Source organism: Brienomyrus brachyistius, unplaced genomic scaffold (assembly GCF_023856365.1).
Source record: "Brienomyrus brachyistius isolate T26 unplaced genomic scaffold, BBRACH_0.4 scaffold123, whole genome shotgun sequence".
Taxonomy (NCBI): Eukaryota; Metazoa; Chordata; class Actinopteri; order Osteoglossiformes; family Mormyridae; genus Brienomyrus; species Brienomyrus brachyistius.
Genome location: NW_026042398.1, coordinates 109,567 through 231,462, shown reverse-complemented (window position 1 = coordinate 231,462; position 121,896 = coordinate 109,567). Strand labels below are relative to the sequence as shown.

The window sequence follows — 121,896 nt, the reverse complement described above, 5'->3', positions numbered from 1 at the left end:
CAGCCGGTCCACGTTTTTGGTCCTTCCCAGTTCCCAGCAAAAATGTGGACTTTCTGTGAGTCCAAGATGATCGGACTGGGAATCACTGCCTCATATTATAGGAGGCTAACCTGACTATTATAGGAGGCTAACTATCTCCAGTCCTAATCCCTTTGTTATAAGCAGGAGTGTGTTCAATGCTTCACAAACGGATCCAGTGACCCAAGGTTTCTGATTTGGAAAAGTCTTGACAATAACTGTAGGTACAAAATCACGTTAGCTTGGCAATGAAGCGTGTTACTACTTCTGTAAACATGAAAAGAAGGAACAAAATGCAATAATAGTGTTTATGTGTTTAATTTTGTACAATGACACATTAATATACATGTATATACATTACACCTGATGTACAGTTTAAAAATAAAAACAATCCTTTATAAATCAAAAGCTTTCTTGCATTACAACTCTGAGCTCAGAATTTATATTAAGTTTTAAAATTGACTACAAGACTTACAGAATTTTTTTTTTAACTCACTTCAAGCATCACGTTGATCTAGAGTTTTCTACGACCTTAAAGTATTACTTTAAAAATCCAGTTTCTAAACATTATCTCTGAAAGACATTAATATTAACACGCACATGTATCATTAGTATTAAGTGTGAGAAGAGATGAGCAGTGGAGAATGAAAGGGAAGCATTTGCTCCAGTGTCTCGACCTAAAGTCTATCCTCCCCATAGACTGTGTCACAGACTGACCATAGATCTGACCTTTTCAATCGCTGAGTTACTAACGTCAACATTTACAATAGTGACCCTAGTGAGCTACGTGTTTTTTGTATTACACTAGTGTTATATGGTCTTATTTGATTTCAGTTACATTTTTGACTTACCAAATAGTGAACGCTATAAGTTACTAAAACAGATTCAAGCTACTTGTCACTGCCAGTTAATGTTCCAGTGCTTCAGAGCACCTTGCAAAGGTAACCCAGGCCTGACGCGCCCCCACAGCTATGAGTGCGAGTGCCAAGTAATGTGCGGCTGTTTCAAGGCTCACTATCAGTCAAAGAGACGGCACGAGGGTGGGGGTGTGGAAACGGAGAAACGGCGTTCTGCGTCTGCTGGATGTTTATCCACGTACAGCGGGTAGCCGCGGTATGACCACTAGAGGGAGCCGCAGAGCAATGTATACAGCGATATGGAGCACGCATATGACGAAGCAATAGGACAGCAGTACCTGTACAAGACGACCTCCCCGTCTGCAAAAGGTGAAAAGGGTGGGGGCGGGGGGGGCAGAGGAACTCGCAGCAGACACCATGATGGTGCAGACTGTGACACACACCCTTCTGCAGGTGTCCCCTCAGTGCCCCTGAAGCACCAAGTTCAAATGAATTGGACCCATAACTTGGCAGGACTCATACAGTGCAGAACATAGGCTGTTCTCCTAAACTCTCGGAATCCCTCCTGTTCTCTCGCAACGCACACATCCTCGCCTCTATTTATTGCATGCATGGAACTCGACTCGAAATATCGATGCCAACTCCACAAGAATGACTGGCACAGTGCACTTCAAATCCATGCACGGGGTGAAGTCACACATTTGGAAGACTACATTATACAGATCTCTGCTATTCACAAACAAAATGAAATAAAACTATTATTTATATATAAAGCCACAGTGCACCAATAAATCAAACTGAAGTCATCTGTTGGTCCGCAGCTAAAGACTTTGGAAGAGGGGCAAATGAGCCACTCAGATCGGACACTTGGACTTGCTGCCGATTCTACCATTTTTAAAAATATTTACATGCTGGCCCAGCAGGTGGCAGTATTACACCATAACGTTTAGAAAGGAGCTATAATAAGGCTAATCCGTGGCTTATGCTTAAAAGAATAAAGAGTGAAGTTTGCATGGTGTCCAAATCACGCCGCACTGTTACAGTCTGCTGGGATTTGCGGAGGACTCCGATGTACGACAGGGCAAAGAATGTGACAGTACACCGATGGGGCTGGATTCAGTGGACGTCCTGGGATCCGAGTGCAGACACTCTCAGTAGTTATATACCCACCCCAATATCTAGACTGATAACATTTGTTTTTAGCCCATGTGCCACATCAGTTTGGCCAGGAAAAACAGTCTCCAACACAAGCCAACAAATTTACATCAGATGTTGCATTTGGCAGAACACAGAGCACTACATGTACAGGTGTGATCTGCCACATTCACCCCACCAAAAGGCAACAATAAATAATTATAATAAAAAAACACACATACACAATACTGCCTGCAAGGAGGGGGCAGATGCGGGGTGGAGTCAACAAGAGGGAAGTAGCTGCGTAGGGGTGGGGTTTGGCAGGGGGGAGGGGGGGGGCATGCGATGCCTTACTTCCCTTAGGGCGTCTGAGCCCCGGCCCGCTTGAAAGAGCCCAGCAGGGTCTGCACCCCCTTTTTGACGCTGGAGCCGACGCGCCGGGCCACGGAATCTGCGGGGGGGCCCGGCAGGCAGGAGCTAGTGCTGGGGGGCCGGGCATCCAGACACTTCTGGTAGCGCAGCTTTTAAAGATGGACGGGACACAATTTATTCGTTAGTCACCAGCAAGACCATTTCTTGAAAGCTACCCTCATTCTCATTAGTCAGAAGTGTCGAGACGGGGGACTTTACAGGGGCCCTAGAATCTACCATTGGGGACCCCCCCCCCCACTTGACAATCTACCCCGGGGGACCAGCTCCACCTAGCAAAATGTTCCATAAATCCTATCTACCATGGGACCTGCCTTTCCAACCCAAGTAGGGGGTGTCCAAGGTGACATTTTGTCGGGGGGGGCCTGAATTTCTAACTATACCCTCCCGTCTCTAGTTAAATGGTTTACTCTGATTTAAGTCTGATGGAGACTGACAGAGGTCCAAAGTGCACACACACACTCACCATGCAGGCAGCCTGCACTGCCTCGGACAGACTGGCGGCGTTGGGCTCGCACCAAAACATGTGGCAGATGAAGTCTCCCGGACCCTGGGCCATGATGAAAGCGAAGGTGTGCACATCCTTCCCCACGCCCATGAAGCTCAGGAAGCGGACCCTGCACTCTGACAGAACTTCGTCCGTCTGCGAGGGGAGGGAGGGCGCATTTTGTGCGACAATGATTTCGTCAAAATGAAAGAACAGTATTGACTGAACAATTGGTGCAATGTCACTTCAAGTACCCAAACACAGACTTGCTGTCCCTCCCTCCTCACCATTACGACGACGACAGCTCACCTCTGCACTAAGGATGGTCAGGGTGGCCGAGGCCACGTTCACAGTCACGCACTTCCACTCATGTTTCTCTGTGGTGTTCAGCACCGTCTCCAGGGCAACGTTAACCATATCCATACCTGTGATGCAAGAGGAGTGCGCAAAGACGAAAGATCAGACAAAGGATTCTCCTATACATGTGCCGACCACAAGCTCAGAGATCAAAAGTCAGCCATTAAAACAAGCATTCAAATATAAAAACCAGGAGACAGGACATCCACACATTTAACACAAATAACAAGGGAAGTAAAAATAACCCTTACCAAAGTTTTCCTTACCTACGGGTTTGGCCACTGGCACATTACCGAGGTAACGAACCTGAAAGCGCTGGACCAGCTCATTTTTAGGTGCAGGGAATTCTGGAGAAATGCAAGAGACAAAGTAAACAGTAACTCAAATATTTATCTTTTAATGTGTTCTGCAAATAAGAAGTGGGTGTAGTGTTGCAAGCGTAATCACAAATTACTTGGTGCCAGGGGCAAACAACGACCACTAGAGGGAGCCTCAGAGCTAAACAATTTTAGCTGGGGGTGGAGCTTACCCTGGAAAGGAATGTCTACCAGTTTAGAAGGATCGATGCTCAGTCTGCTCACGCATGACTTGGACGATTTCCTCTCAGCCATGATCTTTGGGCGAAACAACAGTACCATCAGCACAGCTAGCAAAGCAGCCATTAGTCACAACGTACATCGCAAGCTACTCAAACAGCTTGGCAGTCTCACCTTGGAGCAGATGTCATGCATACTGGTGGCGATATTCTTGGCTGGCGTGTCACACCTAAACACGTGGCACTTCAGCACTTGTGTCAGCTTGTCCCGGGCCACATATGCAAAGTCCCTGTCGACGGGAGACACATTCAGCAGGGATTCACGCTAACACAAAGGCCGCTGCGATGGTGACGACGATGGGCAGGGTGTAACTCAGCAGTCACGCCGGTTAGAGCAGCAGATCGGTGCACATGGGCAGACCATCTCTCAGGAAATATTAACTGGCACTTTCCAGAGGAAAATGTCAGCTGCACATGCTAGAGAAATGGCTGATCATGTATGTAGGGGATCATAGCTCTTAAATGGCAAACATGTACTGGAAATAGCATCAAAGGAGACGGACAGAAAGTGAAACGTTTCGTTTGGCGCTGATGGAATGTAATTTTTATGGGCTACGGGAGACATAAACCATTAAGCATGGAACCTATGATGCATGACACATTGCAATATGGAAAGGGAGGGGTTGTCAGCCTATGACATAACCATGACGACGACGACGAAAACCACCATGGATCTACAGAAAAAGGTGGCAGAAAGCAGTAAGAGGAACACTACCTCTCCCTGTGCTCCACAAGGCAGCAGGTCAGAAAGAAAACAGCAAATTAAATCACAACTCAGCAGGAAGTCCAGCTGGAAGGGGGGGGGGGGGGAAGCTATTTCGAGATAAATGAGACTCATTCAGGAATAAACATTCATCACTCAGCGGACACAAAGGACATCTGACCACTTTGCAACATGAACAGAAAACAAGAATACAAAATTATAAAAATAGGCGACAAATTTAAAGGAATTTTTTTTAGGGTTGAATTAGCTGAAGGGCAGTGGCGCAGCATATCCACAAGGGGGTAGCACGGCTCTATAGAGCCCAATGGTGTTTCTGAAGAATGCAGATCCTGGGATGAGTCATGGTGACTCAGAGTGCCCAGCTTGGATCTATAAATAAGCAGAGGATTCCTCAGTACAGCTGCTGTGGGTCAGATCTGACCGCAGAACCCTCTAACTGCCAGGAGAGCTGCTGCCTAACACAGGCAGGGAGGAGAAACTACAGGACGCATAAGAACGTACTTTACCAGGTCTTCATAACACATACACTGCATTATCGACCTCTAACATACGCACTAGAGGAACCAACCAGTGTAACTTTAAAAATACATCAAACTCAGGGCAAAAGGAAATCTGCACAGCAGACCAATGGGGAGTGATTTTAATTAGGGCAAACACTCCCGATACCAAAAGGAGGTGCTACTGCCCTTGGAAGGGTCAGGGAGAATTCAGGTCCCGTCTCGGGTACCGGCCGCTGACCTGCCATTGTCCCGGCCGACGCCCCACACCCTGATGCTGACGATTGGCTGAGAATGCAGCAGGTTCTGGCTCAGGGGGTCAATCAGGTTCAGCGTCTCGTTCTCCAGAACCAGGAGCATGTCCTTTCCCTGGGTATACAGTGTGTGTGTCACTAACATATCAAGCTGGGGCAAATGCACACACTGTCACTGAAACACAATTTCTTTCTCGCATGCATACACGCGAACGCACACGAACACACACACACACGATTGTATATACATCTTCTGTGGGGACCGTCCATTCATTTCTATGGGCAAACCCCCAGTCTTAAGTATGACAACCTTAACCCCCTCACCCAGCCCTGAATCTGCACTCAGAAAAATCAAAAATACAAAAAGTTGCTTCAGTTTAGTCATGGATTTTTATAAAACTCAGTTTCCCCTGGTGGGATCTGGAAAAAGAAAGTGACAGGTTTTTAATCACGCCGTGTGGAAATCTGGTCCCCAAAATGTAATAATTACAAAACAAAACCACACACACCTCTCCCCACATGCCAGCTGTGTCGTGCAGGTTGTGCTTGTGATAGGACAGCTGGCGGATGCAGTTGTTGACGGCAACGCTGCTCTTGCCCGGAGCCATCTCCTCCTCGGAGATCTCCACCCAGCCCAGTGACCGCACTGCAAAGCACTGTGAGCAGAGAGAGGAGTCATTGTGTCAACTGTGGCATGAAGAGAATGTAGTAAACAGCTTTGCTAATGCTAACAGTCACTGCAGTATGTGGGCATGGGTGTTAGCGCAAGCAGCACTAGGTACCTTGGCCCCGAGATCAGTGCTGAAAGATGCTGCCTTCTCTTCACCTTCTGTCTGCGGGCAGCTGTGTGTGAGAGAGACAGCGAGCGTTACTATGGTACATAATACAAAAACACCATGAGGATGTTCTCATACAATCTATATAACGCACAGTCTGAGGGAAATCTTCAAATAATCAAATCTATGTATTCCCACAACTCGCTGTAACAAAGGTTATCCAGCTCCACGAGGACGACCGAGCATACCTGAGATTGATGGAGGCATACCTTAAAGCGGCTACCTCAAACTCCTTCAAGCTCTGGTCAGGGGCTGCATCTTCCTCCTGCAGGAAGCCACACCATCACAACACTGTAAGGTTTTCCAATGTTTAGAAATAGACAGAGTGCCATTTTCAGAGGGTGGGACTGGAGTAGATTCCTGCTGACTGGTCAGCTGGTTCCACCGATGCACGACTCACCTTCCATAGGTCAGCATCCTCGTCAAACTTGTTGGGGCGTGATGGGCCGTTCCACGTCAGCTGAGATAGGTGACAGAGGGACATACGGGGACAAACATAAGTAAACAGACATTTTCACACCTCGTATTTTTAGAAATGGTTTTTCCCAGGATTCGGACAGTTGTACCTCATGAAAATTGTCCACCCATACAGATTTTCATGAAAGATGCAACCATACCAAAGTAGCTGCCGCAAACCAAAACATTTTGCGGTCACGCACACACAGCCGGAAGGTCATCCCGATCCTCGAAAAAAATGCTTGGGACCAGATGCCATCAGTCACCATAAAGCTTAACTCATATCCCACCTAGTTACTTTACTACATCCCAGTGGGCCAAATCAGTTACGGACTGATAGCACACAAAAATACCTACTGAGTGCTTCAAAGGTATCATTCAAGCAATCTTCATAAATGACACATGAACAGACAATAAACCTCAAGCAACTAGAATGGAAAAAACAGAACTGCGGCTGAAGTGAGCTGCCAGGTATGGGAATGAACACTGAGTACCTCCAACACAAGGACTGACTGAGCCCAGTGCTTCCAGAGCCCCACACTCACCATGTCAGCACACTTGGCCTCATAGAGCAAGGTCAAAATAATCCAGGCACTAGCACTTCACATGTAATCAAGACAGAGGTCAACAGGTGGGACCAAGTGAAAGCTCAGGAACTTGACCACGTTGGACTAGAAAGCAGACATGATGACACAAGGATACAGACGCTCCTCTACTTATAAACTTTCAGACAAAGAGGACTTTAAGTCCAAATTGTGTTCCTTGGGCTCCCGTTTCCTGTCCGCAACATAATTTTTTTTTCTGCACGCCAATTCCGGGCAGTACGACTTCTGGCCGCTACTCCCGCCGCGCAGCAGCATCATGTGCGTACTCCCAGCATCCTAGTTCTTTGTACTTGCGTATGATGTTGAATTACTACTTACGGACAAGTTACGAATGGCAGTTCGGAAAGTATCTCAGTTGTAAGTAGAGGAGTGCCTGTATTTTTAACCCAGAATTACAGGCAAATGGCAGACTGTCCACGCAGAGGTCACACCAAGCTTGTGGCTATCTTTAGCATCTCTACATGCAGCCCGACATGCTGATCAAAGAATCTACATTACAACAGGAATTAGCAAATGAAGCTTCATGAACCATTTGCTGTATTTTTTGACCCCACTAGATGGTGCTCTTGGTTTGCGTTGGGGAATGCTTTGAGCCCTTTTATTAACAGAGAGCACCATCTAGTGGTACAGCAAATGGTTCACGAAGCATCATTTGGCCATCACTAACAGTAATACCAGCCCACACCAAAATTCAAAATGGAATGAAACCTCTACAGTCAAGTTCAAAAACAAGCTCGGACAGTGATCACATATACACCCACTTCCTGGCCCTCACCTGTGGTTCCTCAGTAGGTGTGGCTCCTGGGGAGGTGCTGGAGGGCCTCTCAGGAGCCTCACCCTCTTCCAGGGGCGAGGGCGGTTCCCACTGGGTGGTACCAGTGGGAATATGCCAGTAGTAGGTGCCGGAGGTGTCCCGCACGCGCATCCAGCCTGCCGGTAGGTCTGTATCCGTTTCAAAGGCGCTGCGATCCCAGTATGGTTCTGGCGTATAGGGTGGGCATGAGTCACACACTTTCAGCATTAAGATACAGCACCAAAGGCAACTATTAAAACAAAGCACAGTTCAAATTTAAAACAAAACAAATCAACAAGGACAAACTGAAATTGGATAAGCAGACTTAAGGGGAATACACATCAACAGTGAGTTTTACAAAAGTGATGGGATTGTCACAGCCGAAAAGCTCACTGATCCAGCCTCACTTCTGCTTAGACATGCCATCATTACCTCTACCACCTCAAAAGAGGAAGGTTTTGCTGTGCGGTGACACAGCCACCTTCTTCATATCAACCAACACTGGGCTAACATCCATCCATCCATTTTCTAAACCGCTTATCCTACTGGGTCACGGGGGGTCCGGAGCCTATCCCGGAAGCAATGGGCACGAGGCAGGGAACAACCCAGGATGGGGGGCCAGCCCATCACAGGGCACACACACACACCAGTCACTCACACATGCACACCTACGGGCAATTTAGCAACTCCAATTAGACTGGGCTAACATGACAAGGAAAAACTGCTATTCACATCGCTTCGGTCACACCCGAAGGACAGCAGCCCCACAATCCAAAACATCCAATCTCATTAGCTGCTCTTACCAGTCTCTCCATCGGGGGTGCTGTTGGCCGTGCTACCTTGGGACAGAGAGGTCCAGCTGGAGTCCTCATCAGTGGGGTCCCCATTCCTGCCCTGAAAGAGCAGGCAAGCGCTCTTGCAACCCCCAGAAAACTCCTTCCGAGACTCGCTATTGCTTTGAGTCTCTGAAGAAGAGTCTGTGTCCTTATCCCCTCCGAGCGGAGCCTGAGCCTCGTCCTCCCCTTCCACAGCTTCCTCCTTTTCATCTTCTTCATGGCCTTCCTCTTTGCCCCTGGGCACCTCCAAGGTATCAATGAGCAGTGGCTCATTTGCGGCGTTCTTTGCCTCCAACTCCAAATCAGGGCACAGTGACCTCAAAGTTTTCCCCTCACCATTCAGCTCCTCATTAAGCGGAAGGTTCTGATTAGGGTTCTGGTCGGGGCTCAGGTTCCAGTTCTGGTTTTCGATTTGGCTGGGATTACGATTCTGGTCCTGCTTCTTCTCAGCCACCTTGCGCAGCTGGTTTCGGCCCTCTTTGACACGCTTAGTGTTGCTGCCGATGCAGCCGTCAGACACTGGCCGACGACCTTGGTCATTCTCCTGGTTCCGAGACCGTCCACCCTCCCGGCGCTGACTCAATGCATCATCATCCACTCCAACCATGGTGCCGTTGAGTAGCTCTGAAGTCGTGACAGAAGCGTAAATACGCCGGCTCTTGGGTGAGGAGTTGGGGACTCTGGTCTTGGTCTTCTTGCTCAGATCAGTGTCAATCAGTGCACTGTGTGGGGAGCACAGATCAAGGGTCAGCGCAGAGATGGAGGTCACACGGGTGTTGTCGTTGGCTTGGTCCGAGGTCTTATACAAAGACATGGCATGGAGCTGGAAGACTGGGGGCCTGGAGTGGTAGACCAAGGCAACTAATCACACATTTGTTTAGGTAGGAAGCAGAACCACAGCCTGCTTCAGGAGTAAACAAAATTCTAAAAACATCCATCCATCATCTAACCACTTCTCCGGAACAGGGTCACACAGAGGGCATAAACGGGTACAGGGTGCACCAAGCAGGGAAGACCCTGGACGGCATGCCAGTTCATCACATGGTACACTTGCATACTCAGAAAACTAAAAGGCAATTGACCTAGTTGCATGGATTTAGACTGTGGGGGGACCCAAATCAACCAAGTAACATGCAGAGAACATGCAAAGTCCATAAATACGGCATGGAGGCAGGATTCCAACTCCCAACCCCAGAGATATGAGGGTTATAAAAGCACAGCAACTACTTACTCATTTAAATATATAAAGGTATTACTGGAACAATCCAGTTGAGTCTCTGAATCACATAAAGGTCCGTCATGGGATATGAATCAGGTAACATCAAAGTCTATGACACACTGCATTGTGAGTCTCCCCATGAAAGGCATGGATCTTGCATTTCAACTTTCTCAGTCAGCCTGCCTACTCACCATCAAGGGGAGGGGGGGGCAGATTTCTCCTCCAATGGAAGTTACATTATGCCAGGTGTTGCTGCATGTATGCGCCGGCACAGTTTACACCTGCTTCGTGCTTTGGAAGTGTGCTGGCACAAGTAATTTGTGAAATAAATGTGTGATTCAAGATAATACAAAAAGTCTAAGTCCACCCTCGCAGTGCACAGTGACCCCATTCAATCTGAGGTCATTCTACAGCAAGGAATATTACATTTATAGAGGAGGCCAGACAATTTCCAGTCATGCAACTGACGCTTGTACTGTAATAGCATAAAACACTCAGCAAATACAAGACCTAGATTTTATAGATGTTATTTTCAGTCAGCAAAAATAGAGACATACAGTTTCACTTGCCATGTTTTTCCATCCATCCATCCATCCATCATCTATACCCGCCTGCCCTATGCAGAGTCCCTTGGGTCCAGAGCTTATACTGGAAGCTATGGGCGCAAGGCAGGGAATAATCTAGGCTTGAGCGCCAATTCATCAAACACTATTCATCCTATTTATGACCATTTTCCATTTGCCCTATATACGAATTCAGGAAATTAACTATACTTCAGGATAAGAAAGCTCAACAGCAGATATCAATAGCCACCATGCAAGCAGTAACACCCAATTAATGCACATTAAGGTATTAATGAGTGAAGGTAAATGCAATTTACCTGCAATTGCATTTAAAATTGTGGCAGACAGGAATATATACCCAATATTACCAACAAGCATGAAATATGCTATTCAAATTAGCTAGGCAGTCATATAAATTTGAAAATAGATTCATAAGCAGAGAGAGAGATGCAGCAACTCCAAACAAATAACAGATGATGAAGTATGGCTTCCTCATTACCAAAAATCAAGATGACAATTTAACGGTTGTCAGCAAATTATCTATGCATCTCCCGTGTTACTGATCGTAGACTGGGCGAATTTCACGTACGTGATATCATTCACGCATATTCAGATTAAAATGGCTGCATCTTTCCGAATTATTTTAGGCAGCGTTTGAAGTGCTGTGATTTTCCACGAGGAGGAAAAATTCCGGTTTACAAAATACTGCCGGCTACTGCGGCTCTGGTCCATCCATCCATCATCTCCCGCTTAGTACGAGATCGGGTCGGGGGGTCTTCATCTTATTTTAAAACCGACATTAAATCCAGTACAGCTAAGAGATCAAAACATAGCCGTGTTATTGCTCCTATTAATCTCAAATAACGGGGAAACCAGACACAGCCGAAAGACTGGAAAGGAGCTTTCGGTCAAAACAACGTCGGTTGGCTCTAATCTTTAAGAAATGGAATAAGAGTTATTTTCATACATACTGCTTTTTCTGGTTTGTTTTGTGCAGCTGTTTCATTTCAGTCATTTTGGCATGAAGGGGTGTCTAACATTAGCTACTTAGTAACGTCGGGCGGCCCGGGCCACCTTCCTTGGCGTACGGCGCCGCAATCGTATGCATGTAGGTGGGGCTTCTTGGTATGTTTTAATATGTACGGGAGATGCGCCGCTTGCCACAAGCACAGCTCCGCTTTACCAATCTCGTATTAAAATCAACACGGGTAGCAAGAGCTAGGCCTTTAGCCCCGGAGCTGCACCAGGATGGTGGTCCGTACCAGCCTACGCAGCGGACAGCGCACCACCCTACAAAGTGACACCCCCGCCCCTCACAGAAAAATCTCGGCTAACGAGTAGCGGTGGAGAAACTTGGTATTATCATCATATTCGAGGGTCGACTTAATTCCAAAAAATGCTGGTCTTACGCGTCTTAGCAGGCCGCCGAACGGCGCAACGAAGATGGACAACGGCAGGTCCGCCGCGCAGCAGCGAATTCAACCCCCCTGCCCCCCCTTCAGCCTCCGACATAAACACCCTTAGCCACGACGCAGGCCGTCCTCCGCCCAGCAGCTGAGTTTGTCTGGGAGAAGCGACCACACGTACCGCTCCGTCTGGCTGTATCTCCACGGCCGCTCCGTCCGCTATTTTCCCAGCCGAGATGGTCGCTCGGAACATTCGGCAGCGCGCGGCGGCTGCAGCGTCGTCCTCACCAGCTGGATCGCGGCTCCATCCGACGAACTGCAGAGGGCGGCTGACGTCATTGCGGAACGTCACTCCGCAGATCCGGGAGCAGCCGAGGTGGTCACGTGGGCTGCGGAGGAGCGAGGCAGGGATTTTACTCCGGTTGGAGGCAGCCCGCCGCTTCCTTTGCCGAAATGGGCATCTATGTCGGCAGTGCTTCTCCGCGTAATATTGGTGATTCACAAACAAACAGCTAAGCTGTAGGTGCTATGCTGACATTTGATAGTGACACGGAATATAATTTGAGAAACAAATGACCAAATAACATTAAAACACTGAAGTACGTACTGTACGTTAAACGCAATGCGGTAATTTGTTTTCTTCAAATAATACTTACAAATAATAATAATGACATGCTATGATGCAATGTTTTGTGCTTTTGTAGCATCCGCAGAACCTTCTGAATACCTGCTGCCTAAAACAAATAATCAGACTACAGATCGCTAAATATTAACTCGGAACAAAAGGCTGGTTCAATATACGGCAGTTTTTCCAGTCCCAGCGGGGAATCAGCCTTAGTGACCTATAAGCAGGGACGGATTACGGACCGGGCCAGCGGGGCTAAATACTATTTAATTATTACCGTAGCAAAAGGTGTTTTTCCCCCATCTCACTTGTACGGTGAACGGTACAGAGAATGGTTTCTGAACACCAAGAAACTCGAGCTGCATCAATTTAATAATTACTCTTTATTGTTATTTTAACAGGGACAGAATGGTGATGCAATGGTTAGAAGTTACCTCACACCTCTAGGACCAGCGTTCGAGTCTCTGCCATAGCTCCATGTGTGTGGAGTTTGCATGATCTCGCTGTGCCTTTGTCGGGGTTTCCTTCAGGTACTCTGGTTTCCCCCCACAGTCCAAAAACAGGCTGAGGCTAACTGAAGTTATCACATTGCCCATAGGTGTGCAGTGTGAGTGACTGGTGTGTGAGTGTGTCTGGCTGGTGTAACATCCTGGGTTGTTCCCTGCCTTGCACCCATGGCCTCCAGGATAGGCTCTATCTTAACTGGTTGGTTGAAACAAAATCTTGGCCTGAATTTTTACTTTTTGAACTGGAACGATACACCTCTGCAAATCATAAAAAGGAAAAAATCTGGGGCCTATTGAGCAAATAATCAAGACGGTACAATGACATTTAATGCACAGAAGAGATAGATAATAATCACAGTAAAGTTCACTCGTGCTGTAAAATCACAATAAAGTTCAATCTACCAGCTGCATCAGAGTGGACTCTAGTCCAAAATGCAACTTAATCTGGACTGAATTGTTGTCCCCCTGCATTCCATAGCAAATCTTATCATCTGCAATCACCCCCCCCCCCAAAGACTTATTTGTCTCAATTATCTGATATTTTTTCCAAAACCATTTCTGTGGGATTCAAACCCACAGCCTTTACATTGTTTGCATAATGCCCGACTTGTTCAGCTACAGGAACATTTGAGCCCCACCATGCCAATCACTATTAATAACAGCAATATGGAGCTGGTCCCCCCTCTGCAGCTCTATCAGCAGCCACTCTTCTGGGGCAGCTTTCCACAAGATCTTGGCGTGCGCCTCTCTACCTTGTCACCCATCCATCCAGAAGAGCATTTGTGAGGTCAGGCACTGATACTGATAATGGCCCTTAGTTAACAAGAATCATGAAAATGTTGTGGGTCAAACAAGTAAAATATAAACGAAAGGCTGTGCCCCATTTTGATCATGACTGACCCCCACAATAATAACTAACAACTAACAAAATGGCTTATTTATCCTCCATTGTTTTGCCATGGAGTTTAGTTTTGTATGAAATTATCTGTGAAGTTCAACCTACAAACTTATTGCATCTCCCATGGATATCTAGAGTAAAGGTCACTCACAAAAAAGTTTCAGGTCCATACAAGCAGGATCAGCTTCCAGACCGTGGGTGTGAAAGTGCTTATGGCATCCTGAGACTGTACCACGCTTGAATCCACAGAGCTCTTCAGAACAACCCATGCTTGTTTTTATAAACCTGTGCCAATGGGTCTGAATAAAACACCCGAATTCGATGATTAAGAGGCGTGTCCCAATACTGTTGTCCATATAGTGTACATGGAGAATTGAATCATTTCTCTGCGAGAGTCATTCACTTTAATGCATTAGGGGTTTAAAAGTGCAACAACGATTTGAAGAAAAAAAGAAAAACAACCCCCCCCCCATTCCTCATGGAGATTGGTAGCATTGACATTATCAAATGATATATTCATTAGGAAGTGCCAGCCATGCTACATCACACAGCAGCTGCTTCGTGTTGCAATTCCTGCCGATAGCTTGTTTTTGGTTAATGCTGAAAGGGTATGATATCTATACACAGCGCACACCAGTAACGGCTTAGCTGATGGCCATGGGTCTACAGCTGCGGCCATGAAGTGCAAATGGCAGACAAAGAGACCCGTTCTCCTGGTGAATAACAGGGGTCAGAGTGCAGGTGAGTGAAGCACCTGAAAATAATTCCCATCATGGACTCATGCATGAATTTTGTACAGCATTTTGGGGAGTCAGGTGCAGACATACTTTACAATTTCCATTAGCCCTGCCCTTCCCCACCACCACCCAAACAAAGGCATTAGAGGATTTCCTCAATGGGATGTCCTCTCACCCTGTGAATCGCCTCGTTCCACCTATACAACTCAGCAGTGTCTCTTTCTTGGGATCCTCCCCGTCTCCCTGACCTCCAAGGGCAAATGCTGGCACTTGCTTGGGTCATCAGAACGCCCACTGAGCAGGTAACACACCTGTGTGGTCTTGCAGGTGTTCACACACGGCTCTGATACATGGCCCTTGTGGAATAGGTACCAAAACTTTTGGAAGACCAGGTCTTCAGCAAGGAACCTCCCAATTAGCTTGTCCCAGTCTGCCGGGAAGAGGCTGTTCAGACCGTATGCTTCAGAGGCCCGGTAGAGCAGGGTCCATTTGGGACTGGGAGTAGGGCCATGGGAATAGTTGTTGTTGACCTCTGTCAGGTTGAGAATGTATGTCTCATGGTCCAAGACAAAGCGGGAACTTCCTGGATAATGCCCGTCCACATAGTACACGCGGTAACCTAATCATCAAGAAATAAACAGTCACGTATATTTCACCACTCTATAGCAGTGCTTCCTAATCCAGTCCTTGGGGACCAACAGTCAGTTCATGTTTTTGCTCCCTCCTAGACAGTCCACATTTGGGAGCAAAAATGTGAACTGTCTATGGGTTCCTCAGAACTGAATTGGGAAACACTTCTCTACAGTAAGAGTAATATTCAAATAAGGATCTATCTATTATTCAGTATTATATTAGTCATTGCAACAGACACCGAGTTTGATCTTAAATGGAATGGGTGGGCAATTGTGAAGACTCATTACTTAGGTGGCAGATAGCTTGGGAGACAAAGGTTGGGGAGGAGTTACCTGGGTTCAAGTTGATGTAGGTAGTGGCACTGGGGGCAATGAAGGCCACGCCCACGGGGCGTGTCAGGGTCTCCTCATCATAAAACATCTGGAACTCGTCCATGTGGGTGTGGCCAAAAAACTGCCCTGCAATGGTGCCCTCATACCTGAGCAACGAAACAGCAGCATTCATGAAAAATGGCTTAGAAAGACTACAAGACGAAAAATACAAAAATGTCACTATTTCAGTCATGTGCAAAGACTACCAATGGCACCATTGGGGAGTGCAGCCCACAGACTGGTGAACGCAGAATCCTGGGGGGTGTTCGACAAAGCATAATTTCTCAGATAACTGGGTTAACTTAAACTAGTAATGATTGCCCAAGAAGAGTTTAGGTAAGGAACATTCCTATTGGATAATCATGACTTTTAGCTTAAGTTTCACTTTCAGTTTAATTTACTTATAGAGCACATTTCACTCAACAGCAGAACAAAGTGAACAAAATCAAAATAACATAAAACCCACATACAACAAAGACAGAAGAAGCTCATATACTGAGTTAAAAGCCAAACAATAAAAATGTGTTTTCAGATGGATTTTAAACGAAGGAAGTATTGGGGTCAGACACATTCCACAATTTTGAAGCTAAAATCACAAAACGGCCGATCTCCCCTCTGCTTTAGTCGATTTCAGGACCACAAGTGGAGACTGATCAGCAAGTGCCCTAGATGGACCATGCGGTCCTAAAAGGTCAGAGAGATTAGTTTGGGCCAGGCCATTTAATGCTTTGCATATAAACAATAAAATCTTAAAATCAAATCATGAAGTGTCCTGGGAGCCGGTCAAGAGAGGCGAGTGTGGGATTAATGTGGTTGCGCTTACGAGTTTCAGTTAAAAGGCTGTAGCCGCATTTTGAAATAGTTGTAGGTGTGAGATAGAAACCTAGCTAACACCAGCTTAAAGGGAGTTAAAGTAGTTAAACTGGGAGGAGATAAACACGTGTTACCCTTTCAAAATCCCCTAAAGATAAAACGAGCCTGACCTTCGATAAAAGCCTCAACTGGAAGAAACTAGTTTTAACAACCAAATTTATGTGTTTATGCAATATAAATTAGCTGTCCCTTATCACAGGTTCCAGGGGACCAAGGTCCAGATGGTGGGCATTATTTGTACTGGCTACCAAAATTAGGACCTTGGTTTTATTTTCTTTTACTTTTAAAAAGTTTAAAGCCAGTCACCTTTTAGCTTTTCTAAGACCGTTCAATAATGGTTTTATCGTATTGGTGATAACCCAGGTAACTGATCCTGCTTCGTGGAAAACCGCCCAGGTCCACCAACCTGTTGACAATGTGGTAGTAGTTCCAACTCCAGCTCTTGAGACACAGTCCGGGTGGGATATGACCGATAATGTGCACCTAGGGCCAAGAGGAGGAAAGGGGAGCCAGCTCAGTGCAACAAGGAACCAAACATGTAAAAGGCAGAAGGGCCTCATGGTTCCATTAATGTTACCTTCCCATTAAAAGACACATTAACCTCCGTAAAGCGCACAGTCAAGCCTTCTGCGTCACGACTTTCCCCACCGCAGTTTCAATATATCATGGAGGCCGGCATAAGAAAGTGAACAGGAATCATTTGTGAAAGTCGCAGACGACGTGTGAAGGCCAGCAGGCCACACAGAAAGTATAACAACTCATAAAATATATATTATGGAGAAGAATATTGGGACGCCTGGCCATTACTCCTGCAGGAACCTTTAAGACGCCCCATTCGAAATCCATAGGCATCAATACGGAGCTGGTCCCCCCCTTTGTAGCTGTAACAGATGCCACTATTCTGGAAAAGCTTTCCACAAGTTTAGGGGGTGTGTAGGGATTGTGCCCATTAATCCAGTAGAGCGTTTGTGAGGTCAGGCACTGATGCTGGACGTGAAGGCCTGGCTCGCTGTCTCCATTCTAGTTCATCCCAAAGGTGTTATATTGGGTTGAGGTCAAGGCTGGCTGAGACAGAAAGAGCCAGACATTCAGCTCTGCTCAGACAGAGCCCCTGTGCACCTGCAGCGTAGCCCCCCCCCCGTTCTCACCTTCTCCCCCTTGTCTTCTGCCTGCTGCAGGATGCCAATGAGCCACTGAAGCTGGTCGGCCGGGTCAGTGGAGTTCACCAGCAACCAGAAGTTCTCCTTGGCGCAGTAGTTCATGTTGAGGGAGACAACCCTAAGGCCCGGCTGGACCTGCGCCGTGTAGAATCCAGCCCGCCTGGACACCAGCAGGGAAACGCGACCATGCAACATGCAAAGTTAAAACCAGCATAGTCTGTATTAATGATTCTTATTAAATTTTAGCAGTCAGATTTGGCAAACTGCTTGAAATGTGTTTATTGGTATTGCTGCCTAATTTCCAGAGAGTCTTAAGATGTTATTTCAGCCTTAAAATAAGTGAGATATTGAGTGATGATCAGCTGCTCATAGTGAGCCCAGCCCTACCGGAGAGTGTGCAATGCGTCTGGTGGCAGCCAGGGGGCCCACTCCTCAGCCATGGTGTTATAGAGCCAGCTGGACGACTGGTTCCCGTGGATGAATGGCGGTGGGAAGCTGTTGACAGGAGTGCTCTCGTGGTTCCCCACAGCTGGGTACACAGTCACATTGGGGCCTAGATATTTGCGGATGAGCTGCGACACAAGGGCGAGCTCGTGCAGCTGCTGGTCCCGTGTCTGGGCCCACACGTTGTGGGCCGGGATATCTCCGGTCCAGTAGACCCAGTCCCAGGGTCCATCCCGGGCTGCGTTCTCTAACAGGCTCTCCACGGTGCGCAGTGGGAGGTCGCATTTGCTGTAGGTCCCCCAAAATCCTGCGGAACGGCGAAGAGGCCATCGCGACACCACAGAGTCATTCCGGCAACACAGAGGCTCTTTGCAGTCGGCTGGGCTGCCCGCCACGTATTCCTTGTCCCAATGCACATCTGTGAGAAACAGCACCCGGCTCTGGGGGGAGCCAGGCCGGGGAGGGGACGGGGGCACCACAGGGGGTTTGGGCCTGGGCGGCAGGGTGACGTTCCAGGGGGCGTAGATATCGAAATGACCACAGGCACGCCCCACCAGCACGGCACAGGCCTCGGACGGCGACAGCACCGACCGCTGCAGTGCATTGATGACGTCGTCGCGGAAAAGCTCTGTGATCTGCCGGCACACATGCTCCTCGGCCAGGTGGAGGCGCACGCAGGTCTCGCCCGCCGCCTGCGCCACACGTTCCACGTTGGCTTCGTTCTGCAAGAAAAGCGTGAGAACGCAGCTGTTATGTGTAGGGCTGTCAGACTGAGGGCCAGGATGAGCAACATAGCAGCGCACCAGACTTGTTACTTTTACATGGTTTAGTGTTAAACTTATGCATTTGCCACAAATACCCCCCCCCACACACACACACACTTCTAATTCTAAAAGAAAGTTCTGCAAACCAGTCGTACTGATACAGAGACCACCAATGCTGGAAAACCAGTCAGACTGAGGAACTGGGAAAAGGCAGGAGGCACCATCAAGTTTACACAGAGGACCTGAAAGTTGCAAAGGATGCATTTCTGATTCAGTGCTGGGTTTTACAAATGCATGCATTTCTCCGTTGACAAGCACCTGCTCTTTATTATAGATAGAGATATTCCAATTAGATTTACTCAAATGTATATTTTGCTGTCCTCTGCCACTACACCACCTGCAGGGTTTCTACCAACTGGGTAGCAGTGTTGCTATGCATAGCAGACCAGGTTAAGGAAGCAAGTCCCCCCCCCCTTGTTACACCCAAACTACCCGCGATAAAAAAGCATCCTTAAGACATCAGAACGTTCTCGGAATCTGCATGCCTCACACGCTACATCTGAAGAGCTTAAGGTGTCAGTTCGCCAAAACCGAAATAGAGGCGCCATCGAGCGACCACAGCCCTCAAAAGCCACCGGAAGTTTCCGTTTGTGCCGGTCAGCATGCGCAGTTTCATTCTGACATAGGGAAGAGCTGACAGTCAGAATAACAAAACAGCAGGGCCGGATCTAGGGGCTGCCCTGTCGGCAGCGATATGCTCCTGAGTTGCTGATTCTACCCTGTCCACCCCCATCAAATATTTTTTGCAGACATCACTGCAGAACAGCCAAGTCATCAAAAAGGTCAACCTTTTTTGCACATCAGTGGGAAGGTCAGAGCACTGACCGTGGGGCAAGACTCAAAGTCCATCAGCTGAAATGCCAAGTACACTCTCTCATGGTACCTTTACAAAACTACAAACATTATTAAGCTGGGTCCACACATCAGAAAAAAAAATCATTCTGATGGTGTAGCCCGAGTACTCAAAGCTGCCTGGCTGTCCTAGACGCAGAAAATCATAGACTCGTGTCGTCTCATCCTCATCATCCAAAAGTACAATTCACTTTTCTCCTAGTGTAGATCACAAGTACCATGCACACCCCCCCTAGTAAAACACAACCTTTGCCCCCCCTAATGCAGTTCTTGGGCACCTTGTGTGGCCATTCAATGTTTCTTGGTGAAAGAAAAACTAGAAAACAAACAGCATAAGAACCCAATTTAGAGAGATCAAAGTTGAGATGAGCACTTTACAGGGTATTATTACATCCAGGATACTGCTTCATAAAATGTTATGTTAGAATACTCCTGAACAGCGGGGCTATCAGCTGAAACTTAAGCTAGAAGTCGTGACTGTCCAATTTCAGTTTCCTAAAACGACCAAAACAGTTAGCTAAACCACATGCCGATTTGAGTTTTTAACATTCAACCTTTTAAATGCTCTCCGCAAGTTATGTTGTTTAAAATACGTACTAATTTCTAATATACTGGGTCACCTTCCGCAGAGTAACATTCAAAAGTAGATTTCCAAAGTAAAACTAAACATAAATCAAGCCGAATACCGGCCAAAGCTCCAGATGTTTTGTGGATAATGAACCCCTAAGTGCACATGTATTTAATCAGAATTATTAGACTGACTCCTCACCATCAGAGCCACGTCTATGATGGCAAACACTGCTTCACACAGCCAGCAGCTGACGTTTCGCCAGGAGACCCCAACCCGAAACTTGGAAATCGCATCAACAAACGTAATGTCAGCTCTTCGGTCTTCATCTCGAAGCGGATGTGCGGTTCCTGACGGGGAGTGCAGACAAACACAGGCGTAGAACAAAAAACAAACCGTCCACAGCGCAGTTTGCTTCATGGTGGCACATAAAAGTCCACACAAGCTGTGAGTCAGCAGCGAGGTCCGAGGGCTTCAGTGCCTGCCAAGAGTAACTTCTGCTTACTCCCTGGAGAAAAAAGGACGCGGAAATGAAACCACTTCGCAGTTACCTTCGACTGTCCACGTTTACGACACGGTACACTGACAAGGTTCACAGTCTCAGCAGTTTATATAGAAGGCGGTGACTTACGACCCTAGACAGCAACTCTAAGACGGAATGGGGGAAAATGTCAGGTTTGTTTAGCGAGTGTCGAGCTAAGTTTGTCCCCCACCGCAGATAAGGAGGCTTATTGAACTGAGCCAACGCAACAGAAGCGTCCCCCACCCTTCAGACAGACCGCAAACGCCTTGCTAAGGCCCGGCGATCGGTAGCTTGGCTCAAAAACATCCCTCAGCGTTGACTCGGAAAACGACCCATCTCTCTAAACACCGCAACATGCCACTGGACAGATCACATGACTTCTCACGTGATTGGTGCCAAGCCCTCATCACGTGATTAGAGTATGTTGTTTAACCGGTTAAGCCCATATGCGTTAACGAAAATGTTATGCCTTGAGGAAATTATAACGGTATTATACTTGCAAACGCACAATGTTTTTTTTTTGTTTTTACTTCGTATGCCCTTTGATATAGCATATTTAACATTTTTTAACAGGGGAATTTTGATCGTTCTGCGGGTGCTTAAGTGACACAACTCGCTGACTTGCATTTTGCCGCTGTTGCGTAAAACGGGAAAATAGCCAGTTGGGGGGGGTATTTGTGTCAAATGCATAATAGCCATTAACATAAAATCAAACCAGTAAGCGTCTAACGCCTATATGTATATGGCTTTTTTGCCCGGACTTACAATGAACTACCCCTGTGGGAGAAACAACAAAATTAACTCACGAAGGCCTGCTGAATCTGCCGGGATATGCATACCCTTTAGCGCCCAAGCTTAACACAAACCGCCATCACCTACAGGCCAAAACGCTTCTGTAACTTTTGCATTCTACTGTTTTTGAGATCAGCTCGGAGTTTTCTACTCTGCAACATTATTTAATTGAAAAAGAGACAGCTTTTCTGAAATCATTTTAATATACATATTTATAAATTACAACATGTGACATGCTTTTTTGTCTTCTGAGATACAAACAAGGCAGTGAATTAAGCTGTGGAAAGCTGAAAATAAATTATTTTGTTTCAAATATGTTTAGAAGTTTATTTTACTTGCCGTCGCCCTGGTGACCTGTCCTATCCACCATCACTTCACCAAACAGGCATAACTATTATAGGTCTCCTGAAATCAGGTGTTTGTGGTGCAGAATAAAAATGTTCAGCCCCTCAGTCAGACATCTTAGGCCTCAGAACATCATACTTTTACAATTATTTGGCAGAGGCTTTTATCCAACGCGAATGTACAATTGAGAAAGCAGGTTTCTACAGTCCTTGGAACATTTAAAGTTAAGCGCTTTGCTCACGGGACCAGCGGTGACATGATTCTGCCAACAACATTCACCCTTCCTTCAAATATAAGACTGTGCTATTTGGTGATGCATGTCAAAGTAACATGTCAATATAGACATTTATGCACAGCATGGGGATAAAGACTGAAAAAAGGAGTAATACCATGGATTGTCACAAATTATGCACAGACCACATGAAATGCTCATCAGCTTATCAAGGTCAGATAGAGATGCACGTTAACAGTGTCTATTTTCTGTTCAAGGCACAAGGGAAATGAATGAACGATAGTAGCTACTCACTTTGCTGATGACAGCATTACTAACGATAACTACATTCGATTTGCCATTTCTCCATTAGATGGTTGCAGAGCAAATCAACTGTACTGCAACTATTCCAGCATACCTGTAGATGGTGGTATAGTTAAAAAATTGACATCCCCCAAGTTAGCCTAAAAAATGCATATAGGCACCAGCCAAATTAATTAATAATAGACATTAAAAAGGCTGGGAGTGTAAATTATGTTATATTGGCATATTGTAATACAATGTCTCTTTTTGACGTCTCATACTATGGTGGGGTTGACATAGAAGGGATCCCATCCATTGGATTAATACCCAGAATGTTCTGCATAGTTAGGCAAACACAAACATACAAAAACATATCAACAAACAAAAGATGGTTTTAAGTAAACAAAAAGCAAGCACTGGTAACAAACTTAAGTTGACATTAATGTTAATAATAGCAATGAGCAGAGATTTTTTCAAAGGAAGAGCAGACAGTTGGGGGTGGATCCAAGGCAGCAGTAAGACATGGTGTTAAGTAAGGCTGGTATCAGAGGTTAGCGGAACAAGTGAGGTTCACTTGTCCTGCATCTTCTCTAGGATGGGGACGATCATGTCGAACTTGGGCCTCTTGGCCGGGTCTTCGTTCATGCAGATCCTCATCAGCTTGCAGATGTGGGGTGATATGCCAGGTGGAATGGTGGGACGAAGACCCTCGAGGGCAACCTGCAGAGAAGGGGGGGCGTTGTGTACACATGTTAGGGAGGGGGAGAGAGACAAGGATGGAGGGAAATAGAGGGGGGTAACAGAGGGGGTGGGAGAGAGAGAGGGAGGGAGAGAGAGAGAGAGAAGAGAAGACTTTCTTAGTTGTAGACCTCTATATCAATGTATCAATAATCTGGGGTCTAATCCAGTGGCAGCTGGCATCCCATGTGACACCCCTGAAGCCCATGTGATGGCCGCTTGCACCCCCAAACACAGTGAACTAATCATTTATGAATTAAGGGTTTATCAATTATATGACAGCCTGGAGTCTCTTCTGATCTTTCATTTATTTGGTTACTTTGGCTCATGAAAATGTCAAACAACATGCTCAAAATTCCAGATCAAAGTCCCCAGGTGGCACAACGTAAATTTCAGCCGTTACTGTTAGGTGGACAGATGATCACACCCCTGTCTCACACTATCCTCAGACTACTGACTGCAGGCCAGTTCCTATGATACTGGACAAACACCACATACAAACCATGCTTGTGTCTGAACACTTACAGTGAGCTTAGCAAGGGCTGTTTGCGGACGTGAGTGCGGCGTGAGCAGGTCCTGCCCCCCTGAGCACCCATCCATGCCCACCGACCCTGACCCACCTTCATGCCGATCTCCATGTTGGAGAGCTCGGCGAATGGCACCTCTCGGGTCACCAGCTCCCACAGGAGCACGGCAAAGCTCCACATGTCTGCCGACCGCCTGTTTATGTCCTCAGGCTTCTTCTGCAGAGCTGGCGGGGGAGAGAGAAAGAATAGAACTACATAGAACAGTGTGTGCCAAACCGGTCCTTGAGGACCCACAGTCGGTCCATGTTTTTGCTCCCTCCGGGTCCCTACCAGAGAGTCCACATTTTTGCTACCTCGGTGAGAGCAAAAACGTGGACTGCCTGTGGGTCTCCAAGGACAGGAAATGGACATTACAGATCCAAACACAGGTGCATGTGTTAATTGGTTAGTCACATGTTGTAGTCACAAAGTGAGGAGGAATGCTCTATTTCACCTTCAGGCGCCATCCAGGCTGGAGCATACATCCTGCCAGGACACTGGAAGGAGAACTTCACGTCCGCCATGCTGATCCTGGCCGTCATGTCCTCGTCGATCTGTCAGGTGACCGACGTGTAAATAACAGCTGCTTCCCCATGGCCATCTGCAGTATGAGCTCTGTGCTGCCCTCCTCCTCACATTAACTCTGTCCGAGAGCACTGTCACTGCAGTGCCATCTTCCATCTACATTACTGCCAGAGAACGTCAGAGAGCGTTTCTGGTGCCACCGTACGCTGTGTGCTAAACATGTGACAATAATGCCGAACTTGACTTGACTTGAAATAACCGGTGAACATCAAAGCCGACACTCAGGTTGCCATGAGACACAGCCACGGCCTTCAAGCAGGAAGGGAAACCAGGTGAGAAGAGACTGGAAACCATAACATGAAGGTGTTCGCTTGTGGGTGGAAGGGGTACATTCAGCCATTAAAACCCCAAGCGGACGTGAATGTGTGAAAGGCCAGATCCCCCCCTCCGCGACTCCATTCGCAAAGAGGGTTTAAACACAGAGACGGTTCACCTGAGTCAACAGAAACACAATGTTGTTAATCTCCAACAACACCATCTGTCTGGCAGGTTCCCAAACTGACCAAGAATCATTTTACCAGATTTAAGAACATGATCTGTGAATTATGCTTTGTGATCAGGGTTCCTGGGAGGTGCTGTCCATGATCCTGCTGTGGTCACTGCATCTCATTGACAGCATGTCTGTAGCTCACTGGGAGTCAGTGATAAACTGCGATTACAGCTCAGAGCCACTAGGGGGCAGCCCTCCTCTCCTTGCTAATGAGTAAAGGTGCCATAAAGCAGCAGTTGGTGTTTCGGGGATGGCACAGGCACAGAAAGACAGGGCGCAAGTTTGCCATTTAACTCACCATGACACTCCTGCTGTTGAGATAGTGCCGAGGGATCATTGGCTCGAGCGTGTGCAGAAAGGCCATGCCGCTTGCGATGTCCAGGGCGAACTTAACTGCCTGCATCTGGTCCACTACAAAGTCTGGGGGGGCACGAGTGAAGTTGAACAATAAGAGTTATGCTTAACATTCGTTCCTTCAGAAGTCACATTTGATCAAAGCGGGTGACTGCATAAGGGTGTACCTGTGTCATGTGACACGTGCTGTCATAGCACATGGTCAAAGGTTTAAAGAAGTTTAAAGAAGAACAAAGGCATGTTTCCACCACGTGCGACTGTCCTGCATGCATCTGAGTACAAGACATCTGATTGGTTGGTCCTGCCTCCTGTAGCTGCTTGGAACCACCTCCTCTACAATCTGATTGGTTTTCTCTGAACCAATCATTTTTTGTTCTGCCCTCAAACCGTTTCTGAGTAAGTAAAACATGAGCATCCAAGAAGCACTTACTGGTGCCCTCATGGAGCACATTGAAGAGTGAACCGTAGGGCATCAAGTGCGTGATGATGATGGGGTGAGTGGAAGGGGACGACTGACAGGCCCCCAACACGGGCAAAACATTGGGGTGGGAGAAGATCCTGAAGAGGGAACACAGGACAGTCCGGGGGGGGGGGGGGGGATTCTTATTTGAGCTAAAGCTTCAATGCTTGACAGAGAGAAGATGAATTTTAAATGTGCCTTGTCCAGGAAAAAGGTCACATTATCAATTATCAGGGTCTGAGTTTGGGAATCTCACCTGAGTTTGGGATATTCCTCATTAAAGTCACGACTCTTCCTAGTGGTCCAGTCCCGGACGTGCAGAACCTTAACCACAATCTCTGCGCCCTGCCAGCGGCCCTGCCACAGCTGTTTACGAGAAGATGACTCAGCACAGCTAAAAGATCAGGGTGGGTGGGGGGAGTGAGGACAGGAACACGCCGGGTTGACTTGCCTCTCCAGAGTGGTTTTCGTTTATTTTGGCCAAAAGGGACAATTGCTTGAAATCAATGCCTGCGTGTTTGTTCAGAGTCCCGTTACCTACACACACACACACACACACACACACACACACACACACACACACAAAATGATTAAAAGTCTAGAGCGTATGACAATCAAAAACAAAGATTCCTCATGGCTCCATTGATGCAAGTTTGACCTCCTTAGCCAAGGTCATGCTAGACTTTATCTGCAGAGGAAACCTGACAAACGGTGAGGTCCCAGCCCAGCACAGACATTTCCAGAATCTATATCATGCAACCAATGTAGAAACTTTTAAATGCGGGTGGGGGGGACTACTCACGTGGTCGGGTTCGGGTGGTGCCCTTCCAGAATGAGTCTTTGAATGGGACCTTGGTGAGACTCTGTCCCAGCTTTTCAGCCCGCTCTGGTGGGGACACAGTCCAAGGGGTGGTGGCACAGAATAAGAGCACTGGTTAGCATTAACGAGGTGGTGCTGTGAGGTCACACCCACGGTACAGGTTAGCATTAACGAGGTGGTGCTGTGAGGTCACACCCATGGTACTGATTAACATTAAAGGGGTGGTGTTATGAGGCCACACCCACGGTACTGATTAACATTAAAGGGGTGGTGTTATGAGGCCACACCCACGGTACTGATTAACATTAAAGGGGTGGTATTATGAGGCCACACCCACAGTATTGGTTAGCATTAAAGGGGTGGTGTTATGAGGCCACGCCCACTGTACTGATTAACGTTAAAGGGATGGTGCCAAGAGATTGTGTCCAGAAGTGGGCCTCGTTCCTGCAGGTGCAGGTATTTTCACTAAACAGGGAGCAGAAGAGAAAACAGAAGGAGCTCAAGAGACACAAAACAAGACAGAGCGACCACCTGAAGCTCAAAACTTTACTGCTGTATGGAAACATTTGACCCTGACATGAACCCAGCCAGGAAGTAGACTCAGACAGGAAGAGAGAGATAGACATCTTAGCCTCTGCTTCCCCAACAGCCCACCAACACACACACACACACACACACACACACATGCGCACACACACCTTTCAGGATGTGCTGCAGGTGTGGTTTGGCCTTGTCCAGAGGGGTCTCCCCATACTTGTTGCAGATGCTCACCTGGGCACCATTACTTACCAGGTCCTGATGAGATACAGAGACCAGAGACATACCTTAACTGTGGAACATTCAGCTGCCAAATAATGTTTTTGCAAGATAACACTGGATAGTATCAGTGCAACCTTTGAAATACAGGTTCCATATACATGTATAGGATCAGAAAGCATCATCGCCCCTCAAAAACAGCCTGTGACAGGCTGAGACTGGGCACAATCGGCATGAGATGCAGCTACCAGCAGAGGGCGGCCTGACCTCAGCCACCTGATCCTGGCCCCAGAAACAGGCATAGTGCAGTGGTGTGTTTCCATGCTCGTTGGCCGCGTTGCTGTCCGCCTTGCAGTGGATCAGCTGCGGTAAATGGAGAGGCACATAAGAGACTTACTTCACGCCACAGCACAGTGCTGTACGTACCTCAAGTCTGACAGGCATTCATTTCCAGAAAGTAAAAATCCAGACCAAGATTTTGTTTCAACCAACCAGTTGAGTATGAAAGTTCACCGTCACAGAGTACTCAACTGGTACTCAACTACTGCGGTGTGTTGGCAGCTGCCCAGGGTTGGTTCCTGTCTGCGCCCATTGTTCCCGGGATGGGCTCCGGTCCCCTCGCGACCCCAGTGGGGATTAGGTGGTTTCAGAAAATGGATGGATGGACTTGACCTCTGGATAGACGCCTCTCCAGACAGGAGGTCTCTGATGACGGTATGCGTGTGCATGTGTGCGTGTGTGTTCACCGACTGTGCACACGCGTGTATAATGTGCCCACCTTGGCCACGATGTCGCCGTGCCCGTGGCTGGCGGCCAGGTGCAGGGGCGTGTCGTCACCGCGGTTCATGACGTTGATGCGCGCCCCGCGCATGATGAGCATGTCCACCACGCCCGTCCGGCCTTCCCGACATGCCCAGTGGAGGGGGCTGAAGCCATGGTCATCCCTGGTGTGGGGGGAGCATGAATTAAAATATCATTATTCAATTGCATTTGCATTCAGGACCTTCTCTTCTGGTGCACAAGCTAACAGTGCTGGGGTTGATCAGAAGGCATTTCAGCTATTGCTCACTGGGAAAGGCGGGATGTGGGGGGGGGGGTGTGACAGGCCAGCCTGTTGTTGAAAGCAAACCTTATAAGGCCTGAACACACTTCCTGGATGATTCTGCAGCCCTGCAGTTCAGTTCCACAGCTGTTACCCTCATCTGCTTCCTCCATCTCCCTTCGCTGCCTCTCTCTTTCCCTCCATCTATTTAGGAGGCCCTATGAACTCTGGCAGATCTACCTCACAAACAAAACAATAAAAACAAAAAGTTGGTAATTATGCAATATTTTAAAGAATATGCTTGCAAGAGTGTAGACTCTCTCTCTCTCCCATTCATCTGTCGGTCCAAGCTTTCAGAAGCTGCCCTTAATCCCCACTCTCCCAAATGGTTCACTAAGAAGTCCTAACCCTGTAGCCTGGAGAATCTCTATAATAAAGTTTATAACTTTGTAAAATACCTTCACAAACATGCACTGTGTGTGTGTCTGTGTGTGTGTGTGTGTGAGAGAGCGAGAGAGAGAGAGAGCGTGTGGCCCATTATTCAATGCCTTCCTTTTGTCATGAAGTCTGCTCATTCTCGGCTTTCCTGCCTCAATGCACAGTTCTGGACTGTGGCTTCTCATTCTCACCATCTTATCTGGATGATTCGGAGAACAAGAGGCTGTTTGATCTGGCCAGTTCAGATCACAACTGAGTGTGGGAGTGGAGCTGACAGTGGGGGGTGGCCGGGGGGGGGCTGACCTGGGCAGCACTGCTGGGGGAAGGCGGATAAAGGGCAGCTCTGTCCTGAGGTCTTTCACACACATGTAGGGTTCTGGAAAGAAACCTCTCTCTCTCTGTCCTTCTCTCTCTCTCTTTGTCTGTCCTTCTCTCTCTCTCTGTCCTTCTCTCTCTCTCTCTGTCCTTCTCTCTCTCCGTTCCATTTCTGTATTCCTATCTTTACAACTCCTGTCTGCATGCACGCAGAGATGAGGATATGTTTACCTTTTCTACCCCTAGAGTGAGGATCCCTCTCTCCTCATGGTGGGGTTGGGGGGGGGACTGTCCTCCATGGAGGTTAAATATAAACAGCATGCTGGTCTCACCAAACAAGGAGGGCCTCGGCACCCCGGGTGGCCCCTGGGTGACCCCCTCGCTCTCTCACCACACGATATTTATACTCATTGTTGTGATTCCACGGTTCCACCACTTCCGCTCTGCTAACACAGCAGTGGCTAATGTGTCCAACCCCTAGGGATAACACAGCCCCGTGCCAATGCATCTAACAAGGCCCAACGCCCCTGCGGTAACATCCATGGAATGTCCTACTACGCAATTCTGCTACAACAGCTAAAACCATATTAGTATCGGTCCTCTTCCTTCTATCGCTGTGAATTTTCTTGTGAAAACTGGTACCGTTCTTCCAATCCCCCAGTTTAAGAACCGCAGATCGACAAAGATGGACACTACCTATGGACGTCTTCAACAGCACATGTTAAGGATAAGATTTCATACACCCAGACAACCCAACAGAACTGCAGGGCATTGACCACTGGGACCACACACAGACGTGCGGGTGTGCGCACACACCCTTCAATAACAGGCCTGGGCACAGCCTCTATTGGCTGGCGCGTGAACAGCCCCTATTGGCTGGCCTTGATGAGTCGACTCTAAACATATTTCATGACAGTAAACAGGTCAGTAAACAGGACACCATGAACTATGGAAGAGGAAACTGCCGTGGAAACTACGGTTTCCCAGAGGGGATGAGAAAAATGCGTGTATCTATTCCCGCTTTCAGAGACGAGGCTCTCTGAGGTTCCCATCACTTCTGAGCTGCTGTTTTCCCAGATTGCGGATTCTAGGCCTGACAGACTGAGCTGCCAGCCTCGCACATTTCATCCAGTCAGTCAGCTAATCAGCTGGCCCATCACTGGCAGGAGGACAAACAGGAGCAAGAGCCACCGATGCAGCGGCCATGGTCTGGGGGAGGGGATTCGGAAGCCACTCACTCACTCACGCACGCACTCACTCACGCACTCACTCACGCACTCACTCACGCACTCACTCACGCACTCACGCACTCACTCACTCACTCACGCACGCACTCACGCACTCCTAAGCTCAGCCCGACCCTACAGTTTACTGACAATCTCTAACTGTCTTTTTTAAATTGGCATATGATGCTAACTGTTTAAAGATTCATTCCTGGGGGGGGGGGGCTTTTAAGGAGCTGAGGAGTTACACCAAACTGATTAATCTCAAGGCACACTCACACACTCACCCAGCTCTTCCACACGCAGTCACTGTCAATTCAACAGACTAAAGGCAAGTTAGTTATCTGTATCCTCGTAATGGGTGGATGCTGGTAAAGGCTCCATCCTCAAGTTCCTGGGAGATGGGCAAGGAACACTAGCCAATCCAAAGCCATTTTTTACCCTTCATAAAATCAGGGCCAATCAGGAATCCTTAATCTCGTAAAGAAGGGCAGGCTATTGGATGATGCTGCTAGAGGTCACGGTGAGACAGACAAAGGCAGAAGCATTCACCCTGTGGGGGGTGCAGATTAACAAAAGAGCTGATTAACATTCTGACGCACATCCGCTAAGATTGAGGGGAACCCAGATCCATCAAAGTGCAGAGGGAGGGGGCAAACAGCCAGATTGGGTCCTCGTGGCCACTCGCATGGCAACCCCCACCTTGGGCACTTTAGCCCAGCTGGAAGCAAAAACATGGGGGCTGGGGGGGAGGGGCACTTAGGTCCAAGTCCACCCAACACTCTACTGTACTTGTGGTGAAAACCATCCAGCCAATGAAAGCGGTAACGGAACAGAACCCCCACCCAAGAAGAGAATCCGGAACCCTTCAGTCTAGAAGAAACACTGCATCACACTGGCATCCTATTCCTCCCAAAGTAACCAGATGAATCCAAAACCAGCTGGAGCTTTGGAACGCGCAGCCATTCCAGGGAGACACTGGGATCCTGCGTCTGCTGGCACCGAGGCCGCAGCCTTTGGCACAGGATGCCCGCCCCCCTGGCTTTTTTCCCCCTGGCTTTTTCTCCTGTATCCCACATATTTTCCTCCCTTTCCTGTTCTCACGGAATGCATCTTGTGACCACTGACCGGAGAAGGACGAGCTCCAACAGACGTCTTATAAAGCTGTGTCTCTCGACCCAGTCTTCGCGGACCCCCAGCCAGCCCACATTTTTGCTCCCTCCCAGCTCTCAGCACACCTCTATCTGGTATTTGATGTTCTTGATTGGCTGGAAGCAAAAATGTGGGCTGTCTGTGGGTCTCTGAGGACCGGGTTGGGAAACACTGTTATAAAGGAACAGCAGCCAGTAGAGGTAGATGGGTGGTGGTTTTGGGGGGGGGACGTCCGTCTGGGCCCAATTAGCCACAGAGGTTCTGCAGAGCGGAGCAGCCTGGCAGCCTTCAGCGGAAACTCTGAGGGAACATGCCGGCTCTGCACATGAGGTCATCACGTCCGCCGACTGGATGCGGCGCATTTTAGTTCCAATCCCTCCACAAGGCCAAACCTCCCCCCCCCCCCCCCCCCCCCACTATTACCAGTGACACGTGTCTCTACCAGCATGGAGGACGGGAGCAAAGTGTGCCGGGATCTACAGCAGCGCAGGCCCCTGACGGGACCACGTTCACAACCTAACCCGAAACGGCTGGACGGCCTCCATTGTGGCTGGCAGATTTCAGCAACACACCGCACATCCTCTGCTGTTGAGGGTCAAGCCAGAAATGATTTAGCTTCCCCTACACCCCTGTCATCACCACCACCCAGCACCACAGAATGACACCATAGCAGCTCATGTTCACATGACATAACTCGTACAATAATAGCAACATGGACTCAAGTCAGCTCCCCAGAAACCGAAAAAGAGAAACAGAGTCACCCAATTCCGCGGTTTTCCAACCATTCTTGTAAAAAACTGAGCCTGTCAGAAGAAAAGAGTAGCAATTTGTACCTGTGTTTGTCACTGGGGCTGTACCCTCAAGAGTTTGCCAATTGTACCCTAGCTGGTAGGTAAATATACCTTTTAGTCTAATTTAAGGCACAGAAATGGACTGTGAGAGACATCCCCAAGGTACAAACAACATTAATGTACCCCAAATGGTACAAAAATGTTCCTCAGAGTCTATTTCTGTACCTTAAATTAGATTAAAAGGTACATTTACCTACAGCTAGGGTATAATTAGCAAATAAGCAGACCCTTGAGGGTACAACCCCTGCTATTGAAGGTACAAACTGGTATTCTCTTCTGAAAAGGTACTGTTAAAAACACTTATTAGGTACAGAAGATGAATTCATCCTTATGGGATGGAATCATGTTTCACCCCCCCCCCACTGCTGCACTTCCACAGTGACCCCTGCTTCTTTTATAGATACAGGCCTTTCTTCCTCTTTCTCAAAGGGACATAGTGACTATCCCCCCCACCCACAACTCAGCTCACAGTTATGCTGACTCAGGATCACTGACAGAACACCTACGCCGTCCTCACAGTACCAGTGACACATGAGGAGTCATAAAGCTTTGCCTGACCACAGCCAGCATTACCACCTTCACAACCAAGATCATGTGACCCCCCCCTCCCCCCCGCCGCCACCCAAACGCCCACTCACCCCTGATTAAGGTCATTCTCCGTGTTGTCCAGCCAGAGACGGACGGCCACGGCGTTGCCCTCGCGGCATTGGGTAAAGATGTCATCCATGTCTCTTAGTCACCCTGATGATCTTGGCGCGGGTGAGGACTAATGTGCAGGAGCTACTGAACTAGGGCACCAGGAGCTGAAGAACACCGGTCCAGGAACCCAAGGAGCCTCCAGGGCGCATTCGTCCTCGAAAGGAACGCAGACCGAGGATGGAGACAGGGAAACGAGGCAGATGGGGACAAGGGAACAGAGACCAGCGGGACGGGCTCTTTCTGCACTCGTCACACTCCTGTAACACAGACAAAAGGGTGGCAGTAGGCGTGTGTGTGTGTCCCATGTTTGTTTAAAACAGTGTCATCGAAGGTAAACAAAAAGGAGGCTGTTCAGAGCCTCAAACGGCAGCCTAAACGCAGCCGATTCCCAGTCTGCTGTCCTCATGGCAAGCACGAACAAGCACTGGTACATTCCACGGCTCTGAGGACACACGCAGCCCACGGGGGCTTGCAGAAACATCCAAGAAAGGAAAGGGAACTGGGGAAAATGATGTCCTGACAAGCAGGCTTCTTGAAACCATCGCCAAGGATCACCGGGGCTGGAGTGACCGGCAGAGCCTCCACCCCTCCCCCGAGTTTGGCTCCACCCACATGGACACGCCCACAGCCCTCCACAGGGACACGCCCACAACCCTCCACAGGGACACGCCCACAGCCCCAGCACAAACTCACACACTCAGTGCACACAACAGGTAAAATGAGTCCCAGAATGAGTTTAACTGCAAATGCTTCACCTGAGGTTACAAAAATCGAATAGCTTTAGAAAATGTGTTTTCTAGGTAACAAGGTATGCAATTTGTATAGCGTTAAAATGCAAAACGTAAAATTCAAAGATAACATCAAACCACTGTGCTCATCAAGTAATTAATCAAATCACAGATAAAAATGACAGGAAGTATATTTAAATATTTGTACAAGCTCTGCAAACTCCTGGACACCAGGAAACAAAGTAATTTGTAAAACTTGTCAGACTCATATAATACATAGGCCTACTTTTCTTGAAATTCTTTGTAATTTTTAAAATGAATTAGCCAATCATAAATAAATTTTGATAGGAGTTTATCAGTAAAGGTCGGGCTTAGTGAGCAGGGACTCACAGTATATCAAACACGTATAAATCTAAGCTACTTAAAAATACCTACATATTTAATCACTTAAGGATAACCACAGCAAGCATGAAATCGATAGGATGTATAATCAAACCGTAAGTACGATGAACTTCTCACTATAAATGTCACATGTGATGTTGAATAACACGACTTCGAATGTTATATTACGGCAGCAGTTGGAAAAGTCGCTAAAAATCAAGTGCGGCGGCGCTGCATCCCAGCTTTCAGAGCAGAGGAGCAGGCAAGCGAGCAGGGGCAAAAAGTTCCTTCTTCACAGAAAAACTCCATCAAGTGCCGATGGGTTCCGCTTTAGGTTCAAAATTACTGATTTTTTTTTTATCAATAAAAAAATTAGAACTTGCAATCAAAACAAACGTCGTTGTTTGGTTCATATTAACCACGTATAATAAACCGATACCAATAAGTATAAGGATACCTCGTAATGTCCAGATGTAGGGTTTCTCGGATGAGGTTATTGGACTATCCGTACTCCTTCCCTTCAACGGGCGCGGATGACCGTGAAAGTTCATTTATGAAAATATCAGCCAGAAGAGCGAAGAAACGATCAACCAATCAACAGGACGGGGCGCGACAAAATCGTATGGATTTACCTGCTGGATTGCGTCCCTTTCTCTTTAAATCCCCACAAAAAAGGATTCAGGCAGAGGATAGTAAGGCTGCCGACGTCCACACCCTCTTCTCTCCAGACGTGTGGTCGGCGAATGCTATATTTCTGCCAGTTTGTAAAAATCTACTATTGCTGCGCCCCCTGCTGGTGAATCCATTCCATGTGACACCATGCAATCCCTCCGCCTCGCTTTTTTCCTGGAGCGCATATTTCTGCGGCGTACGACGCCACTAGTCGTAAATTCGACTAATGCAATTTGAAACCATGCCGAGGGAATTCCTCCCCCTTGCGGTTGCATTTTACACACAGCTCGTTTACAAACACACATGAGGCAAAAAAAAACACAGCAACACAACAGCAAATTCTGGTCAGCAGCACATTTGGAGCAGAGCTGAAAATTAGACTATAATTACAAGAGAAACATTTTAGCTCTATACGGAGAATTAACTGGAGCGCCATTTGGAAAGGCTCAGATGGTGAGAGGCTATATTCTTAAAAGCTGGTTTATTCAGCTACTAGAATTCAGTTGATCCCAAAACCGAAGTCTCCAGCGTGAAAACAAATTCTGTACCTGGGATGTGATGTGTAGAGGCCAATACCATGAAATATTCCATCCATCTATCCATTTTCCAAACCATTTATCCTACTGGGTCGCGGGGGGTCCACAGCCTATGGGCACGAGGCAGGAAACAACCCAGGATGGGGGGCCAGCCCATCGCAGGGCACACTCACACACCAGTCACTCACACATACACACCTACAGGCAATTTAGCAAGTCCAATTAGCCTCAGCATGTTTTTGGACTGTGGGGGGAAACCGGAGTACCCGGAGGAAACCCCACGACGACATGGGGAGAACATGCAAACCCTACACACGTGACCCAGGCGGAGACTCGAACCCGGGTCCCAGAAGCGTAACAACTGTGCTAACCATTGCACCACGATGCCGCCCCCAGCATGAAATATTCCAAGGCAGAATTCATAAAAATGTGAAAATATTTGGCATTTAAAACAACTGATTGACTGGTTACATTTGAGATTTGTTGGTTCAACAGGCTTTACAGCGACTTGTTTTCCTCAACTTCACTCAAGACCAAGATCTGATTACGAGTCTGGTCTATTTTCAATGTTTTTTTCTCCCTAATTATCTGTGTAATGAGAAAAAAGGAAATTCGGCCTACTTTAGCAGGCTTAACTCATTACCATACCTCCGAAGCACGAATATTTTCAGCTATTTTACTTAAATGGCAAAATGAATATGACAAAGATTTAACTGTTAAGCATTTCCAATCTGTGTTCTGTTTCTAAACAACTGCAGGTAATTCACAACTTTGGTGATACTAAAATCACGATTCCTCCACACCATCAAAGGCTGCATGCTTTAAACAGAGAATGTGTGATTACTTTTTATGTATAACTATCACAGAAATGCTTTGATGAAAATGTCAAGCAGTCGCGGTCATTGCCGTCATAACTCATGCTGGAAGCAAGACACATAGAAGCGATGAAGAATGAGTAGGGAAACATACTGGCAGTAACATCCCGTCCGTACATTTTCTACACCTGATTATCCTACGCAGGGCCAGGGCTCCATAGACTATCCCAGAATCTACGGACACGAGACAGGAAACAACCCAAGATGGGGAACCAATAATGTCTTTCCAATTATTGTCCTATTGTCCAATTACAGCTTCATTTACAGCAACTTTTTACATGTAACCCTAAAACATCATTGTTACTCCTTCAGCCATGAACAGAAAATCTTAGAAATTCTCCAATTTAAATAAATTCTTAAATTTTACAGTGATGGCTTTGGATATCACCGGTCGTGCGGATTCCCAGTCACTAATTATACTGATTCACACCTGACCTGCCTGGTCACACAAAGGTACCTATTACAAATCTGCGGCTCAGGTTGTCTACTTCACTGCAGCAGAACAGCTCCTCAGGGACCACATTAATGTAAGTGTCAGGAACATAGTATGATGATAGTTAAAACCACCTGGAAATTTGCTTCACTTCCCGAGTCGGAGAAATTGACGGAGAAGTAACCTGCTGGTCCTATCGGAAGGGGTGCCATGAAATTTATTTATGGTTACAGGAATAGTATCAGGAATAACACTCGGAATATTATGTATATATAAAATCAATTTTTAAAAAGTACACATAATACCATTTCCTTTCATTTTAATAAGGGTGAAGCCAGAATCTGTTGTCCAGTCTGGTCAGAAGGTCCCAGGCTTGATGCAGAAGAGGTAGTACTGTTACTAGGAGAACTGGAAGGAACCGGTTGGTGCTTCCCTGCACTGACCATACCCGGCAGAACCCCTTGTGTTACAGTTGATATTGGTGCGGTTGTTGGTTCCTGTACCACAGCCAACGGGGCTCTGCTTCCTCCTGAAGCTGTAGCAGAGGGTTGAGCAGCAGCCAATACGGGTGACACCGTCGGCGATGCCCCCGGCAGTGTGGATGCTGTGGAGGCTCCTCCAGGCCCCACAGCGGGCAGTGGCTCCACACCTGCATTGCCTTTGGACACCTCGGCCACCTTACTCTCCATCTCGTCAAGCCGCTTCTGCACGATGCGCGGCATCAGCTGCACGTAGGTGCTCATCATGCGATGGTTGGAGCGGATCAGTTTGCCAGCACAGCTGTCTACACAACGCTCCTGTGGAGATAGACAGCAGCCAGCAGGTGGCACTGTCATCAAGTATATGCAATTTATGTCTAAAAGGTTGCAGGCCCCAAGTCCCAGGGTGAGACCTGTTCTGTCTGAGGGATTAGACCCAAACACCTTCTGAAGGCACTTACAAGTACGCACTGAAAATACTTAAACTCATATACAAGAGTGTTTCACAGACAACTAGTTAATTAATTTGAGACTTAAATGTGTAATATAGAAAGTAGACTGGCAGCAGAAAGGAACCAAATGTCAAAGTATAGTCCAGCCATCCATTGTCCAAACCGCTTATCCTTCTGGGTCGTGGGGAGTCCGGAGCCTATCCCGGAAGCTATGGGCACGAGGCAGGGAACAACCCAGGAAGGGGGGCCAGCCCATCACAGGACACACTCACATACCATTCACTCTCACATGCACTCCTACGGGCAATTTAGTAACTTCAAAGTATAGTCTCTGGCGTTAATTATAACATTCACGTCATATGAAGGTCTTCCCGTCCGTCGGTGACTAGGGTCCGATCCCTTTGGGGCATTGCGGTGTATATGCGGTGGAACAAGCAGCACTAATCTAATGAAATTCTGAAATTACTAATTTACCAGATGCCTAACACGGAAAATACCGCTGTTCGACATCACACCACTAAAGCTAGCGTAGTGTACATTCGGTTCTATACAACACAACCACCGATATATCAACGTGTAAACCTTACGGCATTTACCGAAGATAAGTGATTCATTCACCTCATCCATCGTGAGACTTCTGTAGTTCAGGTTGCTGGTGCACCTCAGGAAGCAGATCTCTGTCATTCGATTGTAAACGAGCAGAAAATCCCGCAGCTGCAATATAACGAAATGTCAACGCATTGCAAAACGACAACTGTACCCTAGTTTTATATTTTATAGAACAGTAGCGTGACTTACATTTCTTAATTGTTGGTCGTGGTCCATGATCAGACAGTACCGTTTTGGGTCTCGCAGTGCTTAATCAACCGCTGGTCTTAACGACTGATTTGAAACGGAAGAAATTAAACAATAAAAACAGTTCATACGCTATATAATTGCCGAGTTCTCCAAATGGCAAACGAACAACATGACTTTCACAAGGCAGCCATGTTTAATTTTTTTAACGATTGGCCACGCCTCTGCTCAAGATCGTAGCATATGTCGTTTTAACACTCTGCCACATGATTGGCTTAGAGTCAGACCCCGCCCAACGCGTAAATCATAGTGAAACGCCTCACGGTGTTGTGGCTCTTGTGTCTGTTTCCTGTAAGAAATTAAAGGCGTGAATAACGAACGTTTATTGGAAATGAAAAATATTTATAAAAGTTCTACGTTCAGTTACATTAAAGACACATGTAAATCAAAGATATTTATCTCACATCCGATAAGTAAAGTACTGGAGATCAACACAAAAGCAGTTTTTTAAATAATCTGCAAGTTATAAGCGGCGAACAACTACAACAAGCTTGTAAATACACAGGTTTTCTTTTTACTGTAGTTTGTAATATATTTGGCACCACTGACTATTATGTTCAGTAGTGATCGACTTTTTCGGTCCACTATTTGTATGTTTAAATTACCCCATAATAAGGTCAGAATAACTTTTTCTTGTAACAAATGTGTAGAAACAACCAGAATATTTCTAATTGTTTTTCAGTCTATTCAAGGTGCAATACTTTTAAATTAATTTAAAAATCGCCAATGATGCCAACATCCGCCGCATTGAATTTTCCCCCATACCTTTTGAGAAGTATTTTGCGAAACATGATCTCTATCTAAAATTGCCTTAAGAACAACCCGTGTGTTCAGCTCAGTCTATTTCTAGAGAGGTTTTTGGGTAGAAAGTGAAAATGTCAGGCGTCTTTCTTATGCCTTTGCGGACTGGTTTCCATGTCTCTGCCAGCAAACTGACCTCCCGCTGTCAAACCTGCAACTGAAGGCTGGTTTAAGGGTAATGTCAAGGTGCATGTTACTTAAAAGTCCCCTCACACAAAGGCAACCTGCCTTATTGCATGTGTTACATAAAATGACTAGGCTATTCGTGTAGTTAATGTTACACATGCAAAATAACCATACTGCGGTAAACAAATAAAAATACAAACAATAAAGGGAAACAACCCATATTTTGACATGAAATATGTTTATCACGTGTTGTCATTAAAACAAACATTTCAAATATTACTAATCGCGTTAATTTTAGTCGCACTCTGAGACTTGCACTGAAAATCAGGCTCGTTCATTAGAATGAATGGATGGCCACTTATAGCCCGTAACCCAAAAACGACCACAAGAAGGTCGTCACACATCATTGAGAAGTTTTGCTGATTTTCAAAGCGGTGGCGACATCAGCAGATTGTCTGTGAACAAGCCGTACATTTCCGTTAGAATAAAATAACATTTTCAGCTGGTAATAAAAATGAGATGCCTGAACAGCCTATGTGCATTTATTGCATATTCGCCAGAACGTTATATGGAAATGCTTTTTAAAATTACAAATCTAATTACAAAAGTAGATCTAAGTGGTAGATCATCTTTCGTCAGTCCGAGTATTCGGGGATCTGCAACGCGGGGCTGCAGCAGCGACTTGTCAGGGACAGAAAAAGAAACATTCTGCTGCGTTCGGTGGGCTCTCAGATCACTGGCATCTTCGTATGGTACTGCCTCTTACAAACATCTGCTCATAAAGAGCTGGGTGACAGATCATCGCACTGATTTATGAATGGTGAGTGAGAAATAAAGACTGAAATTAAAGGTAATTGCAAAGTCACTCCTGCGACATAAGCACACGAACAGCAGTACAAAGTCTCTAACTGTCGAAGGCTTCACTTTGATTAGCCCTTTTTATGAAGCGAGCAGGGTCGTCGTGGATCGCCTCGACATCCGCCTCTGTCTCCATGTCCCTCTGTCTCTCCTGCCTCATCTCCCACGCTTGTTCCCGACTTTCCAGCGCCATCTGGTGGCTGTTGAGATAGATGCTGTTACGCGACGCCATGGGGCTGCTCTGCCGGGGGGGCAGCCCGCTGTCCATCTCGAGCTCCAGGAATTCTTGTTGGGAATGGGCATGGACTAGCCGTTTGGGCTGAGCCTGGGATTGCTTTCCCCTTCGTTTCTTCCTGTTCTTTTTGCCTCCCATAAGGTCCAAAGAGGCGTATGACACGTCTATATTCGGAGGAAGCTCCAGCTGTAAACGACAGAGTTAAAAAGGGTTCAGTAAAGGAAAAAACTGCATGTGTGTTCGGTTCAGCGAACCAGGGGGCCAGACTGGAAGGCAATCTGGCAGAATACCCCACCCCCTACACACCTCCTGGGGGGTAAATTCATTGCAGAGAACCCCAAAGTCCAAAGCCGATTTATAACCCTAACCCTAAACTTAAAAGCACAGATCCAGCAGAGGGCAGAGGGCAAAGCAAAAGTGTAAACAATCTTTATAAAAGATACTTTTTTATTAGGTATTGCAACCACGCACCAAAATGTACAAAATGTTTCCAATAAAAACAATAGATACTTTTTTCGGTCCCCATGAGGAAATTCTCATGCTGGTTCATGCCTGCCCTTGGCACCACTGTAGGTCCCTGACCCCCAGATCCTTGGGCACTGGCCCCTGAACAAGGGAAAGTGTAATCTGCCCTCAAAGTGCAGCTACCTACTGCGGTGCCGAGGGAGCTGCGGGTTAAGGGCCTTGCTCAAGGACCCACAGGTGTGCTGAGACCGGGCTTGAATCAGTAACCTTCTGGTAACAGGCATAGAGGCTCAGCCCACTGAGACACAAACTGCCCCCATTTGTAGCACATTTGTATTCTTAGAATTAAATTACAGGAGTGCTGAATCATACCCTGTATAGACCCCGATTGTCCTTTATCTCTAAATGTACACATTGTGGTTTTGTTTCTTGACCGCTTAGGTTTTGCAAAGACTACCTTCGCCCCTTCAGAGACAGGGTGCGAGGCGAAATGCGTAGGCAGCTTGCATTTACGCGCAAAATAAAATTTCAGTCTAGCATCATCTACAAATTACTTTGGTCTTTTTTGTCTGGGTTAAAGCGACCTAACACCAATTAATGACTGCAAAACACCCACCTTTTGTATAAAAAGAGCAGTAATGTCAGTTAAACAGATTGCCTTTGGAAAGTGTGTATTGTCTTCACAGACTACGATTCGGCCCACTGGCAGATGTAAATCTGGATATAACGTTACCTTATTTTCCCTTGACATGCTTGCTTCCATATGCTCATACAGCATTTCAGCCGGACATCCACCTGCAAAAATCAGTACTTATCACTGTTCAGTAAGTTGAAGACACATCGAGGATTTTTGTTGATTTCTAAATAAAATATATTTTACACTTGGATTTTTGAATTGGTCTATTACGCAATAAGGACTTAATTTTATCTGATGTGTCTTGACGGCATCATGGCACGATTATTTCTTGCTTTGAGTTTTATCTTTTGTGTCATTTTGTGAAATCGGGAAGACAAATGAAATAGCAGGAAGTGTTGGTTATTGTATTACTATAAATACGTAAACAAGTAAAATGCACTGATATAATATCAGGCTGTCATACTGAGCATTTGGACTTTTTAAAGTAGGTCTATGCTTTAATTAAGGAGGCTGAATGAAGTAAGCTTTTGAAAACCATGAAAAATACAATTAAAAATACGAGAGTTCATCTCACCTGCCCTGTCTGTGTGGATATTACCATAAATGGGATTGTCTTGAATCCGGTCTTCTTCAATACTATCAGAACTAAAAAAAAATTTAATTAAAAATGTAATTACATAGGGAGGTTAATAGTCAAAAGCTCACCAAATGCTCACATCCGCCCATCCACATACACATTATGTGTATATATAATACTAATAAATATCCTGCAATTTTATTTGTTACACATTCAGTGACATGTATGTACACGCTCAAATTAGCTGTACAGTGACTAAATTTAAGGCAAATTAAGGGCTACTGACTTAACCAACCTGAAGTTTTCCCTGCTGTATGGAATGATGTGCTCCTTTTGACCTGTAAAAGTGAACATTGTACCATAAATGAAATATGCCTTATTTTGTTATGCATCTATAAGCCTAAATATCGGCATATTTTCTTTAACCATACAGGGCTAACATTGAGGTTACATGGAACCAGCATATTGCAAAACCTTCTCATGTAATGCAGATGAATCGGTAAATGTTATGAAAGAGCTTTTCTTTCGTGTATGGAAAAAAAGTTTATTTGGTGGTTGAGTTGCTTGCATTGTTGCTTTTTTAAAACCTTTGTTCACTGGAATACTAGTATTCAAAAGGAATTAAGGAAGAGCCGGACAGACATAAGATGTCTGTTTAATGCGTCCGGTTGACGCAGCTGAATTGTGGAGGTATACTGGGCCGATAGTAATAAGCGTTAAAAAAGAATAAAAATCATATTAGGTTATAGCTAAATGGTGGAAAGGGGGTTTGTTTGACGCTGATGAAAAAGGCGGCAGCTTTTCATCAGAAGGGCCTATGGCATGCAGCACAAAAGGCCATGGAAAATGTTAAGTGTCTTTTGATGGTGCAAGAATATGAGGGGAGTAGATGCTGAAGGAATGGAAATTATGGTACGTCTTGTAAATGTCTGTATAAGCAGTTTACTATGGGTCATGAACGGACTCCAAAAAAGTATAATTCGCTAACTAATATGATGCAAAGTGCTTCCCTATTTAACGATAGGCTATTTTTCGCGAGGTATGTACGCAAAAACTACAAAAAAGATGTTGTGAGAAAGATTTGAAAAGAAAAGAATGGATCAGTGATCATTAAGATGTGTCACCAAGCCCGTGCAACTCAAGAATCGGAAAATCCATGACACGCACATTGCGTTGATAAAATTACATTTATAATTAATTACCAGTCAAAATGCTTTAAATATGAATGTCATATATCATGTCTATCAGGTCAAATTAGTAAACAGTTGCACGGCATTGTTTGAACAACAGGCCTCATTCACCAACATCACTTTAAGTTTTTTTTTCTTAAATTTGTTCCTGAGAAAGTTCCAGGAAGAGTCTTTGTCACATTCATGACATGTTCATAAACTGCATAATTCGCAAATGTGTTTTTGACATGACGAATCCCACTGTCCTTGTAAACTGATACACGTGCCAGTTGTTCTCAGTTAGCAGATTTAAACGCCACGCCAGTCCCCATAAAAAGACCGGAGACTGTAGAGTCGTGTGCAAACTCAGAAATCACCCACATAATTACGACCGAAAAATTGAGAGAGAAACCAAGAGTGTCCAAGCAAATATCTAAAGACGCTGAAGCACTGGGATGCTATTACTCATTTTAATAATTCAGTTATTGTTGTTGTTGTTGTTAAATAATAATAATAATAATACATTGTTCAAATTACAATTCCAAGACAACAATATTATAAAGATAACAATATTATTAGAATTTAAATCATATAATATATTGTATGTATTATAAATCATATAATACAACTACATAACTGAAAAACACAATAAGCAGCTATGTAGAAAATAAGTAAGTGGGTTTTAAGATGAAATTTCTTCTTAAGAACGGGTGGTGAAAGAGCCGTAGCAGACGACCAGAAATCCGTCAAGATGGATAATGACAATAAAATAACGTATAAACACGTGACTCTATTCAGTTTTACAGTAAAACTGCGTTAGAACATGAAAAACGTAAATGTCCCTGACTAATGGATCCAGAAACACACCAAAACGAAGCGGTTAACCAAACTGTGTTCACGTAGGCCTATATTATTATTACAATTTCGGTTTTGGGAAAAAGGGCATCTTAAACGGCATTCCTGTAGGGCAAGTCGTTTATGCTAAACTGCCACTTTATTAAATTTCTGCTTTAATTTACACGATTTATATTTACATTAATATTACAGACAGTCGCGGCTTAGGGCACTAGGGGTGTAAATGAGTGTTTCCCATGATGGTGATACGCATGGAGAGCAGTAAATAAGGAAGGAGCACGTACCTGTGCACTGCCTGTCCCGATATCTCTGCCAATAAAAAATGACGTTCAGGGATATGGAGATGATGAGGGTCAATGAGGTCAGCGCCAGACCCACATAGACACCTACAGGGCATACTGAAAATGCAAGTGTGAATGAGTGGCCATGTGTTACTGCAGTGAGGCAACAAGGCGCTTAATCAGCAGGACTTGAAAGCTGAAGACTTGCATGTCCGGCTGTGTAAACAAGCACTACGGTCATTCATAAGCAATATAACGTATGCTGGATAAAACTGTTGTCATATCCAGACTTCAGTATATAGACTTACATTCAGCAAACTGTTTCTCAAACTAACATCCACTCTCTCTCAATGAGGAGTTATCTCAAAGCAATAGGGTAAATCTGGAAACATACCTGGAGCTACCGGCACCAGGACTTCCTGTTCGAAAAACACCCTAATAACAGTCTGTAAAACGACATTAACGCCCAGGTCTACTGCAGTGCGTTTCAGTTTGTCCACCTCAGAGGATTCAGTTGCTCCACCTTGCAGATTGATTAGCGACGAACGGTTACAGATTTGAATCAGTTATAACTATATCAACCTTTAAGCAACATTGTGGTAATACTTACAGACAACGCAATGCCACAAACGTTTCCTAGTTTGGTTTTTATGCTGAAATGTTTGTAGATAGGCTTGTTTACACATTTTCCCTGTATGTTCCTCGGATTTTGTGTCCATTTGCAAGAAAAGAAGAGAGATATTGCGGAATTACACATTGAAAAATGTAGGTATGCGGCCAATGAAGAAAAGCTCTTAAGAAAAATAAAGTTCAGAAACAAGTAGTTAGTTTTGTTTGTCAAATGCGTCACATTTTGTTGTTGATTTGCTTTTGTAACAATGTTTTTGTGCCGTTTTTTCCCCTACATTTGCTCTAACAAGTGTCATCACTAACGGTGACCCCGGTCTTTACAGAGCCTCGTAGACAATCAGGGAGGTTCCAATGAGACAAAATTGAGTGTATGGGTGACTTCATCCAACAATAAGCAGAAATATATACAGCGCGATTGTATGGAAGAAGTTAATTGTGAAGGTTTTAAGTTCAACACAGAATATGTAGATAAGTAAAGCCTAAAAAAAATATCAAATGCGTTTGGAATTTCTCTTCAACTCTAAAACTGTGAAGACGCACAAATGAATTTTTATATAAGTAAACCACCACCAAAACACATATGATAGATTGTGCACATGTCCTGCATTCATAAAAACAAAGTTAGCGATGCTTGTCACCTGCTTGCCTGGTTTCCCGTGACGAACAGGATTTGCATTGTGCTATATAATCAAATTCTTCTAAAATAAGTTACGAAAACATGAATCAAAATTTAATCAGTGTTTACAATATTACCTTTCCACGCCAATCAGCTTTAAAAATCCAACTTGAAATGCTTTATTTTATTTTACTGAGGAGTGCATGGTGTTATTTAAGGCATTGATTTTAATTAATTTTATACAGTTGGATATTTTTAACTTAATTATTTAGGACTAAAGTCAGATGAAATGTTAATGTTTCGGTCTGAGATGAAAAGCATTTTCTTCTCTGCCTTCCAGTATTTCACACTCCATGCTCACAGCCACCCAAGATGAAAGCTCAGTGAAAGTAGAAGCCTCTCCTGAAGGCATCATGCTGCCTTTAGGGGTCTAACCTTACCCGTCATGTCTAGGTCGCCTCAGCTGCAGATGGGATCTGTGAGCTCCCTCGGGACAGAGAGGGCTGCAGAGGTCCAGGCTGTCGCGGAGCTTCACCCTTTCACTCGTCACGATGGGCACAGAATCTATTTTTATCAGCTCTAACTTTTTTCGGTTGCAAACAGGAAGTGTGGCAGGTGACCTCATTTATTGCAGCTTGTACTCTTGGTGAGAGAATGGCGAAAGCTGAATGGTTTAGGCGTAAACTGTCTTATTTGCTATGTACCGAAACCACACACATGCCACTTAAAGAAGCCATGCTTATTCTAAGCACAGGAACTAAGGCTTGTTTGCAGGCTGAATTGTTCCAACCTCTGGCTGTTCAGTACAACTGAGAACAAGGTGCAAATAAGTTGAAAATGAACGCGCAGCGACTGAAGGGTGTCTCTTTAGATTTAATTTCATTACTTTGACTCTGTGCATTTAGTGATGATTGAGAGTGAAATTGACCTGGAGCAAATAAAGTGAATTCAGTTGACTGAGTGATAAATGACACACAGGGGAGCCGCTGGAGGTTTTCGGAACCACAAATATTTGGCTCCCAACACAGACCAATTCAATTATGGTCAAAATTTTTAGGGCACCTGACTCGTCATAAATATCCCCCATTTAAGCCACATTTGATTTTCTCTCTGTCTGTCTGTCTCTCTCTCTCTCTCTCTCTCTCTCTCACACACACACACACACACACACACACACACAGACCTGTAGTCATATCTTTGTGGAGACCGTCCATTCATTTCTATGGGCAAAACCTTAATCCCAACAATGACAACTTTAACCCCCCTTCCCAAGTTTAACCATAAGTAAACAAACAAAATCTTTTGGCATTTAAATTTTTGTTGATTGCATGGATTTTTATAAAATTGAACTTCCCCTTGTGGTGACCAAAAAAATGGTCCCCACAATGTCAAAATAACACACATACACACACACCCGTACCCTATCACAGGCAGCTTACGGCACAAGGCTGTGGTACACCGTATACATCAGTGTTTCTGAACCCAATGCTCAGGGATCCCCAAGAAATCCACATTCCAGGAGCCTGGAGGGAGCAAATATGCAGACTGTATGGGAGGGAGCAAAAATGTGGACCATCTGGGAGGGAGCAAAAACGTGGACTCAGGACCACGTGGAGAAACATGTGATATACAGGCGAGTCTGCCACACAGCTCACACACACACACACACACACACACACAGTTCAGTTACCAAACAATCACACATTTGTATATAATTATAACTGTATATATATATATGCTCATCTTTCGGCTGCAGGAAGAAACTGAGGATCTAGGAAAAACCCACATAACACAAGGAGGACAAGCAAGCTGCACATACAAAGTGCAGAGGCTGGACCTTCGATCTTGGGGGGGGGGGGGGGGGGGGGAGGTTCAGCAGAGGGATTTGTGCTCCCTCTGCCCTCTGGAAGAATTGTGTAGTTTAGAAAGCAAAGGGCATTCTTAGTAAACCTGACCACATTTTGTCTAATGAATTTAGTGCAACGCCCTCAGGTCGGCGTTCCTCTAACACTTTCATGTCTTCTGCTATCGGCCTGCTTGATGCCAAGAGTAATTATTTTGGATGAAGACTGAGCCCTTTAAACTATAATACTAAATAGGTTACAATGTCTATTCTAATGTTCCTTTATTTTTCACTTTCTTTGTTCGTTCGTTCATTCATACATTCTACTGTTGCTTGTGTCCTTGTACACAAACGCTGATCTGTAGTCTGTGGCGTATTAATGTTTTACTGTTGTTTTGTATTAAGCTTTATTTATGTGGACTGGCTTTGATATGGAACTGAATTTCCTTTTTAGGATTTACAAACTTACCTGAATTCCGAATATAACGTGTCTGTTACATTCTTTATTTTTCTGTCATCAAACAGGAAGGAAAAGCCACACCTCACGGCTTTATCAGATCCCTGGCAGGTGTACGCGCGTGATCTTCTCTGCAGGACCCATTTGGTGTGGGCGGCAGTCTTACATCGCTCACTTATCATTTCCACTTGAAGGCATAGGCTGTGCAGTGAGTCTCACTGCGTAAAAGCGTGAGCAGGAAGTGATCTCAAAGCAGCAGAGAAGCTAAGGTGACTGCAACCACCTGGCTTATGGAGCGGTCACAGCCATACTGCACTGTTCTCAGTATATAGGATGTTGTTTGCATTGTGTATGTGTGTGCAGGCCTGTAGCCAGGGTTTAAAAAATAGTGAGGTCCAGGACCTGGAGGATTGGGTCTCGTCAATCACACATTACATACAGGAGGCCATTTTTTGTGTTGAAAATATGAAAAACAAAAATTCTGAAATATGCACCATACATCATGTATGTGCCCAGAGTAACAGATGTTTTTTTTTTACTTATACAGGTCACTCTGGGTGACCTTGCCAGAGCAAAAACATACTCTACCAAACCTCCCTACAGCGTGCCCACCTGAATGAATGTAGGTCTGGGTCATCAGAACATCCATCCATCCATTTTCCAAACCACTTATCGTACTGGGTCGCAGGGGGTCCGGAGCCTATCCCGGAAGCAATGGGCACAGGGAACAACCCAGGATGGGGGGCCAGCCCATCGCAGGGCACACTCACACACCAGTCACTCACACATGCACACCTACGGGCAATTTAGCAACTCCAATTAGCCTCAGCATGTCTTTGGACTGTGGGGGGAAACTGGAGTACCCGGAGGAAACCGCACGACGACATGGGGAGAACATGCAAACTCCACACACATGTGGCCCAGGCAGAGACTCGAACCTGGGTCCCAGAGGTGTGAGACAACAGTGCTAACCACTGCACCACCATGCCGGGTCATAAGAACATTATACAGGAAAATTTTCTGGGTTTAATGTATGTAATTTAGGTTATTTATAGCCATATATAGACAAAACCTGAAAAGAAATGCTTCATATTAACACACCATTACAATCTAACATCAAATACACTTGTTTTGATATCCAAACTTGGCTCTGAAATGTTTCTGTGGACACTATTATTGATATCGTTCCCTTCATGAACTGTTCATTATTATTTTTTATTAATGACGTTGCGTGAAACGTTAGTTACCCTAATGTAGCTCATTCAGGAGCAATATGAAAGAAACCCAACCTTTAACATGGACAGAGTAGCCCAGCTTACGGTCATATCTAACATGCTTCATACAATTATCTTCACTCCAGACGCTATAGCAGGGCGCAGTTTTGGATCATGTTTTTTTACAGATAATCATCATTGTTTTACCGAATGATACACAGCCTTCATCACAAGGGACATGATCACATGCACACACCGTGAATTTGAACTGCTTTCCGTGCAGTGTATGCAGTGTATGCAGTGTGTGCAGTGTGTGCAGTGCGTGCGTGCGGTTCACGAGTCGCGCATCCTCTGTCATGCTGATACTGAATGCTCTCTCTCTCTCTCTCTCTCTCTCTCTCTCTCTCTCTCTCTCTCTCTCTCACTCTCTCTCACTCTCTCTCTCACACACACACAAATGCACACACACACTATTAATAGCACATTCAAATTGAATTAAGACTTGCACTTGGCCTGGAGACATTTTGAACTGCTGATTTTTTTTATTCAGGTGAATATTTAGCTGCAAATCTTATTTTAAGATTTTTGAAAAAACTATCAAGGTCCAGACTTTGGTGACCTCATAGGCAGCTACGGCCCTGTGTCTGTCTGTCAGTCTGTCTCTCAATCTATCTAATCTATGTGACCATTTCCTTGTCTTGTCTCACAGTTCTTCTCGATTGTTGCACGAAATGTACCAAAACATACTCAAGAACTATTACAGCATTTCTCAAAAAAATCATGCATGTAGCACAAGAGTGTGGTTCAGCTGCAGAAGAATGTAACTCAAATCATTCAAATCGTGTTTCAAAAGCAAATAATTCCACCAATTAGATTCTGATTCCACCTGCCTACAACACTGTACAAAAGGCTGTGGCAGAAAATCATTAGTCCTGTTTATGTAAATCTATTATGTCCTTCAGAGTGTGTCAGCACAGCCACCTGCAAAGCTCTCCTCAGGTCACTCCAGCAACCATCCTATACAGGCCAACCCATACTAGCATACATTGCCTGTTGGCTTAACCAAAAGCCCATAAAATTAAGGTAAAGATAGTTTTTCAATTGTATAGCCAATCTTTCTACATCGTGACTTTCCCCATTGCGGTTTCTGTATAAGGCCAGCATACCAGAAAATTTAGTAACCCATAAATGCATAAAATACGCACAATGTTGGTCTGGAGGAAGGTAAGCGTGTTTACTAGAATGTCTCACATGGTATCTCGTGATGATCTCGCACTGATCTTTGTATGTAACATTTGTCATATCTTTTCGATCCGCTTGCTATGGAGACCAAAAAAATTGTACTCGTTTTTTTCCCCCTAACCTGTGCAATGTGGAAGGACTGACTGAATATGTAAGTGATCATTGTACCACCGCAGGCAAAACAGTTAATCAAACTTCAAAATGAATGAAGCATATATTTCATGAATTGCAGTAACATGGTACTGTTCCCATGTCTGTTAAAGTTGTAACTTGCTTCTTAAGTGAATGGAAAGTTTCTCGTGTCTTAGATCCACCATTGATGCTGGGTTTTGAATTAACTTAACATGTGGAATTCAATGACTATGATTTGTCAAACACATTTTCGTAGCAAGAGTAGCACAGAGTTGCTACACTTGCTGAACATCAACTGCCTACTGGTGGAAGATGCAGAAGAGAAAAAGGAGTGAGAGTGTATGGTGATGTGGTGAGAGTAAGACTGCAGAACAGAGAGAGAAGCAGAGGACAGTAAAGACCCCAACCTGTCCCCAGTGAGATTTGGGCCACGGTTGTAAACCATGTGATCAACCAAGCCCTTATAGTGCAGATTCTGGTCAAACAGGACTGCCACATGTCAGCTGGTCAACTGTGCCCTCAATCATGTAAACTTTCAAGAGAGAAAACTAGAATCTACTTGTATGATACTGCAGTTTATTCTATTGGGTTTCCTGCTATTACAGTAAATCGATGTGTTTTAGGTTCGTAATGAATAAATGTACTATGTACTAATAAATGTATTATGCCGCACAAAACTGAGCATCTACTTCATGCTGGAGACAGAAGAGCAACTTCACACCTCAGCAAGAGGAAGGAAATATGCGACAGAGTTCACTGTTGTGGGGGAACAAAACACAGGCAGAGGTCGAAGACCGTCCTGCCTCGCTGGTCATTCGACCCGGCTTTGCCCTCGTAGCTTAGCGGGTTACCTGTGTCTGCTTGGAGCTACTGGGGGGTACATCCATCCAGCAGATCCAAGTTGATGTTTGAATGAACTTTGATGCAGCTGGACATTGTTAGCTGCTAGCAAAACATCACCTCTGCACAGAGATGGGCACAAATGCATCAAAAAGTATTGTGTTACAAATTAGAAATACTTGCTCATCAAATGTAACAACATAAAACACAAAATACTGGTGTGAGGAAACGTGTATAAAATACAAAAAAATTTGTAAATTGAAAATACATGTAAAATAGTAGCAAATACATGCATCATTACGCCCTAGTAACATGTAGTATTTACAAAATATACAGAATAAGAATAATAAGAATAATGCTTTTTATTTAAAAGGTGCCTTTCTAGCACCCAAGGACATCGTACCATAAAGCAAAGAGCCATAAAATACAGAGAACATAGAATAAAACGAGTTTCATAAAAATAATCATAACAACAATAATCAAATAAAGTACGTGAGTTTCAGAGCCGTGTACACCATGGTGGTAAGACAGGCAGAAGGAACAGCCAAGTGAACAGAAGAAGATGATCTGAAGGTGCGGGAGGGGGCAGCGATGTGAAGGAGATCATGTAGGTATGGAGGTGCCAGGCTGGGAATGGCCTATGAATGTCATGACTTTAAACAGAATAATTTTGTGATTTACATGTGTTACATGCGTTAACTGCTGTATGAAAAAGTTACTCTGGTAACATCAGTAAGGTAATATGAGCTCAACAGGCGGCATGTGCAGCAGCGGCTTGTGGGGGATCCGGCAGACGGAAATGCTCACGATCTCGGATCCAGACCCGTTACACCCTTAATTTACACCCATTATTTCCCGCAGAATTAGTAGCGGTGGCTGTCAGGGGTGCCGCTTTGTTTTACAGTAGGCTGCCAAACTCAAATAAAAGATAATATATTTTTTAAGATAATAGCCACTCGCAGGCCAGCAAGTTAACTCGAGGTAAGTTCTAGAGCTCAGCACTGCTGTTTGCTAATTGCTCTGTTTTTCTGTCCTATAATGACATTCACTGAGCAATATCTGATAACATATTTTACTACAGACTTTATCTTAAGGCAGTTTGCACCGAGTGCCAAAGCACCTTCTTTCCTGGGATTACCGGTCATGGGAAAATGAAGCTCAAAATGAACAAACTGGGCCCAACAGGACGTGTCACGTGATTTACTTGCATCCAGCCAAAGACGGTGATATACTGTATTAAAAAGTCCGTAAACCTGGTGAATAAGGGTCTTAAAATGTCAGAAAATAAATAAATAGAATGGCATGTGACATATTTATTTTCATTTTAAATACATATAATGCAGTCTCTCAAAGTATTTTGTTACATTTTTTTCTGTCCAGCAAAATACAAAATTGTAAAATACTTAAAAGTAATTAAATATGTATTTTAAATACATTTAATTGAAATAGTGCCCATCTCTGCCTCTGCAAACCCACAGACCCACAAAGCCACCAGCCCCAAGGCTTGGCAGGTTGTTTCTGGGACACTGTCATATTAAGGTGAAAACGTGATGCTGCCCACGACTGTGAGACGAATGAGAGGAAAATGGCTGCTGGCTGCTGGTGTGTGACACTGAGTGTGGCTAAAGATGTGCTATGGCATCCTTTCATGTGGTTACTGGTTTAAGGCTGTCAAATTTCAGGTTAGTGGACACAACAATGATGACAAGAAAAATGTCGACAGGCCACGCCACAAACTCACTTCACATAACAGCACAATCAAAATCAAAGAGAGTTAGAAACTATTTATAGCTATATATCATTTACAGGCAGACAGGCAGACGGAGGCGTGGGGGAATCCTAGACTTGGGTTTGACTCTTCTATTCCCTCCCACATAGCCCTGACGTAATGTTTGAGGATATATACATTAGTGGTCCTTCATGCCTTCAGAAGTGAACATTTCATGCAGTGAAGAAGTGAAAACTGGCTCCAGGAGTTAGCATGCTACGCTAGTCAGCACACTGGACGTTCACATGAATCACTAGAGGGTGGTAGAACTTCATGTTCATCCATCCATCCATTTTCTGTAACCACATGTCCTATTCAGGGTCGCGGGGGAGCCGTAGCTTATCCAAGAAACTATGGAGGCAAGGCAGGGAACACCCCAGGATGGGGAGCCAACCCATCACAGGGCACACTCACACACCAAATGAGAAAAAGTTTACTAAAAAGTTTTGAAAAACAAAACATCTTGATTTCATTAAAAATGTAAAGATTTGTTTACATGTATAGAAAAATTAATTCATTTTCTCCTAATAAACTACATTCCGCTTTAGATCTTCCTGATATCCATCATGGGGCTGACTGTAAGTAGAGTCATCTGGTCCCGCACTGATGTGTACTTCACAGGGGGAGGAGGAGGCTTGAAAGGCGGGGGCAAATCCAAACTAGGGAAGATATACACGCACAAACATGTAACTACTGACAGGCGCAGGAGGACGTTTTCAGCTCAGGGTGCTGAAATTCGGAACGACCAACAAACTTTATTCTTAAAAGTTATTTGGTTTCATTAACTGCTAACAATAGGACATGCATGAAAACATAGGCTGGCCTTTTTGGTTTTAAACCATAGAATAGTATTCTGCAGGCCTACGTCCAGGCCTACTGAGTATAGAAAAGTGTGCCGTCAGTCCTGCTGCAATGCAGCAAATGCGTTCCTGAAAAACCTTGAGTTTACTAAAATCACGTACTAAGATCCACATATGCAATGGGAAAAATAGGGTTAAGCTAAATGCGACTCCAAAACTCCATACGAAATGAATTAAATTGTAAAAACAGTGCTGCAAATGGCAAATAATATAATCATGTGCATTAAGAATAAAAAAAATAATAAAAATACATTAATAAAATTGATCATAAACATCTCCTACGGGTCTTATGACCGCCCAGTGACCGCTTCAGCCTAACATGCCGAAGTCGCTAACTTTGCTGAGAGCCAGGAGTAGTAATGGCGCAAACGACGACTCATGAACCAGTTACTGGTTTCTGACCCCACTAGGCCGCGCTCTTGGTTTAGTTTGGGGCTTTGGTTTGCAGAGCGTCATTTTAGCCACCATTAGTCGGTAGTGCTAAGCCACAGCCACCATGCACACGGCATAAATACAACGGATTACGGTATCAGAGGGTCACTGAAGGAAATGTGGCTGCAGCCAGTCTACGAAAATCAAATGTAATGGAATTCAAAAACACTGCTGTGCTTTTAAATGATAATTTGTCAAATATGTTTAGATCTTTAGAATCTAAAACTTTGACCAGGGTAATTTGTGGATCTGCAAAAAGTCTAATTCTTTTTGATTTGATAACAAGTTTGACTAATTCACTGAAAAGAACCGGTTTAAAAGATAGATTTGTTCACTTGGATAACTGTTTTTCCATGAAAGTAGTGTTTCTTGCTAAGACCTTGAGCTGTAGTTTGCTTAGTGCTTAGTTCTATACGACTGAAAATTGTGCAAATACAGATGTCACATTGTATTGGACAGAGGTACCAATATATCAATCGCATTATAACAGTTTTGTGGTGTGATGATATGTGTTGTGGCAGGACTGACTGTACTTTATTCTAAAGTATGTACAATAAACTATATGTGGCATTTAGATGAAAGATGGTGTTAAATCAGTAAATGTAAATCGTTAAAGCTGTAATTCAGTCAGTATATGTTGATTTCTGTCAAAGGGTGCTGAGAGGCGCTGGATGGCTTACCTTCTCTGTATCCTGTATCGTGTGTACAAACCAGTCATGACAGCTGCCAGGACAAGGAAGGACAACAGGGTAGCTAACAAAGATCTTTTGGTCCCTTCACAGTGGAAGCAGCGAGGGGACAAATGGAAGATCATGTAAGAAACCATAAAAGAAATGTGAGCAGTGTTAGAGAATTGCTGATTGGTTGTGTCATGAGTTGGTTTCTGGCCTTGAAGCAGTACCTGAGTGATGTGCAACGTTAACATTGAGTGGTGTCCCCAGAACAGTGGAGGTCCCATCAAGCCACGGTGCGGTGGTGGACAGCAGGCCGGACCTTAGAGTCAGCGTGGCATTGAGGTCCCACCCAGGCGTGGTTTCGTTGGATGGCTGTGTCGTGCTGTTGCTAGTGAAGTATGTTGTTGTTCCATTCTCTGGAGAGGATTGTGGTGTCCTAGGACTGGGAGTCATCCCCCACTGGGTGAATGTGGAGCTGATGCTGCTCTGGGGGGGGTCACTTTTATCTTCTGTTACATAGGTTTTGTCTGCTTCATGCCAGGTGGGCACTTGTGGAAAAAGAGGAAAAAACAGGGTTTTCTAACTTCTCCATCTATAGCAAGAAATTACTGGAAAGTAAATGGAAGGTAGTAGATTAAACTGGTGTTTTATTTTCCTTTTTCAGTCCCAAAAATTGACATTTTTTTTTTATTTGTCCTCTAGATGTCAGCAAATACACCCAGTTTGAACAGCGACATTGATAATGGGTTCCTGTAACAACCTACCAGCTTCAATCTCTGTTCTGTGTTCACCACTAGAGGTCAATAGAGGAACGGCCTCACTTAGACCAGAATTTTCCCAGCTGATACAATATCATACTTTATTTGCCATTTCTACAAGCACAAAGAAATTATTTTGTTTTCACACTTCCCATCTTGCACTGCTTTGAGACATACAAATATACAGGTTAGAATGAAATTTGGAGTTAGAGAGCAGGACCAGCCATTTATCTGGCGCCTGTGTGACGTTTGTCAGGGTTGAGGGTCTTGGCGCCTGTGTGACGTTTGTCAGGGTTGAGGGTCTTGGCGCCTGTGTGACATTTGTCAGGGTTGAGGGTCTTGGCGCCTGTGTGACGTTTGTCAGGGTTGAGGGTCTTCCTCAATGGCCCAAGAGTGATGTGGTGACTCTGGAGTTTGAACTAGTGATCGTCCAATCAGTGATCACAAGCACAGAGGTTTAATGGTCTAATCCACAGAGCGACACACAATTAGTGTAGCTGCCTAGATTCTGAATAATATTAATACAATTTAACATGGTAATAATATTAACAGGGTTTCAAGTCACTTCACAGGCAATTCAACATGGATAAGACAGTTGTGACACTTACCCACGTGGGTATGCACGGTCACAATGACCACAGCTCGCCTTTGCAGTTGGGGGGGGGCATCCATGGTTGCGGTCACAGTATAAATCCCAGCTTGTTTCTCGCTGAGCCCCGAGAGATGAAGCAGGCTGAAGTTAGACACAGTCACATTATCCTGCCAAGGGACAGCAGCACATAAAGCTTTGAAGAATGCTGGTTTATGTAAAAGCTCTCACAGATCACAACACATGGGCGATTTTATGATTTATTCTGAATAATTGTAATTGTATAGTAATACACATTCATATACTTCATATTTATTCACTTTCTATTATGTACACAATGTAGATACACTTAATGTTTATATGCATAATATAAATTCCATCCATCCATTTTCTGAAACTGCTTGTCCTATTCTGGGTTGAGGTGTCTGAAGCCTGTGCCGGAGACTACAGGCGCAAGCCAGGGAACAACCCAGGATGAGGCACCAACACATAACAGGGCAAAAGGCAGGGAACAACCCAGAATGGGGCACCAACACATAACAGGGCACAAGGCAGGGAACAACCCAGGATGGGGCACCAACGCATAACAGGACACAAGGCAGGGAACAACCCAGGATGGGGCACCAACGCATAACAGGGCACAAGGCAGGGAACAACCCAGGATGAGGCACCAACGCATAACAGGGCACAATGCAGGGAACAACCCAGGATGGGGCACCAACGCATAACAGGACACAAGGCAAGGAACAACCCAGGATGAGGCACCAACGCATAACAGGGCACAATGCAGGGAACAACCCAGGATGAGGCACCAACGCATAACAGGGCACAAGGCAGGGAACAACCCAGGATGGGGCACCAACACATAACAGGACACAAGGCAGGGAACAACCCAGGATGGGGCACCAACACATAACAGGGCACAAGGCAGGGAACAAACCAGGATGAGGCACCAACACATAACAGGGCACAAGGCAGGGAACAAACCAGGATGAGGCACCAACACATAACAGGGCACAAGGCAGGGAACAAACCAGGATGAGGCACCAACACATAACAGGACACAAGGCAGGCCACAACCCAAGATGGGGCACCAACACATAACAGGGCACAAGGCAGGGAACAACCCAGGATGGGGCACCAACGCATAACAGGACACAAGGCAGGGAACAACCCAGGATGGGGCACCAACGCATAACAGGGCACAAGGCAGGGAACAACCCAGGATGAGGCACCAACGCATAACAGGGCACAATGCAGGGAACAACCCAGGATGGGGCACCAACGCATAACAGGACACAAGGCAAGGAACAACCCAGGATGAGGCACCAACGCATAACAGGGCACAATGCAGGGAACAACCCAGGATGAGGCACCAACGCATAACAGGGCACAAGGCAGGGAACAACCCAGGATGGGGCACCAACACATAACAGGACACAAGGCAGGGAACAACCCAGGATGGGGCACCAACACATAACAGGGCACAAGGCAGGGAACAAACCAGGATGAGGCACCAACACATAACAGGGCACAAGGCAGGGAACAAACCAGGATGAGGCACCAACACATAACAGGGCACAAGGCAGGGAACAAACCAGGATGAGGCACCAACACATAACAGGACACAAGGCAGGCCACAACCCAAGATGGGGCACCAACACATAACAGGGCACAATGCAGGGAACAACCCAGGATGGGGCACCAACACATAACAGGACACAAGGCAGGGAACAACCCAGGATGGGGCACCAACACATAACAGGGCTCAAGGCATTGAACAACCCAGGATGGGGCACCAACACATAACAGGGCACAAGGCAGGGAACAACCCAAGATGGGGCACCAACACATAGCAGTACACAAGGCAGGGAACAACCCAAGATGGGGCACCAACACATAGCAGTACACAAGGCAGGGAACAACTAACCCCATGATGACATGGGGAGAACATGCAAACTTCACACACATGGAACCGTGGCGGATCGATTCTAAAAGGTTCTCTCAGTCCCGGGAACACAGATGGACGAAACTGACATTTCTCACACACGATATGTCATTCGATTCTCCCTGCATCTGGTCACATGTATGTGAGATCATAGCAGTGACTTCTCACCTTGGACCATGTGTACCTCAGTGATGAGGATGCTTTAGATACACAGGAGAGGGTAGCATTCTGTCCAGTGTCAGCCTGGATCGCCATGCTGTTACATCTCAGGTCATCCATAACTAAGGAAAGGGTTCATCATTTTTGGCACAAGGCATTTAATTAGGCATTAAGAAGATGAAAAACAAGCTTCAGCCTCAGTAGGTGATGATAATGACTGATGGTGACTTGATTGCAAAATGTGTTACTCACAGTGGACTGTGAGATTGATGGTGATGTTGTGGTTTTTGAAAAGTAGGCCAGATGACTGATTGCTGGGCTGGCAGACGTAGAGGCCACTGTGGTGCCTCGTCACGTTTAGCAGAGTGAACATACCATCCCGGCTCCTCATCACAGATATCTCGTTCTGAAAGTCAAGGAAATGTTCGTTGGGTATTTAGTGCTCTTTTCAGACTTTTTCAGAACAGGATTTTTGTGATGGAAAAATGCATTGTGAAATGATCACATAAAAGATGAGGCTGGTGGGAATGTAAGGGAGGAGCTCTTCACCTTGGAATGGCTGAGGGTGTAGGTGTCGGCAGGGGGGGTACTGTTGCAGAAGATGGTCACTTTTTCCCCCTCTTTCAACCCGTAATCGAGATTCATCACAGTGGCATACAGTTTGATATCCAGTGGATGGACGTGATCTGAGGGTACAAGGAGTGCTTCATTATTAATCTGACTTGATTGTTTCTGTCCACCTCATCAAAATGTGAATTGGCTGTTGTGTGTACATTGTCATTAGCACGCTGTCTCTAGGTGTTCATCAACACCCAGAACACAAACAGCATTCTTGCTAACTTGGCTTCCAAGAACAAATTTGGGAAGCAATGAATTATGGGATTGTTTTGTTGGAGCGGAAGCAATCATTTGGGCATCGCAAGAACAACATCTGGGGATTTTGATTGTCCTCCAAACTTCTGTTTTTGAGTGTTGGAACTGTACTTCAGCAATGCGGATGACATCAAACGAGTATTTAAGAATAGTCAGGTATGGACATAGATAAACACCTTTGCACTTCAGCATTAAATTGCCCTGATTTTTTTCTGTGTATCTCATCAAATACGTGACCTGGTTGTTCTGCATGCATTCATTTCATACATAAATGATATGAACAAAGGTACTGGGACACCAGGCCATTACACCTACAGGAACTTTTGTGACATCCCATTCTAACCCCCCCCCCCCCCCCCCCCTTTGCAGCTATAACAGCTGCCTCTCTTGTGGGAAGACTTTCTACAAGATTTTGGAGCGTTTTTCTATACCAAACTCACCCATGTCTTTATGGGCCTTGCTTTGTGCACTGGGGCACAGTCATACCAGAACAGAAAGGCACCTTCCCCAAACTGTCCCCACTAAGGAGAAAGCATAGAATTGTCCAAAATATCTTGGTATGCTGAAGCATTAAGAGTTCCCTTCACTAGAACTAAGGGGCCTAGCCCTACCCCTGAATACAACCCCATACCATTACCCCCCCCCTCCATCAAAAATTACAGTTGGACTGTGTAGTCAGGCAGGTAACATTTTGCTGGCATCTGCCAAACCCAGACGGAGAAGCATGATTCATCACTCCATAGAACACGTTTCCACTACTCCGGAGTCCAGTGAGAGGTGGTTGCATGTGGCTGCTCGGCCATGGAAGCCAATTCCATGAAGCTCCCAGTGCACAGATTACATGCTGGAGTTACTGCCAGGGGAAGTTTGGCTGCAGTTACCGAGTCGTCAGACCCAGTGACATTTATGCACAATGTGCTTGAGCACTTGGCAACCGCAGTTTATTACTTTAGGTGATCTGTCACTTCATGGCTGAGTTTGTTGCTCCTAAACACTCCCTTTGCAATAATACCACTAACAGTTGACTGTGGAATGGCTAGCAGGAAAAATTCACAAACTGACTTATTGCAAAGGTGGCATCCTATGCTTGAATCCACTGAGCTCTTCAGAACGACTTGTTCTTTCACAAATGTATATAAATCTGACTGCATGGCTTAGTGCTTGACTTTATACACCAGTGGCAATGGGTTTAAATGAAATACCTGAATTCAATGATTAAAAGGCGTGTCCCAAAACTTTTGTGCATATAGTGTATTACACTATGTTGATTTAGCAGATGCTTTCATCTAAAATGACATATAGTTGAGAAAGCAGGGTCAACCAATCGCTAGAACAATTAGGGTTAAGGGTCTTGCTGAAGAGCCCAATGGTGACTTTACTCTGCCAACTACATGTCGTGAACTGGTGACCTTCTGATCGTGGGCATAGAGTTCTAAGCCACACACAACCGTGGCCTGGAAGGAAAGTTAAACAAAAATACATTTAATGAGTCATACCTTTAACGAGCAGGTGTGTCACGCTTCTGATTGCTCCATTAGGGAAGGTGCTGAGAGTGCATATGTATTTGCCGCTGTCCCACACGCTCACGTTAGGGAGCTGCAGGATCGATCCCGTCAGTTTCTTCTTCTGTTTCTTTAGCTCGACAGAGATGTTGGTTCTAGTCTTGTGAGTCTCGACATTGGGCACGTGGACCAGGAGCAGGCTCTCCGGCTGCTGCCCCTTTTCTTGCTTCCTCCACTCAATCATAGTCACTATGGTTCCAGAAGAATTAACCAGCTCACACAGCAGGCTCACATTCTCCCCAACCGTAGCATCCATTTCCTCTCTGTAGTCCACCTGGATGGTGTCAAGTCCTGATGGCCAGATGGCATGACTTTAAGAGACTAATACAGTTAAGTAGCTATTGTTAAACCCTTGGTTAGTTGCCATTCACCTCGCAGTTATGTAAATAAGTATTACGAGGGTTTCCAGTCTTTTCAGCACACGTAATAAATGACCTTAAATCAATTACAGACAGTCTCCAGGTTTAAGGACATCTTACTCACGGACAACTTGTACTTACAAATCGACGGCCATAAGGCCTAATATATACAGAAATTCAAGTTAAATACATTGATTCGTAATAATGAACGCACACACTACTTTGGCATGAGGTACAGAACCGTAGCTAGTTAGTTTTATTATTACTGTATAATTATTGATATTATGTACAATATTGTCATTTTTCTGACTTATCCAGAAAATCGATCTAAAATCAGACTAAGGGAACAGGTCTCATTCATAACCTGGGGACTGCTTGCATATGATCTCTGTGAGACACAAGTTTTCATTGTACAATTTCCTATACGTTTTTTAAGGATCCTTCTCTCGGATGGGATTCGCTTACAGACAACAATGTGTGCTTGTTTTACTTTGAGCCAAATGTAATTAAAAAAATTTCACCCAGTCCCGAATCGCTGATTAAGGCTTTTCGGTTGTCTAACTCATATGAGGTTTTAAAAGTGACAGCAAGACTGAAGTGTTGTTTTCTGATGTCGTTCTGTTGCATACAAGATTTAGGGTCCCATCCAAAGGAACGTGAAGCAGAAGAGTGTCACAGACAGCATCACAAGACAGGAGCGAGGACGATACCGCAAAAGCACAATGCAATACAGAAGTAGAAAGTCAAAGCTGAGACCTTCTTTGACTGCCGGAGTTTTGAAAAGACATGGTAAGGAGAAACATCTGCGTGCACCTGTCAGTGTTAAGATACTTCAGGACGTGAAGGACCAAGATCTGAGAAATATACCACAATCTGAACATCTAGCATAGTAATAGATATTAATAGTCCCTCTTGAACAGCATTCTGTATTTTATGTTCATTTGTATAAATACGGAAAAAATGTCAACTAAAGTTGTGAAGTCTCTAGAGGTCATTGCAAAGAGTAGCACAACAAATGTGTTTGTTTGTGCATACCTGTGTGTATATGTATATGAGAAATTAACCCCCCCTCCCCGATATCAGTAAACCGTGAACACAATGGAGCCCCCTAGCACTGCTGCCCTCTGCTGATTTCCACAGATTATCAGAATATCTCTCTGAAGCTCATTGTCTGCTCTCTATTAACTAAAATAGATACTTATTATGAGACACACCCCACGAAGAAACCCCACAATTGGACAATTGGTTGATTATCTGGCCTCTCTAGGATACCGTTCGTAAAAAAAAAACAAAACAAAAAAAAAAACAAAAAAAAGCTCTTACCTGCTACCAGCGTAAGAAAGACAAATAATGGAGAGACTCGTGTAGATGTGCCTTTAGAGAAAGCAATGAAGGCTATGAGGCCAGTGGCCGCCAGTGTGGTGCAAACGGCCATGCTTCGGAGACGCAGATGAGGAAGCAGAAGTCTGCCTGCACAGCAGTGAGGCCACAGTGCTGCAACTCCACCACTGTCTGCACAGGAAATAGCTGTTTCTCAGGCAGTGAAAAACCACCATCTTCAGCATCCAGCCCACACACGTGTCTGTAGAGATCAGGTCCGGAAGATGCATCAGCACCGCAACTCAAAGCCTCACGGTGAGCTTCCTTTGCCCTACTTCTCTAGGTTCCTGTATTTGTTCAATTATTTTACATATAATTTGGAAGATTGTGTGCTGGAGGTCTTCTAAATGAGCAAGAGTGACAGGCGGGAAAGCAGGTATTCAATTTAACGAAACACCCAAAGTCAAATGGAGAAATGTCCCCTTTAAAATGAAAGTATGCCTGCAAAAAAAGGCCAGAGAACCAAACCACACAAACTGGTGCGTTAAACTACAAAGGGAGACAAAGACAGCCGATCACAGGTGTTACTCAAGTCCTCCCTGTGTCAGCCAAGCTTGCCCTGACTTATTTATCATGATAAGGAAGAGAAGCAGCTGGGCTGCGTTGATTAATGTGTCTATTGACCAGAGGGGATTCCAGGGACACTGGGGGCCTTCCATCTCCCCCTCCCCCAGCATGGTAAAATTTATTATCTTTACTGTGAAGTGTAAATTAGTAATATCAACAAAGGGAATTTAATAAACACAAAGTCTTTATTATAACTTTTGTGAGAAACAGAATACACAAACAAAGCAGATTTGTTATTGCAAAGTACTACGTAATCTGCCGCCCTTGGGGGCCCCCTCCCAGCTCGGGGCCCCAGACCACTGCCTGCCCTGCCAGTCCTGTCACTGCACCCGTTATTGATACAAACCTGGAGGTCGCTACATACCAGCCTTATGCCACTCTTCTTCCTCTAACCCTCTGAGAAAACACTGAGCGTTGAGTGCCTTTACGTTTATAGCCTGTTTAGCATCCTTTTGACCAGCTGATATATATATTATTTTTATTCCTGGTAACGCCATTTTAATGGTCTAATCTTGTCAACTAAAGTCAGGTTGAAAGCTTATCTGTGCAGAATTTGTTCTTCAGTTTCAGGATCCCCTGACAAATTTTTGCTACGAGAGACATAAAGAAAACCACAGCTTGCCACTTCCTGGCAAACAAGCACGTCACTGTGCACCAGCTGCAGGAATTAGAAGGAAGGAAACAGCCAATGTGTGACCCCGCCTAATTTAAGCATGGGGGGGGAGCATCCCGTATTTCTCCTATATCCCATTCTAAATCAATAGATATAAACATGCCTGCCACTCTTCTGAAGGCTTTCCACTAGACTTTGGAGTGTGTTTGTGGGAATTTTTGCCTATTCACCCAGAAAAGCATTTGTCAGGTCAGGTACTGATGTTGGCCTGGCTGGCAACCTCCATTCTAAGTTCATCCCACTGATGGGATTCAGGTCAGTGCTTTGTGCAGCCAGTCAAGTTCTTCCACAGCAAACTCACCCAACCATGTTTTCATAGACCATGCTTTGTGCACTGGGGCACAGTCATGCTGGAAAAGGGCCTTCCTTTATGGGAAACCGTTCCCATAAAGTTGAAAGCATATAATTGCCCAAAACGTCTTGGCATGCTGAAGCATTAAGAGTTCCCTTCATTGGAACTAAGCGGTCTAGCCCCACCCCTGAAAAACAACCCAATACCATTATCCTACCAAACTTAATAGTTGGCACAATGCAGTCAGGCAGGTAACATTCTCCTGGCATCCGCCAAACCCAGATTCGTCCATCAGACTGCCTGATAGAGAAGCATAATTCGTCACTCCACAGTTTTCACTGCTCCAGAGTCCAGTGATCGCGTGCTTTACATCTGATGTTTGGCTTTGCGCTTGGTGATATGAGGCTTGTGTCACCCCCCTGTTGTGTTCTGTCCCACTCATGTCACACATACACACAAGCTCCACGATAAATCTTTATTGTCTGCAATGAGTTCAGCAACCATATACAGTTATTAAAGGAACTGAGTAAACAGCAGGGGAATCTAAATCTGCTCTCTTTACTAGCCACATTTATATAAATAATTATCAGATGATCAAAGTGATCGTGCTTCAATTAATGAAACATGAAATAATTAGTACAAATAGATCCGTAAAAAGAAAATACATGAATACACATTCACATGTTGCCATTAATTAAGTTACCACATCAGTCATTTTGTAATGGTTTTACAATTGACGTGTCTTTTCATTATTTTTCCCTACAATACCAGCCACTGACGTCAACCCAGACACTATATCCAAGCTGCAACGCATTGCTAACTCGGCTAAATATAACATCCATCCATCCATTTTTCAAACCGCTTATCGTACTGGGTCGCGCAGGATCCGGAGCCTACCCCGAAGCAATGGGCACGAGGCAGGGAACAACCCAGGATGGGGGGCCACCCCATCGCAGGGCACACTCACACACCATTGACTCACACATGCACACCTACGGGCAATTTAGCAAGTCCAATTAGCCTCAGCATGTTTTTGGACTGTGGGGGGAAACCGCTGTACCCAGAGGAAACCCCACGACGACATGGGGAGAACATGCAAACTCCACACACATGTAACCCAAAGGTGTGAGACAACAGTGCTAACCACTGCACCACCATGCCGCCTCCTAAATATAACAGTAAACGGCAAATACTAAGGTAAAAAAGGAAATAATGACCAAAATAAAGGTAACTAAAACTATTATTTTATGCTATTTGACTATTTCCAGGAATACCATCAGAAGACAAACTGAAACTTACCCACAGCAGGGAAATCTAAATCTGCTGCAGCATGCGCTTAGTTTTATAGACGCATACCGTTTCTGACCAGCAGATGGCACTGAACCCATTCTGCCGTAAAGCATGGACCACGCTGGCTGCGTGGCGTGTGCGGCGCGAGTCTGCGCGGCGCTCCACGTCACCCGCGTTGCTGTTGCTGCGCTGCTACTACGGGCCCCGTCTTTCTACATTGAGTTTACCTTTGGTAATGGCCACCAACAACGAAGTATTTGATCTCAATTCATTATAAAAATATATATATATCAATGATTAAGAAGCGTGTGCTCAATTGTAATAATAATAATAATAATTATTATTATTATATTAATAATTTCAGTGCACCTTAAAACTAAGCTCACAACAGATGAAGTTTGGTACTGACATAATTATAGCCTACAGTGGGTTTACAGCTCTGACTATATGTTATACATATAGCCTCCTCTTTCTCCTTTAATAATATGCAACTAGAAAAATGGTTAAAATAACGAATATTTATGTTTTTTCATGTCTATGGTATGCAGGCTAAACATTGAAACTATAGTGATGAATTTTTGCTGGTACAATGTCAGTATGACTATCAACAGATCTGTTGATCTGACTGTTTTTGCTGAGAGCTGCTTACCGTCCGCGTGAAAAACAGGCGCCACTCCCACTCTTTTCCAGATTAGGCGCCGCTGCAGCGGGGAATGAGCCGCGTGTCTCTGGCAGGCAGTGTGGTCGCTCTAATCTGTTATCCTGCATGCAGAAATGAAAATCAGTACTTCCCACAGCCATGACTCACACGGCATGCGTCCAGTACTGTTCCAGGCTTAGCTCACCTCCACCCTGCCCTACGTCTGCCACGCTGACTGACCACCTCTCTGTTGAGACACATGGGCTGCCCTCAGGGACCCAAGGCTCCCCTCTGCACAAAGAAGAAGCTACCGTGTTAGGGTAAGACACCGTGTGGAAACACCGCAGATGTGTTGTCAGTCCAAAGCAGCACGTGTCTCCCTAGTCACAGCACGGCGTCGAGTGCTGAAGCGTCAACTAAACAGGCATCACTTCCAACATTTATGTGCTGTGAACGCAGTTCCAGCCCCCAGGTGCCCTGCGCACCTCGGTGGTTCCATAATGGGGGGGGAGCTCATCCTAGAAATGATGCATCTGTTGTCACCACTTCCCTCCACTTTGGCAGGGGTCTCAAGGGCACTCCCCTTGCAGTGCTGCCCATGCAGTGCCACGATGCAGCTGGGAGAAATCCGGACGGGTGTGCCTGTGTTGTACTGGAGACAATTGCAAAAATCCTAGCCAGCGTAGGAAGGAATGCAGATAGAGGAGGCTGAGCTGCAGCCAGGAACCCCACCAGGCAGAGTAGGTCAGATAAGGCAAGTAGCGGCCCCTGCGGACTGAGCTCTGAGGACAAGCTGCCTGGCTGGAGTAAGAGGCACCAGCATCTGCCTGGAGTCCAGGCTCATGCCAATAAACTGCAGTGTTGGTAGGGAACAAGGGAGCCCTTCTCCCAGTTGGTGGTAATACATAAGGCTGTCGTTTGCTGCGGCAACTGCCAGGGTCCCAAAGCCAATTGCTGTGCAGAGGGCGCAAGCAGGAGCCAGTCGCTGAGATATGGCAAGACCAACATGCCCTGGCATCGTATCGGTATCTTCACACAATGTGTGAACACCCACGGAATTAGGGAGCGAGCAAATGGGGTTTGATGCTAGGGAAGTTCCCCTGAAAGGCAAACCGTAGGAAGCGCTGATGCTCCTGGGAACAGGTACATGAAAAAATGCATCCCTGAAGTCAGTCGTGGTGAACCATGTACCAGACATGATGCCTCCCTGGGGCAAACCATCTGGAATAGCAGGCATTTGAGGTACCGGTTCAGTACCCTCAGATCGAGGATGGGCCTGGAGCTGCCATCCTTCTTCCTGACAAGGAAGTAGGTGGAATAAAAAAAAACAGTTCGCTGAGTCTGTTGGCCCACACATTCTGTTGTATCCTTTTGTGAGTTTGAGAAGGTCCAGCTGAAGGGCTCAAATTTGACCTGGGTTGTGGATCACTGTGGGTCATACCTTGACATGTAGAGGAGGTTGATGGCCAGCAGTCTCCCATTTCCTCCCATCAACACTCACTCCTGAGGGGTGACAGGGGGTATCAGAGTCTAGGTCTAGCCCAGCTAAGCATAGGCGATGCAGCTCCAGGGGCATAACGCTGCATGCCAGGCACGGCTTGGTCAAATGAGTAAGCCCAGGCAGGTGGGGCAGCAGACACACCCCGTAAAGTCTGCTACCTGAGGACGATAAACAGCTGCCAGGACAGAGCTGATCACACCAGAGAGCAGCCAGTATAAGGGCAGTTAGAAAGAATCGAACACACTCGGGCGTCGAGAATAAGAACAGGAGCAGAGCCGCTACACGCGGCGCTCCACAACATAATACCAGCAGGAGCGGAACTGCTCAGTCCATTTACTGCCTACTGGTGGTCTGGAAGAACTGAAAAAGAACAACCGTAATTTAAAGAGAACATGCCCTTTAATTCTAGCCCTTAAAAGGACTGCCCACAAATAACAACCATAATTCTGACAACACACAACCTGGAAACGCAGAGAGGTCAGGCAGGCGAGCATCAGGCAGGCGAGCATCAGGCAGGCGAGCATCAGGCAGGCGAGCGTCAGGCAGGCGAGCAGCAGACAGGTGAGCAGCAGACAGGCAAACATCAGGCAGGCGAGCAGCAGTCAGGCGAGCATCAGGCAGGCGAGCATCAGACAGGCGAGCAGCAGACAGGCGAGCATCAGACAGGCTAGCATCAGACAGGCGAGCAGCAGACAGGCGAACATCAGACAGGGGAGCATCAGGCAGGCGAGCATCAGACAGGCGAGCATCAGACAGGCGAGCAGCAGACAGGCGAGCATCAGTCAGGCGAGCAGCAGTCAGGCGAGCATCAGACAGGCGAGCAGCAGTCAGGCGAGCAGCAGTCAGGGGAGCATCAGTCAGGCGAGCATCAGACAGGCGAGCATCAGACAGGCGAGCATCAGACAGGCAAGCAGCAGTCAGGCGAGCATCAGACAGGCTTCACGTATGACATGCAAGGGCACATAGGAAAATCGGGAATATAGCAGTGTTGCCGACTTCAGTTAGCTGGCTGGCGTGACATTTTCAATTTGCTCAAGTCTGCACATGCATTTACATATATGTAAGAATTTTATCACCTTATATAAATAGAACTGTATAGTTTGCAAAATACCCCCAAACTTTTGATGCAGCTAATTTTAGGCTTATAATGGAGTACTATACATCTGCCATAAGATTTCTTACATATGCTTCAGAGTCCGAAAGTGTGAATGTTACACCAGATGCGTGAGAGTTGGCGAATCTGATGTACAAGTACTTACAATATCAAATACATACAGGCAGGGCCGTAGCCAGCTATGAGGTGATGGAGGTCTGGACCTCAGCAGGTTTTTTTTTTGTTAAATTAAAAATCTAAAAATAAAATTTGAAGCTAAATATTCACCTGAATAAAGGAAAATCAGCAGTTGAAAATGTCTCCGGGATAATTCTTAATTTAGTTTGAATGTGCTATTAATAGTGTGTGCTGTGTGTAAGACAGAAGTAAAGCAGGAGTTCCCAAACTACAGGTCGCTACCTGAACTGGGTCGCAGTCGCGGTTCTGTTGGTTCACCAATTGACCATGAAAAGTCTAATTTGTAATATAACATATGTGGTGTGTCTTTCCTGTCATGAACCACTGCAGAGACGCTGCGAACGCCACGTGTCAATTACTCCCTCTGTACAAGTTCAGGGTTAAGTTCTTGTCATGGGTACCTTAGTTGTATGTGCCTGTGTGTCTTATGGAATTTTCACACAGAATACAACCCGAAAAAAGTGACATAAGTTTGTGAAATATTTGGATGCGAATATGACAGATCAAAATCTTCCATCCATCTGTCCATCCATCTGCTGCGGGGGTAGCAGTCTCAGTAGAGAAACCCAGACTTCCCTCTCCCCGGCCACTTCACTCAGCCCCTCTGGGGGAATTCCGAGGTGTTCCCAGGCCAGCTGAGAGACATGGTCCCTCCAGCGTGTCCTGGGTCTTCCCCGGGGCCTCCTCCCAGTGGGACATGCCCGGAACACCTCACCAGGGAGGCGTCCAGGAGGCATCCTAACCAGATGCCCGAGCCACCTCATCTGGCTCCTTTCAATGCGGAGGAGCAGCGGCTCTACTCTGAGTCCCTCCCGAATTATCGAGCTCCTCACCCTATCTCTAAGGCAGAGCCCAGCCACCCTGCGGAGGAGCAGCGGCTCTACTCTGAGTCCCTCCCGAATGACCGAGCTCCTCACCCTATCTCTAAGGGAGAGCCCAACCACCCTGCGGAGAAAACTCATTTTGGCCGCTTGCATTCGCAACCTTATTTCGGTCACTACCCATAGCTCATCACCATTGGTAAAGGTAGGAACGTAGATCAACTGGTAAATCGAGAGCTTTGCCTTTTGGCTCCGCTCTTTCTTCACCACGACAGACCAATGCAGCGCCAGCATCAGCACCGATCCGCCTGTCGATCTCCCGCTCCATCCTTCCCTCACTCGTGAACAAGATACGTAAACTCCTCCACTTGGGAAAGGACCTCCTCCCCAACCCAGAGAGAGCACTCCACCCTTTTCAGGCTGTGGACCATACCATCCCAGCCGCTTCACACTCGGCTACGAACTGCTCCAGTAAGAGTTGAAGGTCAGGGTCCGGTGAGGCCAAAAGAACCACATCATCTGCAAAAAGCAGAGACCTAATCCTGAGGTCATTTTAGGTATTTTAGGGCTGGGTGATAAAAGGATGACGACAATCATCATGATATATATATATATATATTTCCCCTTGATATCAGCATGACAAATGGTCCATAAAAGTTCAATGTAACTTAAGACCAAACATGTCACAGGTGACACGCTTTGCATCACAAAACGATGACACAGGAGACCAGCTGAGGGACCACAGAACAGGATAGCAGATGTAGGACTAATTAAGGCTTTCCTGAGAGGTAATTTGACTAACTACTTACCAGAAATGTCTTGAGTTAGATTTCTTCCATGATGGAGGGATCTCCAGTTGGGACTGGCTAGTAGATCAAAGAAGGTAAATTGCAAAATATGCAGTTCTGGTGTTTTGCGTTTTGGAGTGTGACAGCATACTTAAAGAACATGCCATTCCATCACGACCACAGCTGATTGGATAACTGCTCATTCTTCAACACAAGCAACATTTGTTTAAGAATCTAAGAAGGAAATGAAAACGACTGGAAATTAAAGGACAGCTAATGCTCTGGTCTGCCCAGTCTCCAGATCTTAATTCCATAGTACTTATATGTATGAACTGGTCAGAAGTCTCTCAGCCTAACCCTACATCTCCGGTTACTATCTAGGCTAAAACAACAAGGACGCACTAGGTGACTTCCTGCTGCAACGTGTCACTGAAGCACCTCGTGTTTGTGAAACTTGCCTATTTTGAGGAATCAAAGACGTGCAGCTAGTTTTTCTTTGTTACGCTATTTTGTGCTATTTGCCTCAGTTGTACATCACTTTGGACAAAAGCATCTGCAAAACATATAAATGTAAATTTATTGAATAAAGATTTGATGCCTTATCTTTCATATACTGTTATGTTTCGACAGAACAACAACATATAAAAAAAAAAAACGTTTCAAGCAGGGGAACATAAACTTTTGCATAAGGCACATCTCTCTTGAAAATGGGTCCAAGCAGGAGAAGCATGTTTGGATCCTGAGTATTTGTGTGACAATATCGGTCATGTAATCTGCTCAGTTTCAGCGTTGTACCTCAGCCCCCGCCCACCCCCCACTTTCCCTTCTGCTTTGAAAGTGTTTTGCAGTACACCTTGGGTGGGGGTCATTTCCTATATGCCAGTGGAAGAGCACCTTAAGATCACTTACACATATCCGACTTGTTTATCTGGAATTCTCTGTTGGGTTAAGTTTGGTAAGTCAGGCACCTCAAAACCTGTCCTCCCTTTATCACTGCATCATCATCGGTGATGGGGTTTCCTAGTCCAAATATTTCTGCAGATTGCCTTGTTTACTTTTGCACTGCCTTTCACAGCTTCATAACTGTAACATGTTAAGTTTTCACAGCTGAAATTCATTTGAAAATGTTACAGTATTACTTTGCATGTGCATGAATATATTTTAAAACGCCATAGTACAAAATATGACTTATAGGCAATATGTCTAATATCTCTCGTTATCAATTAAAAAATGACACGATTGAATAATACGATATTGTTTATTCACTACTGATGTGCACTAAGAAAAGTCATTCGTACTGCATGAGCCTTCTGCTATTGCATTGCCTTAGTGAAAACTTCATATGACAAGAGGACCCCTTCAACTTAATGCCCAGAATTTTATACGCTTGCAAGACATGTGAAAAGGAAAAAAACTAGAATAGAGACAGTCTCATCTGTCAACCATAGGGCATTCTGCGTGTGTGTGTGTGTCTGCGTCTGTGTGCGTGTCTGCGTGTGTGTGCGTGTGTCTGCGTCTGTGTGTGCGTGTGTCTGTGTGTGTCTGCGTCTGTGTGCGTGTCTGCGTGTGTGTGCGTGTCTGCGTGTGTCTGCGTCTGTGTGCGTGTGTCTGCGTGTGTGTGCGTGTGTCTGCGTGTGTGTGCGTGTGTCTGCGTCTGTGTGTCTGCGTCTGTGTGCGTTTCTGCGTCTGTGTGTGCGTGTGTCTGCGTCTGTGTGTGTGTGCGTCTGTGTGTGTGTCTGCGTCTGTGTGCGTGTCTGCGTGTGTCTGCATGTGTGTGTCTGCGTGTTTGTGTGCGTGTCTGCATGTGTGTGCGTGTGACTGCGTGTGTATGTGCATCTGCATGTGTCTGTGTGTGTCTGCGTGTTTGTGTGTGTCTGCGTGTGTGTGTGCGTCTGTGCATGTGTGTGTCTGCATGTGTGTGTCTGCGTGTGTGTGTGTGCATGTGTGTGTCTGCATGTGTGTGTCTGCGTGTGTGTGTGTGCATGTGTGTGTCTGCATGTGTGTGTCTGCGTGTGAGTGTGTGCATGTGTGTGTCTGCGTGTGAGTGTGTGCATGTGTGTGTCTGCGTGTGAGTGTGTGTGTGCGTGTGTGTGCATGCGTGTGTCTGTTTTGAAAGGATCAATACACCTATATAAGAATGAGTTACATGATATACACCAATACACGGTATGAGTCCAGATGTCTTATGCTTGATGCGTCACTTGCCCCACACAAGGTGAGTTAAATTAGTCACAGAAACATCTTTGCTGATCATAACTGTGTAGATCACACATGGTGTTCTTGGCAATTAAAACCTCTTGTTACTGATCTTGTGAGAGTATAAAATGACTTTTTACCTCAGCTGGAATTTATCTACAGTGAGGCTGACGTATGGTTAATAACTGAAAGATACATAAATTACATTTATTGGACAGGAAGACATTTTTATCCAAAGCCACATGAATATGAAGGGGAAAATCTGTTATGGCCATATGGTTGTAATGAACTTAAGGTATGTTACAAGGCTGTGTTTCGGCCTACTACACACATGTGTGTGACTTGATACATTACGTCAATTTACGTTATTTACATTAAATACAAAATATACATGAACACTGTAATCACAACCATTCAAGAGTAAGCCAGCATTCGCAAACGTTCTTAAAGTACTGTGTCAAGAACAGAGATAACTGCAATGAACAAGACAGACATCCGAGTAGCACTTGTTTACCTTAACCCTTCCCATTAAGATGTAGCATTTTCTCAGAGAAATTTAAGTCAAACAGACATTATATAACAGTAGCATTACCCAGATAGAAAGTAACACCTTCCTTTAAGCACTCATTCCATATCATTACACTGTTATATAAAACCCTAACATTAATTAATAGAGGTGGACTTTTCCCATGTATCCAACATAAAACAATTACTGCAAAAATAACTTCAAATAGTTGCACATTATAGATAAAAACTTAGCAGACAGCAAAAAATCCGCCATACTAAATAAACAAAAATGCTTCTGTCACTTCAATGTCTGTCAGTGGACGTGCAGCCAGGCCTGTCAGTGGACGTGCAGCCAGGCCTGTCAGTGGACGTGCAGCCAGGCCTTTCTCATGCGTACCAACAGCTCTCCCACCTCCACCCTGATCAGCAAGCTTGACCAACGGCAGCCCGCGCTTTGGTTAGCGTATTATTGATGTTCCTCTAATTTCTCTTTCGGTTTCAAAAATACCTCCGATGGCCCCCTTTACTTATCGGTAAATATGGATGGATAATGCGAGAAGATTCCATGCAGAAGGGTGAACAGAAAGTTGTAAGTGGGGGCGGGAGGGTTGGATTTTATTTAAGTATATTAGTGGAGATGGGTTGAACAGAAACGTAAGAATGAAATTAAAACAGAACTTTTTTTGCCATTAGTGTGGAGGAAAAAGGAAACAGGCTGTACCGCCCACACACAAGAGCACAGGAGAGGAAAACAGAAGCTAAATGGACGGCTTGCTTACCTGACAGACCCCCCTACAGATACAGATTATTTTTTCTATCGAATTTAGAAATATGTCATTAAGAGACAGCAGAAGACAGATAAGAGGAGGAGTGGTTTTAGCCAAGGGGTAGGAAGGTCATAACCAGACGGAGTCGACTGCTGAGTCAAGGTGGAGATAGTGGGACCCAGGCCACCACACTTAACAGGAACACTGGGGCTTTTCTCTTGGCTGACCTCATTCCTTGCTTTGCAGGAGAATGTATCCCCGGATGCCAACTTCCTGTCCACTGTGAGTGTTTCCCCGTTGTCCCCCTCCACCGTGATGTTATTGCGAGTCCACTCGAAAGTCACTCTGCCTGGCCTCTTCTCCAAGTAGCAGGTAAGATTCAATTGCATCCCACATCTGTAGTTCACCGTAGGCTCTGACACCTTCTCTAGGAGACATAAGGCCAAAAGGTCACAGTTAAAGAGTAATGGAATTAAACATGCTGCTCAAGGTACCACATCACTCAACCCTCCAAGAACTCAAAGCTGTTTCAAATCCAGCTTGTGAACCAATATGCTGCCTGCTACCCAGTAATTCTAGAGAAAGTGCTCCCTCTCACTTACCCATGACACACAGGGTCACAGATGATTGCCTTACTAGTTCTCCATCTGAGTTATAGACTTCCACCTGATAGCTCCCCGAATCATGTAACTGTAAGCCAGTGAGTCTCAATGAGCCATCTGGCATCATGCTGCTTTCCTGGCCTGAGACGAATCTTTGCTTCTTCCTCTTAAGGATGGTGGTAGCGTTGTGCTTCCATATCAGTTCATCATCCTTCTTAAAGTCTGGGTAATTCAGTGGGAGCGTCACTGCTGCCCCCGTCGCTACGGTCATGCACGATTCTTGGGTTCCTGAGAGAGGGACGACCCAATCACCTTGCAGTCAGAAAACAGCATGCCCTGCATTCATGTATTGACTAATAATGACATTTGTGAAGTACTGATTAGCAGACGATCACACAGTAAAACATCATCATTAAGGATGTCACACATCCCGGATTTACTCTAAACTCTTCCCACCAGGAAAGTGCTTCAGATCAATCCACACATGTACAGACTGAAAAACAGACTTTTTCCCCAACAGCCATAAACCTGCTGAACTCTGAATTTTCTAAGTGTAAGATAACTTATTGTACGTATTCAGTGAGAGTGCATACACTGTGTACTGTTTATTAATGTGTGCAATATGTGAATAATTTATGTTGGTGTACATTGGTGCAATATCATCTCTGCTGGTTATTCTCTACTGGTTAGAAATCAGTTTCAACATTTAACATTGTATATGGCATCTTTCCAAATACTTTGACATATTTCCTACAGTTATTTTACTTTTATTTTTTACCTTTATTTTTTATTTATTAATGCACACGATCAAGTAAATAAAAAAAGGTCACACTTTGCTTCAACATGGTTTTATTGAACATAACACAGACACGTTTCAGCCTGTCGAATTCCTCTGTGTTTTTTATGCACCTTGGGGTTGTCATAAAAGTAATTTCATTGCGTAATACAATGACAATAAAATGCTTGAAATTCACTTCTCTGTTGACTTTTTCTAGACCAGTGGTCCTCAGTCCTGTTCCTGTCACCCCCCACCAGAATATTTTCATTCCAACCCCATCTTAATCAGGCTCATATTTTCCTTAATAAGCCAATAATGAAGGTGGCAGGTTGAAAGCAAGGTGGTTTGGAATGAAAACACTCTGGCGGGGAGGGGAGGGGAGCAGGCCAACAGGAACAGGATTGAGAACTACTGGTGTAGGTCATGGATCCCCTAACTTTTCAGCCCTCGACCTCTGAATTAACCCCCATTTTGTTGATTGACGGGGGAAATCCTGCTTGGTACAGTTTATAACAATGACTGGTTGCAGTTATGGTTAAAACTGAACACACAAAGACGCAGAAGGATGAAATATGCCTCTACTTCCATATCTGTTACCTCAGACCTTAAAGATTCCAGCACCGGTTATTCTGTGAAAGAGGTAAAACTGCCTTTCAAGCTGGACCCAGCAGCAAGAGGCAAACTGATCACAGTGTGTGACTGTCGGCCGGCGCTTATTTCCGTCCCGCATTCAAACAAATCCGCAACCTGTAACTCCGCTCTCAGCTCAATAAGAGAACAAAGTAGCTTTCTCACACTTACCTTGGATGTCAGCCACAATAGTGAGGGCAATGAACACTATCTTCCACATTCTGCAAGTCTCCTGACTTCTGCTTCGTCCAAATTCAGAGCTGCTGAGCTAATCGAGTACCAGTGATGAACCCCACATAGGCGTGCATGAGAAAAACTATTTAGTACTGACACCCACATCCTGCATTTTGCTCGAAACAGGAAATAACTAAATTTTTAAAAAGTGGGGAAAGACACACATACAAAGCTAAAGTTATTTAAAATATGTTTAACAGGCTATTTGATTCTTTATCCATTGCGACATGCACTTGAGGGTCAGCCAGTCCCTGGGGAAATTGGGCTGTGCTGAAATGACTGTGCCAAACATAGGAATTGAACTGGTGACCTTTCGATCACAAGCACAGCATCCTAACCCAAAGAGTTACGTATCACAATAAAAGATTCAAAACAGTACAGCCATCTTCCATAACACTGACACCTCAAGAAGCACAGCAAACACCACTGAAAAAGAAAAGCACCACTTTACACCAAAAAGGGCACAGTACCTTTCAAACCTTAGCTAAAAACGATTGTGAATCTCATTCTCTAATTCAGGTCCATTTCGCGCAAATTTGCGACACTTTCCGCAGTGTTAGAAATAGAAATGCGGCATCATAAACTAAATCCATGAGTGAGGAAAATGGGGGATTCGTTTTTATGAAGCTGCTGTTCTTTCAGTTTCTTCAAATTTCCGTATTTAACAAGCATCTATGGCTCATCTATGGCTTCCTTGCCCGTCTTTCAGACTCAGAATGCGATTTTTATCCTGGAGCCAATCGCTCCTTACGCCACAGTGCTAGATTAAGGTATTATTGCGGTATTCGCCAACATATGCGTAATCATTCGATTTAAGAAAGCGATGTTCTGTTTTTAAATTACCTATATTACATATTGACTATTAGTAATACCTAATAGGTTAAATACTAAATAGATCCTAACCTAGTAGAGTACAGTGCCACTAATCATTTCCTGTATCATAAACATCCAAAAGAAACACGTATTAAGTTAGTAAGTGCATCATTTTTTATGTTCATCGACAATGAGGATCTGCATACCGGAGTGACTTGTCTTTGGGGTCCTAAAAGACACTGATGGATGCTGTGCAATCTTCGTGCAAGTTTGTCTAGATTGTGGAAAACCCCCCTGAACTTGCCCGGTTAAGAGTTTGCTATATGCATCCTCCGCACACACGCACACCTAAAAATGACTCGAATAGAAAAAATATATATGCTGGGTAACCATGGTGAAACAAAAGGTCATCCGCCCCGTTTCTGGGAAGCCAAATTCCTCTTTCATCTTTCTGTCTGAGTGTGCACGACTTAAAATTGAACGTTTTCAGAAATTTAGCATTCAGTCATAAGTGATGAGCATTTCGGGTCCAAAAGCTATAAATCCAGACCAAGATTTTGTTTCAACCTACCAGTGGTGTTTTCCTGAAATTCGATCGATCTTGGCGAATATCGAGCGAGATAACGAATGACGTAAGCAAAGCAATAGCGAGGTCTCCGTAGTTGGCTCCACCCCAGCCTCCGCCTAAGAAAATCCCAGGATGTCAATAACTGGAAAGTCGATCCCACGTATTTCAGTGATGAACTATGTTATATGATTGTCACACCAGACATATGCAGGTGTAAACCATAATATACAATAATTAGAAAAAACAACAAAAGGACACCAAAGCAACCAAAATTTGTAAACAATATAAATTAACCTATTTGTTCAAAATATAAAAACGGTCTCAAAATGTTTCTTCCTTATAATGGTGAGCATCAGTAAGAAAAGGTTGTGACACTTTTCAAAAGAAGACTTAAAACAACTTATTGAGGAGGTGGTCAAAAATATATTTTAATAAAATAATTACTGCAATGTTGTGCAGCATGATATACATAGCAAGAATAGCACAACAGCATTCAGGGGGAAACCTTAATGCTCCCAAGGACTTGTGCAGGCACCAGAATTACATCTTTCACATGCACAGAGCAGTGCCACAGTTTGACGATTCAACACTGGAATCAGCAGGTATTAGCTACGCGGATACCTGCTGTCTCCCAATAACCAGCCTCCAGAAACACACTGTCCTGTGTCCTGAGGGGTCTATTGCACCTACAATACAATTTTAGTGTCATGCAAGGCATCCCCTCCTGCTAGACATTGTATGTAGTTGTGTGCATGGTGCAACAGAAATGTGATAAATGCATGCACTGTTGCAGGACACAGCAGCTTTGCAGGAGCTATGTGCATCACTTCTGATCTGCAAGAATCCAGCTGTAGCATACAAACAGAGCTGTCATAAGCTGCAATGTGCACTTATTAATCTTCCCAAGTCAAAAGATGTGACTGAACTCATAGCAAGTTTGATTGATTAGCTTTCCAGGGTTGTTCAGAATGTATGAATTGGATTGTAAATTGCCTTGGCTACACCCTGTAAGATGCTGAAATGACAGTAAGAAGAATTAAATTCATTTCAATTCAATGCAATTATACAACACATGAATGTCATTTAATCTAGCAAAACATAAATAATTACATAACAGATTTGCTTTCAACATGGTAAATGTATATATTGACCTTATATGTACTAGTGAGTGAACTTATTATTTGAATGATGTAAGATAATAGTTGTGTAATTGTTTTTGCCTATTCTAACAATATGCATTTGGTTTATGTCAGCCCTCTGCGTACTTTTCCATGTTATTTATTTATTATTTTTGCATTTTTAACTGTTTATGTGTGTTGCCATCTGTGAGGAGTCTGCATCTAGTAGCTTTTTCTGTGGGCTGTCAGATGGACAGGGTTGTGATAGTGTTACTTTTATGACTGTATCAAGTGCTCTTTCACCATGTAACATAAAATGACAGTTAAATAATTTATTATATGGCCAAAACTTCAAATGTTTCATTCATTATGAATAACAGTAACAGGTACAGACTTTTCAGGCTGGTGCTCCAACATGATAACATGGCCGGCGGGAACTTTTTGCTGCCGTAAATATTCGTGATCACGTGGTGGGGGTATGGGCGGGATTCAATGTTTGCTGTTCATGTTATGAATTTGATTTTTAATGACATTCCCAAGTCAATTCTGAATGGTGCACGTCCCTGTTATGTACTGAAACGGTATACAGGTGTTACAATAACGAGCCCCGTTTGCGCTAATTTATAGTCCCCGTTTTAGTTTTATTTTGCAATATTGGCCTCTTATTATACTATCAGCATTTTTACGTTGTCCAAAAAAAGAGTGTCAATGACTTTTTTCATTTGTTTTGGTCGATCTGTGTCTCTGTGGACAGGACAATAGCAAAAGCTCAAATAAAGAACGACATAGAAAATACCGAGTGGTTCGGAACACTCGTAAATCTACAAACGAGATAACGAAATACTTTAGTTACGAAGGGCTTGGGGAAACGCGTGCTAATTAACGATCGATCTTATATACTATAGGTAACGAACTACTTAGCTTTACGAAGCTTTCGGGAATGTCCACCACTGGATGGTAGAAAAAAAAATCTTGGTCTGAATTTGTAGCTTCTAGACCTGAACTTCCGAATACTGTCAGCCAGCATTATCCGTCTTCCAAGCATGGCACATGAGGCAGGTCACACCCTGGACGTGACGCCAGGCAATTTAGAGCTGCCATTTAGCCTAAATGCATGTCTTTGGACTGTGGGACAACCTGCGCACAGGATGGATGCCATATGCATGCGTGAAACAGCATGTTCGCAGGCATTTACTAAATGCCCAGTTTTAGTTCGTTTAAAATCTGCCTCCTTTTGTGAAGTCTTCGAAGCTCCTTCGTATGTCATTTTTTTCCAGTAATACTATCCTGACGCATTTTTCTGGTGTGACATGGGTCGATCGGGGAGGGTTTTTCTTTCCTCCTGTTTTCTCTTATTGACCTTTTCAAGCGAGCAGCGGTTGAGTTCTTGTATTAATCATGTGTAAGCCAGGTAATTACAAAATGTAACAGGCGCAGCCCTAGAAGGGTGATTTGATCCAGTAATCTCCTTTGTATTAAATCACCTACAGTATTAAATTACATGTGAAATGGATGGATGAAGGGAGGGATGGAGGGATGGATGGATGGATGGATGGATGGATGGATATCCAAAACTGTATGTGCTGCAGGGCTCATTGTGGACCTAAATTGTATCTGAGCTACAGGGCTCAGTTTGGACCTGAATTGTGTCTTGGCTACAGGAGTCAGTGTGAGTCTGTACTGTGTCAGAGCTACAGGTATCAATGTGGATATGAACTGTGTCTGGGCTACAGGAATCAGTGTGGGTCTGAACTGTGTCTGGGCTACAGGAATCAGTGTGGGTCTGAACTGTGTCTGGGCTACAGGAATCAGTGTGGGTCTGAACTGTGTCTGGGCTACAGGAATCAGTTTGGACCTGAATTGTGTCTGGGCTACAGGAATCAGTGTGGGTCTGAACTGTGTCTGGGCTACAGGGCTCAGTTTGGACCTGAATTGTGTCTGGGCTACAGGAATCAGTGTGGGTCTGAACTGTGCCTGGGCTACAGGAATCAGTGTGGGTCTGAACTGTGTCTGGGCTACAGGGCTCAGTTTGGACCTGAATTGTGTCTGGGCTACAGGAATCAGTGTGGGTCTGAACTGTGTCTGGGCTACAGGAATCAGTGTGGGTCTGAACTGTGTCAGAGCTACAGGTATCAATGTGGATATGAACTTTGTCTGGGCTACAGGAATCAGTGTGGGTCTGAACTGTGTCAGAGCTACAGGTATCAATGTGGATATGAACTGTGTCTGGGCTACAGGACTCATTGTGTCTTGTTCACAGGATCAAGAACCAGAGCGACAAACTCGCCTGACTGCTCGTGGTGTTTGGGGGTCCAATGTGGCAACATCTATTTAATATCCATCCATCCATCCATTATCTCCCGCTTAATCCGGAGTCGGGTCGCGGGGGCAGCAGCCTCAGCAGGGAGACCCAGACTTCCCTCTCCCCGGCCACTTCGTCTAGCTCCTCTGGGGGGACCCCGAGGCGTTCCCAGGCCAGCTGAGAGACATAGTCTCTCCAGCGTGTCCTGGGTCTTCCCCGGGGCCTCCTCCCAGTGGGACATGCCCGGAATACCTCCCCAGGGAGGCGTCCCGGAGGCATCCTGATCAGATGCCCGAGCCACCTCATCTGGCTCCTCTCGATGCGGAGGAGCAGCGGCTCTACTCTGAGTCCCTCCCGAATGACTGAGCTCCTCACCCTATCTCTAAGGGAGAGCCCAGCCACCCTGCGGAGGAAACTCATTTCGGCCGCTTGTACCCGCGATCTCGTTCTTTCGGTCACTACCCAAAGCTCATGACCATAGGTGAGGGTAGGAACGTAGATCGACTGGTAAATCGAGAGCTTCGCCTTTTGGCTCAGCTCTCTCTTCACCATGACAGACCGATGCAGCGCCCGCATGACTGCTGACACCGCACCGATCCGCCTGTCGACCTCCCGCTCCATCGTTCCCCCACTCGTGAACAAGATCCCGAGATACTTAAACTCCTCCACTTGGGGGAGGACCCCATCCCCAACCCGGAGAGAGCACTCTACCCTTTTCCGGCTGAGAACCATGGTCTCGGATTTGGAGGTGCTGATTCTCATCCCAGCCGCTTCGCACTCGGCTGCGAACTGCTCCAGTGAGAGCTGAAGGTCACAGCTCGATGAGGCCAACAGAACCACATCATCTGCAAAAAGCAGAGACCTAATCCTGAGGTCACCGAACCGGACGCCCTCAACGCCCTGGCTGCGCCTAGAAATTCTGTCCATAAAAACTATGAACAGAATCGGTGACAAAGGGCAGCCCTGACGGAGTCCAACCCTCACCGGAAACGAGTCCGACTTATTGCCGCCCATGCGGACCAAACTCTGGCACCGGTCATACAGGGACCGAACCGCCCTTAAAAGGGAGCCCGGTACCCCATACTCCCGGAGCACTCCCCACAGGACCCCACGAGGGACACGGTCGAATGCCTTTTCCAAGTCCACAAAACACATGTAGACTGGTCGGGCAAACTCCCATGAACCCTCCAGAACCCTGCTGAGAGTATAGAGCTGGTCCACTGTTCCACGGCCAGGGCGAAAACCACACTGCTCCTCCTGAATCCGAGGTTCGACAATCCGGTGGACCCTCCTTTCCAGGACCCCCGAATAGACCTTACCAGGGAGGCTGAGGAGTGTGATCCCCCTGTAGTTGGAGCACACCCTCCGGTCCCCCTTCTTAAAGAGGGGGACCACCACCCCGGTCTGCCAGTCCAGAGGTACTGCCCCCGATGTCCACGCGATGCTGCAGATGCGTGTCAACCAGGACAGCCCCGCAGCATCCAGAGCCTTGAGGAACTCTGGGCGAATCTCGTCCACCCCCGGGGCCCGGCCACCGAGGAGCTTTTTGACCACCTCAGCGACCTCCACCCCCGAGATAGGCGAGTCCACCCCCAAGTCCCCACACTCTGCTTCCATATTGGAAGGCGTGTCGGTGGGATTGAGGAGGTCTTCGAAGTACTCCCTCCACCGACCCAAAACGTCCCGAGCTGAGGTCAGCAGTGCACCATCCCCACCATAAATAGTGTCGATGCTGCACCGCTTTCCCGCCCGGAGCCGCCGGATGGTGGACCAGAATCTCCTCGAAGCCGTCCGGAAGTCGTTCTCCATGGCTTCACCAAACTCCTTCCACACCCGAGTTTTTGCCTCAGCGACTGCCAAAGCCGCATTCCGCTTGGCCTGCTGGTAGCCGTCAGCTGCGTCTGGAGTCCCACAGGCCAGAAAGGCCCGATAAGACTCCTTCTTCAGCTTGACGGCATCCCTTACCACCGGTGTCCACCAGCGGGTTCGGGGATTACCGCCGCGACAGGCACCGACCACCTTGCGGCCGCAGCTCCGGTCAGCCGCCTCCACAATGGAGGCACGGAACATGGCCCATTCGGACTCAATGTCCCCCGCCTCCCCCGGGATATGGGAGAAGTTCTGCTGGAGGTAGGAGTTGAAACTCTCCCTGACAGGGGATTCCGCCAGACGTTCCCAGCAGACCCTCACTATACGCTTGGGCCTGCCAGGCCTGGCCGGCTTCCTCCCCCACCAGCGGAGCCAACCCACCACCAGGTAGTGATCGGTTGACAGCTCCGCCCCTCTCTTCACCCGAGTGTCCAAAACATGCGGCCGCAAGTCCGACGACACGACTACAAAGTCGATCATCGAACTGCGGCCTAAGGTGTCCTGGTGCCAAGTGCACATATGGACACCCTTATGCTTGAACATGGTGTTCATTATGGACAGTCCGTGACGAGCACAGAAGTCCAATAACAAAACACCGCTCGGGTTCAGATCGGGGGGGCCGTTCCTCCCAATCACGCCCCTCCAGGTCTCACTGTCGCTGCCCACGTGAGCATTGAAGTCCCCCAGCAGAACAAGGGAGTCCCCAGGAGGAGCGCTCTCCAACACCCCTTCCAAGGACTCCAAAAAGGGTGGGTATTCCGAACTGCTGTTTGGCGCATAAGCGCAAACAACAGTCAGGACCCGTCCCCCCACCCGAAGGCGGAGGGAGGCTACCCTCTCGTCCACCGCGGTAAACCCCAATGTACAGGCGCCCAGCCTGGGGGCAATAAGTATGCCCACGCCCGCTCGGCGCCTCTCCCCGCGGGCAACTCCAGAGTGGAAAAGGGTCCAACCCCCCTCAAGGAGACTGGTTCCAGAGCCCAAGCCGTGCGTCGAGGTGAGTCCGACTATATCTAGCCGGAACTTCACAACCTCGCGCACCAGCTCAGGCTCTTTCCCCATCAGAGAGGTGACATTCCATGTCCCTAGAGCTAGCTTCTGCAGCCGAGGATCGGACCGCCAAGGTCCCCGCCTTTGGCCGCCGCCCAGATCACCTCGCACCCGACCCCTATGGCCCCTCCCATGGGTGGTGAGCCCATTGGAGGGGGGACCCACGTGCCTTGTTCGGGCTGCGCCCGACCAGGCCCCATGGGTGTAGGCCTGGCCGCCAGGCGCTCGCCATCGAGCCCCACCCCCAGGCCTGGCTCCAGGGGGGGGCCCCGGTGACCCGCGTCCGGGCAAGGGAAACCGTGAATCCAAGATTTTTCTCATCATAAGGGGTTTTTGAGCCGTACTTCGTCTGGTTCCTCACCCAGGACCTTTTTGCCTTGGGTGACCCTACCAGGGGCATAAAGCCCCAGACAACATAGCTCCTGGGATCATTGTAACACGCAAACCCCTCCACCACGATAAGGTGTCGGCTCCAGGAGGGGCATCTATTTAATACTTTTACATGTATTCTTTTAAAGCAACTTTGTGTTATATGAAGATCAAAAATTTGTAAAAGCATCTATTTAATACTTTTACAAATTTTTGATCTTCATATAACACAAAGTTGCTTTAAAAGAATACATTTATAAGCTGTGAACAACATACTTGACAAAAGTGTCCACCTGGTAAGTACATAAAAATAACAAAAACACAGTGAGAGCTAGGTCTATTCACAAACAGGTGTCCGCTGTAGCCAATCAGAGCTCACCAGAGGAACACAGTTCCAGTGGCAGCCAACTGCATGTCACCGGTGAGCACCAGTGGGATCCTGAATCATTGGCCACAAAGGGCCAACTACGATGCTGGGAGAGCTTTCGGGGATCCTCTGAGTACCTGTGTTGCGGCTGGGGAGGACGAGGTTAATTACCTTGCTCGGTCTCGTCAGTGTGCCCCTGACTGCGAATCGCCAGGAGCTCAGGAAGCTGGATGTGCCCATTAGGCCTGCATGGTGTCCCACGGCTGCAGAGAGTGACAGGACATACGCAGGAAACATTTATTAGCAAAGAGGAGCATTGCTTGGAGCGAAATATACCATGTGAACCTACAATCACTGTTAATGCATCTTCAAACTGGTTATTCAGTACGTGGCCACAAGTGTCTTGAACTTGAACTTGAAGTGGGACTGGAGTCTCCCTCTGCCTCTGTACTCTTTGTTTCACCTGGAGTGGATTCCAGTGCATTGCCGGCCTTAGGCTTGTACACATAGAGACTGTGGACCGCAGGAGGACGGTCGAGTGGCTGATGGGATACTGCACACTGGGGAAGAAGATGCGCAGCCATGGAGTAGAACTGGGATTGAAGCCCTCAGCTCAGCTACTAAAATAAAAATGGGAAACTGATTGCAATACATTGCTCAAGGGGAAAAAAAGACACAATATTGGCAATGACCAATGCTTCCAGAAGAGGGCAGCAAAGTCTAATGTGAAAGCAAGAGCCACTCAGGAGGAAAAAAAGGCAAACATGAAGAAAAAAAAAACCTCAATCCTGACTGGTCATGCTGCCCTAGCAGCTCACATTCAAGCTGGGAATTTGCATGAGTACAGCAGGACAAACGTTGAGACGTAGGACAATGCTCGCATTTCACATTTTGCACATTCAGCTGACTCTCCCCCCACCAATTGCCCAGAACAAGGACAGCAGCCCAGCACTGGAGGTGGGAATCACATCAGATAACTGCAGTTTATTAGACCGGCTACAGGACTTCAGGATGGGGAGACGTGCTGTTGCAGTCTGGCGCAGCTAAGAGCGCCTGTGACCTTGAGCTTTGTGAAAACGATTATTTGAATAGCCAATGAATGGAACTTTTATGGAGAGTCTCCTTGATGAGTGGTACATGCCAAATAATGAATTACGTGTTAGTGGTTTATCTGATGTTATTTCCCCGTTTGCTCTCACCATCACGGACTTGCTCTGCCTCAGTGGCTGTCATTTGTCCCCTGGTGGCTGTGACTCCTTGCTGCTTCTCAGGAAGCCCCTACGTCCTTGAAGGTTCGGGGATTTCCCTTTTGCAGTGAGGAATGATGGGAGTCACCGTGCTCCAAAAGTCAGACCTCATTTCGGGATGCATCCTTAAAGTAACACTCTCTGTAAGTAAATGACACGTTTTTACACGTCACTTTACCCTATGAAGGTTGATATAAGCTACCTCTGATGACAAAAACCAAATTAATAATTACACCAGGCAAAAGTACTGGAGCCAAGGTTGCAAGTGACATATGAAAATATCAGAAATATTTTTTACATTGTAAAGGCAAAAGAAAAAATAAACAAAACCCAGGGGACATTATATCTACATCTGGGGCTTGACTTACTTCCTCCCCTAGTCTTCTGTGATCGTCTTGATCATGACGTTAGAGTCTTTCAAGCTCATGAACTATATGGCTCGTGGGTCAAGGAATCGGTTATGAAACACACAGTACAACTGGGTGATTCTGCATCTCTTCACTCATGAAAAAGATGTGGAGGAAAATCATCACATCACCCTAAAACTACGGTGAAACTCTGTCAGGTGCCACTCTGCCCCTCCAGGTGTGCACAGGTAGAACAAAGACCCTTACGTATTAAATATTTTAGCCAAAATAAACATGTAATGCACCAAAAAATACCACATCTAACTATTTTAACCTTTCTTTAAGGCTCCAAAAGAATGACGTCTAGACATCCGGTAAAAGGGAATAGCACGTCCAATTTTAGAACTCCCATGAAATTTTCCTTGCTGGGCAGGAAAGTGGACCAACATTCAGCTGAGAGTAGCTCATAAATTCTTATGAGGTGTGATTTTTTTTTGCCAGCAACATGGGGTTCCCACTTAGGGAGGCTTCCTGATGGCTCTTGGTGAACATTTAGACCCTCTAGGTTTGAGAAAGTAAGACAGAGGACATTTGAGTCACAGGCTGACAGACCTCATGAAGGAACATAGATATGGTAACACAAACCAGCACAACCACAGAAATATGCTTCACACATCATTTGTGGAAGCAATTTCCAGTGTTCTTCTACATCCCATCTCACTGTACTTTGCGACGTAGAGACACATACACAGTATATACACTGACGAAAGCAAAGCTTGGGGTCCAACGGCAGGGTCAGCCATTTACTCGTTAAGGTCCAACACAGACATCATTGTTCTGCAGAGAACCTTCCAATCATTGGCACAGAGCCCTAACCCACATACACCATCTCCTCTAAAATGCTCCAGGCACCGCTGGGATTCAAACCCAGAATCTCCTGTTTACGAGACAGGCGATTTAACCAAGGAAGCCATGGCGCCTCCAGGAACAAGCGCAGGAAATAAACTAAACAAAGGAACAAGCACCCTGCTAGACGCACGGCTGGCACTGAAGCTGAACCCAGAACAGCATCTGTTAAACTGCTGCTTTGTGGCAGGTAACACTGACACGTGAGACCAGATTGCTGGGACATGCCACTACCTCACAGCCCTAGTTAAATATTTTACTTTCCCAGTCTGGCGACAATGGACAAAATGTAACAGAGTTATCAACAGGGACATCCACTTCCATGAGATGATACATTCAGCCTGAGATCCACCCATTTTATTGATATTGTCTAATTTCCATGTTCAATAAAGCAATTAATACAATTTACTGAAGGAAAAAGTGCAGCCATTTTTAGCATGAGCTTATTTCATCTCTCTGCTCGCCTCCATTACTCATCCCTAAAAGCCAAAATGTCCCTTAATGTAGTATTTAATCCAAGGGCTTCAGCCAAAGCACAACTGTATGTGTGGCAATGGTGCAAATGACCTTGTATAAAAAGCTTTTGCCAGGCTTTTTATGAATAAAATTACAAATAAACAGTGAAAACTAACATGGCTCTCTCCTCAAATGCCAAATTCTGTTAGCTTTTATTCAGCTATGAGAAAGACATTTCCTTTTCCTCCAGATCCTTCATGGCCAATGGCATCAGGATATTGATATATATATATGGGATCCCTGGCCAGATGCCAGGCAGCCAATGGGCAGCCTAAAGCATATCTGCAGCCCCCTGATTGGTGGTCGGCTGGACCAGTAACACTGTAGCAACTGTGACCCCATAAGGAAATATGCTGGCCCAGGTACTTGATCTCCGCCCAGTCACAATAATTGATCGATCATATGTTGGGAGGTTGGGTGGTTGACTCTTGTTAATTCTTATCTTTAGTGACTGTGATTTTTAAGGAACAACGTGGGGGAAAAAAGCAGAATGGCAGGTGTCCAAAGATGGCCACCACAACCAGGGCATCTGGGCCAAAGAGAAGCAGAGCTGCCCAGAGCGGATGTAATTTATGAGGCCCAAGAGACACCCGGCATTTCTGCAGACTCAGGCGCCTCGTGCGTCTGACATCATGCCACCCAGGGTTTGGGTCAGGCTGCCGTGAAGAATGCGTCAGCGCGGAATCTTCCGGAGCACCTTCAGAGGCCGAGAGCACGCTTCTCGGCGCAGAGCCAGCCAGATCACGATCCTCGCCATTTTCACGGTGACACCATTTAGCGTGAAAATGGAAAGGGAGAGAAAAAATTCCAAAGGCGGCTGGTGGTTGCTAGGCGACCCAAGCTCGCCTACAATGACGATGATGATGGAAGATGTTGGAGGACTGGGACATTTTCTGTTTGTGTGTGTGTGTGTGTGTGTGTGTGTGTGTGTGTGTGTGTGTGCCTGCAAAGATATTAGTGTGATAATATTTGCGTTTTCTTTTCAAATCTGTCAGGACAAAATGTATGGCTCCCCCACAGAACTGGACCCATACTCCAACTGAACCGTAACCCTCTTCCCCCAGGCCTGGCCCTGAGACCAGTCAGGAATGCTGGTTTTGGTACAGCTCTGTTTCATTACCATAACTGGGTTTAAGGGTCTCTAATGGCAGGAGGGAGAACTTTTAACCCTGTCCTTCATCAAGGAGAATGCGGCTCTGACATGGTGGACTTGCAGATACATGTCTTGATCAGATAAAGGGTGAGTCCTACACTGATTATTTACAGAGGAAAGAAATAATTAATCCCGCATGCCACGTAAAGGGAATTCCTTCTTGAAAGCAAGAGAAATCCTACTGGTCAAGAATAACAATAGAATTTTCAGACAGACCCAACACTGAATCAGCCTGAGCTTCAATACAAAACTGGTTGAGGAAGAGGTGAGGGCATGAAAGTGTGGGACAAGGTACAGATTCTGCACAGCACCCACTCCTGTGGCTCTTCAACAGGGCTCTCAGCGATTGGCCTTTTCTATCCACCTGACCTCCTCAGAGGTTTCATGGTCACAACCAAAGTGATCCCAGTCAACGCTGGCAAATTTATGGTATAGCGGAACAGAATCGGGAAATATGCCACGGGCCATAATCAATCTTTTATTATTTCTATGGCAAAAAAATCTAGGGTACTTTCCTCATAAAAGATAGTAACAGCAACCAGTGTGAATATCTTTTATTTGACTACAAAGCATTTGCAGACCCGGAGGCCGGCTGGGGCTGCATTATTCTCTGGAGACAGCCTTGTTATTCTGCTTCTTTATTTAGCTTTTGAATGGCTCACCTTGTGTAGGACAATGTAGATTACTGTTACCAATAATGCTTACCATATTTAATTTAATCCACATTGACCGCCGTGCCGCACTGTCCACACCGATCACCCTGATTGTAAATCCACACTGACCATACTGATCACCCTGACTGCATCTTTAAATTGCTTCACACTGATCATATCTTCTCATTGACCGCAGCGACTGCAGCTCCATGCTGCCACTTTCAACATGGGAGACAGTCAGGTTGACTGTGCCCTCCACCCAATCGGATGGCGCATCCTGTGACCTACCAGTCTGACAAGCGTCCTCATTCTGCAGGCAAGTCAGCGGCTCTCAGGGGCAGCAGTGTCAGGTTCCGTCACAGCTGACCATAAATGGCACCGCGGCTCCGCCCACCTGACAGGCCGCCATCCTGTCCCGACTGAGAATAGTGCCACTCTTACTTTGCACACCGCTACCATGCATCCATCACGCATTATACATGGAGCTAAAGCCACACTGATGCAGAGCAATTAAATGCTTTTATTATTATTATTATTATGCGAAAAAATATGCTTTGTTTATGGGATTTTTCTTGCCTAAAGATCCACATTAACCAATTGCATAAAAATACAGAAACAATGAATTTCTTAAAAGAATAAAATCCTCTAACGTCTAAATCAAAACAAAACAATTATCAGGAAATATATTTACATGGCACATAAAAAGAATAACAAAATATACTACAAAGATATGAACAGAAAGAAATTCACTAAAAATTTTTTTTGCTCAAACCAAAAACAGTACAGACTTATTGCTACAATGCAGCAAGGTGAACTATTTCTTACCATATGAAGTAAAGTAGAGCAATGAAATACTTCAAGTTGTGTGGTCTTCAATCACTGTACACTTTTAGAATAACAGGAAGTGACATCACCTCGACTTCAAGGAATTTCCTGTCATCCTCATTCACATTACCTCAGGTTTGAGTGACAGCTCCGCTGTTCAGTGTATAAAAGCCAGGCATTGTATGTAGAAGGAAAAAGATGACAATTCCACCAGGCTCATCCACATTCTGTGTGTAAATACCACGCTTTTTTTTCCAGCTGAATTTTTAATTCACTTGGTCAGACTGCAGTTCACTGAATTCGTATTCTGACATTCATAAACCTTTTTTTAAAATATATTTTAAGATGTCAGTTTTTGGATATTTAATCAAAGTGCCAATTTGTGATCATTATCATTACAGTATTATATAGATTTCATGGTCCTTATACAATTAAGCTTCATATTGTTTAAGGTCAGCAAAGCAGTCAAAATCATTTAAGGTAACACACTCAATTTCTTTATTCACAAAGCTGTAATTAATACTGTTCTTTTGGAATATCATAGAAACGGACATAGCAATTAGTACATCCGAATGCTTATTTCGTAAGAGCCCAGTCAAACTTCAGTAATGAAGCGATTAGCTGAAACAAATATAGTGCACTATAGTCACAGAGGCCCCCCATTGTTTTAAATCACCTGTTCATTGAGGATTAGTTCTCTTAAAGCCTTTCTGTTTTGATAGCTGCTTATTCAAGAGGCTTTCAGCAGAGGAATGCTGTCCAGGTGTCGGTTGTGGGTTCAGTAGCATCACCCTGAAACTTGAGAACCTTATTGACAATGACTAAATTACTGCACGGCCAGTTGTCTTAACAGTTGTCCATCTACGGTTGGGGATAACCCTCCAGGAACAGGTACAGTTGGCTTAACTGCATTCCTACTGGTTTTGCAGATATAAACTACTTTTGGGCTCAGTTGTACAGACCAGGGAACAGATCAGCCTTTAATTTTATGTAATTAAAACATAGCTTTTTTCTTCATTTTTACCCTGAGTTTGAGTAGATTACTGTCTATTTCTGTTCTGATCTGTTAGCGATTTCAGCAAGTGGAGGAAACTGAAACTTGGGCTGAGAGTAGATTAGTCTAGATCCAAACTTATACTGGGTTTTACTGAATAAACTGGACCACTTCGCATAACACTGGACATATGGGGAGGTGCACTACAGATATGTTGCTATGGGGATTAAAGCCCACCAGATCTACTGCTCTGTAGGCTTCTGCTGGTTGTTGAGGGCAGGTAAGAACTTTTGGGTTCACTATTTGGAACATCTGGACCACTACATAGCTGGTGTCACGGTCAAGAAGGGGTGAGGGAGGTGGCCTAGGGGGGATGCTATTGACAAGATGGGGGTGATCACACATAGTGCTCGCGGTGGTTGATGTAGATGTGGTTGGTCCCATCATGGTGACACACCCATTCCTGATAAGATAATGGCTCACAGGCAGGGCCCAGAGCGGTCTGCCTTTGGGTTCCCCTTACAGATACAGCTTCTTGGAGGGCTCCCCTTGCAGACATGGCCTGCCTTTGAGCTCCCGTTCCAGGCATGGCCTCCTGGAGGGCTCCCCTTGCAGACATAGCCTGCCTTTGAGCTCCCGTTCCAGGCATGGCCTCCTGGAGGGCTCCCCTTGCAGACATAGCCGGCCTTTGAGCTCCCGTTCCAGGCATGGCCTCCTGGAGGGCTCCCCTTGCAGACATAGCCTGCCTTTGAGCTCCCGTTCCAGGCATGGCCTCCTGGAGGGCACCCCTTGCAGACATAGCCTGCCTTTGAGCTCCCGTTCCAGGCATGGCCTCCTGGAGGGCACCCCTTGCAGACATAGCCTGCCTTTGAGCTCCCATTCCAGGCATGGCCTCCAGCAGGGCTCCCTTCGCAGATGCAGCCTGTCTTTGGGCTACTGTTGCAGACCTGGCCTGTCTTTGAGCTCCCCTTACAAACATGGTCTCCTGGAGGACTCCCGTCTCAGACATGGCCTTATCTGTCATCCTGGACTGCCAGTTCACTCTGTGCAACTAGGAGCAGGCAGAACAGAATCAGAAAGTGAGGTCACCATCCAAGGAGATGCATCTGTTCCCTGCAGGGCCATGGTTAATGCAGCTGCCACGTGTTAAATAGCACCTGTGAGAGAGTGTGTGCCTGATCGGTAGGCATGTTACCTGTCAGGCGGGTTACCTGGAGGGGAAAGGACAAGGCGCTCACCTGGGCGGGGTTGGATGTCACTTGGGTGAGAGGTGGCCTCTCAGAGTAGGGTGGGGGGGGTTTGTGGGTGGGCGGGAGGTCAATCCTGTGAAAGAGAAGAATGAAGAGACTCTCAGACTCTTCCTTTGTCCCACGTCCTGCAGACACTGCCGTGTTCCCTTGTGATGCCTCACACGCACGCACCCGGGACTGGACCAGTTGCAGAAAGTAACCCCCAGTGTCCAGCAAAAATCCCCTGGCATCCACATACCAGGGATGAAGAATAAGTGGATTGATGTGTCCCAGGGATAGCAGAGGACACAGTGGCTATACTCAGGCTCGTTGTAATTCACATCAACGTTCTGCTGTAAAGCTCACCCATCAAATTAATTAGAACTGAAAATGAGCATGGAATGGAATAATTAACCCAACGAGGTCTCAGTGACTCGGGTGCAGAGATCAGCCCTGCTTCCTACCAGACCTGCTACTGAACCACCTCCCTGCCAGCCCCACAGATAGAATCATCTCTATCGTGCAATTCAGCTGGTGTATGGAGAGAGAAAAAGTGAGGGAAGGAGGGAGTATGGATGTGTGAATTCCGGAAGAGAGGCAGAGGAAAATGGTTTGAATGGTTGAATGGAGCCCTTGGATGCAGTTTCTGGGAAATATGTCACCCAGAGGTGCATATATCATCAACCACAAATGCACATTCTAAACCATTACAGCACCAGCTCTGCCATGATCATCAGGAACAGCAATCAGCATCCCTGTGTTTGCTAGAAGCTTTGAGAGAGAGGAGAGAGAGAGGCTACTGGTTTGTGAATGACCTTTCTGCCTCTGCTGAGTTACTGTGTTCTGTATTGTAAGTAGCACCACTTCTGTTTCTATTCATCATGATGTTGCTTATGCCAAGCAAGCATCACCGTGTTAAAAAAAAGAGGTGAAAGAGAAAAAGAAAGCAAGATTGGGAGAGAGGAACTTTTAAAATGTGAGACGAAGCCGAGGTCATCAACTGAGGCAGACTCGATCGATTCCAATTTACGAGAGAAAGGAAGCAGGTTGCCATTTTGCTCCGAGAAGAATGGAGGGGCCCTTGAATCCCTCGACTCACTACTGCCACCTGGAGGTAATGTGAAGCAGTCTCTGCGCCAGTTTCTGCCGGGTCAAGGCTGCGGCCGGGTTGGCGATAAGCCTTGAGAGATGTGGGTAGCGAATGGCCGACCAAAGCAGTGTCAAGAAGGTTCTTAATGAATCCTTGATTCATAGTGGCCACCCCCAGGTTGACATGACTAAAATAGCAGAGGCCATTCTGAACACGCACACAGTGACGTTGTGGTTTTATCACAAAAGGACCCCCACTCTGACTCCTCTACAGCCTGCAGTCTATATGCATTATTGATCTGGCCCCTAATGAAACTTGATGATGCATATTTGAGTACACCTCATAGCGAGTCAGGTGGGTGGGTGGCGATCTGCCAGGAGTCTGGGGGCTTTGATTCACCAGAGACAGGTACTTCCTGGATGAACACCTCCACATACCACCCTGAAAACTGGAACCATAATGACAATATCCACTGTGGTACCGGTACAGTCCTACAAAAGGATGATCTGTTAGGGCTCAGAAAGGTCACAGTGATTCACCTCTCGGATCAGACTTCCTTTACTGCAGCTTTATTGCAAATCCAACATACATTCGTCTTGTGTTACTCTGTGGCTTGTCGTATAAGTGGGGTTATTCATTATTGTACGATAACTGTGATTAGTTCACAGGTCACTTTATCACTGTTAGCTTAGCTTAGTAACACTAAGAATGCACTATTTGCTGTTCCCCAAGCACGGCTGGGTGTGATGTTTCAAACCAGCCGGTGCTCATAGGTCACGTTTGCCCTACTCAAAGCTGAACACGGTTGCAGAGCGAGTCAGTAAACTGTGCTTAGAAAATTTGTGCTGTCCAGTTTACCCTGATGTCTCCATTGTGTTTAGGAGTCAATCGCTCAACCACTTGAGGCATCCCTGTGGCACTTCCCCAAGTATCCCTGAGTGTCCACCACATGGCCCTGGCGCTGAAGACAGAGATGCATGCCCCCAAAATCGCTCTGGAGTGTCCCATTGATTTTCTTAATGGGACAGCACACACCGCAAGCCATCAGTCATGTCTGTACAGTACAAACAGAGTTTGGCAAAAATCCGTCCCTGTCTCTCCCTCTGAAAAATATGGAAAAATGGGACAAAGAATAATAAGCATCTCCTGTGCTGACAGCTCACTTTTTCTGGAAAGGCAGAGTGCCGGTGCCCTGGGCCCTCGGGGACCTGGCATGGGAAAGTCTGGAGTGGAGAGGGTGCCATTCAAGGAACAAGAATGGGAAATATGCTTTGGCCCAGTGAGCCCTTTGTCTCATTGACTGGACCGCTGTCACTAACCAGAGAGGTTGTTAGAGCCGTAAGAACAGACAATGCATTCCACGTGTTTATCCAAAGACAGTTTGCATGGTGGCGTGACAGGAAGTGACATCACAGCTGCTCTGCCTCTCCGGAAGCGTTTCATTAACAAAAAGGACCTGGTTAAGATGAAAAGGGTCACTGTGTGCCTTGAGGTGATGATGAAGGGAGCTGTAAACATCAGACTGCGCCGCAAATTAAAAATTCATAGGCTTCTGCTGAAAACTTGTAACACACCTGACAGCCAGAGGAAATGAGTCCCCCAGGTATAAACAAATAAATAAACAAACGAAAAATGGAAGGGAGAAGAATAGAAAGGCAGGTCTCCAAGGTACTAACCCTCCAGCAAAGCACTATCAGTGATTAAGAGGCCTCCTTACACTGGGTGTAGAACATACATTAATGGTTATGACTTACACTGCCCCTCCCCCACGTAATACAGGGACCATCACTTGGGACCAGGACCAGCCTGAGGTATAAGCGAACTAAGCGGCTGCTTAGCACCCAGCAGACACCACTGGGGCTCAGCGTGATCAGCCTGTCAAAACGGGAAGGAAGATGACAAATGGTTAGGGTTAGGTTTGGGTTGGGGTTAGGGTTGGGGTTAGGTTAGGGTTAGGGTTAGGCTGGGCTGAGCTGACCCGGCTTGGGACTTTGATAAATACTTGTGGGAAAAGCTCTGTTTCTTGCTGTTGTCTGTGCATCTGCCCTCTGTCCTGTGAGCCTCAGAGCAAAACCCGAGCCTCCTTGTTATGCCGACTCAGGCAGCCAGCGGACATTCCCCTCAGGCCTAAAGGATGACGGTATTTAAAGCAGGCCAGACCACATGGGCCGTGGAAACCCAACACCGTGATGGACGGGAGATAGACCCCAGCTGCTCGCCCGCCAACCGGCCAGTTCGCTCTATCGAGGTGCAAATAGATAACTGAATCTGCACCTGCGGAGGTGACCTGGAATCAGGACCGAACAACTGTGGGACCAGCATTCCAGCCTGCTCAGCTTACACATGCTCAGTTTCCATACGTAAATACACGCGACCCTTCTGCATGGCGACTTTCCCCATCGCAGTTTTCATACATCGCGGGTCCGGTATAAGAAATTGAGTGGGAGTTTTGAGAAAGCTGCAGACGAAGCACAAAGGCCAGCAGATGACAGATGTTCAATAACTTATAAATGCATAGAATGCATTTACTGTTTTGGCTTGGAGGACGCCAAGCCTGTTTGCAGCAGGTTCTTTGTATTTCATCTTTGTATCTTGCGTTTTGTATGTTTTCACTTCACTCTGCTCGCCAAGGAGAACAAAAACTATCACCCATCCAATTTCTGAAACCGCTTGTCCTATTCAGGGTCCTGGGGAGGTGGGGAGGGGGGGGGGGGGTCCAGGGTCTATCCCAGAGGCTATGGGCACAAGGCAGGGAACAACCCAGGATGGGGGATCAACCCATTGCAGAGCATACTCACACAATCTGGCAACTCCAATTAGTCACAGCCTTTTTTCAGACTGTGGGGGGAAACCAGAGGAAACCCCACGACAACACAGAGGGAAAATGCAAACTCCACACGCATGGACCCCTGGAGGACCGCGAACCCAGGTCCCAGAGGTATAAAGTGACAGTGGTGACCACTGCACCACTGTGCTCCACCAGGACCAAAAGCTTTCATGTGGTTTTTCCCGATGGTGGGGGACCTGAGCTCCTAATCCCTGCGATGTGGAGGAGTTGACTGTTCTTATTTATTCTTAAACTCTTTGTAATACCTGCCTCTACTACTAATTGGACACAATGGTTATACAGTTATTTTTTAATGTTAATTAATATCCTATGTCTTGTCTTTTTATACTCATGTCTCTTATAATTATGTTCCCTGTTCATAGTCTGAAGCTGAGCAGCGATGCATTTTACTGCACATTGTATTGTACTAAAGTACACATTGTACTACATAAAATGGAAGCCACTTCCCGGCAAAACACATCCTTCCAGGGACAGGAGCTCTGCGAAGGTGCTGAGGATTACCTCAGATTCCCCCCTCAGGTGCCATAAGCATAAATCTCTCCGGAAGAGCATGAAGTTCCAGCATTTTTTTTCCTGTCAGACAGCAGACGCCACCTGAATCGCCAACTTTGTCTCAGCAACTTTTTGTTATAAACAGCACCCTTGTGCCTGGCAGTGCCCAGGGCCACAAATGGAGCTAAAGGGGTGTGATGTTCAGTCACCTCCAGTGTGGCCAGCCTCACTCGGACGCAGTGGCACTGAAGCGATAGGCTTCTTAAGCTGCGAAGGCTCCAGTGCAGAAAACATGCATGTGTGTCACCTTTTCTGTGTCGTGGCAGAAAACCGGGACACGTGACGTCATCCTTCCCCGGCCCACACCGGAATGACCCTCAGCTCTCCGAGCACCTAAAAGAATTGGACGCCCCTCCAGTTTCCAACAAGACATCGTAAATACAACCTGGGACAGCTTGCATGCATTTTCAGCTTTGGAGGGGGGGGGACTCAACATCCAGGACCGCCTCTCCAGACCAGATCACTGCCCCAACCTCTCGTTGGAATTCTCACCCAGCAGTGGCATCTGCTGTCCGCCAGCCAGGCGGCCCTCCAGCTGCCATTGTGTCAGGATACTCACACTTTGTCCATGTAGACAGGAGGCAAGGCCTTGCGGCTAGAGAGGAGGACGATGGTGAAGACCGTGATGAGGAAGAGGGCAAGGATGGCGCCGATCACCGCCCCTGCCACCATCATCGGGGAGGTCAGCTGCTTTTCCGTGGGATCTGCGACGGAGTGAAGCATGCTTCAGATCTCATGGATGAAGTGAAGCGTAACACAACACAATTTAGCAGGTCATTCTCACAAATTTATTACCATAACACATCAATTTTATCTAATTTTTTTAAAGTTTGGAAACAGGCACAGATTCATTGTTTAAACTGTCAGTTTTGCCTCTGGGGTAGCTAATCAGTTTTGTTAAAGAGCCATTTATTTTTGTAATTAAAAGAAGTATTTCATCAAATCCAGGGTTGCAGTTTTGGAGATGAGGAAAAAAAACAGATAAAAATAACAAAGACTTGGCAAAAAAACATTTTATGATGCAAATCGATTATATTGTAGGTTATATGCAGTAAAGCTGAAAGATTTAGGAAGTTTCCTGTTAGTTAGATCTTAAAATTGTTAAGGCAATAAGATTCTTGGCTACCTGTTTGTGGGAAATGGTTAAAAAGAAAAAACATTAAATCAGAGCAACAAATGACATAATTGTGAAATACCTAAAAAGAAACGGTGAGACCAACCCAAAGATTAGGGGCACAGCAGTCTAACACAGTACAGAAGAGAGTGAGGGTCTAGCGCAGTACCGTGTGGAAGCTGTAGCACAATGAAGCACAGATTTCCCTGTATGCCATCCCTACATGCCTCGTGCACGATCCCAGCCCATCCCCACCAGCTCTGACCCCCTCGGCCCCACCAGGGACACAAACAGCAGGCTGAATTCCATCACACCGACATCTTCCAAGGGGCTCGTTTAAGTTTTGGCACCGTCAATGAACAATAACACTAACAATCATTTTACTTTCTACTGCTTTATTTCCGTAACCAAGGGAATGTCGGATACGTGTTGTACCGTGTCAGTCGTTTCGTGGGGAAATCGCTACCCTGACATGAACACAGCTGCAGTGAAGGCACTGCGGCCGGCGAGCTCAGACCCCTCTGCACTGGCCGGGCTGCCCTTTGGCTCTTTTGGCTCTATTCATCCGCTACATCACATGCTCATTATCCAGCTCATCGGGGGGCCCCTGGGGGGCAGATTAGTGCCAATTAATTACAATTAATTAGACGCAAGGTTGCCAGCCTCTGGACCATGGGTAGGATCCCAGCAAGGGGAGAGTGGAGGTGGTGGAGGGGGGGCGATGCTATGTTACATAACACCAGACAGCACGCCACCAACTGGCTGGGTGTGGGAAGTACTGCTGTGTACAGTGAAAGACTATGCACATGTTGACTGAAAAGGCCCCCATCTAATCTCAGCAGGTACAAAAAAATGTGGGCTCAGAAAAGGGGGGGGGGGGTGGCTCATGCTGCAGGAGAGCCGCTGAGGTGATGTTTGGCCAGCAGGGGGGTGAGGTTAAAAAACATGCGCTGGCCACGCCACTGAGGCGCGTGCTGAGGGAATGGATCAGGACCGACATGCCGGCAGAGAGGTCATGACTGATCCCATAAATAGGGAGAGGAGAGAAAGACCCCAGAACAGCCGGGCGGACTGTAGATTAACCATGAAGTGCAGCAGAATCGATAAGTGAGAGAGAGCGTTTTAGTTACGCGGGCGGTGGAGCGCACATGCGGAGCACAGGGGCGCCTGCGGCCGCCAGACTGAGGTAGCGTCTGATGACCAGCCGCCCCTGGCTGACCCGGCCGGCTCAAATCCACATCACTTTTTAATCCAGCATCAGTCGGCCATCTAAATGTGAGACACGCTTTCCGCAGCTGGAGCATTGGCAGTTGCTATGGAGACGCAGGAGCAGGGGGGCGGGGCATTTTATCAGTAAACGTTGCTGAGGGCAGGGAATACCGTAGAGGTTAAGGAGCCGCTTTTAGCTGCTCGTTACCAGTCCCCTTGGTGTTTTTCCTTTGAAGATGACACTCCGACTCATATCTCCAGTAAAACATCCCCCTGTCCCTTTATTAAACAAAGATGACATTTGGAGCTTACAGATAATGTCAAACTCACAGCCCTCGCTTCTCATTCTAGTAACATAGGCCCATATTTTGGGCTTGCAGGTCCCACCGCATGGGACAGACAACCAGCTCCATGTTAGCCTCATAACTGTGATGTCACCAGCTCACACTGCCATGGCCAGCAGGATGGACCTACGAACACACAGGTTTCCTGTTTACTGTTGCCAGAACCCACACAGTGACTTAATCTGAACAAAATGACTCAGAAAACCCACATGGCGGAAGCACAAAGACATGCTTTCTCGTCATCAGTGCTACGCCTTTCCAATTTGTCCTGCATACCACGATCTCCCCAAAAAATGCAGCAGTGACGGGGTAATAGATTCAGTACATTTTTCCGGTACTCAAGAGGCTTGTGGATGGAGAGGCTAAGGAACAAAATTATTGCCTGGACAACCATCACATCCCACCAAAAGGTCTGTTGTTTCACAGGATATTCTTTGTTAGCACACAGAGAGAATGATGGATCTGGACTCAGTCTTTCCTTATTTCATGGGCCACGGAACCTGAAGTATATCCATGAATATCTGTGTACAAGGGGAGGCACGGGAGGAGCATAAAGTTAAATCCACTTGTCCGTTTGCTTTTGAAAAACCTTTTGTTTAAAAAAAAACTCATGCATATAATTCATGCTTTTATTAAAAACTTTAAATAAATTATTGACTTGCATTATTTGTAAGTAATATTTTTTCACGATTGTTCATTACTGCATACCAGTAAAATATCATCCCAAATCATTACAGAAGCTTGAACCATTAGCAAATGGAGCGTGCAGGAACTGGCATCGCTGCACAAACAAAACATCAAACATTTGCTAAGTAGTCAAGTAAAATAGCAAAAGCCTCCCCAAACAAAACGGCAAACAAAACATGGTTGCCCCTGTGAATATGGGAGAGGCATTAAAGTGTTGGCACGGGATTGGACCATTCACGTCGACAAAGGGTCAAAGGTGAAAGACCCAGTGGGAGTAGCAGCTATTGTCTCAACTCCCCATCTCTGCATTTCACTGGCTACACAAAGGGACCCTTCAGAGAAGACTGACTTACATTTGTTCCTGTTAAATGGAAACCTGTTATTCAATTGTTTTTGGTCTGGGATTCAGACAGACAAAATACTGTTGTCGTCTTCTGTTAGGTTATTTAAAAGAGAGGACAATGCACTTTTGACACTCATTGGGTTTGCTGGGAAGCCCTGGTGCTGGAACTGTCAAGGAACCATGACGACGGCAGAACTTTGACTGCATATTGTCTGCTATTCCAGAACAAATCCTTTACAAAACAGACTGTTTCATACCACAATAGTATGGCAGGAAACCACTGCCCTACCAAGGGAGCCATGCGTCGGCCTCATTCCACCAGTCTACACACACGGGCGGGATCATGTTCCGTTTAGAGAATAGGGCAAAGAGTTTCACAGTGAGAGGTCAGAGGTCATGTACCAGGCTCTCACAACTCTGCTGCTGTAGGTGGGATTGGGGGGGGGGGCTGGCTTTAGACAGCTCAGTTCTGCCTTTTGCCCAGACATATATCACATATTGCTGTCTCTCTGAGGACCCACACATTACTGCCATTTATCTTAATTCTAAACCAGCAAAAATCAAGATTCCAAGCAATTTATTGTCATATACAACAATGTCCACACAATGAAATGTTTAGTACGTTTACTCTTCCAGATGCTGCTGCAAAACAATACAAAAAGGGAAAACGAACAATGGCTCAGTAGATATGGATATAAGATATATGCATCTCCACCGTTCAGAAAGCAAAACAACCCAAAAAGGGAGATTTTCTCTTACGTAGATGTCCTCATAAGGTCTTTTTTCTTTTCACATTTTCCAGATATTGCTGCGATGCTTGAAAACCGTTCCATGCACAAAAGCAGATTTGCTACCTTCTCATCCTGCTATGTCATCTGCCCACCTTTCATCAGGCCCTGCCCACATCCCCATATAGACCATATAAACCAGTAGGCTGACTTGCATACTCTGCAAACAGAGTGGTCTTTCTGTGTTGCACAACGGTGATATAATTCACAGAATACGTGTGTTCCCCTGCACACAGTACAGTCAGCACCCAGCATGCCACATACCAACATTTTCCAAACAGGATGCAGAGTGAACACTAAGGCACAGTGACCAGCAGACACAGGGGAAGCCGTTGAAGACGTTGGGACAGAGAAAGGATGCACAAGGACCTCTGATAGCCCAAAACCCATACTCTCTGACGGAGCCCTTTCACCCCAGCTGGCTAGGGAGGTCCAACTCCCCACCTGCCCCCCAGCAGCACTCCATCTAAAGCTGGTGCATCAGCTGCAGGAATCTGCTGTTGTACCCTTGAGTAGAATCCTGTAAAGTAGCCAATGTTACAACTGGCTGATGTAGAATTTAAGCAGCTGAAGAGAAATAAGGTCCTGAGCACTGGTAATTATTGTTGCCCCTTTTGAATGTAACCCAGTACAAGAACTGCAGGTATTGCCCCCCCCCCCCCCCACGAAGGTAAACAGTCACCACTCAGGTTTGAGCTTATCTGATTGTCCCTTGAGACTCTGGTTTCGACAAGACAGTAATGACAGACACAGAGCAAATGTTTTGAGTGAAAGAGGGTGTTGGGGACTGGGGAAGAGCACAAAGAGACCTCAGCCTCATCTATTAACACCCAAACATGGGAGCAGTACTTCAGCTTGGCCAAACAGTTCAAAATCCTAAGACACCTGTGTCTTCTTTGGGGGGGGGGGGGTATCGACAGGTGGGCTCCAGGGAAAGGCAGAAAGGAGGGGAAGGCTTTGGGTGGTCTCCAGAACAGACACCTCATCCATCATGTCGTATTCACTTGAGTAACCCTTGGACTCCTCCCAGTGCTCACTAACGCGGACACCTCTAGAACGATTATGAAACATGGGGGCTGGCAGGTGCCACAGCGAGCAAGAACACAAACCCTGAAGGCAGATGAGCAGCGCATCTGCGGGCAAACTGCCTGGGCAGCTAAGTTACTAAGCAACATAACAACAGTAAGAATAAGAATAATGACAGAAGCATCGAGGATATTTCATACAGAGAGTGTTACGTCACTGTAGCAGTGCCCAAGGCCTCAACAAACACAGAGCCAGCAAGTTTGTTTACCTTCAGTTAATTACATGCTTGTACGAAGCAGAAAGTGCTACAACTGATTTGATTTGGCCCGTTGTTGACATGTCAATTGGCTCTAATGATTCAGCCAATGATTTTCCTTAAATCTCAACGGACTGTTTTATGAGGTTTCTGAAAATGGCTCTGGTACTTCAGTTAACGGTGGTTAAAAGGCTTATGCTGATTCTTTTTGCGCCCCCTCCCCCCAAAATTGTCCAGCAACAAAAAGCACCATTTTATAACCCCCCCCCCCCCATATTCATTCTCTCCCTTTTAAGGGAGGAAGTGCAGGTATTGGATGATGTCACTGGGGAACTGGTCACTGTCACTAACTCGAGAGGAGGTGGTTGCCATGGGAACTAGCTTAGACGTGTTATGTGTGTATGCGGGGGGGGGGGGGGGGGGGGGGGGGGCGGTGTGCGCTTCTCCGCCACTGGCCGTGTTCCATAAAGTGGAGGGTGCGTGTCCTCAGACGCAGAGGACAGGCACTGAGATAATGGCTGGAATGGAGGACAGTCGAGAAGCCCCCAGTGTCGCCGCTGACTGTCCCCGATCCCCAACGGCTCAAAAAAGCAGGAAAACAAACCAGGACACACTACAGGGGGGTCAAAGGAGACAAGAGGCCAAAGTTACAAAGTATCCCCATTCACCTTGCAGCGGGGGGGGACATCAGATAAATGTTTGTGTGCATGTGTGTGATGCTCCTCCGCCAAAGCATTCACCTGGGCAAAGAGGTGCAGCCTTCCGGGTTCAAGTCAATCGTATCCAAGCACAGACGGTAAAGAGCAGCTTTCTGTACCAGCAGCAGGACAAACCTGACATCTCCCCACCCAAACAAAGCAAACAAATTATGTTAGCATTATTTCACCTTACATGTTTCTTTTCTTCTCTTCATCGACGAATCCCTGATGCTGCTCGCTTCTGGAATTAATCAGAATTCAGAGTTCATTGGCTAAGAGGACAGTGGAGGGCGGAGTCTGGCCTACTTTATGCCTGACCCTTCACCACTCAGAATTCCGCTTCCTAAAGGCACAGTCTTTAGTTTCAGGGATTTCCAACTGATATGCATTAATAACGCCGGAATAATTCCTTAAGTATACTAGCTCTCTGGACATTATATAAGAGGTTCCGCAGACTGAACAAAACTGAGACAGAAGGTTTTACCATCAGGTAATAGTAAACAAGAAGATACATTTGCAGAAAAAGGTGCTTTATTTAAAATTAAAGTATCTAAAAAAAACTCATTTTCTTCCATACAGTATCCAGCCTTCATGTGCTGTAAACCTCTCTTTTACATTACAGTGGCTTTTATGTACAAAATACCATGAACGCATGATTAAATACTCTGGATGGAGAACCCCACAGCAAGGAATAGCAAAGAAACACACCTTTCTTCAGTATAATTAGTGAGGTTGTGTTGCAGTTTCAGTGTGTTCCTTTGTCCATTTTATTACACAAAAAGAAAACATACAAAGTTAAAATAAGCCAGAATACAAACAAACATGGCATTCTTCAGCTTGCGCCAACCAACCGTATTCCCAGTGACCTCGTTTACCTCCAGTGAAATGCAGTTTTTGTCTTTTTTTTTTGCAAAGCAACCGAAAAACAAGTGTCATTCAGCGAGGAAAAGATGACATCATCTTTCTCTTTGTCAGTACTACAGGGGTTCAGGGAATACAAACCAAAAAGGAAACGAAGGTATTATGCAATAATTATATTAAAAAAAAAAAAAACAATATTAGCAGGAAACAGGAGAGGAACAGACCTAACTCTCCAGAGAAAACTGTACAGAGAAGCTTTCCTCTAACATTAATTTGTTTCTATTGAACAATTACAATACCGATAATATTACCACACTACCGGCAAGGCTACTTGGCTAACGTTAATGGCGGTTCGGTCAGCTACAATGTGGCTGACGTTGGCTAGTTCTGACATTCCTGTGCCTAATGCTAACGTGAGAAACGCAAGACACACGACACTGACCTCAGAGCTGTAACAAATTTACATAAACACGTATGTGTATATAAGCACAACCATGTGCATCTAACGGCACAGAACAGAATCACACTTAAGTGGCAATGAGAATATTCACTCTCATCAGTGGAGTTTTGGACACATTTCCAGGTTTTATTGCAGTAAATTACGGCAGGAGCTCAGAACGACTGTCACTGCCATTTTCTGGCCTTGAGACTAGGAAAAGTGCAGAGGCTTCGCCCGTGATACGAAATTCACAGATTCCTTGCTGAAAAGGTTAAAGATGTGGGTCTAATTACCATGGATACCAGTATCCACAGCAATGCTGTGATGTAATGGCAACATACCAAGTACAAAGGAATAAATGAAAAAAGGCACCAACAATTAAATCAATCTTTCTAAACCTGAAGGGCACCATCTGAGTCATCAGAAATGTAACAAAATGCGAGACAGATGTGAAAGGGACAGATGGACAGGCGCTGTCAAAGCACAGAGACATACCAGACCGGCCACCAGTATCTGCTTAAGGCCCTGCAGGTGAGTCCGTCAAAGGGGCGTGGCCCTTAAGGTGAAAGGTCAGGATGCTTCTATGCATGTAGGCAGGCATGATGGCTGCCTTAAGAGGCTGTGCATGTGTATGTGGGGTTTATGAGGAGCCCCAGGCATAGAAACTAGGAGCGTGTCAGTCTGTTGGCAGGCGTGGCGATGTGGCAGCTGTACAGTGCACACCACCACCCCTCACTCAAGCGGATGGAGGTTAATTAAAAACCGCGACATTCTCAGAGCTGCCGGGGGTCGGCGTGGCACACATGCGGCCTGTGTCCTCTTGTGAGTGCATTGGACTGCGAGCGCCGAAGGGGACTCCAAAATATGCTGGCTGAGCGACCGAAAAGCACAGACTTCCTGCCAGGCGGATAGGAAGGGGAAGATCAGTAAGGAGGAGAAATATACACAACGAAAAAGGCGGATGGATTCTTCCATCCACAACAAAGATTCCCTCCCCCCACCCCCCAAACCAGCCACATACTGAAGTATGGCTCCTCTGGTTCTGCAGTCTCAAAAGGTCGTTTGCACGCAAGGTTTAAACCCACACTCTAACCCACAGATGACAAATTCCTTCTTCTTATACCAGAATCAAAAGGTGAATAATATGTTTAGGAATGACTCCCCCCTCCTGCCCCCAGTTCCAGCATGGCCTCTTGACAGCAACGCCATCCAAGCACGGATCGAGGAATCCCTGGCATAAATCCTGCAGAGTCTGAGGGCAGAGCAGCACGCCCCACCCCGCGTCTCACAGAATCCCCTTGTGTCCCATTTCACAAAACGAAAGAATAATTTCATATTTTAAAAACTCAAAATTAAGAGGCAGTTGGGGTGCAGCACAATGAGATTAAAATTTGGGCTATCACTCATTACCATGGCGATCGATCACCAGACCTGTGCCTACAGACACGTCAGCTAATGAAGCACAGCTGCCCTAATTGCTTCTGGGCTTAAATAGGGTCAGTCAGTTGGTTATGGGGTGGGGGGAGGGGCAGTTGAGGATTATGAGGCATGCGCCTGCTGAGGTGCTCATGGGGGCAGTTTGCAATTAGTGCTTTGGGGCTTGCCAGATTCTTCCTGTACCTTATCCCCATTTCTGCCTGTTTCTCTTAGGCAATGATGCGTTTTCACCGTCCATGTGGTCTCATACCTGACATCTGCCAGAACTCAGCATGGCAGAATATTTTATTCGGAACATGAACACTCTTGCCTAGTGGCATTTTAGTCTTTTTGCTGGCATCATCTACACCGCAAAGGCAATAGGCTAGTTTGTTAACACTGCTAAGCATCCCGACCACTCAGCTCACTCTTTGCTGTAAACGTTCCTGGCAGAAGTTACCCACAAGTCCATGTTTTTGGAAAGTTGCATAAAAAATAAAAGTCCCACCCCTCCCCCAAATGGTTCATCAGAAATTAGGCTCAGTGCATGGCTGATATTGTCGATAACAAATGTGCAGGGGGGCGGCACATACATGTGACATTCTGCAACACCTGTAAAGATGGATGCAGTCAGAATAGAAAAGGCACTCGGGGAGAGGAGAACAAACGCTCTTCCACTTGCTTGCCTGCAATCTGGAATCTCACCGTGCCCAAGAAATAATGAGATCATTAAAAATAGCATTAAGTGTTATTGTTTAAACACCTAGGGTGCCGCACAGTTAGGGTACAGGTCACCATCCCCACAGCTATTTGCCTGTTTAATTTACCTTAATATGCAATTAAAGGTTTAGGGCAATCAAAACTGCCCCCCACCCCCCCAAAAAAAATAAATAAATAAATAAAAAAACACTTCTGCCTTTCTCTAGGACAAGACATGTATCCATATGCCTGCTCTTTTACAATAAATGCAATTAAATTTTAACATCAAAGTGCCCCTGCATGCATTTCACTAATGAGATAATGAACGCCACATGTAAAAGTGACAAATATTACCACGAGCCGACATAATGGAAAGTGTCCGGACACAAACTTTACTCATTAGTCGTGTATGCTGTACAAAATCGTTAGCAGCTGTAGTTCTGTACCGTCTGCTTGCACGACAAATGCATCCGAGAATTAATCTTAGATAATTACAAACACACAAAAACTGGCCAATTTTCTACATTCCTCCAATTCCATCATTTTTCGGCACTTGTACTGACAACTTTTTTGCTTGAAACATTTCTAACAGTTTCTCATTTTAGATTTCTTACAATAATATTTAAATGTTCTTTTTTCACCGCATTTCCTTATTCTCAATAGGAATAAAATACGATGAATTCTGCAATTGGTAAGATTATACACACGATGTACCTTTGCAAATAGCCTAAACTGCAGCCAATATTTCTGAACAAACTTGCCAGCATGAATGGACACAGTGACACCAAACCAGATGAGCTGCGGTTAGAAATCGGGACCAAAATGTGCTCAGACCAAATATTTAGTTCAGGGGTCTGAATACTTATGCAATGACCAACACTCACATCTTCCATTAAAGTTACAGTCACTGCCAGCAAAGCATTTGGTAAATTTGGTAAACAAATAGTACAAAATAAAGATTTAAAATGTTTGTGTGAGATTCTGAGATTTGAGAAAATGTGACACCACAGGGAGACCCCATATGCTTTGTCCAAGGCCCCCCCGCCTGACTGTATGCATTAAGCATGTGGGTTTTTTATCTTCTGACATTTTCGAACTGGGGTGGATGAAACCAACTCACTCAGGCAATGAGTTCAGCAGTAAACCTGTGCCAAGGGTGATGAGCCCAGCCCGCCACCCTCCCAACCAGACCATAGTCACATGACAAGGTGGGGGGGGGGAGGTTTGTTGCATAAATTGGGGGATGAGACATAGAACCACACAGCTGATCTATTACACAGAACCCCCTCCCAAAAAAAAAAAAGCCCAGCCTCCATCGATGCGTTTTAATGTGATGCTTCCGTAAGAAGCATTTCCATGGCAACTACATTCCTGTCAACACGAGCAATTACATTTCGTATTATCTTGTGTTTTGACTAATTAGGTTTGGCAGTTAATCTAATGTTTAAAAATGTCTTGTCCAGTATGACAAACAAGGACAAATATTCTTAATGCATCACCAAATAAGTGTATTTATTTTTTTAAAGAAATCCGACAGGACGGCACGCCTGACCAGGTGCCAAGGTGAGGCTACAGGTTCGGGGCACAGGGTCCCGCCGATGCGTCCTACAGACTTTTGGCTGAAAACAAGATGCCACATGGAAATAGTGCTCCAGTATCCTAGTGCATTTCCAGGCACACATACACCTCTACTAAATTTCTGAACCCCGTGATAAATTTATATAAAAAAAATAGTAATGTTCCATGAGCAAGACAGAGGAAGTTTTTTTTCCTTTGTAAATCTCCCATCTAAAGCTTCTCACACCATCTTCAGTCTGATCTCTTTGTTAATCCATCGTGGCGCTGCCACCTTCACCCCCCTGCTCAGACATACCATTCCCTACGGGAAATCACAGACCCATCCACATGGGACACGTAATCACCGTCTGGACTGTTGTCATAGCAGTCCTCCGGCAGGTAGGGGGCACTGTGGTTCATGGCCGAGATACGCGCACATGGCGGTGCTGGCCCCCTCAGGGGGGTGCCATGGTGGTTGTGGTTATGATTATGCCGTTCGGGGTAGCGGGTTGCCTCCCGCAGGGCACGGCTACGTCCATTGATGACCCCGTCCCCCCACTCCTCCCTGTCCTTATCGGATTGGACGGTAGATGCCTTGGGGGCTTCGCGAGCCCCCTTCCCTGCATCTCTGCTGCCGTACACTTCCTGCAGCTCGTGCGGCTGCAGCATGTCGACGTGTGGCTCCTTCTGCATGTCGGCCGGTCCCAGGTACTGCTTGGTGTAGTAGTCGCCCCGGAACGTGCGCTGCTGCCTTCGGTAGCAGGTCCCCCCCAACACCAGCAGCAGAACCAGGAAGAGGGCCCCGCCCACTGCTCCACCCACGATGGCACCCAGACTGCCTTCAGGCAAGGAGGCCAGTGTCGGAGAGGTGAACGGGGCGCGTTCCTTACTGAGGGGGGCGGTGGCCAGACCCCCGTCATTCAGGGCAGGAAGGGGGGTGGCGGGGAGGATGGTGGTAGGAGGAGGCTCTAATGGAGGAGAGGGAAAAGGGGGGGGGGGGGGGGAGGGTGAAAAGAAGAGATGGACAGACAGAGAAAAGCAGAGTGTCAATGACATCTACAGTGTTATAGGGGGCTGATATGAAGGCACACAGATCACACAGACCACCCAACTCCACTGACGACCACCGATCCAGGATTTAAGTGCTAAGAAAGGGTGCCTCCAGATTTAGGGGCGTCTCCGCACATTCAAACAGATGTTTAAACTCTACACAGTAATATGGCTGTCTGTCAGCTGCTCAGACATCGGACACAGAAAAATTCAGGTTGGTTTTTGGACTAATAGCACTGACTAAGAACCTGAGATCGTCATGCCATGTTTACACACTGGTGGGGGAGTGGGAGGCGGGGTTTAGCATCGCTCAGTCCAAGGGAGTCAAAGAAGGGCACCGTGAAGCGTTCAAGCTGGCCCCAAAACACACCGTTCCCACACCCCAAAAACCCAAAAAATCCTGCAACAACGTCTAGTCCACAGTGAAGCCGGGAACTTTGTGTGTTGGGCTGTCGGGCTACAGGACCACGACGATGATTCAGGTGGAACACAGGAAGGAAGACAGGAAGCCAAGATGGTCATGGTGGGGAAAAGCTGCTGCAGTGAGATGAGGGGGAGGAGCTAGTTTAACAGAAGGGGAGGAGTTTATTACTGAGGGAGGGGCAGGGCAACCCCTACCACCACAACGCTGATCAGGGTGGCCAGTGATCAGTCCAAAAGAACAAGACCCACCACAACCCTGGAGTCAACGTCCAAATTACCACGTTAACGTGAATAACCTCTGATGTCTAGTGTGCACGCGGAATCAATGTAGAGCCTCCAAGTAAGAACTCATGATATGGACCGAATATGTATACATGTTTACATGGGGGGGGGGGGGGGTTAATCTCGAGACAGACTGCCTCATTTTCTTAACTCCGGCAAGCCACAGGATGACCACGCACCAAACAGTCTGTATACATAGTACTGAGTATGTGTGTCCCTGTAAAGGAGGCAGTCGTGACCATCAGTAGACTAATGCATGTGGATGGGGACAGGGTACACCGAACACCTCACCCAGGTAACACGCACACAGAGTGCCAGTCTCTGGGACCAGTCCAGAGGTTCGGGGACAGAGTTCAGGCAAGAAGCATAGAATGTCTGGAGCAGGAATAAAGGAGTACCAATCACCATAGAGATGATACCATTCACCTTATTCCACCTGGGGGCAAATGGCAGACCTGAGCACCAGGAAGACACACAGGAAGTGGCACATAAAGGCAGGAAGCACAACACAACTCAGGTGGAAGGGGGAGTTGGTCAGTTTTGCGAAAGGTGCACCGTTATCCCATCAAAGACAAAATGACCAAGTTTCCAAAAGAGAATGTGGGACTGGTAGAAGTTTGATGAACTACTCAAAGATGCTTATGTGTTTGAGTGATGCTGTGCCCTGTTTATATCCACAGTCCCATGAGTAGCTTTGAAATACCCATGTACTCATTTTCCTCTCTTTCTACAACAGCTCCCCCTACCTGCTGGAGGACTGAGATCTAGTGTCTAAATATAAAGGATAAAAAAAAAATCAATTATACATCTCCAAGGAGATTTTAACTTTAGCAATGCTTGAAATCCAGTAATAAAATCCATAATGACTACTCTCTGCAAGCAGCAAAACCAACCCTAATTTTCACAGTAGTTTATGAAGAAAGTCCTTTTTGATTTAAGAAGAGTACCTCAAAAACAGAGAGGGAGGGGGAGGAGTCTCCTAACCTTGGACTCGGATCCGCGTGTCCCTGCTGCGCCTGCCGATGCCGTTTCCTGCCTCACACCTGTACACTCCAGAGTCATTGCGGCGCAGTAGGTGGCTGAAGACCAGAGTATTGTTGACCACATAGACGTCCCCAGGAAGCTCATCATCCAGCCTGGGGGTGGGGAGATGCACGGGGGACACAAACGTGTGAATCTTGGGGGAAGTGAAAGAGGGAAAGCCTGCCAGCACTGTGGAGAAAAGGGCAGCCCTTCCGCACTCTTGCCCTCCTGGATTCACACCCTTCCTGACAAGGTCAGGCTCGTCTGGCCTGCATGACTTAAGTGCAGAACCAGAAGAGATTCCAGAGAATGATCTCAGACATGATCTCAATGGCTCTCAACTCCAATACTAAGAAACAGGAGGATACAATATATGATAATGGTAGAGAACAGCTATGGACTGAGAACAATGAATCGCAGACAGCAATATGAACAGGATGTGACCTCAAGTATGTCTGTAACAGGGTCACCTTCCATATAAAAAAGATCATAGCAGAAAGCCAACTGATACGAGTAAACGGATATGAAACCCCTCAATGAAACCTATGGTGTAGGTCAAGGGTGGCAGTCTAATCCGCAAATGGACCAGTGTGTATGCAGGTTTTTGGCATGGCCTTTAGGTCAGCTGTTGAAACCCAGGTGTGAGGACTCTTCATCCAATCAATCCCCTAATTAGTAATCTAATTAGGGAGTTGTAGGGAAAATCCACATACCAAACAGTCCTTTCTGGATAAGACCCCCCCCTCCCCTGGTCTAGGTAATTTGTCGCTTGAATAGTTCAAGGTAAGGATGATATGATCTTTAATAACTGAACCAGGTCCATTAAAGGATTAACAAGTATGACCCTGTAAGGACAAAGGCAAAAAAAACGCTAGATCCAGAACAACGTCTGCAATCAGTATCTGGCACTTGTTAGGCATGATCTCAGACACAGCTGTGTAGTATGTATACGGCTGAGATGTACACCACGTGTATGACATTATCGCTAGAGTACTGTGCTACAACCCTACAGAAGGTTCCAGTACAACGCTGAAGTTAGCAAGTTGACCCACCTGGTCCACGTGTATGAGCGGACTGGAGGGTTGGCGTTGGCCCGGCATTGGAGCTGGGCATTCTCCTGCCCGATGAACCAGTCCCCTTCATATCCCACGACCGTCACATCTGGGGCGACTATGAAGGAGCGGATGCAGGGTCAGAAATACAGTTCAACCCACCATGGGAAACGCACAGCATCACTACAATTTTAATGAACATCCAAGACACTTCTGTCTGTATGAAGCACAATGCATAGTTTTCACCAGCCAGCAAGGCAGGAGATATTGAGGTTTTATAAGGATAAACAAGGAAGATGAGGTAGAAGGGATTGGAAGATGGGAGACAGACACAGAAGTGATGAAGATGAAATTCTGGAAGAGAAAACCGGTAAATTCTCCTCAAACTCTGCCAACATACCTGAAAAAACAGCAGGTCGAACCCGCTTAAGTTCTATTTGACCCATATCTCCTCTGGGTTCCTGGAACAGCAGCTGCTACCACTAGCTGAAATAGCCAAGTCCGAAGTCCACACTCTTCACTTTCCCACCCTCCTGGGACCTCTATCCTTCCATTTGTCTGCATTCATCCCTCCATCTCTCTCATTCGTGTCTAGCAGTTGCTAAACCTGATAAATTTTTAATGGAAACGTGGCCGTCCGATGTGGGATGTGAGCCGCGACGTCGGCGTGCGGAGGGAACATGCATTAATAATTACAGCACTAAAAAGACCTGCAGAGGGAGAGTGGGGGAGGAACCTATTTAAGGGGCCTTTTGCCACGACACCAACCTGCACTAACCCTTCAATCTTATTACTGCAGCCACTGTTTTGGAGAGACATCAAACCAGCTGGCTGCCTGTTCTCTGGATTTCACTAACACTCCCCTTCATGGATCTGGTTCATTGGCAGTCTAGATGATTGTCGCCAGTCCCGTCCAATGAGTCCCCCTCATTCCCACTCACCCAATCGGATAGAAGAAAGAGGCCCCGCCCACTTACACTGCACATTGATTTGGTAGGGGATCCGGAACTCTGTCTGCAGTGCCGGGTGACGCACCACGCACGTGAGGCTTTGCCCCTGGGCGTGGCGGGGTCGGGTGCCAGGCGTAGCGAACCTGCGTGGTGGTGGTGCCGTTAGCCTCCGCCTGCAGGTGCACCTGCGAGCGGCCGAAAAGGTTGGACTCCCAGGAGACTTCGGCCTGGGGGAGGGCCCGCTCCGCCGTGCAGGTGGCCACCACTGTCTCGTTCCCACCGTCCAGCAAGGGGGCGGAACCTGCTGACACGTACACCTTCGGCTCGACTGGGAGAAGCAAGATGGAGGGGTGGAGACAGAAGAGAACAGGAAAGAGGACGAAGAAAAAAGTGAAGAAGAGGGAAGCGGAATAATTAAAGATGAAATAAATTCATCACTTATCTCTTATCATGTAATTTATGCATGCGCTGTGGAACCTGAGGACTGCTGTCTCAGGTCCCAGGAGGGAACCCTTAAGGGTCTGAAACATCTTGTGGGAAAGACTTGTCAGCTAAGCAACTTTAAAAAAGAAAAATCAATCCTAAGGGGGTACACCGTCACCTCTCCATCAGGTGCCCTCTGGACCGCAAAGACCAAGAGCTACATCAACTGGCTCTTGTTCGCTATTACCAGGGGTGGGGTGGGGCAAAGGGAGGGAGGTCACGCGATGTGGGAATGATCACAACCAATCTACTTCCTCTTAGAACTTTGGGTTTGGGAACCCCCACTGTCATCATGACAATGGGAAGGAGGAGCCACTCAAATCACAGCACATCACAACGCGTGTCTGCTTCCAGTATACAACACAGACATGTTTACTAGTACCCCCCCCCCAGTCAAATGCAGAGTACAAGGAAATGCATGCATGCCTCTCTCAGAACAGTAATAACAAACACAGACCAGAGCTTATATGCATCGACATCAGACACACAGACGTCCCACCTCCCAGGCCAATTCTCATCTCAACCCAGAGGATAACATGCCTTCGGGCCGTGGTACGCAAACTCAGCTTGGAAAGACCGAGGTGCAATAGCTACAGCATAATACTCAACTAAAACACCAGGATCTGCTTTGCTGTGTGTGTGCGTGTGTGCGTGCGTATACCTATCCTTATGGGGACACAATGTCCCCGTAACGTGATATATATCCGTTTTTTTTCCCCATATGGGGACTGGTTTCCTAAAATTCTGTTTTATTAAAAATCTGTGACTGCTATGAAAAAACTAAAATGCAAAAAAAACTCGTATTTTGCTTGGTTACTTATGGTTATGGTTAGGGCAGGGTGGGGGTTAAGGTCGTCATAGCTAGCATTAACATTTTTCCCATAGAAGTGAATGAGCGGGACCCATAAGGATAGGTATACCCTACATGTGTGTGTGTGTGTGTGTGTGCGCGTGTGTGAGTGTGTGTGAGAGAGAGAGAGAGAGAGAGAGGAGAGAGAGAGAGAGAGAGAGAGACAGACAAACAAGCTTGGGGATCATTAATCATCCCACTAATGAGCCCAACTCTCCCCAAGCTGAGGAAAATGAAAAACATCTATTAGGAGCGCATGTATGCAGGAAAAATGTGTGTTTTCCTAGTTAAAATAAAGTGACTGGAGTATTTCGGGGTGGAGTTTTTTTTTAACAGATGAAAAAGGAACTACAACTCCCAGAATTCCATGCCATAAGGTCACTGGTAGAATAAAATGCCCTTGCATAAAGGTGCAGGACACGCACAGCTTACCCATGACGCTGATGTGTGTCGAGGCCTGGGTGTTACCCAGGGGGAATGTGGCCACCTTGCAGGTATAGGTGCCAACGTCAGCAAAGCCCACGTCCGCCAGTGTGATGGTGGCATCGTGCGATGATGGCGAGTAGAAGGCCAGGCGCTTGGCGTAACTGGGGGCAACGGAGGTGCCAAACTGCGGATTGAAGACTGCCAGCGTGATGGAGCCCGAGGGCAGCCGGCGCTCCCAGGAGCTCTGGGTCAGGCTCAGGTTGGAGCTGACCTCCACCTGGCAGCCCAGTGTCACGTTCTTCCCCAGCACGGCGCTGACTCTCTCTGGCACGCGCACCCGGTTGCCCCCTGCCGCTGCGGAGAGACAGGGCCAGTTAGGGAAGGTGCCACCTCACCAGGAAAGGGCGGGGGCGGGCGTGATGACAAGGGATAACCTATTAATTACAGTTAGTGCTACAATCAGAGTCTGTCATGAAATCAACTTCATGCATACATTAATACATTTTGCCCCCCAGACTGTGAAACACATTTCAATGGGGGGGGGGGGGGGGGGTTACAGTCATGTCCATGTGTCTGATTTCTTTGGAAAGTTCAGATGCATGGACTAAGAAAATGGATGGATGGATATAATTAAGGCTTAAAGTTTTTTTTGTTTTGCTGTTAATTTCTCTCGTGATTCTCCATCACTGCATTCTTGATTACTTTCCAAAAGTTACCAAGCAACCCCCCCACCCACCCCGATTCTGCCTGCCCCAAACCAAGTGTGGTTAAAGGAAACTGCCCGACTTGTCAACCCACCTATATCATCTTATTCTCCCGTAGTCACCCTTACTACCATCTCCCCCGATCTGAATTATTCCTGAACATTCCCAACCCTCCACTAACCAGGTAACCCCCCCCCAGGCAGATAATGTTACTTCCTAGTAAAACCTGCATATCGCACAATGAGCATAGCACCTCCTACTGGCCAACCAGACGCCGGAACGTGACTTACAGGCCCCAAGCATCAAGAGCGTTTCTGCAGCACCTCCCCCACCCGCCTCGCCAAGAGCAGCTTACAGGGGGTTTGGGAGCCAGCTGGCAAACACTCCAGCAGCTCGACGTCACTATTATTTTTACACTTGGCAGGATGTGTCTTCCAAATCCCAGCCAGAAGAGCTTCCTGCACAATTAAAATTTCATAATTGAAAATGCCCATTACAGGGCAAGACTATTGGCAGTGAATTACAGGGAGTTTCCTGGAAATAATGAGAGCACCATGGGGACCACTTTCAAAAGTAGCCCCAGAGGACGAGAAGGCCAGCGGATAAATAAAAGCCTTCAGAGGAGAGGAACATGGAAAGGGAGCCGCACAGGGCGATGCAGGACAGCGTCTGCCTGAGATCACCAGCACCAGGTCAAATCAGCTTTATAGCGAGTCAGGGGTCAAAGGGCATCTGCCGAGATAAACGAGACAGGCCCGCACATAAACAGAGTGGGAGCGGGAGCCTCGGAACTGGGTGGTGCGCAACACCCTCTAATATTTAATTCAGATTCATTCATGGTCCCCAATAAATAGACCTTTGTTTTTAAATTCTGAAGTTGCACCCCTCGCCCAAACACCAAACTCTCCTATGCTGCTGCCCACAAGCCATCTTCTATAAGTCTAGGTATTTTTAAAGAGTAAATGACTGTCAATTGAAAGTGAGTCACCGGCATGAGCAGGGCGTGTGTGGCACAATAGGGGCCAACCTTATTAACCAATAATATGGTTTTGAATCTATGAGAGACAGTGAACAAGGCACTCAGAGGACCAATCAGCTTTCAGCTTGGGGCAGTGTCCCTGGGATCCTCCCCTATGCATGAGATATTTTACTCAGGGTACTATGATATGGTGCGGGTGGGGTGGGATGGGTTGGGGCCACTATAAGGTCAGCACTGTGCTTTTTAACAAGCACTGACAATTTCTAAGTGCCCCCCCCCTCCCCACTACCCCCCTCCCCCAAGGCCCAACATGGCCACCCCAGACAGCCCAGCACTAAGCAAACATCTGAACAGGCTGCAGAACGTCACTCTGCAGTCCTGCTGAGTGCTACTCCTCGCAGTTGAAGCTCCACTCCATGCAAGAGGAGGGAAGACAAGCAAGGCTCTGGAATGAAAACGAGATAACGGAAGCAATTAGGAGGCTCGTCCGTCTGCACGTGAGCCCGGTAGTCAGGCAGCCCCCTCCCTGCAGAGGGCCAGGGAGGATGCATTAACCACAGGAACAGAAAGCTGAGAGAAGGAGACAAGAATGACAGATTCTTGGGTTGGGCCAAACCAGCGTAGAGGACAAACTAAACACTGTGCATCTTCTAAATGGACACGACCCACCCCAGTTTTGGCTTGTATTCAACACTCTGGCATCCAACTGGATCACTTTGGGGCTCATCTTCCACGCTCAAAGCCAGCACTTCAAACACATCATTCCCAGTCTCTCGAGTGGCCGAGGATGACCCAACTCCATTATCTCCACCCACTGGGGAACTGAGAGCGAGGAGCTTAGACGAGCATTTTAAACAGGCCAACAAGCCAAGCCCTGAGATGGGGAGTGGGGGCTGGGGGGGAAAGCTAAATCCTATAGCAAATTACAATTACTGTAACCGCTTAAACCAGACTGTGGCACAATGTGGGTCCCTCTCCACTTCTTGGTCTGCCCCATCCCACTTCCTGTCTGAGCTCCACCCTCTTCCTGGTCCCAGCAAGGTGGGCAAGCTCCAAAACACGGAGTCATTGCAATCAACCTCTTTCCTTGTGTCACACCCATCAGCACGATTGCAGAGGTTAGGGGACGGAGTTTGAGCAGAGCCGAAACGAAAGGGGTTTGCCAAAGCTCCACTTGAACCAACATCCCGCTGACCTCAAACGCTAAACTGGAAAGTCAAAGCGTGAGCAATGCTCAGTTACCAGGTATTACACATGAAGGGCAGAGTACTGAGGGCGCAGTTAAACTGCGGGACACAAAGTGCTGAGGAGGGAAGCCAACGTTTATAGGTCAGCCTGAGGGATCGATCCCATGCAGGCACAAAATCAGCCTCTTAACTTGTATTACAGGAGCTTCTGTTTTTTTTAAATGGCTGAACTGAGCGTGAAGATTGCAGTCATTTCCTGTGTGTGTGGTCTGCTACTCGGAGGCACACGACCAGCATGGCGTAAATCCCACTTTGGCCCAGATGGAGAACTGGCTTGTTCCACAGCCCTACCGCCTTTCACCCTGTGGTCAGATCTGCCATGACCCTGCAATCCCAATCCAAGCACTGGGCACATGGCAGAGCCCAACAGAACCAGAGATACAATGGACCGAATCAACAGTCACTTCACTTCACTTCACTTCACACACACACACACAAACACAACATAATGACACTGACATGACAGTGGTGTCCCCCAAACACAGACACAGGCTGAAGGACCTTATGAGTACTGCCTATGTAAACCTCGCCGATCCCCCCCCCCCCCCCCAAACTAATAGTTAATTGCATCAAGCTGCCACATGCAAGACGTCATCGTAAATCAGAACCCTCCGTGTCGCTTGGCAACTGAGCCCAAACATTCCAACTGGTTGGTCGCCGTGCCAACAAAACCCACTCCCATTGCCTTCCGTCCCCTGCAGCCCCGTCTGGCTCCAGCAACCGGATCGCAGCCCATTTTACAACCTAAAGCAAAAGGCCACCAGCACACGCACTGACAGCAAGACATAAAACCCGCACACGGCCTGACTTGAGTCGGCACCTTAGCCACAGTCTAGCAAAAATAAAACCAACAAAGAGGGGGGGGCAAGAGAGAAAGGTGATAGTGGTCATGATAACCACAGTTTAAAAAAAAAAAAAAACTCCCCATTAAAGCAACAACACCAGGACCCAAAACCCCCCCATCAAGGTCAGCTGAACTGAAGCTATACTGATGGAATGCATAGAAGGCCTAGAATAAACTACACCCCCCTCCCTAAAATTAAACTAGGTTGCAAACTCAAGGAGTGGGAGGGGGGGGCATGTCATCCGTTTCTATGGGGGGGAGGGGTCTGTTCCCAGAATTGCACCAAATTTATTCCCTCCGCATCCATCCATCCATCCATCCTCCTACCTCTAATCCTGGTCAGTGGGGGTTCATGGGGACTGAGTCCCCATACATTTTTATCTAAATCTTCCAGCATGTTTAGGAAAATATTGGGGCCCCAGGGCTCCATGATGGCTCTGCTGTAGGTCAAGAGGGTCCCCCCAAAATTAGATGAATATGCAGAACAGCCCTCCCCTAAGAAGCAGCAGAAAGGAGGAGGATCTGCTTACATCATTCCCTGGGTCCCACCACAGGCTTACAGACCAGCCATGATTTGGTGCCCCACTGGCCCACGATGGAGAGCACAGAAGCAGCTCTGTGACAGATGATACCGCACTAGCTTTTCAGTTTGAGCGTAACTAAAAGATTACGTCAGACCTCCTTAAAGTGCAATTCAGTAGTTCGTTCCTCATGCACAGACCATTCGTAGGCAGATCCACCCCAGAACCAAGCCCGTCCCCGAGAATCTGAACACCTTCTAATGGCAGAGTCGAAGCAGCAAAAGGTGTAGAAAACCAGACGCCCCGGACAGCGCTGGTGTGAAGAGGAGCCAAAAATGACAGCGGACACCGAAGGTGACAGACTGCCAAGTGGCCAGAAGTGGACCCAGCCAGTTCCCGTCTTAAAAGCCTCCTTTCCTGGGCCGGCACCTTTGCGGATTCTGGTTGTCATGTTAACTCAACAGTCTAGCTTTTAATGGCATCAGAGGTAACCCAGAAAAAGTTACAACACAAACACACACATTCATTCATTCCTATGGACATAACCCTAATCCTAACAATGACAACCTTATGCCTATGGTTAAGTAACCAATCAAAATACAAGACTTATGGTATACATAGTTTGAGTGCAGGCACAGATTTTTATAAAATTGAGGTTATCCTTGCGGGGGACCGAAAAAAATGTCCCCTCAAGGTCAAAATAACAGGTTTGTATCACATTGTAGAGAAATCTGGTCCCCCACAATGTAATAATCTCTCTCTCTCTCACACACACACACACACACTTAGCAGGAGGCATCCAAGCGAGGCTGATGAGATGAGGGCGGGAACAGAGACAGAAAGGAAAGCAGTGGACAAAAAAAAAAAAAAGAAAAAAAAAAGATTGTGAGGTAAGAGACCCCCCCTCCCCCGGCTCACCAGAAGATATCCATCAAAACGATCACAGCACCTCTCTCCCACCAAAGGCATATAGACGTGGGGGGGTGCCCTGGGGGCAAGTGGGACCACAGGGACAGTCACATGCATGTATCCCCTTACCTGTGGTGGGGCAGTGCCCCCAGCTCAGCATGCATGCCCTGCAGCAGGAAAACCACTAAACCACTACTTTCTCGCGGGAAAATCCCAGCCCCCCCCCCCCAAAAAAGTGCTGCAATTCATTTTTTCATTTCCATGTATAACACACACACACACACACACACACACACACACACACACACACACACACACACACACACACACACACACACACGTGCCAGAATCCTTAACTGGTTCCAGACAGGACGTACAAGCGATGAAAAACACTCCCCCCCCCCCAAAAGAACGCCATACCACTGGAATTCTGAAATCGGGGGTGGGATACAATATGGGCAGCAGAACAGAGGATGTCACAGGAAACAGGACCAGACACCCCCGGGAACAGCAGAGAACGGGAGAAGCGGAACCAGAAAACACCGGGATGCGGATGCAGATGGAACCCGGATACGGAATTCTGGCGGCACTGCAGTAGGGGGGACCCAACGGGACCCTGAGGAGCCAAACACACACACCCGGAGTAGACAAGTCCCCAACAGAGAAGCAGGGAACATGATACAATCCCACGATGCATCTCTGCCAAAATGCCTAGCACAGAAAGTAACGCGTTCTTTTGGGGGGGGGCACACCCAGGACGTCGGAACAGTCTGCCCGCTGTTCAGTTTCCCATTTCACGGTTCACATTTCCTCCCGATCGTCATCACTTCCTTTAGGCTGACTGCCAGCTTTTCTCTATCCTGTGTTAAATAGCCCCCCTCCGCCCGCCCCCCCCCCAAAAAAATAAAAAACAGACACAGCATTTACACTCTCATGGACCTCGGTACTCATACTACACAGTGAGAGCCCCCCCCACCCCGCTCAAGATCACGACGTCAGAGCACCGTGTCCAATGCGTCACGTCATACTCATCCCCCCCCGGGGAAAGGAATAGAGGCAGGACACCCCCATACAAGACAAGGTCACCACGGTGATAAAAGGAGCTTATTAAGCACAGTCCGGCGATGTCGTCGATGAAGGAGCCTGGCACTGGGGATATGGGGGGTGGGTTTAATGAGAGGGACGAGGTGTTGAACGGGGCCCCCAAAACAAGCTGTCGCTGCAGATTTCTTGGACCTACCTCCACGCTGCGATTCCTAATCGTGCCCGGGAAGCGACTCGCTGGCCAACCGACGTCAAAGCAGGACGCGAGGGGGAGGGCAAGGGGGCGTGCGCGAGGGGGAGGGCAAGCG

General features: G+C 46.4%; 8 protein-coding genes and 1 long non-coding RNA gene across 19 annotated transcripts in view; 1 reads left to right on the top strand and 8 right to left on the bottom strand.

Annotated features, from left to right (window-relative positions):
* Positions 1-320: 320 nt before the first annotated feature.
* Positions 321-12,415, bottom strand: apbb1 (amyloid beta (A4) precursor protein-binding, family B, member 1 (Fe65)). Of its 4 annotated transcripts, none has more exons than XM_049004841.1 (14): positions 12,248-12,415; positions 8,846-9,717; positions 8,025-8,230; positions 6,589-6,648; positions 6,377-6,453; positions 6,135-6,195; positions 5,862-6,008; positions 5,340-5,467; positions 3,993-4,107; positions 3,812-3,896; positions 3,534-3,629; positions 3,235-3,350; positions 2,905-3,081; positions 321-2,530 (listed from the first exon to the last, which is right to left on the bottom strand). In XM_049004841.1, exons 2-14 carry the CDS (start codon positions 9,690-9,692, stop codon positions 2,369-2,371), a joined length of 2,277 nt encoding a protein of 758 aa, XP_048860798.1. In that variant the 5' UTR covers positions 9,693-9,717; positions 12,248-12,415; the 3' UTR covers positions 321-2,368. The 4 variants fall into 4 exon arrangements, with proteins under 4 accessions (XP_048860798.1, XP_048860799.1, XP_048860800.1 ...); XM_049004842.1 differs by having other exon boundaries at positions 3,549-3,629; XM_049004843.1 differs by having other exon boundaries at positions 6,398-6,453.
* A 640-nt stretch (positions 12,416-13,055) lies between these two features.
* smpd1 (sphingomyelin phosphodiesterase 1) lies at positions 13,056-21,463 on the bottom strand. Its single transcript, XM_049004845.1, has 7 exons — positions 21,189-21,463; positions 20,759-21,065; positions 18,257-19,035; positions 17,858-18,029; positions 17,116-17,192; positions 15,798-15,943; positions 13,056-15,451 (listed from the first exon to the last, which is right to left on the bottom strand). Exons 2-7 carry the CDS (start codon positions 20,975-20,977, stop codon positions 15,039-15,041), a joined length of 1,806 nt encoding a protein of 601 aa, XP_048860802.1. The 5' UTR covers positions 20,978-21,065; positions 21,189-21,463; the 3' UTR covers positions 13,056-15,038.
* Positions 21,464-22,056: 593 nt separating this feature from the next.
* On the bottom strand, positions 22,057-35,230 carry ilk (integrin-linked kinase). Of its 2 annotated transcripts, none has more exons than XM_049004847.1 (13): positions 34,962-35,230; positions 33,160-33,477; positions 28,279-28,444; positions 27,768-27,863; positions 27,443-27,539; positions 26,727-26,810; positions 26,376-26,461; positions 26,181-26,290; positions 25,895-26,022; positions 25,409-25,530; positions 24,490-24,589; positions 24,090-24,220; positions 22,057-23,451 (listed from the first exon to the last, which is right to left on the bottom strand). In XM_049004847.1, the coding sequence occupies exons 2-13, from the start codon at positions 33,246-33,248 to the stop codon at positions 23,302-23,304; spliced, it is 1,359 nt and encodes a 452-aa protein (XP_048860804.1). In that variant the 5' UTR covers positions 33,249-33,477; positions 34,962-35,230; the 3' UTR covers positions 22,057-23,301. The 2 variants fall into 2 exon arrangements, with proteins under 2 accessions (XP_048860804.1, XP_048860805.1); XM_049004848.1 differs by lacking the exon at positions 34,962-35,230 and adding an exon at positions 34,787-34,921.
* Positions 35,231-37,030: 1,800 nt separating this feature from the next.
* timm10b (translocase of inner mitochondrial membrane 10 homolog B (yeast)) lies at positions 37,031-38,783 on the bottom strand. 2 transcript variants are annotated; one of them, XM_049004849.1, is made up of 3 exons: positions 38,575-38,783; positions 38,395-38,490; positions 37,031-37,642 (listed from the first exon to the last, which is right to left on the bottom strand). In XM_049004849.1, exons 1-3 carry the CDS (start codon positions 38,599-38,601, stop codon positions 37,160-37,162), a joined length of 606 nt encoding a protein of 201 aa, XP_048860806.1. In that variant the 5' UTR covers positions 38,602-38,783; the 3' UTR covers positions 37,031-37,159. The 2 variants fall into 2 exon arrangements, with proteins under 2 accessions (XP_048860806.1, XP_048860807.1); XM_049004850.1 differs by lacking the exon at positions 38,575-38,783 and having other exon boundaries at positions 38,373-38,486.
* A 996-nt stretch (positions 38,784-39,779) lies between these two features.
* On the bottom strand, positions 39,780-46,507 carry LOC125727877 (T-cell receptor-associated transmembrane adapter 1). Of its 3 annotated transcripts, XM_049004863.1 has the most exons (7): positions 46,322-46,507; positions 45,246-45,336; positions 44,639-44,752; positions 42,626-42,668; positions 42,328-42,398; positions 41,850-41,911; positions 39,780-40,837 (listed from the first exon to the last, which is right to left on the bottom strand). In XM_049004863.1, the coding sequence occupies exons 2-7, from the start codon at positions 45,319-45,321 to the stop codon at positions 40,463-40,465; spliced, it is 741 nt and encodes a 246-aa protein (XP_048860820.1). In that variant the 5' UTR covers positions 45,322-45,336; positions 46,322-46,507; the 3' UTR covers positions 39,780-40,462. The 3 variants fall into 3 exon arrangements, with proteins under 3 accessions (XP_048860820.1, XP_048860819.1, XP_048860821.1); XM_049004862.1 differs by having other exon boundaries at positions 45,246-46,506; XM_049004864.1 differs by lacking the exon at positions 45,246-45,336 and having other exon boundaries at positions 46,322-46,506.
* Positions 46,508-53,378: 6,871 nt separating this feature from the next.
* Positions 53,379-63,131, bottom strand: si:ch1073-15f19.2 (cell surface glycoprotein MUC18). Of its 2 annotated transcripts, none has more exons than XM_049004860.1 (9): positions 62,915-63,131; positions 61,167-61,523; positions 59,347-59,483; positions 59,050-59,203; positions 58,807-58,919; positions 56,710-56,860; positions 55,571-55,891; positions 55,350-55,443; positions 53,379-54,036 (listed from the first exon to the last, which is right to left on the bottom strand). In XM_049004860.1, the coding sequence occupies exons 1-9, from the start codon at positions 63,024-63,026 to the stop codon at positions 53,922-53,924; spliced, it is 1,554 nt and encodes a 517-aa protein (XP_048860817.1). In that variant the 5' UTR covers positions 63,027-63,131; the 3' UTR covers positions 53,379-53,921. The 2 variants fall into 2 exon arrangements, with proteins under 2 accessions (XP_048860817.1, XP_048860818.1); XM_049004861.1 differs by having other exon boundaries at positions 61,167-61,553; positions 62,915-63,032.
* Positions 63,132-73,208: 10,077 nt separating this feature from the next.
* On the bottom strand, positions 73,209-77,975 carry LOC125727878 (T-cell surface antigen CD2-like). Of its 3 annotated transcripts, none has more exons than XM_049004866.1 (4): positions 77,933-77,975; positions 76,486-76,582; positions 74,907-75,194; positions 73,209-74,731 (listed from the first exon to the last, which is right to left on the bottom strand). In XM_049004866.1, the coding sequence occupies exons 2-4, from the start codon at positions 76,532-76,534 to the stop codon at positions 74,361-74,363; spliced, it is 708 nt and encodes a 235-aa protein (XP_048860823.1). In that variant the 5' UTR covers positions 76,535-76,582; positions 77,933-77,975; the 3' UTR covers positions 73,209-74,360. The 3 variants fall into 3 exon arrangements, with proteins under 3 accessions (XP_048860823.1, XP_048860822.1, XP_048860825.1); XM_049004865.1 differs by lacking the exon at positions 77,933-77,975 and adding an exon at positions 77,568-77,912; XM_049004868.1 differs by lacking the exon at positions 77,933-77,975 and adding an exon at positions 77,019-77,557.
* A 6,855-nt stretch (positions 77,976-84,830) lies between these two features.
* LOC125727875 (uncharacterized) lies at positions 84,831-90,147 on the top strand. The gene is made up of 3 exons (XR_007388874.1): positions 84,831-84,933; positions 89,016-89,260; positions 90,023-90,147. It is a non-coding gene; the product is annotated as an uncharacterized LOC125727875 (long non-coding RNA).
* Positions 90,148-104,578: 14,431 nt separating this feature from the next.
* The window catches only part of LOC125727874 (nectin-3-like protein), a 34,366-nt gene continuing 17,048 nt past the window's right edge, over positions 104,579-121,896 (bottom strand). The window contains 6 exon segments of the mRNA XM_049004859.1: positions 104,579-109,769; positions 111,541-111,692; positions 112,632-112,749; positions 113,609-113,699; positions 113,701-113,909; positions 115,347-115,694. Of these exon segments, the coding sequence (XP_048860816.1) occupies positions 109,108-109,769; positions 111,541-111,692; positions 112,632-112,749; positions 113,609-113,699; positions 113,701-113,909; positions 115,347-115,694 (1,580 nt within the window). The 3' untranslated portion in view covers positions 104,579-109,107.

Coding starts and splice junctions, on each gene's coding strand:
- apbb1 (XM_049004841.1), bottom strand. CDS start 9,692: ATGTCTTTGTATAAGACCTCGGACCAAGCCAACGACAACACCCGTGTG. Junction 4,108..5,339: donor GTCGGCCGGGACAATGGCAG/GTCAGCGGCCGG, acceptor TCCCGTCGACAG/GGACTTTGCATATGTGGCCC. Junction 2,531..2,904: donor CAGTGCAGGCTGCCTGCATG/GTGAGTGTGTGT, acceptor CATCTTTAAAAG/CTGCGCTACCAGAAGTGTCT.
- ilk (XM_049004847.1), bottom strand. CDS start 33,248: ATGGATGACATCTTTACCCAATGCCGCGAGGGCAACGCCGTGGCCGTC. Junction 26,291..26,375: donor ACGAAAACCACTCTGGAGAG/GCAAGTCAACCC, acceptor TCTCGTAAACAG/CTGTGGCAGGGCCGCTGGCA. Junction 24,221..24,489: donor AGCCTGGATGGCGCCTGAAG/GTGAAATAGAGC, acceptor CTCCCCCGCCAG/CTCTGCAGAAGAAGCCTGAG.
- si:ch1073-15f19.2 (XM_049004860.1), bottom strand. CDS start 63,026: ATGGCCGTTTGCACCACACTGGCGGCCACTGGCCTCATAGCCTTCATT. Junction 61,524..62,914: donor CTTTCTTACGCTGGTAGCAG/GTAAGAGCTTTT, acceptor TCTGGCCATCAG/GACTTGACACCATCCAGGTG. Junction 59,484..61,166: donor GACACACCTGCTCGTTAAAG/GTATGACTCATT, acceptor TTGTACCCTCAG/ATCACGTCCATCCACTGGAT.
- LOC125727877 (XM_049004862.1), bottom strand. CDS start 45,354: ATGGACACAAAATCCGAGGAACATACAGGGAAAATGTGTAAACAAGCC. Junction 41,912..42,327: donor TATCCACACAGACAGGGCAG/GTGAGATGAACT, acceptor TGATTTTTGCAG/GTGGATGTCCGGCTGAAATG. Junction 40,838..41,849: donor GCATGTCAAGGGAAAATAAG/GTAACGTTATAT, acceptor TGTCGTTTACAG/CTGGAGCTTCCTCCGAATAT.
- timm10b (XM_049004849.1), bottom strand. CDS start 38,601: ATGGACCACGACCAACAATTAAGAAAT. Junction 38,491..38,574: donor ACGACCAACAATTAAGAAAT/GTAAGTCACGCT, acceptor GTTATATTGCAG/CTGCGGGATTTTCTGCTCGT. Junction 37,643..38,394: donor GAAGTCTCACGATGGATGAG/GTGAATGAATCA, acceptor CTATCTCCACAG/GAGCGTTGTGTAGACAGCTG.
- smpd1 (XM_049004845.1), bottom strand. CDS start 20,977: ATGAAGCAAACTGCGCTGTGGACGGTTTGTTTTTTGTTCTACGCCTGT. Junction 18,030..18,256: donor GACGCATTGCACACTCTCCG/GTAGGGCTGGGC, acceptor GCTGGTGTCCAG/GCGGGCTGGATTCTACACGG. Junction 17,193..17,857: donor CAGAAGACAAGGGGGAGAAG/GTGAGAACGGGG, acceptor TCTTGGCCCTAG/GTGCACATTATCGGTCATAT.
- LOC125727878 (XM_049004866.1), bottom strand. CDS start 76,534: ATGTGGAAGATAGTGTTCATTGCCCTCACTATTGTGGCTGACATCCAA. Junction 75,195..76,485: donor TATTGTGGCTGACATCCAAG/GTAAGTGTGAGA, acceptor TCCCTCTCTCAG/GAACCCAAGAATCGTGCATG. Junction 74,732..74,906: donor TGTGACCCTGTGTGTCATGG/GTAAGTGAGAGG, acceptor TATGTCTCCTAG/AGAAGGTGTCAGAGCCTACG.